At 32.0% G+C, this 144,179-nt stretch overlaps 10 protein-coding genes and 2 long non-coding RNA genes across 25 annotated transcripts; 4 read left to right on the top strand and 8 right to left on the bottom strand.

Annotated features, from left to right (window-relative positions):
* The first annotated feature begins 13,145 nt into the window (after positions 1–13,145).
* Positions 13,146–19,716, top strand: LOC129288864 (inactive protein kinase SELMODRAFT_444075-like). Of its 3 annotated transcripts, none has more exons than XM_054925666.1 (10): positions 13,146–13,250; positions 14,455–15,326; positions 15,477–15,631; positions 15,718–15,812; positions 15,996–17,023; positions 17,413–17,573; positions 17,846–17,922; positions 18,007–18,154; positions 18,460–18,609; positions 19,206–19,716. In XM_054925666.1, exons 2-10 carry the CDS (start codon positions 15,146–15,148, stop codon positions 19,422–19,424), a joined length of 2,214 nt encoding a protein of 737 aa, XP_054781641.1. In that variant the 5' UTR covers positions 13,146–13,250; positions 14,455–15,145; the 3' UTR covers positions 19,425–19,716. The 3 variants fall into 3 exon arrangements, with proteins under 3 accessions (XP_054781641.1, XP_054781642.1, XP_054781640.1); XM_054925665.1 differs by lacking the exon at positions 13,146–13,250 and adding an exon at positions 13,307–13,528; XM_054925667.1 differs by lacking the exons at positions 13,146–13,250; positions 18,460–18,609; positions 19,206–19,716 and adding exons at positions 13,292–13,528; positions 18,257–18,449 and having other exon boundaries at positions 18,007–18,207.
* A 4,974-nt stretch (positions 19,717–24,690) lies between these two features.
* Positions 24,691–28,851, bottom strand: LOC129287749 (uncharacterized). 2 transcript variants are annotated; one of them, XR_008587797.1, is made up of 4 exons: positions 28,633–28,851; positions 27,881–28,072; positions 25,073–25,394; positions 24,691–24,916 (listed from the first exon to the last, which is right to left on the bottom strand). It is a non-coding gene; the product is annotated as an uncharacterized LOC129287749 (long non-coding RNA). The 2 variants fall into 2 exon arrangements; XR_008587796.1 differs by lacking the exon at positions 27,881–28,072.
* Positions 25,261–29,343, top strand: LOC129287748 (phospholipase D alpha 4). Its single transcript, XM_054923975.1, has 4 exons — positions 25,261–25,411; positions 25,807–26,367; positions 26,950–28,144; positions 28,737–29,343. The coding sequence occupies exons 1-4, from the start codon at positions 25,325–25,327 to the stop codon at positions 29,174–29,176; spliced, it is 2,283 nt and encodes a 760-aa protein (XP_054779950.1). The 5' UTR covers positions 25,261–25,324; the 3' UTR covers positions 29,177–29,343.
* Positions 29,344–34,931: 5,588 nt separating this feature from the next.
* Positions 34,932–37,360, bottom strand: LOC129288560 (60S ribosomal protein L6, mitochondrial). Of its 2 annotated transcripts, none has more exons than XM_054925192.1 (2): positions 37,055–37,360; positions 34,932–35,551 (listed from the first exon to the last, which is right to left on the bottom strand). In XM_054925192.1, exon 2 carries the CDS (start codon positions 35,527–35,529, stop codon positions 35,221–35,223), a length of 309 nt encoding a protein of 102 aa, XP_054781167.1. In that variant the 5' UTR covers positions 35,530–35,551; positions 37,055–37,360; the 3' UTR covers positions 34,932–35,220. The 2 variants fall into 2 exon arrangements, with proteins under 2 accessions (XP_054781167.1, XP_054781166.1); XM_054925191.1 differs by having other exon boundaries at positions 34,932–35,557; positions 37,055–37,359.
* Positions 37,361–45,252: 7,892 nt separating this feature from the next.
* Positions 45,253–52,646, bottom strand: LOC129288440 (protein FLX-like 3). 2 transcript variants are annotated; one of them, XR_008588005.1, is made up of 6 exons: positions 52,457–52,646; positions 51,588–52,139; positions 51,338–51,483; positions 50,935–51,008; positions 50,620–50,851; positions 45,253–46,540 (listed from the first exon to the last, which is right to left on the bottom strand). XR_008588005.1 is itself a non-coding variant. In XM_054925006.1 (5 exons), exons 2-5 carry the CDS (start codon positions 52,127–52,129, stop codon positions 50,768–50,770), a joined length of 846 nt encoding a protein of 281 aa, XP_054780981.1. In that variant the 5' UTR covers positions 52,130–52,139; positions 52,457–52,646; the 3' UTR covers positions 50,493–50,767. The 2 variants fall into 2 exon arrangements, 1 of the variants encoding a protein (XP_054780981.1); XM_054925006.1 differs by lacking the exon at positions 45,253–46,540 and having other exon boundaries at positions 50,493–50,851.
* Positions 52,647–55,501: 2,855 nt separating this feature from the next.
* Positions 55,502–61,387, bottom strand: LOC129287880 (3-epi-6-deoxocathasterone 23-monooxygenase CYP90D1-like). Of its 2 annotated transcripts, none has more exons than XM_054924147.1 (8): positions 61,158–61,387; positions 60,037–60,349; positions 58,770–58,919; positions 58,425–58,670; positions 57,951–58,040; positions 57,689–57,874; positions 57,469–57,590; positions 55,502–55,855 (listed from the first exon to the last, which is right to left on the bottom strand). In XM_054924147.1, the coding sequence occupies exons 1-8, from the start codon at positions 61,379–61,381 to the stop codon at positions 55,765–55,767; spliced, it is 1,422 nt and encodes a 473-aa protein (XP_054780122.1). In that variant the 5' UTR covers positions 61,382–61,387; the 3' UTR covers positions 55,502–55,764. The 2 variants fall into 2 exon arrangements, with proteins under 2 accessions (XP_054780122.1, XP_054780121.1); XM_054924146.1 differs by having other exon boundaries at positions 60,025–60,349.
* A 4,765-nt stretch (positions 61,388–66,152) lies between these two features.
* Positions 66,153–68,572, bottom strand: LOC129287508 (uncharacterized). 3 transcript variants are annotated; one of them, XR_008587722.1, is made up of 3 exons: positions 68,445–68,572; positions 67,094–68,259; positions 66,153–66,577 (listed from the first exon to the last, which is right to left on the bottom strand). It is a non-coding gene; the product is annotated as an uncharacterized LOC129287508 (long non-coding RNA). The 3 variants fall into 3 exon arrangements; XR_008587723.1 differs by having other exon boundaries at positions 68,359–68,507; XR_008587724.1 differs by having other exon boundaries at positions 67,094–67,329; positions 67,775–68,502.
* Positions 68,573–93,934: 25,362 nt separating this feature from the next.
* LOC129288120 (beta-galactosidase 1-like) lies at positions 93,935–100,833 on the top strand. Its single transcript, XM_054924505.1, has 19 exons — positions 93,935–94,372; positions 94,504–94,599; positions 94,711–94,823; positions 94,929–94,995; positions 95,097–95,189; positions 95,351–95,494; positions 95,641–95,729; positions 95,852–95,957; positions 96,053–96,140; positions 96,744–96,862; positions 96,953–97,117; positions 97,420–97,598; positions 97,797–97,906; positions 98,268–98,377; positions 98,524–98,634; positions 98,718–98,828; positions 98,992–99,197; positions 99,410–99,746; positions 100,191–100,833. Exons 1-19 carry the CDS (start codon positions 94,187–94,189, stop codon positions 100,299–100,301), a joined length of 2,541 nt encoding a protein of 846 aa, XP_054780480.1. The 5' UTR covers positions 93,935–94,186; the 3' UTR covers positions 100,302–100,833.
* Positions 100,834–103,044: 2,211 nt separating this feature from the next.
* LOC129288121 (uncharacterized) lies at positions 103,045–106,461 on the top strand. 2 transcript variants are annotated; one of them, XM_054924506.1, is made up of 6 exons: positions 103,045–103,823; positions 105,084–105,136; positions 105,518–105,605; positions 105,698–105,796; positions 105,958–106,116; positions 106,212–106,461. In XM_054924506.1, exons 1-6 carry the CDS (start codon positions 103,185–103,187, stop codon positions 106,230–106,232), a joined length of 1,059 nt encoding a protein of 352 aa, XP_054780481.1. In that variant the 5' UTR covers positions 103,045–103,184; the 3' UTR covers positions 106,233–106,461. The 2 variants fall into 2 exon arrangements, with proteins under 2 accessions (XP_054780481.1, XP_054780482.1); XM_054924507.1 differs by having other exon boundaries at positions 103,050–103,823; positions 105,958–106,082.
* A 1,698-nt stretch (positions 106,462–108,159) lies between these two features.
* On the bottom strand, positions 108,160–112,155 carry LOC129287403 (transmembrane 9 superfamily member 7-like). Its single transcript, XM_054923547.1, has 7 exons — positions 111,949–112,155; positions 111,063–111,227; positions 110,830–110,939; positions 110,533–110,641; positions 110,341–110,453; positions 109,744–109,894; positions 108,160–109,650 (listed from the first exon to the last, which is right to left on the bottom strand). Exons 1-7 carry the CDS (start codon positions 112,057–112,059, stop codon positions 108,493–108,495), a joined length of 1,917 nt encoding a protein of 638 aa, XP_054779522.1. The 5' UTR covers positions 112,060–112,155; the 3' UTR covers positions 108,160–108,492.
* A 1,314-nt stretch (positions 112,156–113,469) lies between these two features.
* Positions 113,470–120,512, bottom strand: LOC129288425 (uncharacterized). Of its 5 annotated transcripts, none has more exons than XM_054924986.1 (10): positions 120,246–120,512; positions 116,146–117,130; positions 115,370–115,454; positions 115,151–115,246; positions 114,852–115,004; positions 114,645–114,752; positions 114,413–114,532; positions 114,038–114,163; positions 113,859–113,942; positions 113,470–113,760 (listed from the first exon to the last, which is right to left on the bottom strand). In XM_054924986.1, exons 2-10 carry the CDS (start codon positions 117,108–117,110, stop codon positions 113,635–113,637), a joined length of 1,863 nt encoding a protein of 620 aa, XP_054780961.1. In that variant the 5' UTR covers positions 117,111–117,130; positions 120,246–120,512; the 3' UTR covers positions 113,470–113,634. The 5 variants fall into 5 exon arrangements, 4 of the variants coding, with proteins under 4 accessions (XP_054780961.1, XP_054780963.1, XP_054780960.1 ...); XM_054924988.1 differs by having other exon boundaries at positions 120,187–120,512; XM_054924985.1 differs by having other exon boundaries at positions 120,122–120,512.
* A 4,201-nt stretch (positions 120,513–124,713) lies between these two features.
* On the bottom strand, positions 124,714–132,767 carry LOC129287490 (WD-40 repeat-containing protein MSI4-like). Its single transcript, XM_054923676.1, has 15 exons — positions 132,422–132,767; positions 131,664–131,727; positions 131,186–131,272; positions 130,928–130,990; positions 130,330–130,395; positions 130,092–130,166; positions 129,784–129,859; positions 128,663–128,861; positions 128,207–128,288; positions 127,577–127,650; positions 126,696–126,810; positions 126,458–126,532; positions 126,254–126,339; positions 125,561–125,660; positions 124,714–125,373 (listed from the first exon to the last, which is right to left on the bottom strand). The coding sequence occupies exons 1-15, from the start codon at positions 132,550–132,552 to the stop codon at positions 125,275–125,277; spliced, it is 1,392 nt and encodes a 463-aa protein (XP_054779651.1). The 5' UTR covers positions 132,553–132,767; the 3' UTR covers positions 124,714–125,274.
* Positions 132,768–144,179: the final 11,412 nt, after the last annotated feature.

The raw sequence follows: 144,179 nt of genomic DNA on the forward strand, positions 1-144,179 counted from the left end.
GGGGGGGGGTGTACGGGAGGTGGTCATTTGTGTGTTTGTTTTGGTAGCTGTAAGATTGTATGTTGCTGTCTTCCCAGACAACTTGAGGCCCAGCTCCGTTTAATGTGCTTCCTGTGTATCTATATTTCATATGCTATATCCAGTGTACATGTCCTTCATTTTTACTCTCTCCAATTTCAAAATATATAATAAAATTAATTATTAACAAACTGTATAATCCATAAACATATCTCAGTGTATACTTACTGTTAAAAACAATAAACATGATGTCTTTTACTTGATAGTTGATGAAGTTTTGCTATTCTCTGTATCACCATGTGCATTGAGCAAGACAACCTTGTTGGTATTGATGTGATTGTTTCCTTTTGGAGTATCGATGCATCTATTTATTATGTTCTTAAAAAAATTTTAATAAAAACTCCTTCACCACATTTATTTAAATTAGAAGTTCTTGATTTTTGAAATTACATTACAATTTAAAGATATTGATTTGATATTTAATTTTTTAAAAAAAATGACAAAATTCCATCTCATTGTTATTTTAAGTATTTAAATCATCTTATAACACAACTTGTAGACTCTTATGTCATATATTATTCATTTACTTATAGATTATTATTCATTGCCTTATTTTATTCGTTCATTACCAGATTTTTATTTGATTTCATTTCAAGAAAATGAACAAGTGAAGTAGAAAAATTAGCAACATTCAATAAGTAAATGAATAAGTGAAATAGAGCAGTTTTAATATTAATTTAAGCAATTTTGTCATTTTTTAAAAAAATATAATATCAAATCAGTACTCATGGATTGCAATAAAATTAAAAAAATTTAGAGGCTTTGAATTTAAATAAATGTGGTTAATGAATCTTTGTTGAAATTCGAATATGTATAATATAAAGTTTATATAAAATTATATTATTTACGAGCCTTGAATAGCATGATTTATTTATTTTTGTACAAACCATGCAAGCTACTGTTTAGTTAATTTAATTTTTTATTTAGTGAAAAATGGGATACTCAGATTTGGATTTGATCGCCCCCATGTATCGACCTGCACTGGACTTGAAATTTTCCAAATGAAGATATCTTTTTTGTTTAATAGGAAAAATGAAGATATCTTTAAGTAGCATTTATCGCTTTTTTTCACTTTTTTTTTCTTTGAGATTATATAGATATGTTCAACTTGGTGTTTCAGTTAAAATCTATCAGTAATTTTTTTTTATTTCCAACATTTAAACTCTGTGTATGTCAGAAAGATTTTGTATTTTCTGGCAAAAGAAAGGAACAAAGAAAGAAAGATAGAAAGATTTGTATTTATTTGAATTCTGAATCCACCTAAGCATGTCGTTCCATTGCGTGTTATTTTTAATAAATTAATAATGATCACATGCAGACATGCTGTATTATAATTTTAAAAGTTACGAGAGCAAAATAATTCAACGTAGATTAGGGTATATGAATCACAGCAAAACAGTGTTGGAAGGTGCATATGTACTTTTGGGTATGAATCTCGTAATTAAATAATTAATTTATGAAACTGAGGAAATTTGTCTGTTTTTGATGATTATGAGAGTGCTTGTGTTTTTTTAATCAATTCCACAACAAACAAGAAGACACTTTGGAATCAAGTTTTCTTTAATTTCAAACTCTAGCTTAGTTAGAGGGTAATCAATCAATCGATTAATTAATTAAGCTAAGGGGAAACTATTAACTAGACATTATTTATATTTAGGTTTGTGTTATAATAATATGAAGTGGGGTGCTCAAGTTAGATTGGACACTGCACCAAGAAAAGAATTAGATCAGCCTCATTCGAATTTTTTAAATTTTCTCGCGTTGGGATTGAAATAATAAATGCCATGGACGACAATGCATGCTATTTCATCTGTCATGTATGTTGGTAATATTAAATTACACAAATAAATAAGAGTGTTTATAAGTTTGATTTGGTTTTAACAAAAAATTAAATCGAATCAAATCAATTAGTTTACTAAAATTTGAGACCTATTCAATTTTTTTTTTAATTGATTTAGTTTGATTTTTGAGCTGTTTGATTTAAATTTGGATTAAGTTTGAATTTTTTTAATGAGATAATCTTCATAATTACCAATATATATTCATGTTTATTGATAATTTTTAACTATTAATTATTTGCAAAGAAAAATCTCTTGAGCATAAAAAAATTTTTTTAACTATTAAAAATTAATGTATCATCTTTAAAACACTTGATTATAAAATTTAAAAATTAGTTTAAATAGTTATAAATAACATTTAGCTAATTGTAACTTATTTTTATTAATGATTTACAAATAACTAAACTTAAAAAAAAGGAAAAAAAAACTTTGACAAATTTATAAAAATATATATAATAAATATATTAAGACTTGGTTCAGTTTGATTAAAGTTTTCAGAAGCAAAAACCTAAACCAAATCAAACCAATCAATTTTCTCAAAATAAAAATTAAGCCAAACATTATTTATAATTGATTTTGATTAGATCATGTCGGCTTAGTTTGATTTGATTTGGTGTGATTTTAAATACCTTTACATATAAACAAGAGAAAATCACATTCAAGAATTTGAAAAAGAAGTTATTTGCAAACAATAATCAACAACAAGTCTCATTTAGGGGGAAAAAACAAGTACATGTTTTTATTTAATAACAATTCATTATGTATTGATCTTTATTCACAAATAGTTTTCTTCACATGTCCTTAGATATGATTCTCCTGTAAATAGTACTGATTAACCTTATCATTAGAGAAGAGGGAGGGGAAAAACCAAAAAGTTAAACAAGAAAAGCTTGTAAGCCTTGGCTGGTTTGTGTCACTGACTATAACGTAGTAAATTTGTGTCTTTTTCATGCCTTCTCTCGATATTTCTCTTCGTACGAAATGTTAATTCTATCCACTTAGTTACCCTTCCAATCCTAACTATAGGGTCAAGTTTTAAAGTCATATCATAGTCCTCGATTAAAATACAAGGTAAAAAGGTGGTAGTTAATTTTTTTTTTAATATTGTCTTTCTATGATTGCATGGAGTTGTAATTGCTAAAGAATTTACTGTAGCTATTATTAGTTTTAGTGGAAGACAAAAAAATTTTTGTGAGTTTAAATATATGAAGTTTTATTCTTTAAGAACCGTAGAAAAGGTTAACTTTGAAGTATAATTAGAACCACATGGAGTATTCGTTTAGTTTAAAATTGTAAGACTGCTAATTGTGGCATTTTAGCAAATACTCCCTATACCTTGTGTTTTTAAATATAAGCAAAGTTTAACTAGTTGGTTATTAATCATAATAATTATGTTTAAAATAGATAAGTTTGGACTAAAATATTTTTGTGTAATTAGTGTTTACTTTTAATTTCTTTAATTTAATGATATTATCCATTTATGAGGACATTTTAGAAAAGATACAATAAACATTTCTTGAAATTGGTAACTTTGCTTATTAAAAACAATGAAGCGGGTGATAATTTCTCTTTTAAGGAAAAAACAAGGAATGAGTATATTATTCATTTAACAACTATCATGAATAAGTACATTGTGATTTTTTTAAAACATTTAAGTGATGATAATAACTATATTGTCATTAAATCAAATAGGTAATCAAATAAATATATAAGATTGAATATGAAGAGATGTATAATTAAAAGAGAATATGGAGATAATCCAAATTCAGAATAATGTGCATATTCCAGCCAGTGTAAATGCACAGGCAAAGATGGATAGGTATTTGAACATTTGTTGATCAATTTGATAATCTTTAAATTTTTCTAAATAATATGTTGTCATTAACTCATCATGTGATTCAACAGTTAAGTAACAATGAACGTTAATGAATTTATCAAATTTTATTTTCTACAAAAAATTTCCTTGTCATGTGTTAAACGATTAAAATGATTTTCATTTTCAGGCAAAAAAGGGAGTCATCCATATTAAGATGATTAAGAATAAGAGCAAATTTACATCAATCTTTTTTTAAAAAATGTAAAATTATATGATTCATAAATCATAAATAATACGATATAATGTAAACTCGATGTATATTTAAAGGCAAGGTTTGGAAGTGACGACGACTGAAAAAGCTACTAATTAATATTAAGAAAGATACATAAAACTGAGGGCTACGTGGATGACAAAAGGCTCAGGCATTAAGAAGTGCATGAACTGTTGCTTGAGGAACAAACAATGTTTGAGAATCAAATATAGAATAACAATCCAACACGAATTTCCCAGCAAAGTCCCACTATTATATTATATTATATAATATTATATATAATAGCGTGTTTTTGTTAATTAAAGGGTAAGGTGTTGGAACTAGAAAACAAAGGAAGCAAGCAAGATTAATGAAGGGAGGATAACAAAGCATAGCATTTTGTCGTAAAGCAGACTCCAATCACCGATCCCACGCATGCAGCTACAGGATCAGAAAACAATACAGATACAGGCGAGACGTTATTAATTTATTAGTATTAATTAAATTAAGACCAAGACTTTGTAATGAGCCGGAATATCTTGTCTGACTTGCCTATTCTCGATTATCTCGTTCCTTCTTAACTCTGTCCGCTTCCGCTATTTCCTTTTCTTTTTCCCCAATTAAAACTTCTTCTATTTTAGTTGCAAAATAAAGTTAACTAACTTCACCATATTTAACGAATAGCAGTTAATATATTTTAACTTGCGAAGAAATGGATGGCTTTTTAATTTTATTATTTATTGAAATTAATGATCACAATGAAGTGTTATTCATGAATTAAAAGCATGCTAACAAATATGTTGTAATTAAGAATGGGCAAGATTACAAATAAAAAAAATAACCTACTACTCTCTTTGATTCTATTTATAAGTTACTTTTGATATTTTCACTGAAATTAAAAAAGATCTTAAACATCCTTAACTTTGTTTAAAAATTCAGTAAGTTTTTTTATTTTACGCATATTAAATATGCCTACTTTAAAGTAAAATATTCTAACATTTAATAAACTTCCTTACATTTCATGGGGCAAAACAGTAAAGATAAATATAATAATTATTAAGTGTTTTTAAATTTGAATGAAAATAAATATTCTCTCTCTACCCTATAAATATGAGAAAAGTACTCCCTTTTTTTATATGTAGGACCAAAAAAACTGTATCACATAGTTTAAAAAAATTAATTAATTATAATAATTATATCTATAAATAAAAAAATAAGTTTGAGAAAAGTGCTCCCTTTTTAAATTGAATGAAAATAAACATTCTCTCTCTACCCTATAAATATGAGAAAAGTACTTCCTTTTTTTTCTATATGTAGGATAAAAAAAAATATATCACACAATTTAAGAAAATTAATTAATTATAATAATTGTATTTATAAATAAAAAATTGAACTACAATACCCTTTATTAATTGTGTTAATTAAGCCTTCAATAATTATTTTTTATGACTATGAATGATAAAATTATAAAAAATAATTTAAAAAGTTTATAAAAAATGTCTATTAAAAAATATGATTTTACATATATAAAAAATAAATTAAAATAATAATTTTTTCTATAAATAAAAATGAAGGGAGTATATCTTTAGCATTTGCTTCTACAAACCACAATATAAAACTTTTTATATAGAAGTCTAGTTTGGTCTAAAATATAGGTTATAGGGTTGGCAGCATATATATATGTATATGTATATATGACACCCTCAATTTATGTATTCCGTTCAAGCAACGGCAGTATGTGAATATATTAGTTAAGGGTTATATTTATTTTACTTAAGAGTAAGACTAGTGAGATATGAAAAATTCTAAAAAAATCAATATTTTAATCAACTTTTTAAAAATATAAATTAATTAATAATGAATAATCTAAATTGAGAAATTTTGCATGGAGCTGCCGGTAGCATGAACATGTCCCATATTGAGTTAAGGGACTTTAATGAAGCACACACTAATCCAAATCGAATCGAGTTGGGATTCTTTTGAGCCTACTGTCGAAATTATTATATTCTTAAAACTTAAATTTTGAGACTTCTTATCATGATGGTAAAATTTCCCTTACCATGGGATGGTGCCTTCATCTTGTATTATTTTCATTTTAAACTATAACACACTTTAAGAAAAAATTGATATGTTAAAATATAATATATTTTAATCAAAATATAATTTTATTAGTTTAGCCCAAGATTCTAGGAGGAGGCTAACCTGCGTATACGCCAATAGTCTCATTAACAGAAATATTAATAATATTTTTAATAGTATTTTATAAATAAAAAATTAAATAGAAGATAGTTTTAAAAATTTATATTTTTTATTTAAAAAATAAAATTATAAAATATATTTAATAAATATATATAATTTTATTTAAAAATATTTTATAATTTAAAAAAGACGGGCATTTAAGCTTGGATAGAGTTTTGAAATTTCACTCATTTGAAAAAAATTCAATCCAACTGAGGATATAGAGGGGCAAAAATGGGGGAATGAAAGAAAGACAACGGACAGGATCCGGGATACGTGGCGCCAAAATCGAGGACGACAAGACGACGTCGTAGAGGACCGATCCTTAATCTTTAATATCCAACAGTTGCCGCCTCGGTTCTCGCTGCGAAAACGTTCCCAACGCCCGATGTCTGGCTACCCCCGACGTGCAACGCCGCCTCAGCCTGGCCCACCTTCCCTCTCGCTTCATCTCACTTCCTACAAAAAATTGCTGCCACTGTCATTTCTTATATTAAAAAATAATATATCAACTTTTGCATGACCTGTACTATCGCATCAATGACCCGAAATTAATGTCAATATATCAAAACATAGGGTATACCAATATATATAACTGAAATTTAAATATTGGGTTATTACATGGAAGAATAGTCGTTGAATGTGACATAATTTTAATTAAGACCTAAAAACTTTTGAAATTTTACTATAGGCTCGGGAATTGAAATGAGATAAATTTTTTTGATTAGATGACCAAAATGTTTGTCAATTATAATTAGCATTAACAAAATAACAAATTGAGTTATAATTTTTATAAATAATATTATTAAAATAATAAGTTAAGTTATAATTTTTATAAATAATATTTTTAGAATAACAAATTAAATTATAGGTTTTATAAATAACTTTACTAGAATAAACATAATTTCTTATCATTCTCATAATATTAATTGTAAAGAGGTTAATAAGTATCTTAGATTTTAAATTATATTGTGCGACTAATATTATGGACCATGAACTCTTAAAATGTATAAAAATTCTATTTAATTTTTAAATTTCAAGTGCTTATAACCTAGTAGTTAAGTCGAAAAGAAGACTATTATTTTTATAGTTGTAAGGCCCAATAACATGTTGACATGACACTCATCTAACCCCTTAAAAATAAGGGCTGTTTTCTCTAACCTAACAATGAGATTTTAAAAGCTTGAAATTTAAAAGTTGAGAGAAATTTTTGTGTATTTTAAAAGTTTAATCTAAAATACTATTAGATTAATAATTTAAGGTCTAGAATGATTATTAACCCTTGTAAAAACTTGTAACTTAACTTGTTATTCTAGTAATGTTTTATGTAAAAATCATGATTTGATTTGTTATTATAGCAAGATTATTTATAAAAATTGTAACTTTATTTATATTTTACTAATGTCACTTATAAAAATCATAATTTGATTTTTTATTTTAGTTATATTAGCCTGTTATCCTAACGATAATAGTTTAGTCAATTTTCTAGCCTTGCAGTAAAATTTCAAAAGATTTTGAGCCTGAATTAAATTTTTCCAATTACATTGTGATGGACTAGCTATTTGCTCCAAGCCTGATTCGGTTGGTATCTCATATGACAAATGGAACGAGAGAGGCAAAAGTTGTTAATTTAGTTTTGAAGTTTGAAAATAAAAACAAGAAGGACAAAAGAGGGAAGAAGATGAAGTGGGCCCTGCAATGGGGATTGATTGGGTTGCCGAGGAACGCGAGGGTGGGAGGCATGACAAAAGGTTACAAACTTCGAAAACAAAAAATAATGATAACCTGCAGCAAATCAAAGGATGCCTTGCGTTACATTACATTTTCAACATTATTTTTGGCTTTATTTGCCTTTTTTTTTTTTTTTCTTTTACATCGTCGCCCAACAAGAAGCCAAGAACCTTAACCTTTTGCCTGTGCATCTCCCGCCCTTCATCCTTCCTTTCAAATTCCTGGATCACCGCTCACCATATCCTTTCCGCATCGATTTTGTTTCTCCTGTCTTATCCTCTTTATCCCAACTTACAATAAAATTTGACTAATTTAAAATTTAAAATTAAAAGATAAAATATCTAACAATTTTTTTTTTCAAAAATATCAAATATTATTAAGTAAATAAAAGTACAGAAGTATTCATGAACTAATTTTAAGTAATGTCACAATCATTATCATATTAAATTTGACTTACGTTAATTAACATTGACTATTAAAAAAAAAAGCAAATTTGATGTGCAAAAATACCTAAAAAAAATTTCTCCAAAAGCTTCTCAAATTTTCAAGTCAACAATAATATATAAATACTTATTAATTTTATAAAATAAGCTGCATTTTCAAATGTGTGAAGTTCTACTCTTAGAACTTCACAATCAATGTCAAATTATTTTAATAAATAGAGAAAAATTAAAGTTGATAATTTGAATTAAATTAGATTGGCTAACTTGAATAAACTTCAAAAATCTTAAGGCTAGACTTGAAAGTTTAAAAAAAAAATTCTTTACTTCAAGTTTATTTGCAAATAAGCCCAAAACTGAATATACAAATTGAAATTAACTAAATAATAATAATAATATTTAATAATTCGAGTATTTATGTCAAATAAACCAAAAGGTATGAGGTGCTAGGGTCCGGTTTGACAGTATTATCTCTTTTATAAAAGTTAATTAATAGGTATTTATGTATTATTGTTGATTCAATAATACCAAAAGCTCTTGAAAAAGGTTTATGGGTATTTTTAAATCCTTGTGTTTGCTTACATTTTTTATCAATCAATATTAATAGACATTAGTCAAATTTAACAAAATGAAAATTGTTGCACTTATTGAAACAAGTTCATGGGTACTGGAGCACCTTTGTACACTTAATAATGCTCAACACTTACAGAGAAAAAACAATTAAATATTTTTATCCTTTAATTTTAAAATTTGTATTGAAGTTGAATTATAACTCTTATGAGGTTAATAGTTTGTGTGACTTGATAAATAAAACAATTGGGGCAAAAGATATTGTAAAAATATATCATACCAATCTTTTGTTATTCATATCCATTCCTGATTTTTGGGCCGTTGGATATACCATGGCTATTGATTCCTGCTTGCTTGATCGATTGCTCGCAGTAACAATAACGACTTTTATTATTTCAATGGCATTTCTACATATTCTATTGTTGTAAACAAAGTGTAGTGGCTCTATTGCATTGCTTGAGAGTGCTGTTCTCTCTTTTGTGTTCCTTTGTTGCTAACGTCAGTAGATGTCACTTGAAGCATCAGGCTTATATTTTTGGTTAAATAAAATGATTTAATAATTAAAGTTAACGATGAGGGTAAAATTAATTTGTTTTTAAACATTTAGGAGGAAATCAATTGATTAGATATCGAGAGACACCAAATATCACTCAACCAATACTTTGCTAGCAAAAGTAATTTCTAACGTGCTTATGCTAAGTGGATACAACATAGACGTGTATGGCCAAATAAAATGACTTATCAAGCAGCAAAGAGAAAATTATTCCATTTCTAAATGTTTCAAGAAGGGAAATGAACAAAAATTGAATTTAGAATATTAAATGTCTCTCGACTAATACTTTAAGAGTAAAGGTGATCTTTAATCCTATTATTAATTATTAATTACTATTTGTTAAGTAAAAAATGCTCATTCAGTCTTTATATATAAGATGTTTTCAATCAAATATTATATGTCAATAAAAATTTATTATTTAATCAAAAACATATAAAATTACAACAATTTTTTTATTCTATCCTCAATAATGTCATGATTAATATTATGATGATGAATAATAAAGCACATAATTAATATTCCATCCCTTCATAATTGTATGATTGCTAAGCAACATCATCACATCCTTTACATTTAAAGATAGATATGGAGAGAGTAAGTAATTTTGATATTTTTAGAGCCATTTAATCTAGTTACTTTTAAAGCCCTATGAAATGACCGAAGCCATGAAATCTTGGCGAAGTCACATGCAGTTGATGGGAGGAAATGCACCTGTCCCTTAGGAAAAAAATAACATGTATAGGGATATATGTTTATATATTTTGCGGTTTGCACACTTTTTTTTTTTTTAACTCTACATCCTTTTATTTTAATATTTTAAAATTTAAACCTATTTTAATTTTACCTTTTAGCCTAGATCCAAAATTTATTTATTTTTTTAACTCAAAGCCCATTAAATATTGGCCAATAATTCACCATACCTAAATACATATATTATTTATTAACTATTTTCAAAATATAAAAAAAACTTAATTTGACTAGATCAAATATGCATCATCCTCATCCCAATAGCTTGTTGCTCAACAATTTCACAACATGACATCACGTAGAGAAAATTTATAAGATACTTATTTTGGACCACAATGTATAATATCTTTTAGAAATTTTATTTAGTTTAAAATATGGGGTATTGACTATTGAGTAGCTTTTATAATTATTTTTTTTAACTATACTCTATTTCATTTATTACTTTTAAAAAAATGATGTGTTGAAATTTTAATTATTATTATTAAAATATTTATATGAGATATTTAATAAGGGTAAACTTAAAAAGATATAATTGTTTTAAGAAATTAAGGTTTCAACTAATATTTTTATAGAATCATAAATTAATTATTAATACCTTATATTTTAGTCATGAGGAAGTATGCAATTGTTAATTAATTTTTTTGTTTTTAATTATTAATATTTAAATGAATTTGTCCCCCTTAGTCAGAATCTTAAGTCGGCCGGTGCATGGAATATATCTAAAGTGTGTGTGTGTGTTGACATACCACCGCTTTCAAGTTTCAAAATCTTTTATATATCATTTGTATTAATTTCATTTAATAGACAATAACGATCAGCATCATTAAGTACAGTAAAGTTTAAGCTCCCACTGCTCCTCGTTGAGTCGTTGGGATGTTGCATTTAATTGAGAGCCCAAAGAGTCAACACTTTTTTTCCCCAACATAGAGTTCAAACACTTAATACACACGTACTAATAACACACATATTTAATAGTAATGTTTAGTATACAAATCCTTGCAAATAATATTTGAGAAAACTGAAATAAGAAAATGTATAAAGATAAATTAAATCTAAATTATAAAATTAATTTATTATTTTTTAATATTAACTTTAAAAATGTTTACAGATGAGGTGTTCATATTGGCCAATGATTTCCCAGGAGTCTCTTAATTGTTAGAAAAAAAAAAAGAAAATTAAGTAGATTAAAAAAAAACAAAATAGAGTTTTCATTTAGTACAATACGCTAATTGCATGTTTGTCTCTTGGGTAAAAAAGAAAATTGCATGTTCCTCTTGGTATGATTTTTTTCAGGTAAAAACTAGACGCCAGTCTCCACAAGTCAAACGTTGTGAGTATAACTTTTAATTTTATAAACTAAATTATTTACTTTTTTCGTAAATGAGATTGGCCTTTTTTCATATTTTAATCATTTTATTTTTATATTTACTTTTTTAATTCATTTTATTCTTATCTTTTATAACAATTAAATGACTCCAAATTCTTGTAGGATAAATTAATTTCTTATCAAATTAACCATCATATCTATTATAAAAAAATGATAAACATAATCATCTGGTCTTATTTATAGGGCAGGGATATAAGAAAAAAATTTAATCTTATTTATAGGTAATTATTAGTTTTTAATGCTCTTTTTTACATTTTTATTCTTGTTAAATGCTTTGAATAAAAATATCAATAATGAGATTTAAGAATATTTATTATGAGTAAATGTAAAAATTTATTAAAATTTAAAACAAAGTTAATGAGATTTTTTTTAATTTTGATAAAATATGTTAAAAGTGACTTATAAATAAAATTAAAAAATTTCAAACTATATTAACTCGTAAACAAGCAAATACTCCATTACTATTTATGAGGTAGAGAATAAGTTTTTATCACCAAGTTTTCTCATTGATTTCATTAAATATTAGTTAAAGAAAATATTGTTAATTTTTTTAGAATTGATTAATTTTAAGATTTTTTTTTGAATATTTTGAAATAGGTTAAAAGCAATGTTTTGAAACTTAACTGAATGTCGGATCAAAAAATATAATAGATTGTAATTTTCATGATTTAGTTAATTAGATTAGTAATCAAATCGATGACATAAAAATTAAATAAAAAATATTTATATATATAAATATATAAATAAAATATTAATTTAATAAAAATTCATAATATATCAACTATCAAGTAACACCATCATTGTATAATATATTTTAGTTGTCAAAAGCTATGTCGCTAGAACCAAAGGTAAACGATGGAAGAGAGATTAAAAATTAAACTTAATCCATAAAGGAGAAATTAAAGATTATAGAAGGAAAGATAAAAGAGAACTAAACATTAAGGCCTCGTTTGGTATGATGGAAGAGTTTTTGATGGAATTGGAATCGGAATTGGAATCAGAATAGAATTGAGTTATAAATGTATGTTTGGTACGAAGATGAAATCTGAATATAATATTAATAAATATATATATTTAAAATAAATAAAGACCAAAATGCCCTTATAAAAAAAATAAAAAACTCAACCATCATGATGGAGTGTGTATGTGGGGCACTTATGACAATTCCATGGAATTGTGGCAATTCCATCATGATGAAGATGGAATTGAATTCTAGGTATTTTGGTTGAATTGAAATTCATAAGGAATTAGATTCATGCATACCAAACAAGTGAAAACATGATTCCAATTCCAATTCCATTTTTCTTGGATCCAATTCTAATGCACCAAACATGACCTAAAAAAAAGAGCTATGAATTTGAAAAATTGAACAAAAAATTTCTTTTTTTTTTCCTTTTTAAACCTTTGGATCCGGTTGATTCGCTATAACCTGCTTCGATTTTCGGATTAAATCCAATTATCTTAAAACAGCTTGGTTTTCAACCTGATTCAAATGTTTAAGTGATCCAAATGATTGAACCAGATCATCTTATTGAGCAGTCGACGATTGGAATCACAAATATGGTTCGGGTTTTAAAACACCGGCTAAAAGTTAACTTATGGGTGAGACCACCAGGCGATCCGGATTTTCATTTTTAATTTTAGCTGTATTTATTTTTCAGCCTTCAGTTCAATCCAAACAAACAGTATTGAGATCCCATGCATTGAATGCTTCACCAGATACGAGGGTCATTTCCAGAAATTAAACTGCAAGAACAGGGCGCCTCATCTGCCCGACCACGCGACGCCGATTTACGCCATTCCTAATCTCTCTTCCTGCAACAAGAAAAAGAAACTGAATTCACTTTGAGCCCTGAGCCCTTGTCATTTCTCTGCAATATGTATGTAATGTTTGCGTTTCACCTTCCATTACCTTGTCCAGTAAAACACGATTTGCGTTTTCTCCTCATATGTCAATCTTTCGTTCTTCTGATTTTGTCGCTCTCTTTCTCTTTCTCCTTTTCTTCTCCTCTTACGCTTTGCTCTTTTCTTTCCGGGCTTCTTTCCGAAAAATAGAATTTTATTTTGTACTTGCTCTTTTCATCTCTACCCACTTTCTTGTTTCTTCGAGGGTGGGCTCGTTGTTGTTAAATCGCCCATTTTTGTTTCGTTTTTGTGGTCCTTCTTCTGATTTGCTTCAACCGCATTTGATTTTTATCCCATTCTGTGCTGTGAAGTACGGCGAAGTAAGCAGAAAAGTATTTCTCAGCTTTAGTTTCTGCGAGTTTTTTTGAACCTTAAGAACCGGGACGCACTGTTATCTATTTCCTTTGTGAAACTCGTTGATGGAGCTTGTTGGGTCTTCGTTTCCATGCGAATTCAATCAACTTTGGTCTAATTACTGATAGCTTTCATTAATTTTTGCTTGTCCATTTTTTTTTTTTGGGGAGGGAGTTATTTATTTTTCTTCGCTGGAAAATTTGAGATGATGCCGATAATGTTAATAAAAGAGTGCGTGATATTATTCTGTTTCGTGGCCGTTAGTATGCCTAAGTAGAATTAATAGGCAGTGAAGAAAAATAAATGTTTTGGCTCTTATTTCTTGCGTCCCCATTCTACTCTTCTGTTTTTGTTATTTAGTCGCCAATGATGCATTTGATCTTCTGAAGCAACAAAATGGTCGTTGAAAAGTGATTCATATTTTTAATTTTTTTATGACACATTTTTATGTTTTGCTTCTATTTGTTTCTTCACACGCCCCATTCTGCATTCTTTTTTCTTTTTCCGGTTCATTTTCTTTAATCCAAGTTGAATCTGGACTGTGCAGGGGTAAAACTTGAAAGATAACTTTCGTTTCCCTGGGGAGCTAAACAAAACGGCCTCTACCTTCAGCCTTACTGGCGTTGATTTGACGTTCTCTGTGGAAGATGAAGACGTGATACAATTTCTGCTATGGAATCTTTGGCAACTAGTGTTGTTATCGATAGTGGAGCCAACTAGATGGATCAAAAGCACAGCCATTTCTCCTTTTGAAGTTGTTTCTTTCCAATATTTTGACTTGCTGATTTGAAGGCACAATCGCATTCTAGTGTCCTAGACTGGAAGGTCTCCCGTGGCTCATATGTCTTTTACAACTCATGCTAAACAGTGTTTGAATCTTCTGAAGCTGAAGAAAGCCTTGAAATTCAACAAATTTGTGGTCTATTAGCTGGGAACTGCAACTTCTTGCTTTCTGAGCCAAAGGGCATCTGATTATTCACGGATTTGCTACTATTCTTGGGATCGTACTACAGAAGCACTCGCATTCGTGACAGAAAAAGATAGATTCTGAGAAAGTTGGAAGTGGGTTTGAGTGCGATTCTAAAGGTTTCTTCTTATTGGCACGATGGTGATAAATGTATTAGTGGCAGATATTGAAGGTGTTGTTTGAGAATATAAGAACGTATGCTTTCATGTTTATTCATAGTTGAACTCTTAGAAGAAGACGTTTCGCTTACTTTTGGGGATTATTGGTGCTCATGAATCGAGAACAGAAGCGAGGGAAGCAAGAAAAAGGTTCCGATGGTTCTGAGAAGGTCATTGTTGCCGTGAAGGCATCGAAGGAAATCCCTAGGACTGCTCTTGTCTGGTCTCTAACTCATGTTGTTCAACCTGGGGATTGCATTACTTTGTTAGTGGTTGTGCCTCCCCAAAGCTCAGGTAATTTACCTTCCTCTTCCATTTAATTTATTTTGGAGGCAAGTTTGATTCCTCTGTTACATAAGATTTGCCTCTGAAATTTATTGATGTTGTTGATGTCGTCCTATGCTTTCCATACGTGCAAATAACATTTATCCTGTGAATACACAGGTAGAAGATTATGGGTGTTTCCAAGATTTGCTGGTGACTGTGCCAGCGGTAGCAAGAAGTCTCCTTCAGGAACAACTTCAGAGCAGAAGTGTGATATCACTGATTCTTGTTCCCAGATGATCCTCAGGCTTCACGACGTTTATGATCCAAATAAGGTTAGTAATGGCTTTGATATGTTAAAGCCTCGTGCATAATGAATGTCGGTGGTGGCTTACCCTTGTCATACAAATTTTTTCAACAGATAAATGTCAAGATCAAAATTGTATCTGGATCTCCTTGTGGAGCAGTGGCTACAGAGGCCAAGAAAGTCCTGGCCAATTGGGTTGTCTTAGACAAGTAATGGTCTTTTCCCCCTCTCCATATATATATTTTTTAATGGATGTTTTCTGTTCAGAAAGGCATGCCATTGTGACTACAAAACATAATCATGTGTTGATTCCATCTTTCCAGTTTACTGTTGTTGATACGAGATTCTTATTACGTTTGTTGATGGCTTTTTGCTTGCTGCTTACTTTGCAGGGATCTCAAACATGAGGAAAAACGCTGCATGGAAGAATTGCAATGCAACATTGTAGCTATGAAGCGATCTCAACCAAAAGTTCTCCGCTTGAATTTGGTTGGATCACAAAAGAAGGATCTTGAAGAAGCCAGTCCATTACCTTCTGAGAAAGAAATGCCTGGGAAACAAGCCAAACAGAAGAACGAATCTTTAAATTCCATAAAAGCACCTGTTGTCACTCCAACTAGCAGCCCAGAGCAAGAGACACCATTTACTGCAACTGAAGCTGGTACCTCATCAGTTTCGAGCTCAGATCCTGGAACCTCACCATTTTTTGTCTCAGAGATCAATGGTGAATTAAAGAAAGAGGAGACAATTAAGGAAAATGAAGAACTTGATGATAGTATTTCAGACACAGACAGTGAAAATATGTCCACATCCTCAGCAAGCTTGAGATTCCGGCCATGGATCTCAGAAATGCTTCTACATAGATCATCTCAATGCAAAGAAGACAGATCTGAGGGATCTCATGATAAGCCTCAAACATCTACAACCAGAGCCTTGCTTGAAAAGCTCTCTAGGCTTGAGAGAGATTCTGGATTTGAAATTTCAACCTATAGGAGTGACTTGGATTTCAGTGGAAATGTAAGAGATGCTATAGCATTATCTAGAAATGCCCCTCCTGGTCCACCTCCATTATGTTCAATATGTCAACACAAAGCACCGGTTTTTGGAAAACCTCCAAGGTGGTTTAGCTATGCTGAGTTGGAGCTTGCTACTGGAGGATTTTCGCAAGCCAACTTCTTGGCAGAAGGAGGATTTGGATCTGTTCACAGAGGGGTTCTATCAGATGGGCAAGTCATTGCTGTCAAGCAACATAAATTAGCTAGTTCACAGGGTGATCATGAATTTTGTTCAGAGGTAGAAGTCCTAAGCTGTGCCCAGCATCGAAATGTTGTTATGCTGATTGGGTTTTGTATAGAGGATAAGAGAAGGCTACTGGTTTATGAATATATATGCAATGGATCACTGGATTCTCATTTATATGGTAATTTCTTGTCCTATACCACACGCAGTCAGGGAAAGATACATGTTTTTAATGGCTTGAGCTTGTTTAAGTCATTGAGCATGTAGTATAAGTGTAGTCCATGAGTTAGTGAGTTTTTTTATATTTATTATGATTAATAATTTAAGATCTCGTAATTAACTAACTACCAATTGGGAAACGAATTTAGATAAGCCAAATTTATACTGAGATAGTACTGAATCATTATACTTAGACAATGCAGCATGATCTTTTTTATTCTTAATTACTGCAGTCATGCAGAAACTTAAACAGTGTGATCTTCTATGATAAATGCCATGCTAATTTATTATGCATGAATGTGACCATTTCTTATCCTTTGATAGTTGATCTAGTACCTTGAAATTTTTCAGGGAGACAACGGGGTACATTAGAGTGGTCTGCAAGGCAAAAGATTGCTGTTGGAGCTGCTCGAGGGCTGCGATATCTTCATGAAGAATGCAGAGTGGGTTGCATTATCCACAGGGACATGCGCCCAAACAATATTCTCATCACCCATGATTTTGAACCATTGGTATTGATCCTTTTTCTCCTTTGTATAATAATGCAGCCCATAACTGGAAATAAAAGTCTCCACTACTGCGTAATTTATTTTCATGGCCTGCCAATTTTTTATTTAGTCTAGATTATCTTACATTTTAAGAATTTTCTATAGAATAAGATGTCTTGGATTATCAGAGGATCCCACAGATTGTATACCATAAAACATAAGCCGTGTTCCGAGGTGCATCAAATTATGTCTCACTTCTAACAGTATTGTGTTTTTTGTTTTTTAATTTTTCCAAGGTTGGTGATTTTGGACTGGCAAGGTGGCAGCCTGATGGAGACACTGAGGTGGAAACTAGAGTCATTGGAACGTTTGGGTATGTGTTGTAAGCTTGTAATACTCTTTAATTATTTTCAATTCAACCATGGACTCGAAACCAATCCGTGCGGCTGCTACATAGGTATTTGGCTCCAGAATATGCTCAGAGTGGCCAAATCACTGAAAAGGCTGATGTTTATTCCTTCGGAGTGGTATTAGTGGAGCTCGTTACTGGGAGAAAAGCTGTGGATCTCAATCGACCTAAAGGGCAGCAATGTCTTACTGAATGGGTAAGCTAGAGGATAACACTGTTTAACTTGTTATTATAATTTAGTTAGATTCGGTCTACAAAGAAAGAGTAGATTTAACGAATTATAAAGGCGTGTAGCCAGGTCTTGCACATGTCTGACATTCTTTTTTGTGTTTTTATTACTTTTTTGGTGGTCTATTAATTTTATATATACTGGGTATTCCGTAGAATCTCTCACTGTTTGGAATATTGTCACTGAGAAACATGACACCGATTGACAAGGAAAGATAAGTTTCTTTTGTTGTTTTTGTCTTGAGTAATTGTGAGCATTTGGATATTAAACAGGCGCGACCACTGTTAGAGGAATATGCTATTGAGGAACTGATTGATCCGAGGCTAGGAAATTGCTTTTCGGAAAATGAGGTCTACTGCATGCTGCATGCTGCCTCATTATGCATACGGCGAGACCCTCATTCCAGACCTCGCATGTCACAGGTAAAGAAAAACTTTTAACATATCTTTGTAGAAATAGGAAGCGGATGTAGGTTAATTAATCAAAACAATTTCCATGATTCCCTGAACTTAATCACTGTATAATCTCATATTCTCTTACTTTGTCTTCTTAATCTGTGTCTCTCCATATTTTCGAGAGAAGATTTAGATGAGGTTCATTTAGTTGCCAATAACCTTCATGTTATTTATGGCTTTAAATGATTCCTCCGGGTCATAATTCTGTTGGAAACTCTCACGGGAACGCCTAAAAACTGCATTCAATTTTTCTCCTTTCCACGATTGGTCACCTGCACGTACCATTTTTTTTCCCCCTCTTTAACCCCTCTATGTGCCAAATTCACATGGATAGAGATTGACAGTTATGGAGACCTCTGGTGGCTACATTTAAAAGTTGACATGACTAGAAATTCAGTTGTTACACCTCTGAATGAGCATATATAAGAAATATGTGGCATCATTGCAAACATATGCTGACAAGTTCATATATTAATCTCCATCCCTTTCATTTCACTTCAAATTAGGACCTCTGGTTTGCTCTGCTAACTTCTTTTGCATGTCTATGTGTCCTTGTGTTAAAGGTTCTCCGAATGCTTGAGGGCGACATGGTCATGGAAACAAATTGCCTAACAACCACTGGTTATGATGCCGGGAACCGGAGTGGTCGGATCTGGGCAGAGCAGCAGATGCAGCATCATTACAGTGGTCCCCTGCTGGATGAGCCACTGGAATCTTCATTCAGTGGAAAACTCTCTCTGGGGAAGTACAGGTCAGCCTACTGGGAAAGGGACAAAGCCTAGGTGAACTTCCATGCGAAGATGATGATATATGTAGTGTAAAGCACAGGTTAACATTGAAAAACTGCATGATCACATGCTAGAAGCCTGAAATATATTTCTTGCTTCTATGATTTTGGTGGTTTTTGTCTTCCATTTCTCTGCCATGCCATCGTCTATTTTTGCATCTGTGTATAAAGAGGGGAAGGGAAAGTAGGTTAGGAGATATAACAGATGCTTTTGAAATTCTTTATGGGAGAAATTGGCTGATGGTCTTTGTTTAAATGGCTTGCTCAATCCATGGTGGTTCGATGCTTTTAGTGTGCTTTTGCTTTTTTAATGGAATCTCATTTTTTAATAAAGTAATTATTTACTTTTAAATTTATTTTATTTTTAAATATTTATTTTTATGAAATACTTTATAATAAATATAAAATTATTTATTAATAAAGATATTTTTTCAAAAAAATAATGGTTATGTTTTAAAAAATTAAAAATGTTTTATGTTTTTAAAAATTTAATTTCTTAAAAATGTTTAATATTTAAATGGAGGGAGTGTCTCACGAGGCATGGATGACATAGTTAAATGCTTCTGTGATGCATTTATTAAGCTATTTATTTTGAAGCAAAATCTTTGTGAGAATCCAAAACACGCAGGTTGAGATAGTGATGGAGGCTGTAAGCATTAATTGTGATTTTGGGGGGAAGGAGAAATGTCAGAAATTTTGAAATTTGAAAGATGAAAGACAGATAAAATCTTAGTTGGCTGATGATGACAAGAAGCCTGAGAAGTTCAGAATTAATTACTCCCTCATTTATTAATAGAAAATGTCAAACGTCGTTTCTTAGCATGTTTTGGCCATTTTTTTTTTTTTTTTGACAAGGCAAAATCCTATTCTTCGCTTTATCCCCAAAAACCTTACTCCTTTTCACCCTTGTCTCTATGTCGCAGAATTTTGATTACAGCCTACTGCAGGTTTTTGCATGGCACGGAATTTTATAAATCAACGTTATTTATAATTGATATTCCATCAGTACTGTATATTAGTTACTTTTTAGTAGCATAATTTAATTTTTTTATAAATTATTAATTGATAAAATTATTTTATTTTAAACTAAAATTCTTAAATTACTTTTAAAAAATAAAGGAGAGAAAAATAAAAAAATATTATATTTTTTGTTTATTTTTTTGCTTTTTATTTAAGATTATATTTAGAATTTCACTTATTTTATTTCTCATATTTTGATTGTGTTAGTATTAATATTGATAAAATTGATAGAAATGACCTATAAATAAGATTGGGGAGAGTAATTGATAAATAGTTAATTATTTCTCATATCTCAATTTTTATTCCTTCTCTTTAATATTATAAAGCATTTTTGGTTGAATTGTATTTTCAATTAGTTAATTATTTTTAAATTTGTATTTGTTGACTCTTTTCATGTTTATTTATATTTAATAGGGTTTCTCAATTAAATATTTTTTTTGTTTATGCCCTTAATTAACTGCATTTTTTGGAAGAAATCTTATTAATTACACATTAAAAGATTTAAAATATTTTATATTTTATTTCAAATTATAAGACATTTGGTGGAAATTTAGCGTCTCAAAATATAAAAATATTTTAATAAAAATAAAATTTTATTAATGATATTTTTTAATATTATCTTTTTCATTGTATTTCATCTTTAATCTTTTTATAAATGTGATTGTCTTTGAAATTGGGGTAGCATTTGTTAACCTCCTATCTCTTTAAAAATATTTTATATTTTTAAATGAAAGAGTATGTTATTATTCCTCAGTTTCAAGATACTTAAAATATATGTTTTTAAGGTTTTTGCGCATCTAATTAGAAATCTAATTAATACATGAAATAAATTATTTCTAAAGTATGATAAATTATATTTGAAATTTTTGGAATGAATAAAGGTACTTCTTCCGTTCAAAAATACAAAGTATTTTTTAAAGGGTTGAATGTTAAAAAATATAAAAAATATTTAGTCTTTTGAGGTGTAATCATTGTCTTTTTCTCTCCAAAAGTGTCCCTATAGATAATGACTTTATATTTATTGTAGGGTATTTAATAAAAATAAATATAAAAATATATGATTAGTTTGAAAGTATGTAATTACTTTATTGGAGTGAAATTCTATTAAAAATGTCTTATATTTTTGAATAAAGGGAGTATAGTATAAAAAATGTTAATAAAAACTGTTTTGAATTTCTAAAAATATATTCCCTCAGTTCAAAAATATAAAGCATTTTTTGAGGAGTTAAATGAAAAAATGTAAGGTATTTTTAATTTTTTGAGGTATAATCATTGCCTTTTTTTTTCAAAAGTGCATCTATTGATAATGATTTTATTTTATTGTAGAGTGTTTAACAGAGATAAATATGAAAAGATAGGATTAATTTGAAAGTGAGAAATTACTTTATTGGAGGGTGAGGTTTGATTAAAAATGCTTTATATTTTTTAACGGAGGGAGTATATAATAAAATAATTTTTTCTAAAAATATATATTAATAAATACTGTTTTGAGACAATCCTACTTCTTCATCTTTCCCTTGAAAACTTGTCTAATTTTGACCCCTCTATTTTGCAAAAATAAGTTGGTGGCATTTTCCCTTTGTTTTCAAAATTTAAAAACACAACATTTCGGTTCTCCTACCTTACATGAACAATATACTTTTAGTATATATTGATGATTATTTATTTACTTTTAGTATATACTTCCCATTATCTCTAAAATCAATTACTTAGAAAAGAAAATTTAGTACCTATACGCGCGCGCGCGCGCGCCAAACTATCATTATATAATTTCTTTACCCAACTTATAATTCACTCAAATCTTTATTTGAAAGTTTCAATTTGTATATTATTGTTGAATGATTCCATATGCTATCTAACAATGCCCTTAAAAAAGTGCACGTGTCAGGGAAAACAAGTTTATGTTAAACAAAAAAATAAAATATGTTTATCTTGCGAACTTTAACTTAAAGGTGAATGCACATCTCTATTGTTTAAATCCAATTTGAATGGTTTGTATTTTATTATTTTTAATTAAAAGTAAGCATTCTTATCTTAAGCGAGGAAAGATGGACTAACATTTTCAAGTGCAACGATTTGCACAGTGACTTAAATGTTTTCAATGTTAAAAGGCATTTAAATTTAAATAAATTAATAATGAGACACAGTTACATTACATAACAGCATCACCTGATTTTATTAAATTAATAAAAAATAAAAAGATATAAACTTTTTAAATCTCATTTAGATTGTTCAAATGAGATGTGAACCAATTCCAGGTCCATTATAATGAGGAAAACAAAGCTAGAATAGAACAAATAAAGACATTAACTTGAGTGTTAATTGTGTCATCAACTTAAATTTTTCATTCTTACTCGTTTCACCACCCTCCCAATTCATGATCGTTAATTAATTGTTTGATCACTTAAAGTGTGTTTGGATTTTGGCAAAAATTGATTAACAAAACATGATGATGTTTGGATAATAATTTCTAAAATTAATTTTAAAAATAGAAATATTTTGATAATTTTTTAGAATTAATTATAAAGGTAGGAAGAAATGAAAATGCTCAAATACTGAGAATTGATTCTCAAATAAAGAAAAAAATAGCTTATACCAAACAAAGTTTCAGAAGACAAATAGAGCTTGAAAAAATTAAGGTGTTTGTATAGGATTTTTCAAAATCACGATTTTAAATTTTAAAATTGATTCTAAATGTGTATCCACACAAATCCTTAAACAATCTACAAAATAGTTTGATACCTTTCTCGGGTTTTTCCAATTGACTTCTCTTTGTAAGTCTATCTACTTAATGACACACACACATATATATATATGTATATGTATGTATGTATGTATGTATGTATGTATGTATGTATTCTTCATATTCTAGATTTAGAAGTTTAGATTGCCAAGACAAGGCCAAACTCCACAAGGCACGCATTTAAATTAAAAAAACTAAAAATAAAGAGGGAAAAAAAAAAGAAACATGAAGAAATCTTAACCCTTACAAAATCTAGGGTTTGATGGTATTTTCTTATACGTTCACCAGAATTTGTTTATTATTAATAAATGACACTGCATGAGAGAGGAAAATAAGGAGTATCAATTAAGAGCTATCAATTAGCCTCGAGTTTGTCGGGTCAGTCCTTTTAAATTTAAAAATATCTAAAACTTAATCATTACTTTAGGATATAAAATGATAATTTAGGTTAAAAATAATTGGTCCTTTTAAGTTGGAAAATAAAAGGGCCAACCTTTTTAAGTTATTTTATATATTTTTTAAATTTTATTCTTAAAAAAATTAAACACTACATACAATCATACACTAAAAGAAATCCCTATCCTCATTTAGTCATTCTCATTCCTTCTCCCTCATCCAACAATCGACCAACTAACCAAGCACACAATTGGCCACCTTCCTTTCCTCCATCCCTCATCCATCAATAGTTGATGATGCTAGTAAAATCTAATTGTTATCGAAGTTGATTTTATAATAATTTCTCTGTCTCAAATTATAAGACACTTTTAGATAAAATCTTATATATCAATAAACTTCATTAAATATACTTAACAACCTTATCTTTCTAAAACAAAAATATAAACTTTCAAAAATACCCATAATTTAATATATTAAAAATAAAAAAGACTGAAATTAATTACAGAGAGAGGAAGGGTAAAATTAAAATTGACACATTTAATGAAACCTTAATCTATTTAAAGTACCTTATAATTTGGAACGGAGGTAATATTATTTTTTATTAGAATTAAATTTGTTATTGTGTGGATTGACTTAAGTTTATTTTTTTAAACTTAATATTATGTGTAATAATTATTTTAAAATTTTATATATTTTTTAAATTTTTAAATTGAAAAATGAAAAAAAATAAATAAAAGATGTAGCCATCAGGGCCGACCTTTCAACCTTGAGAGCTAATCAAGCTTAAAAGTACTAACCCGTGCTCTAATGAATCTCATGCTTGAATTTCATATGACCATTTTTTGCAAGTTGACCTTCGAAGAAACTTCAGCTCCTTATAGCAAAGTCAAAATTCATCTCTCTTTCAAATATTTCCGTTTACCCAAAAGAGAAGGCACTCAAGCTTTCACCGAAGGAAAAACAAAAACAATGTGTAATAAAAGTGATAACCAACTTCATATTTTAGAAATTCACTTCTTTGAGTTATAATCTGATCATAAGATTATTATTACATAAATACTCAAAATATAAAAATTTTTGAACTAAAATGAAATGAAGGTATAAAAATTGAAGCTACTTATTTCGCCTCATCTATAACTGAAATTTAAATTTCTTCAGTCCGAAATTCATAGAAATAATTTTTTTTTACACATGTGAAAGTGCATTTACTATTGTTTTACATAGGTAGATGACATTATACAAGGATTTGGGTCCCCATAAAAGTTTGGAGTAACAACTTATCTCCCCATTACTGCCGTGTGAATGTTTCTCCAATAAACTTGGTCTCCCTGCAGAACAATAAAATCAGCAATTTCTTTGTTGACAAAAAGATGTAAATGGAAGAGAAATCACATGACCGGGAGTTATAGTTTAATCTTATAGAGAAAGTAAAATTGTGATCGGTGTTTAAGTAACTTGAAGCAAAATATTGGGATGGGACATACTTGAAGATTGGCTGTGCCAACAAGTCTGGAAGCCAGAACGTCCACAAGATTTTCCAAACTGCTCAATGTTCCATTGCATCCCAAGATTCCCTTTGCTTCTGCAACACCAAGCTTACCTACCTTTATATATGACCTTCGTTGCATAACCAGTAATGATAGCTTTCACTTCCTCTCGGTCAAAACAAAATTGACAGCTCTATCTCCCTCTTTCTCTCTCTGAATTTCACCCTGGTGCATTTTTGAGGCAAGGCAATGGAGACAAAACTTGAGCTCCTCCATGGAACAATTGAAGCCACCATCTTCAATGCTACTCCTTATGCACCTGCATTTCCCTTCAATGTAAGCTCCAGATAATAATACTATTAAGGAAACATGTACTATCGTTCTTTTATGTCCTTTGCAGACACCTATTCAACTGATAATTGATAAAACTTTCCTCAATTATCACCTTCCAAGATTTTATTCTGTCACATACCATACTAACTCTCATTCATCCGGAAGCATCAAATGATAGAATTTGATGAAACATCTCTGTAACGAGGTAATGGGCTAAAAGGTTTAGATCTTGAAGATTGATAATTGAGGAACATGCTTTCCTATTTTCAGAGTAATTAAAGTTCAATGAGGCTAGTTATGTATTTTTCCACTTATCATTAAATTATTGCATTGGCTATGCCTTGAAATTCATGCAGTGTTTTTCTGCAAACTCTTACAAATTTTTGTCATCTCATCAGTGTATCCATGCAAATGGGAAGCCTGCATATGTGACCATCAAGTTAGGCCACAAGAAGGTAGCAAAGACAAGTCAAGAGCGAGATCGTGTGTGGAATCAAACCTTTCAGATCCCATGTGCTCACCCAGCAGATTCAATTATCACCCTCACATTGAAAACATCATGCTCCATATTGGGGAGATTCCATATTAAGGCTCAGCAGTTACTCAAGGAAGAAAGTTTAATCAATGGTTTCTTCCCTCTCCTTATGGAAAATGGAAAACGAAACCTTCAACTCAAGTTAAGGTTTCTATTGTGGTTCAAACCAGCAGGGATTGAACCAAGTTGGGAAAAGCTACTAAGGGATGGGGAATTTCATGGCTTAAGGGATGCCTCGTTTCCACAAAGGTCCAATTGTCAGGTCAAGCTTTATCATGATGCTCACCATTCTTTCACTTTTCAACCTCCTTTTGATCACTGTGGAGCTCCAAGAAGGCTATGGGAGGATGTGTATAAAGCCATTGAGGGTGCAAAGTACTTAGTTTACATTGCAGGGTGGTCCTTCAATCCTAAGATGGTTCTGGTAAACATTACCTTCAGAATTTCCTTTTTATGGTTAAGTTTTTTTTTTTCTTTCCTATTAGTCTTCATGACTTCACTCAAAATTTTAATTTGGTCTATACAGTTTAAAAATGTACAATTGGATTCCTATCATTCTAATTTATTATTTCTGGAGTCCATTAAAGTGTTGTTAAATTTTACTAATGCGACCACCCATATGTTGTCTTAATTCTCTAAACAGACTTGATCTAAGTTAAGAAGAGGAGTAAGATAGATAGTGACATGAACTCTGCTAACAAGCATGACATGTGATGCCATCTATGTCAGTGTCTCAACTGAGATAATATAAATTATGTATGATCTGAGATCGAGATTGCTAAGGGTCGTCCACAGAATTTAACCAAATGAAGGTTGAATGGCAAGGATTAAATTTTAAATTTTTTTTTTTTGGGGCATAAAGTAAAGTAAAGTTTCAGGAACCAAATTACAAACTTTTTAATTACAAAGACAAATTAAAATTCACGCAGAATAATAATCAATCGAGTAATTTGACCCTTTGTTCATTCTCTATGTAATTTTAGAAGTTTATATGCTTTTTGAGCAGGTTAGAGATCCTGAAACGGAAATCCCATATGCAAGAGGAGTAAAGCTTGGTGAGCTGTTAAAAAGGAAGGCAGAGGAAGGAGTGGCAGTGAGGGTGATGCTTTGGGATGATGAAACATCTTTGTCATTTATTAAGAACAAAGGCATGATGAATACCCATGACGAGGATGCTTTTGCATACTTCAAACATACAAGAGTTATATGCAGAAAGTGTCCCAGATTACACCATAAGTTCCCGACACTGTTTTCTCACCATCAGAAGACTATAACCGTTGATGTCAAAGCACCGAAGTCTGTGAATGATAGAGAAATTATGAGCTTTGTTGGTGGGTTGGATTTGTGTGATGGCAGGTATGACACAGAGCAGCACTCATTGTTTCAAACCCTAAATAGTGAATCCCATCGCTATGATTTCTATCAGACAAATATTGCAGGAGCTAGCCTTAATAAAGGAGGGCCAAGAGAGCCTTGGCATGATGCTCATGCTTGTGTTATAGGTGGTGCTGCTTGGGACGTGTTAACAAATTTCGAGCAAAGATGGAGAAAGCAGTGTAATCCTTCCCTTTTAGTCCCTGCAAGTGCCTTAGCAAATCTCATGCCCCAAAATTGTTCAAGCATTCCTATTGAGAGGAATTGGAAAGTTCAAGTATATAGATCAATTGACCATATCTCTGCTTACCAATTGTTTAGAAAGTTTACTGTAGAAAGGAGCATCCATGATGCTTATGTTGAAGCAATCAGGCGTGCTGATAGGTTTATATACATTGAAAACCAGTATTTCACTGGGGGATGCGATTTGTGGGACAATAACAAGAATAGTGGATGCAGAAATATTATTCCCATTGAGATAGCACTCAAGGTGGCAAGTAAGATTAAAGCGAAGAAGAGATTTGCAGTGTATGTAGTGATTCCAATGTGGCCAGAAGGATTACCTGAAAGTGAAACAGTTCAGGACATCCTGCATTGGACCAGAGAAACAGTAGCAATGATGTATAGGTTGATTGGAGAAGCAATACAAGAGAGTGGGGAAGCAGGGCACCCAAGAGACTACTTGAATTTCTTTTGCCTAGCAAATAGGGAACAGAAAGGGGAAGGGGAGTACCTGCCGCCACATTCTCCTCACCCTGAAACACAATATTGGAATGCCCAAAAAAGTAGAAGGTTCATGGTGTATGTCCACTCCAAGCTCATGATAGGTATGAATGTCTGATAACCTAATATTTAAATCACCAACTTCTTTTCATTCCGCAAATTCTTTCTTTCACATAGATTTGAAGAAAACGACCGTTTTCACTGAATAAATCCGACTTTAGATATTGACTAAAAGACTAATGGGATAAAGTTGAACAAAATAGGTTTTCTTTGAAACTCCTTTTGTAGATGAACAATGAAGACTTTAAACGAGTTATTATCACTGAAAGGAACAATGCTACTTGATACAACAAGACATAGGCAATGCAGGCTTCAGGGTGACATGGAATCCAATCAATGGAGGATTAAACACTAATCAAAACTTCATCTTGCCTTTGAACGAGCTTGAGAAAAATATTCATCAGAAGGCTCAGAGCCAAACCAAACACGCGCTTTTCTTGAATTAATCCTAAAACTTGCATATCTAACAAAAATGACAAGTTCAAAACAGCTAACCAATTAGATGCTAAATATTTGTTCTTGTCAGGATTACCTGAAATTTGTGATTGACTGAAGTTCATTTACTACACAAGAACCCATTTCAAAGGTTCAGAAAAAGTAATAAGATCTTATCACTTTCTTGACCATTATTTGCAGTGGACGACCTGTACTTGTTGATAGGGTCGGCTAACGTGAACCAGAGATCCATGGATGGGCAAAGAGACACTGAGATAGCCATAGGTTGCTACCAATGGCAAGATGCGGATTCCAGCAACCAAGTGATCAATCGCGGCGAGATTCACGCATACAGGATGTCACTGTGGTATGAGCACAGTAGGTGCGCAGAGGAATGGTTGATGGAGCCAGAGAGATTGGAATGCGTAAGGAAAATGCGATCGATAGGAGATCGAATGTGGGAAATCTACAGTGGCGAAGAAATTGTGGACATGGAAGGCGTTCATCTGGTGAGTTACCCTTTGAAGGTAACGCAGGAAGGTTTGGTGGATGTGAGTGGGAGCGGGTCCCGCTTTCCCGATACAGAGTGTCCAGTGAAGGGGAAGAGATCAAAGGTGTTGCCTCCTATTTTCACTACTTAAAGCCATATAACAGAAAGAAGGTTCCAGCTTGGGATGTCTCTACTGATTGTTGTGTTAAAAGTATCATGATTCAAAAATTTATATGTTTACTTTAGGGTCACACATTATATCATCTATTTTTTTTTAGCCAGAAATTTAATTTAATCTATTTAAAGATTGTAAAGCAACTCTCAAGATATATTCTTATTAAAAAAAGAGTTAAGATATAATTTTGTCTTTAAATTATTCATATAGGAGCAATGTTGCTCCTAAACTCATTGCTCTCATCGTTTGAATGTCCATTAACTATATTAGTGGACTCATTTTTTATAGATTAAAGCGCAATTTTGCCTCTAAATTTTTAAACCTTCTTTATAACCTCATTATACCTTCGGCATAAAATTATGGGCTATTACACAATGGGTACATTCATGTGATGAAATTTTTCTAGCCTTACATGCATGAAAAGTTACCCAATCAAGGTTAATTGACTCACTTATGATTTATGGTTTTTTTTTAAATTTCACACTATGGGGTATTATTGTCTTAAACTAATTTCTTCGTCAAACAAGTAGACATTATATTAGGTTCAAGTCCCTTAATAAATCATGGAACAGTTTCTTGTCGAATAAGTGAGACGATGTGAATATAATTAAGGCAAGCCATTGAACTCTGAATGGTAGTCATACCACATGGGTTTAAATTTTCTATTCCTATTCCTATGCAAACTCCCATCTCACATGATAATGCTATGTACAAATGCACAAATCATAATATGCATATAAATTATCATAATTTCCATGCAATTCTCACATCAACATTAGGTACTCACTTATCATCATTTTTATCATGTCACAATTTTCTCCATATAAATAACAACTTACAGATATTTCCCATTATTTTGCATATCACATAATGCCACTTTAAACACTCCACTGCATATGTTCACACACATGTACAACTTTTTAATATACCACAAATCATGCTCAACTTATAAATTTTTAAATATGTCATGCCATACTTGCAAAAACCTATATCACATATCTAGAGAGTAATTTATGAAATAATGTTAACACTACTAATTAACACACAAATGTATAAGTAAGTTTTCTTCGATTATTTCAAAACTTTGAGAGGTCAACAGTTTAACCCACAATAAAAGTACTTCAAAAGGTATACCAAAGCTTGAATGGTATACAAGATAATTAATCTATAATTAATCATGTTAATATTATCATAAATGCTTTTCCAACTTTCATTAATCAACACTTTAATTACCTAAAATTTTAATCTATTGCATTTAAACAAAACCATTAGGTTTATTAAACTTCATTAGTTCAATTTAGTTTTCATTAACTTAAATAATTACTATTACAACACCTCACAATTCAAAATCACATTTTGGAGGTTCATGGTTCGTCCAAAATAGATGATCTAAGCTTACAACTTTGTAGAAACTTTTAAATTATGTGCTGAATATTTAAACAACTCTTATTAGTCTCATTTAGACGAATGTATTCGGGCTCATAGCCTTATGTCCGAAATCCTCATCTTTCAATCTTAAATCTTACTTTCAAAATGTGTAGAGAAAAGCAAAAGAGATAAGAAAGGCATATTTAGGTGAAATAAAACTCCAATCACCTTTAAAATATTCAAAAGTTGATGCTCTAATAAAGAAAATACTTTCTTTGTTGCCCCCCTCTGTTTCTAGTGTGTCTCCATTTTGAACATTTTTTGCATTTTTCAAAAAACTAATTCTAAAAAGTATGTTGCAAAGTAAATACATTATGTTGCAGTGTAATGCATAATAAGTTTAATTTTAATTTTCTTTTTACAATTTGAATTCAGGTAACTCAATTTATGTTTAAAGTCAATCTAAAAATTAAAGTCAAATTCAATAGCTCCGTTGACTATCTCAATAGAGGGGGCAATGACGAATCCATATTTATGTGATGTGATAGTTAGAAGTAATTTATAAATCCTAACCCTTGCCTCTCCATTATAGTCAATCTCCTCGCAAGGCTGAAGATCATTAGTCAGTCTCCGATATCAGAACACGACTGGTTCCACAAAGCTTGTCTTCTTGTGGTTCTCAACAAAAGGTGTCAATCTCACACATGTTAGTCATCCCTCCTTGTACTAAGCATCGTTTGATGCTGCTGAAATCGACCCTCGTAAATGATTCAGGGTTTTCACCGAGATGTTCACTGTCAAGTTGTAAGAGAGGTTACTGAATGTTCACTATTAAGTTCTGATAATTGGCTCACGAAATTCATGATCACATGCTTGCCCATCCTAGTAGTAATGGCCATGTCACCATCTGGATTCATCTTTGGTACTTAGCATGCTGATGAGCATCTGCACACTGTTTCATGATTTTAAAAAAATCTAGGCTATCTGAATTTAATATGAACTGTTTAAATTTAAAGCTTTTAACTCATATTTAGTAAAATAAAAATTTATAAAAAAATTTTGGTAGAAAAAAAGTTTATGATAGTTGGACTCAGATATGACTTTAAGTTTAAAAAAATGCTTATAAGGATACTTATAGATTGTCTCTTGTGGGTTAAGGATCAATTGGATCAACTTTAGCAAGCTAAAATTTTTTAATAAATCTTTTCATCATCAATTTAGATTGTACATAATTAACTTGGATAGTCTAATTTAATATTAAAAATTTATATAATTAACCTTATAAACTTAATGTGTTTGTTTCCAATTAAATCAAGAAATGTTAATTTTTTATAAATTATTTATTAAATAATAAATTATTGTTATTAATTTAATTAATATATTAATTTTTATTATCATAATTTGATTAAATATAAGTATATAAAATATATAAGGTTAAGTACATAAATCTTACACTAAAATTTTTTATAAATTGACCACCCGGATTTACTTTAGATAATTCATAGTTAAAATTTTTAATTTGTAATTTTATTAAAAATATTTTTCAAAAAGTACCCACTAGAAAATTATCTTTTTTTAATATTGTATTTATCAAAATAAACATTTATAAAAATTAATATCAAACATATCCGTTCAAGGCTTTTTAGATAGTTAATATATAAAATTATAAAAAATTTAATATTAAATTAAAAGATCTAGATTAAATATATGTTGATACGATGAATACATTTATTATAAAATTTTATTTTAATAAATATAAAGTAAAAAAAAAAATAAAAAAATTTGCAGTCTAATTTTTTTGGGAGAATTTCATTTAAGGATCTAGGTGGCAACATATTTTCTGGTGGGTTCCAAAAAATTTCAAAACCTCACTTTAGTCCTTAAGGACTAAATTGAAAATAAGTTGAATGTAAAAAAGATCAAAATACCTTCAATTCAAATATTAAAAAAACAACCACTAGTTACCGTTATTGGAGCTTTGATCGTCGGTTGGACCACCGTTAGCGATGGTTGGAGAATTATAGAGAATTAATTTCTCCAAAGGTGACCAAAGTGGGTGTAGAACTTAAGATCTCTTGATTTACTAAAAAGTTTTAGAACACAAGCCACTTAACTCATTCAATCATATAATGCTCAAAATTATATATATAATAAACCTTATTTTCAAATCACTTGATTATTACATTACTTGTTAATTGTGTAACTTTACTTATTAATACCTTAACAAAACTTGTTAATTACTTAACTTTCGTTGTCAACCCCACAACTCCTGCAATAGAGTTAAATTACTTGTTAATTATATAACTATACTTGTTTATATCTTAATAGAACTTGTCAATTACTTAACTCTCCTTGTTAAGTCTGTGACTCTCACAATAGAACTACATTACTTGTTAATCGCGTAACTGTTGTTGTTAATACCTTAATAAGAGTTGTTTATTACTTGAATTTACTTGTCAAATCCATGACTCTTTAAACTGAACTGCATTACTTGTTAATTATGTAACTTTACTTGTTAATTAGGCAACAATATTTGTTTATTACGCAACTTGACTTGTTAATTATGCAACTTTACTTGTTAATTTCATAACTCTCTCAAAATTATTTGTATAATAAATCTTATTTTCAAACCTCTTGAGTATTATGACAAGAAGTATACTTGTTAAAAGCCTAATATAGCTTGTCATTTTTTAAATTTTATTGTTAATATTATATTTGTTTTTAGGGTACTGCTCTCTCTCTCTCTCTCTCTCTCTATATATATATATATATATATATGCTTATATAATTGCATATCTAGTTTGACGAATACTGATAAGGGAGACTTGACTTTCATCGCTTTTGTTATTTGACAAACTCAATTTTTTATATAAATTATATATTCAGTTAACAAGTGACAATAGATAATTAATATATATTGTTGATGAATTAACAAATAAAGTTATGCAATTAACAAATAATTTAGTTACTTTTTCAAAACAATAGTTAAACAAGTCTTGTTGTGGTATTAACAAATGAAGCTATGCAATTAATAAGTATTGTTGCATAATTAATAAGCAAAGTTACATGATTAATAAGTAATGCAGTTTAGTTGAAAGAGTTATGGATTTGACAAATAAAGTCAAGTAATTAATAAGTTCTGTTAAGGTATTAACAATTACAGTTACGTGATCAACAAGTAATATAGCTATGTTGTATGAGTCTTGAACTTAACAAGGAGAATTAAATAATTGACAAGTCCTGTAAAGGTATTAACAAGTATAGTTACGCTATTAACAAATAATTTAGTTCTATTGCAAGAGTCTAGGGTTAACAAGGAAAGTTAAATAACTAACATGTAAAGTTATACGATGAACAAGTAATTTAGTTTTATTGTAGAAGTCAGAGGGTTAATAAAAAAAAGTTAAGTAATTAATAAGTCCTGTTAAGGTATTAATAAGTAATGTAATAATCAAGTGGTTTGAAAGTAAGATTTATTATATATATATATATATATATAAAATTTTATGAATTATATAATTGAATGGGTTGAGTGGTTTGGTGGTTCAAAATTTTTTTGGTAAACTAAGGAGTCTTGAATTCTACACCCACTTTGACCATCTTTAAAAAAATTAATTCTTCATAATTTTTTAACCACCACCGATAGTGGTCTAACTGGTGGCCTGAGCTTCGACGATGGAGGTCCAATCACTGGCGGAGGTCCAGCTAGTGAGGCTCCAATCACCGGCAGTGGTGCTCTGGCAATGATGGCTGGTGGTTTCTTTTTTTTAATATTTAAATTGAGAGTATTTTAATCTTTTCTACATTTAATTTATTTTCAATTTAATCCTTAAGAACTAAATTGAAATTTTAAAATTTTTTCACACTCACTAAAAGATATGTTACTACCCAAGTCCTTAAATAAAATTCTTCCTTTTTTTTTTCCTTGTAAATCATAAATGGTGTAGCACTGAAGACGAACCCATCAGAATTTCACTTCTTTTTTTATAAGAACAAGAACGAACACACTCTCCGTGCCCCACTGCCGCAGACACTTGTATGTGTATAATATACACATGCGTTATTCACCAAAACAAATTAAAAAAGGATACTTTTATGAGTAAACTCAGTTATACTTACTGAGTAGGAGTAAGGGGAAACAAATTACACTTATAATATACACAGGTGTTAGCCTATCCTTCGAAAAAATGTTGGAGACTTCCCTGTGGGGAAAAAAAAATTCTGTCTTGATTGATAGAATTAAAAGTTTTATCTGAATGTTATATTTTATTTGGAAAACTTGATAACAAAAAATTAAACAACTAAGCCTAAATCCTTGAAATAAACCACTGATCAATCATCAAAGTGCACCTAGTAGCAGTAGTTAAGCACAAAAACAGGGCTTCTCCCTGAAAAATGACATGTCATTGATCAAAGCCCAACAATATAGAGAGAAATGGAAGTTATTAGTTTAAATAAAATCTCTAGACAATCTTTACCCAAGAAAAAAAAAATCTCTAGACAATGATCAATGCCTCTTGAAACATGGCAAAACCAGAGTAGTTCTCAATTCCAAATCAAGCTAAGCTAGTTTTCCTAAGTCGCAGGAGCCGGTTTTTGCAGGCTGAGCCATAGTGCATCAAAGCCAGTATTGCCTTGAAACACATAAGCAATCATTTAGACTTCTTTCCCTGCTTCTTCTTGATAACTTCATCAATGTACAATATACCTTTGCCTTTGTAGACTTCAGGTGGCTTACAGCTACGCACAGTAGCAGCAAACTGGTGCACCCTTTGCTTGTCTATTCCAGTGCAGCAAACCACATTGTTTTTGAAACAGAAAACTCGAACTGCAGGCGGTACCGTCAACTCAACCTCGTGACTGTATCCCAATTTGAGATACAAGAGACGCCCTTGAGATTCGGCTCTGGCTTTGTATCCAACACCCACAATCTTGAGAAAACGGAAAAACTTGGCTTCCATTTAACTCTCACAAATTTATCACCTACAACTATCCACATAACAAAGAATTATACAATGTCAAGAGTAAACAGTGTAAATCAAAGACAAACAAAAAAGGAGCTGCTAGTCATTTCATATTTCATGCCCAAAAATCATTTTCATCTGAGTACAACTCAAAGATAAAAGTTAACCAATTACATTGATCTCCCTCTTCCCTATGCATTAGAGGAACTTTGTGCGTGCAATCCCTCTAGTTTCAAATTATACAATGACCTCGTTCAAGGGTTGTGCATTCTATGCCTACGCCACAAATGATAGGATTGTCTATTGGTGAAATTACAATTATAAGACTGATCTTAGTATAATTTGAAACTAAAAGGTGCTTGGAGGATGACTAAAAGTATTAGAGAGGTCAGATTACATTGATGCAGAAATTTGTTGATACTAAAATGGCACTTGGCATCATCATTCAATCTTAGTCCTTGTCAAACAAGATCAAGAAGTGACATCCCAAAACAAATCAAAAGTAAATACTTTCATTCTGACTTCTTAAGACAGAAGTTGAGGGTGAATGAGAACCAAACAAATTAAAGGGAGCTAGTTTAAGAAAACAGTAAAATTATTTGTCATTTTTCAAATTTAAAAATATAAAATTACCATCCAGCAGCATTTAAATGCAGCATAAGCATCCCTACTTATAAGTAAATAATTAAAAAACTGATCAAGAGCTAATAAGATGGCCAAACAACTTTTCTCAATTAAATACAGCTTGACTAACAATAACATCCTCAACATGACAATTACAGGTTTGTAAAATAACAAAGTCTCAACAGCTGCTTGATCTATTTCTAAGGTTCATCAGTCGGTGAGTATATTTCAGTATGTGCTACTTGGAAGAACAACACTCAATTTAGATCAAAGCAACAGCTCTGAAGCACAATCAAGTTACGAGTAGACAATTACACAATGGGACCCAAAATTCAACATCAGCATAGTCGGACGTGTACTGTACACACTGAAATCTAGGAAATATGCATAGTTCATATAATACCCTGTTAATTTTTGTTCCAGATACTTTCACACAACTCGAGCCAAGTCATTTACAAGATCATACATCACAAATCAATGTTTTAAAACCTGGACTGGACAGTGAACCGAAAATATCAGCGGGCCAAGGGTCTCATGATTCAACCTGGACCAGTAACCAACCAATTAAATAAAAAATATACATACATACATACATATATATATCAGATGATGACATTTTCTACACCTAAACAAGTAAATTAATAAATCAAAAGTAGACAGAGAATATAGCCTTCCTATTTTGTGATGTCAATACAGAATTACAGAGCAGAGTACCAGACTGTCGTGTGCATCAGGATTCAGGGATAATCACTTGAAAATAATAAAACCCCTATTTGCAAAAACAACTCTTAACAATAAAAAACAAGTTCATCCATTCAGCAATACTTCGTTCCATGCCATTCAAAACGATTAGGTTAAATTGGGCAGTAAGACAAATGAGGGACAAAGAAAATCTCACCGGAACTAAGGGAGAGCAATCGACGAAGAAGATGAAGAATGAAGAAGAAGGCCGAGCTCGATGCCGTCTGACCGTTCCGACAGCCGCACGCCTGCGCGATCGTCAACCGAGAACGCCTGAACGTGAAGACTGAACCGAAATGAAGAAAGTGAAGTGAATACGGAGAATGAAGAAGCGTCTTATAGCTGCCCGGGTGAGGGTGAACGCCTGAACGGTGAAGACTGAACCGAGAAGGCGAGAACGCGTGCCGGCGTGCGAGACACAGAGAGAAGTGAGAAGAGAAGACAGGGTGTGAGTGACTGGAAGAGCGTTCCCTTGGCTCAAAAAAGAAAAAAAAGAATAGAAGAGTTTTTTTTTTTAAAAAAATATAATAAAATTTCTTTAAAATATATAAATAATAATTTAATTCTCAAAATATCACAATTTTTTAAAATTTTTAAAAACTTTTTTATCATTAATAAATTTATATAAATTATTAAATTATTCTTGTTAAAAATAAATGATTCATAATTTTTTTTTTATATTCACAACTTTCATTCTTATATTTGTAACAATGTAATAACAAATAAGGAATTTAATATGTGAAGTTATGATTTATTGTTATTTTGTTACGAATTTAAGAAAAAAGTTACGTATATAAGAAGAAAAATTGTAAATCATTTATTTTCAATAAATATAATTTAGTAATTTATATAAATTCATTAATGGTGGAAAAGTTTCTAGAAACTTCAAGGAAATTATGACATTTTGAGAAATGAGATTATCATTTATATATTTTAAAAAAAATTATTGTCATTTTTCCTTTTTTTATTTTTAAAATGCCAATTTTATCCCTTAATTTTTTTTTGCCCATTTTTGTCCAGCTTTTGACACCAAAAAAAAAAAAACCACCCATTCTGAGTCTTTAAAAATTGTCCAATTTGACCCAAGCCAACTACTAATGCACGTTAAATGGTTGAACTAGACAGTGGGCTGACAATCTAACTGTCCGAATCTTAAAACCTTGTCAAAATGCCTTGAAAATTTTCAAAAATTGATAATAATATATAAAGATTAATAATCAAAATGTCAATACACAACAAACCCAACATTGCAAAAGAAGAATAATAGCCAATTGCACACCATCCAAGCAAAAACTAGTTAAAAAAAAACTCAATTGGTAAATATTTCCAAATTCAAAAGAGGCAATAATCAACAGTTAGATAACTTAATCCAAAGCCAATTAGAAATGAAAAATTTGAAATAAAGCAAGAACAGTCACCTAGGGAAGAGATTGGGAGTACAAAAGGTCATAGGGATCAAACCTTTTTCACTGCTTGCTTAAGAACAACGACGCAAGGCTAACAAGGTGGATGGCATCCAATAGAGTGGAATGCTTGTTCGTCGCCAAAGAGAATTGGATCCACCACCACCACCACCACTCTATTATTGTTATTGCTACCACAACTACTCTATTATTGTCATTGCCGCCACCGCCACCGCTGCTATGACATTTAGTAACACATTAAAATTCAATTGTCATGATTTGATTGACTATGAATATATTAAGTATATAAAGTTAAGTACATTAATCTTACTCAAAAAACACCTTGAAATATATAAATGACAAATAAGTATAGTAAAATATGATAATTATTATGCAGTCTCAAAGAACTTGTCTAGGATTTTATTTTTTCCTTTAACATGTTTGCCTTCAATTTAAAATTTGCAAAAAGACATTTGTCATTTGCTATTCATTAATAATCTCAACTTCAAATAAAATAGTCACTTCTCAATCATGACTAGTGATTGATTTTTTAAAAGTTTTACTTGATTAATGAATAAAAATGGAAGGAAGGAACTTGTCACTTTTAATTTTTTTTTTTGGTCAATAACTCAAATGAAGTAGTCATTTATGTTTTTTAGTTAGATTTTATTATTTTTTGCGTGAAAGAACTTGTCAATTGTTATTTATCTGAAGTTACATCTTTAAACAAAGTAGTTGTTTGTTAATAGTAAGTTGTCACTAATTTTAGTACATGAACTTTAGAACTTAATTGATAAAAAAAAAATTCAAAAAGGCACTTGTCACTTACTATTCAGTTGTAGTCAATTCTCAAACAAACTACTCATTCTCCAATTGTATGTAGTAACCGATTTTTAGTAGTTGCACTTGATTGATAAAAAAGTTACAAAAGTAAATTTGTCATTTCCTATTCCATTGGAATCAATAACTCAAATAAAGTAGTCTTTTTTTTTGCATATTTTTTAATCATTATTTTTCATTCTAAATTTTAAATTGAGACAAATATCTCATTTCAAAAAAAAATCAAAACATCAAATTAATCCATATGGACTACACTACAATTATCACATTTCATAATACTTATTTATCATTTGTGTATTTTAGGAGTTTTTTTTTATCATTTTCCCTTTTATCAATTATTCTCCCTTTAAAATTCTTTCATATCGAATAAGATTTTTATGAGGATTTTTTAAACTTTTGAATTTATCAAATATATTTTCAATTTTTTTATTTTTAATTCTAATTCATTTTCTGATTTTCTCAATAATTGAAAAAAAGCTTAACCTTTTACTATGTCAAATTCGATGAGAAAAGTGAAGTTGATTTTAAAAAAATAAAGCAGCTAAAAATATATTATAACACATAATCTTATATTAAAAGCAAATACATATATCTTGCCACCTGAAAACTAAAAGAAGTATACTTAAATATTTAAAATAAGCTACATGAAAACAAAATTAGAAGAGAGAAATTACATTGGATTATAGTAAGTTGACAGTTAACAAGTTGGTTTTCTATGGTTCAAGATGTTATCATAATATTTCATTACTCTAATTTCATAGAAGCCAATAAACCACCATATCTAATTTGCATGCCCACCAATACCTTGTTTGGGTTCAAATTTATAGTTGACATTTAAAATTCTATAATGTGAAAACAACACCTTATATAAGAGAGCATATTGGAAAATTATTTGATATGATAACAAGAGTCATTTTAAATTGCCATGCCTTGTGCCTTCAAGTCTAACTTTTGGAATATGGTTTAAATTACATCAATATTAAAAGTTTCAAATTATTTGATGGTCTGACTTCAAAATTGTTGCTTGTCTTGAAGCAAATGGGAAGGTTATATCCTTCTTGTATGAGCAGCATTGGATGTGTTGCTAGAAATTGTAAAATAGCTGTCAATCTTCAATCGCCTGTTTTAATTTTATGCTACGGGCCAGTATCTCAATCAATTTGTGTTAAATATTATGGTTTTTCAAGGTTATATATTTATACTACTTGAGTGATTGGAGTTCAAGATACGGGTCATGAGCCCATATACTAACAAAGAGTTGAGCCACTGGGCATAGGCAACAAGGCAAGTAAGAGTGTAAATGTATAAGATCCTGAACATACTTGTTATAAGGAGGGCTGTGTTGATAAATTGTATTGATAATGCATGTGAAGGGAGACATTTTAATCCTAAAAAAGTTTCTTTTAGTTACAAATAGGAAGCACAAGCAAATTATTAAGAGAAGTTACCCTTTGCCATTTTGCACTACAAATGAGTTAGACTTTATTCCAAGAGATGCATATGCTCTTGTTGCTACAAGATAGATTTCAAATTCGTCTTCAAACCAACATCATTTCCTCAACAACATAGCAATGAAGAAAATTATACAGAGTAGCACAATCATAACATAGCAAGGAAGCAATCATATGAGTAGTAGATGCAACAACAATGAATTTTCTTTAATGTTGCTTATGTATAAAAGGAAATAAAAGTGACATGAGAAAAAGAATTTAATGTGCTTTGAAAATTGAAAGGATAAAGGTTTTGAGTGTCTTCAACTTCTCACCATAGGCAATCCAACCAGTCATGCTCAAATCTAAAGGAGATTAGTTTAAATGATGAACTCTGAGAATGAAGTGGGAGCTTTTTCAAATTCAACAACCTCTCACGCTAATCCTCTTCAATCAAGGGAATTGTAATGGAATTCATGCGATACTCTCAATTGTTTTAGTAATACCAATTTGACCATGTTGATGGGAACTATATAATAACTTCAAATACTCTAAGCTTACGTAGCTCCCAATTACTAAAAGTAGATTGTATGAAAGCATATTAAAAGATACATCAAATGACAAGTCTAGTAATTCAATTGAATTTGGGAGCTTAAATACCTCATATTTGACAAATTGAATGCCTTTTAATGATGAAATATGATAGGTTCAGATATTCCAAGCTTGCGTAGCTTACAATTGCTAAAAGTATATTTTGTAATTTGTTAGAGTTGGTATTAGAGTGGTATCAAAGAAGAAAATTATATGGAGGCCTAATATTGAAACCTATTACCAGCCACAAATACAAATAGGATTGTTCGAATTGTGGTATCAAAATAGTATCAAAAATAAATATAAATAGTGTCACAAGTGGAGTATAAATTGTGGTTGAGATTTAAAAATTTCATTATTTATATTAAAAATATAATTTTTTTAAATATTACAAGTGGTCTTCATAATTTATAATTATTTAACAATTGATTTGTCGTGTTTTTTGATTTTTATTTTTAAATTTAATTGCATTTTTTTTTTAAATTTATATATGTTTGGATTCCTTATAAATTTAACATAATATAATTTAATAAATATCAACACAAGATATAAAATTTTTATCAATTGTTTTAGTGGAACCAATCAAACAATAGTGAGTCTAGCAACAAAACTTTTCATCTCCCATCACTAACAACACCAAAATCATCATGGAACTTCCAAAAGAAATTCACACTTTGATAACTCAAATATTCAAGGTATGAAGCATACTTTAGGCAATCCAAATCAACTATTTTCCACCCACGTATGGTGAGTTTATGAAGGGGAATTAGATAATATTTCCTGAGAAATTGAGATGTTCAAAATATTATCGACTTTCAGAACCCTCCCATGTTGCGTCTTCCAAAGATATATCTATGAACTCAAAATGGTCTATTTGCAGCATAAAGGAGTCCATTGTCTGGTATGAGATTGTATGAGAAGCATGACAACTTAATAGATAACTCACACATCTCTACAATTTATTGGACGTCCTTATCTTTTGAAAAGAAGTTTCCTCATGGATATAAAGCTTTATATCTTGAATGTGTTGCAGGTTTTTGGGCTCATCTAATAGCACATTTTCTTCACATAGATTGTTACAACTATACAACATGGGAGATGATAAATTGCATACAATTCTAGAAAATTTTGGGTGACAGATCTCATTTGGCAACAAGTGCTTTTTTCATATTCCTTAACCCATTTGGCAGTTGTACATGGGAATTATATAATAGGTTAAGACATTTCAAGTTTATGTAGCTCCCAATTGCTAAAAGTACTCCCTCCGTCCCAAATTATAAGATATTTTTAGATAAAATTTCATAAACCAATAATCCTTATTAAATATACTTAACAATTTTATTTTTTTCAAAAAAAGAATGTAAGCTTTCAAAAATACCTTTGATTTAATAACCTTAAATCCACATCAAATTAGTATTAAATAGAGAGAGAAAGGGTAATATTAGAATTAGTATATTTAATAAAATTTTAATTTTCTCAAAGTGTCTTATATTTTGAGACAGCAAATCTCCCTCAAAAGTGTCTTATAATTTGAGACGGAGGGAGTAAATTGCAATTTATCAAAAGTAGTATAAAAAATGGAAACCATATGGAAAGCACAAATATTTATTTTTATTAAACTTCATATGCTATTTGTATTTGTTTCTCATGCCACACTGATACTATAAATCAAACAATTTTATTTGTATTTCTGACTCATAATACACTTTAATATTGGGCCTTTGGCGTAAAGGAAGGAAACCTAGATCTAATACTAAATCTCTAATTACATTCATGAGCTCATTTAAGAGATTTAAATATTGAAATCGCAAACTATTTCATATGTATTGACTTTCCATCTCAATATTATACAAGTGAGGCTGCTTGTAGTAACTCCATTTCGTGATAGGAGTCGTGTGTTTGTCCTCGCTATCAACATGGCCAAATCCTAGATTGACTTACGAATATTATTTTAGATCCATAGTTGGGTTAAGTATCTAACTTTCAATAGTTCTGTGCTTTCTCATAAATACTTATTTCCTTAATATTTTGTATCTTCAATGGAACTATTTTTGCCCTTCAAATTCTTCTTAATTGACTTTGCTTTTGCTAAGTGTATCATCAGCTTCAACATAGACATGACAATTACAATTGAAGAAGGACACATCAATGAGATTGAACTCACAACACAAAATTCAATCAAATTGATAGATGTGATGCAATCAATTATTCAAAATCATTAAGATTTTATTCCTATAAATATGAATGAAATTATTTGACTAATCCTATGTAATAATGATTGGGCTTGGCCTTGGATTTTGAACAATTGAATTTGACATCTGAGCTCCCTAAACAAAAATGGTTTTTGATCAGACAATGTCAACTTGTAAAATTAGTTTTTTTTGTTCTTCTGAGGTTACTAGTGAAGTTAATTACAAAAAAAAAATTGGCCAAAAAAGTTATTTACAAAATATAGAAAAATAACTTTCTCACTCATCGTCATTATTCATATCTATTTTTTCATACAGTAATATTGATACTGCAATGCAATACTATTGAGAACTTAATATAGTAATAAATCATTATTATAAATTAATAATATTTTCATAATCAATAATATTTAGATATTAGGTTGTAAAATATATATTTTAAATTTTAGTATGCACCTAAAATGTAAAGTTAATAATACTTATTTTATTTTTTGACCAGCTAATAGTATATTTTTTAAACAAATGGAACACTAGCAATTAAATACCGAGCCCCCGGGCACCCAAGTAATCCCCAGCACTATTATCAAAACTGGACCAAACCGCTGGTCCAATCAGAAACCGGCTAAGTGTCCGGTATAAAGAAAAAAAAAACCGAAGAATATAAGAACAAGCGACAAACCGCTTGAGCCGGTGCTGAAATAAGAACCAGCGATTTGAACGGTTCTGTTGGTTTGTTTAAAAAAAAAAAAAGAACAAAAAAGATGAGGGAAAAGAGGGAAAAATTAAGATGAGAGGAAGAGGCAAAGGCAGCGAGAGATATCTGCAATGAAACAATCAGCATAGACAAATGCCAAAAAGACAAGCGAAGAGGAAAAAGAATAACGATTCTAGCAGATACATGGGTTAAAAGGAGAGAATAAGCCACAAGCCTTCATATGTGCAACTGGAAAGAGAGTGAGAGGAGGCGGAATCTTGAGAGGCTATGACGGCCAAAAAATACAGGGAGAATGGATTAGGGTTTTCAAACTTTCAACCTAATCCTTTGACCATATAACGAAGATTGAGGAGACTTGGGAGGGAGACTTTTTGTTTAGAGGCGCAGAACACGCGAAGATGGAGAAGAGCCTAATAAATAATCTAATAGGTGCTATCATTTCAATTTCGAAATTCCGAATGCATCTAAAGTTAATAACTCAACAAAATATGAACATAATTAATGAAAGGTGAATTAGTGCGTGCGGATAATGGGGAGAAATTTTTGGTGGGGTAATATTGTATTTAATCATTTCAATTGAAAAGATTAAATAAATCTTAAATTTCAGGTGGAAAATAAATCTTAAATTAATATAAATGACTTGAAATAAAAAAAATATTATGAAAAAAATCATTTCAGTTGTAAAAACTTTAACAATACTTATAGTCATCGGCATTTTTTCATTTTGTATATGATATTTTAAAGATATATTAATTAAAAAATTGTAATTTAACAATCAATCCAATCACAGTTTAACCACAGTTCGATTATTAATCCTTAAACCGTGAATTAATAGCTTAACCAGTTTACTAACTGGTCTGATTTTCATAACAATGATCCCCACTCCTCATGCAAGAGATTGAGCTGGAAGAAGATATCTCCACAAATTTATTAAAAAAAAAAACAAACTTTAATTTATTCCACAGGAAAATCTGCACTTTTATTTGAGTTCTTTTTATAGCAAACTCGGTCTGAGATGAAAAAGAGTTCCTTTTCGCCTGATTTTCACATCCTACAGCAGTATAACTTGATAATTATGTGATACATGAAACTGCAAAAAAATATATATATATATATATACAGCAACTAGCAAGTACAATATTAAATTTAAACACAATTAATCTAAAAGCAGCAGATACACAGATCAATGCAAAAATAATTCGTTTTGCTTGTCATGCTTTTATTTCTATACTAGTTCCACGGCAGGCACGGAAAAATGAAAAGGTAATGGAAAGGCGCAAACCGCAATTCCATTTTCGAGTAAACCAGCTCCAAATCTGAGTAATTCATACTTCCACTATCAACCTTCCAATTTACATTTTGATTGATTCCACTTCCACAAGGGCACATTCCCAATATGGTCCGGTATTAAAGAACTCAGACTTCTTGAAACTCGAGCACTTCATATCATATTATTCACAGTGTCATTGGACAGTGGAATATCGAAGTTCCTGTTCTATCCTAAATTCTAATTTTAACATAAAATTGGCCACGGGCATGAAAGTTCAGAATACAAGATATAGGGTTTCTATATCCAGGTCTTCCATTGAACTGGGGTTTCTATAATTACCTCAAAAACAAATAATTGACTGTATTTAACAACAATAAAGTAATGCCAGTCCCCCATAACTTCATGTCAATAACTCTAAATGTATCAACACTCAACAGGAGGATATTTTTTATGCTTCAGTTTTGGAGGCAAACTATTTCCTCGTGAAATTGACAAATTGGTCTTCAACCCTCCATTTGGAATATAAAGAAAACGGGGAGAGAAAAGTAAAAGACAAAGTTTTTTTAGTTTCGCCCCTCTTTAGGGAAAATTAGGAGCAAAAAGGTGGGAGATTATTTTTTTTATCTCTAGTCTTCTCCCCTAATTTTTTTATCCTTCGGATTTTCTTCTCATTCCAAACGAAGTGTAAAAGACATACTTTACCTCAATCTGACCACCCATAGATTAAACATCTAATTTCAATCTTTTAAGCAACATTTTGTTGTTAATCATATTCTCGCATTAAGCCCGTTAACAGAAGCATAAACGGAAACGGGTAACATGCCTAAAGGGAAGCAACTGATCCAACTGCACTAAACAAGTCGCAATAGACACTAAACTATTCGAAGTAGATACAATATCATACTGTTTATGTGCTCTATTGTGACATGTTGGCGCAACTTCCCGACATTTTATGGCCGCATTAACTGTGCGTTGAGCCATGTATGTTAAGCTACGTCACCTGTTTCTGTTCAAGGGCTTATCGCATGAATCAATATTAAAGTATTCTTTGGAATACTAAAATATAATTCATGCTTCATCCTGCATCGATGACTAAAGGGTTCAGCCTGGAGTAGGCTTCTCCCTGAAACAATCAAAGCCAATTGAAACCCCATAGAAGGTTTGTTCAAACCATCCAGTCGTGGACAGGTTCACCAGTCTCCCATCTGCATCCATAATAAACTTAACATCAGATTAAAATAAATAGCAAGTGGCTTAAATATACAGACAAAATTCTGAGAAAAGATTCATAATAGCTAACAAGTAATGTAAGCTCAAGAGAAAGAGCATAATTCACTTTGTTATATAACATAATAACAGCAGGATCTAAAATACAAAATGAACCAATACACCGGGGCCAGTTAAATGATGTGAAATTGCCTTGTGTTATAATGATCAGAAGTTGAGCACTATACAAGCAAACTACAAGAAAACTCCTATTTTCTTTGATACCATGTAATCTTAGGCAGTGAGGCGAAGTCCATAATCAGTTTCATCAATATCTTCAGCAATTTCCAAATCCCTAGCTTTCATCACATACATTACTGAGTATCCCAGTAACTTCTGGAGATTCAAATGTGGTTAATCTCCTCAGGACTTGATAAAGAGATACATCCATATTTTCTGGTCTAGGTGGGAACCAGATTAAGGTCATCATCAATAACATTAACCTTTGCTTTTACCAGGGAAACTGACTGTTGATGTCAATACTCAAAACCCTTTAAAAGAAAAGTTCTTCCTAAGAAACAAGCCTTATCACCACTAAGTAAAGTCAGCCACCTGAATCATACGATAATAATATCATTCATGAAGAGATCATATTTAATAACTTCCTTAAGTGTTCTTTTTGGTCTCATTTTACATCTCTTCATAGGGCTAAAAACTATCTATTCAACTTTCCTCATTGGTACCTCAAATGGCTTTCTTTGCACATATCCAAACCACCTAAATCATTCTATGTTCAAGTCAGCAAAATTAATAAGAGTGCATTTTGACCAATAGCATTTCCTGTCCTAGGTTCATGTCCTTTATCGAAGTCTAAATGCTGCCAAATGCAAATCTGAGAAAAATAGTAACAACCAGCGTGGACTTTACAGGAAACAAAAGTTCAGTCCTTTACTCTAGAAGAATAATAAAAGAAAGCACATTGTTTCAGGCTTTAGCTACCAATGCTCCAAGGAAACTAGGAGGTCACAATCCAGAAACAACAAACCATGTTAAATGATTTCATAGTTCACCATGGACTGTCACCTACACAAACTATGATCCAGACCTCTTGCTAACATCAGAAAGCTAATTTCTACTGGCCTATAAGAACAACTTGTGAGGAAGATTTATCATCCTACATCTTTTCAGCTAGCTCCAAGTGAGCAATAAAGCCATAATACCATAGGACCTCTTTCACACTCTCCACAGCCATTGATACCATCCAATTACTTCTCTGGCTTTCCATTCAAAAACAGGATATGCGATTGAGGAGGGGAACAATAGCATAATGCAAACAGGAGGACCATTATGTGGACTAACAGAGCTCTCCACTAATACCATATAATCCAAAATTTGTCTTCTCCACTTCTGGAAGGAGAATCAGTAAAAATACCAAAGATTAAGTTCAACATCTTATTTCAGAAAGCAGCTTGTCTAAAAACCCCAGAAAACTGGGGAGGTAGAACCAATGGAAAATTGACTAACAACCCAATTAGATCTCATGTCATTCTTGCTAGTGAAGTAGCTAGGCTACTATCCCTACAATCTTCTTCCCAATATCATAAACAGTAAGGCAATCTCATGGCAAGAAATGAAGGGGCAAAAAGTCACTGCTTTGTATCACATAATTTAAACAATGAAATAAAATATAATACTGATCCAGTTAAACTAGGATTTAAAGTTCCTTACATTTCTTCTAGACTAAATTTTTGGGCTATAGGACATACTTGAAACAAATGCCAAGGTGATAGATTGCTATAACCCAATTTAAATGAGCAACAATTAAATTTTAAATGCAGCGTGCTGAGCCTTAAATGATAATATTCAGCTATGGTCACGCAAAGCACAGCTCCATATTTCTTACATCATTCAGACCAATAAAGAGAAGCAGAATACTTGCCTATGAGCTTCAGATAGCAGCAAGCCTTCAGATAATTCCGCAATCCTTTCTTCTGATATTTCATGACAATACAAGCACCATAGGGGAAACTTGCATATTATAGAGCATCTTGACAACTGAGATTTCGAAGATGTTGATATGATTTTACAATGATATATGAGATGCAACACCACTAATAGTTGTTTCCCTCCAAGATCAAAATGGGCATCAAATTGATAACATGCCCCTCAATTCCGTATGTCTACCGTCAACAACATCCCATCCTACCTCCACTGTCAGATCAAACAATGTAGTCCACTTGGAACAAACAGTTTGGAGTAAGACAACTTGCAGAATCTCTAAAACTATCATCTCAGCAGTTAAAACATACCAGCTTCAATAAATTAGCTCACCAAGCAAAAGTCTGATCTCAATATGCCATTTAACAATTTGCAACAGCTAAGATCTAAGTAAATAACCAGTTTTCAAATGTGAACCAAACAATGGCCCATAATACTTCGATATCTGTAACAGCTCCATTCAAGTGCATCATACTTCTGGCAACCCTCCAACAATAAATCAACATAACAGGCTACCAGAAACACTCAAAAGTAACTGAAAGACTCAAGGCCAGCTGGGCATTGTTTCAAAGCAATACAGATAAACACCACTTCAAGAAAAAGGGCATGTACTTAAATTACCCTCTTTTCATACCAGCAAAAGACAGCAGTTACAAGCACTACAAGCGACTTAGCACATGATGGACCTGGTACATCTATTGGCCAAGTCTACTCAAGGAGGAGGCCCAACAATAGCATTGATAGGAAATGGGGCCAAAAGTATACTAGGAAGAAGTTACTAAAGGCGCAGCAATTAATGCTGGCTACTCAGCTGGTAATGCTGAGTTGGTAGCTGACAAGGCTGCTAGGATGGCAGGGCCTAGTAAGGTGTTTTCTAGAGCTGTGTGTAGCAGGAGGCAACAAAGGAAGCGATTATTTTGGTCATGGAGAGAACCATACGTCTCAAAAGTTAGGAGATTCCTAGCTTATGCGATTTATTTTACTTCTCTGATCTCTCTCTGACTTTCGAGAGCCAGGTTAGCGTTAGATATGTGTAATTTTGTCACTATTTTCTCTTATTACCCATTCAGGAGAGCTGTGACACAATCTATTATTCAGATAAAATAAAGACAGCTTCCAGATCTCATCAGCAAATAACATAGGGAGCAAAAGATGCCTATAAATTTCAACCAAAACACTTCCAGGATCACAATCACACGAACATCTGCCCCAGGAGAAGAATCCAAGAAAGTCCCAGAAATGATAACTCCTCATCAGGAAGCCAGCACCTTTATCTCTGAGAAAAGGACATCTCATTTGCACAGCCAGGAAATTTTTGGTAATAAAAGTGATTTACAAATCAATAATCCCATTTCTCAATAACTTGTAGGAAGGTTGCCTCCCTTCTTAGTTGCATGATTACGCTGACTATTGCCAAATGAAAGCTTCGCGCCACCACCAACAACATTCACATGTTTGGTTAATCTCGTTTTGGAATAGTTACATGCATATGTATGTAACTATCAAATCTAACCTAAAGGAAAATACACTCTGCTTCCTGGCAAAACACGATGCTTACATTACTAAGTCAGCAAGCATACATAAACTTAAATGAATCATCCAAAGACTTCTGGATAGTGATAACTTCTTTCCACGCAGCAAAGGCTAGACTATAGTCAGCATCACTCGTTCATAATCCTTAACATGGAATGTATTAAACAGCATAACTCATTAAAATGCATGGCTAGGTTTTTCAAGCAGGAACTTTGATGTCAAGGACACAAACTACATAGCCTTATAAAGTTTGAGAACAAGATACTTGTAGTACAATAAACTTCAGCCCACATGATTCGGCACATGGGAGTTAAAAAACCTCAACAAGGCCTTCCAGTTTCCACTTCAACCAACAGAAAAGATGACTTTACAGAGAAGAAAGACTTGAATTCATAATCAGACAAAAACAAATTATAAGAATAGTAAGAAGAAGGATAACTATCAATTGATGAAACATAGTCAGATTTGCATCATAGTATTAAACTAAGAAGTATTGCAGCAACAGAGCGCCTACGATAAAAGTAAAGCAACACTAAGAATCTAGAACCTTATATATGTCGTTCAGGACTAACAATTAATCCAGATAATTGACCATTGATGCTGCAAGCAGACAAAAAGCAACTTCAAGTATCATCTCAGAATCAGAAATTCCCGTTAACAAAGGAAGTGCCTTTATTCATTCCAACAGCAATTACTCAACGGCGAGATGTGTGAGGCTTCTCACGTCCTCCCCCTGAATTAGGGATTCGTCCATACAGAGGATTTTTCTCAATACCACCCTACACAGCAGCACATGAAATGTAAATGAAACCCAGGAAATTTGAGGAGAAAATCTAAATTTCAATCGAAGGGCAGAACATACCCTATGAGCACCATATCCGTCTCCATATGGAACCGGTAAATCCAAGCCACCATATTTTGTGCCATAAGACCCACCTTGATAAATGATGAAGCAAGACAAGAAAAAGCCCATGATGTACGATAGAGCAATGATAGGCAGTTACACTAGAAGTCTCATCTGATAAAAATTATTTTAATATTCAGCATGTTATTCAAGGTTTCGATCTTGCTGGATATATGCCTCCTTTCATGTCTTCAAATTGAATGAGTTAACAATATTCAGCACATTTTGTTAAGTCCAAATTTCAACTTAACAATATTCTGATAACCAGTTTTGCTAAAAAGTTAACCAACTAGAGAGACATATCTCACATGGACTATCAAAGTTCTGCAGACGATGAACATTAACAATAAACATATCATACCTGCATTCCAGTGTCTACCCTCAGCAACAGTAAGCTCAGCCCGTAATTTCTCCACATCCCGGGACATGGAAACCATATTTTTCTCCATTGCTTGTCTCTGTTCCATCAACTCCGTGTTTGCTTTCTTTTCATAGTCAACCATGGCTCTAGGAAATTTGAAAAAAAAAAGAGATCATTTTAAAGCAGTTTTGCAAAACTGGAAATTGCAAAAAACTAAAACCAAAACTCCCTTAGCAATTAGACCACGTACCTAGTACGCATAAGCTCTTGGTGCAGGCCTTCAATCTCTGCCCTCAGTATAGGAATTTGTTGATTATCAGCTTGAAACCTTGCAAGATCTTGGGTGATTGTCTGAACTTTCCCTGAAAGCTCTTGTTTAAGATTATTAAGTTTCTGAGCTTCAGCACGTAATTGTGCAGTCTCCTTCTTCAAGGGCTCAGTTGCACGAAGCTCAGATTCCAACTCCAGTCCCTTCTCAATAAACTCCCTCGAACGCAGCTCTTGTTCTGAACGAAGGTCAACAATGGCAAGATTCATCCGATGAAGCTCCTCCTTTGCAGCTGCAAGATCCCGCTGCAATGCCATTCGATCTTCAACCAGCCTCCGATTATCAGCTATCAACCTCTGGATTTCTGCGTGCTGCATTTCAAGTTCTTCTTCCAGAATAGCTGGATGAGGATGCAAACGCGGGCGCTGCATCGGAGGCTCACGAAGAAAAGGGCCTTCAGGCAAAAAGCCCCGCCGGTCACGGACAGCGTCTCTTTCTCTCTGACCACGGCTACGTTTAGCCATTTTAAGTTACCTAAAAACACAAGCACAAATACACGATCATATTGAATAACTGACAACCAAACGCTAAAATCATCGCCCAGAATGGTAAAAGAATGAAACAATACATAAGTTTGCAGCAGTGCATAACCTCACTCATTAAGGACAAGACTAAGAAACGAATACACAAAGGGAAATTAAAATTAAAATTAAAAATGGAAATAAAACAGAAAACCAGCTCACAAAGACATAAAAAAGGCTTCAAAAATCGCATAACAACCAAAGGACGAAGCAGAATAGCACGTTTTCATCGGTTGAAAAGATAAAAGAAAACGAAGAAGAATAATGAACCTTCTGATTCGGCTTTTTTTCTTTTTTGGAGAACGGAGACTCCAGCAGAAGACGAGGACCTGAGGGTTGTCGCGGAGGAAAAGCGGAGTATTGCAAGGAAACCAAATTTGCAGAAAGGAGGATCAACGAAATCAAACGCGGTGCAGCCAGCCCTCTAGGAGACTGCCATCTTCCCTCACCTTGGAATCTGTCTTGGATATGCGGCGTAGGTTTTACGATGTCGTTTTATGAGGTTGGAGTACTTGGTTTTTGGTGACGAATTCTGCAGAAAAAAAAAAAAAACCTAAAGAGGGGCAATTTAAAATGTTGGCTTATTATAATAATATTAAAATGTATTTTAAATTAATCTCTCAACTATTATTTAAAACTATTTGGTATTCTAAATTTTTATGTCCCATAAGTTTAAATGTTAAGAAAAAATACATCATAAATAAGTTTATTATTAAATGCTCCTTAGAGTTGAAGGATAAAAAAATCATTTAATAATAAAATTTTTACATTTATAGGATTTTTTTAGGCCATATAGGATATTTAAGCAATTAAATATTGAATTTCGGGTATGATTTATAGCTACATATTTGAACTTATTTGGATTAGTCTGAATTGAGCTCCACCAACTAAAATTAGCCCCTTTAATACATACATATGATAAAGACATGTTTATATAAACTAAAGAGAGATTAAGTAGTTTAGATTTTAACAAGACCTGTAGATGGTTGGTTAAAAAAAAAAACATAGCAAATCAATTAAGAGTATCAAACCATAATACAAAAATCTTAAATTGAACTCCAACTAATATAAATTGAACTAAGAACTCAATATTGGTAAAACTTTCTTAACGAGTATATAATATAGTTACATGTCCTGATTTGAACACATATCACCGGTTAACTTAGCATATACCGAGAAAAATTAGTTTTTAACCAAGGGCAAAAAAGTTCAAACTTTAATCAAAGCAATTTATGGGTTACAATAATGAAATAGATTAACAATCGATGTATACTGCAAAGATGATGCTCGAGCCCATGAATTTGGGATTGCCGGAAAGCAATCACTTCACCAATCTTTTGGGTGTGTCATAGCCAACATTGCCAAATCCAATGAAGCACTTCTAATTTGGGCCTAAAGAGTGTCATGAAGCACTTGAAATACAAACTCCTTGTAAAGCAGTCCAAATTTGACAGGTGAACGTTTTTTCTTGATAAAAAAAAAACGAGACAGCTTTATTAATCATCAAAAACATATTACATGCTTACTAGTAGCATCCAAAATATTAAAACTATATCAACAGCCCAGTCCAAAAATCAATCATTTGAGTAAAAGTGATATTATATATGCATTTGATGCCTACTCTTTATATATATGATTTGCTTCTCCCTTAACAGCCTTGCCTTCCTCTTTCGTCCCTTTTATCATCACTAGGGTGATCGGGCAGTGATTTTGTAGTTTCTGGGGCCTTAGGAAGAGGAAGATTGGCCTCAATTTCTTCAGTAGTTGCTTTGTTGTGAGAGGATCAATTACTATGATAAAAGCTGACTTTCTTTGTTTCGACCTCTTGCACTTACATGGATATTCTTATATTAAGTTCTCCAAAAGGCATGCAGCTAAATTGAGCCCCCCAGGCCCAGCACCTAGATGGGTTAAACTCATTATTGATGATTTTGTTAATATCAACGATGCCTCCGCCTATGGATGTATCATCAAGGATGAGAGAGGTAATTAGATTAAGAGATTTTTTAAATATTTTAGCTATTACCTTAGCACAATAGCTAAGTTTATAGGAATTTTGGAATGTCTTAATTTTTATTATAACTCTAGACTCTTTAAAGTTAATGTCTACTCTAATTCAATGAAAGTTTCATCACTTATCAAGTATAACTACTTTAAAAGACTCTCACTTTTTGAAAATTATCAGAAAAATCAGAGATCTTATCATCAAGGATTAATTGATTACTTTTGACCATGTTTGTAGTAAAAGCTGACAAATGTGTAGACCTACATTGCCATGAGATAACTTCGACATCAAGATTCTTGATCCCTGCCTTACTATAAAAATCTTATTGGCTTAGACATGACCTAATATTTGTCTCTTTTGCATGGTTGTGCCAAGGCCTTGTACTAAAAAAAAAAAAAATTATAATAAAACCAGAAAGGAAAAAAACCCTATCAGCACAACCTAAACCAAGAATATAACCAACAAAGCAATGGAAGACAAGCTATATCAACCCGCTGGACCTGATGCAAACTGTCTATGATATTCCTAATCCTTCACAATATTTAAACAAAATATTCTTATCAGATGGCTCTTTAGACACATTCCTTTTAAGGCATTTTCATACTGCACTAAATGACACAATCATTATATTTAGAAAACTATTTAGGGAGAGAAGAAATAATTCCCCCCATGTAAAAGTTAATCTCATTCTTTTGTATCACTCTAAAATCCTGTTTTGCTATTAGAAAAAAATAGAATGAATTGAAAAAATGAGGGTAAAAATAAGATAATTAAAAGGGATAGGCTGACATATTAATAAAGGAGAAAAGTAATTTAGTTAATGAGGTTATAAATTATGATCCATGATATTTTGGAGTATATGATGATTCCCACAATTGAAGTAAATATTAATAAGTTTTATCATACTCACTATGAGGGAAAGAATGATTTAATTCTTGTTTTGATTTTTTTTCAATCTATTTCACTCTACTCATTTTTAGTAACTAAACAGGACCTACGTCTCACGCAAATTTCACAAGTTAAAACTTGAAGAATTCAATGGCACAGTCATTGAGTCATGCTGTTTTGAAATCATGAACAATATAGGAGTATCTTATTCCATTGGGTTAAGCGATATTTGAAGAACAACATATCTCTCTCACTGTTCGCTAAGTTCTATCTTCTTAAAATTTGAATAAAACTAATCAACATTCAATATAATATATATATATATATATATATATAAATAACAAGCCATTATTGGCATTGTTCACACCCACTTAACTCACCTTTCTTCCAAAGAAAGAAACAGAGAGAGTCAAAACAAAGGGTGAAAAGTAAGAATAAAACTTTCTATTCAACCAGAAGATTTTTAATGCTCCCCCTTACAATCAAACTTTTTACTTCCTTTCTGCATAAAGAAGAATTGGGGAAAAGTAAAGGCCTAGAGGAATCTAAGTAATTTGTCCTTCAAAGAAAGATGATGAGGCTTTTTATTGTCTGCATCTGCAAAACAGTCAAATACAATGCACACGTGTGTTTTCATTAGCCAAACTCTTCTTGACCCCTACCTTTCTCTTTTCTTCTTCTCAGCTCAAGACCCAAATTTCTTAACCCAGATTGGCATTCCCCTTTTCAATCTTACTGTGGGGAAGTTCACAATTGCGTCTTCTTCTGCTGACCATCTACAGCATGCATTTGAAACAGTAAACAGTAAATTCTGAGATATCTGGTAATGATAGAATGGCATAGATTAGCAGATTTTTTTTTTCTCTTTCCTTTTTTTTTAAGCCCCTTAAATGTTTAGGACAAACTAACCGAGCAAAGATTTGATTCAGTCTTCACAAAGTGTCATAAGGAAGAACACAAAGATCATCAGAAATATGGAGATAGGATTGGATATTACGAAGGCCAAGCCAGCCCGTAGGACCTAGCTGTTCTTGCTCAATTAGCAAGGACAAGTGTTCATAGAAGCCCATGTGTAAAAATTCAAATCATACAAATAATGAAATAATATGTAGGAGGATTATGATATATGACTCATTTCTGTCAATTCAAATCAATCATGAACAGAAAAGAATAGTAATCTTACTTTAAAAGTGGAATTGATATATGTACATGTCTATCAATAACTAATATCACTATAAAACATAAAATGCATATTACCCTGTAATTATTCCAGCTCATATCTCAAATTGCAGACATCATTACCTGGTTAATTTAAATTTATCTATCTATCTATCTATCTATATAAAGTCTGCCTAAAAAATTGAAATTGTTATTTGGAGATGATTACTTTTGAGTCATTCTCATCATTAACAAGAAGACAAACACTTGAAAGGGCCCAAGACCAGCAAGCAATTCTGTTGCTTTTTTAGCGAAACTTGATAAGAACTCCATTTATTTGCACATTATACGCCAAGGAGATTAGAATTAGGTTATCTTTCTAGTGGAGTGTGAGAAGCTTTATAGCCCCATAAATTTCACTATTCTACAACATAATTCCATCTTTGCCCCTTTGCAAGAAAAAGACATTTTATCCATGACCCACAGGACAAACTAAGACGCGCGCGCCCGCACGTGTAGAGAGAGAGGGGGAGGGAGGGAGGGAGAGGAATCTCTTCCCTTCTTAATCTTGAGAGGGAACCGTGAAAATGAAATTCAAAAAAACCTTTCTAAACGCCACTGGGTTCCCAGAATGACAGGAAAAGGTTTCTCTTCTTCTGTGAATTAAGCATTTAATAATGACTCACTTTTGACTTACTGGAGTTAAGTATGTAATCATAAAATATTAGAGTTAAGGACAAAATACCTCTTTAATAAAAATATGACATGCCCATATTTTTTATGATATAGAAATATAATTTAGCTACTTCAAAGAACACTATCCCACCGTATGTGTAATACATTAAAAACTTTGATTGCAAACATATGCCAATTTTTTCTTTAAAAATAAACCAAATCAATCCCGAATAAACATGTAATCATGTCCATCACTGTTTTTGTATGACCTGCTATGACATACGTGTTGTTCATCATAGGTTTGAATAGTGGCAGACCCTGCCCCTCACTTTAGGAAAAATTATAAATTTGGTATATCGGCTTTAATATTTTACATGTGTACCCTTAAAATTTTAAACTAGTTAGCCTTACGTTTTAATATTTTGCATCCTTGCTCTTAAATTTTAAGATTTTGCACCCTCTCATTTAGGGGCTAGGGGTCTTGGCTTCATCACTGGGTTTGATCAATGAACTTTATTTGACTAGATTTATCTTTGAGCTTCTGGAGAATCTTTACCTGAATTGAGTAACAAAGTGGTGGAGAAAGATGGAAGCTTCCAGCCTGGACAAGTCAAGACCAGGACAAAGCCTTAATCCCCCACCAAATGGAGTGAAACTGCAACTGGTCATGTCCTTGTTCTGTTATTAAATCTCAAACTTCAATCACTTCAAGCTACAACAAAAACAAACATAAAAAAAGAAGCCAAATGAATGAAGAGAACAGGATCTTCTCATACTTGCCACCTCCATGGATTAAACTGGTAAGGATGATCATAGTTACTGTCATCTAGATGAACCGATCTAAAATACGCAATAACACACCATCCTTTTGGTATTAAAACCCCTTTTATTTCAACATCTTTCATGGCTTTTCGAAATACACCAGTTATAATGTTTCCCATCCTCAAAGTTTCTGTAATAACCTGAAAAAATTGAACACAAAAATTAGTTCAGAAAGTGTGAGGCTTCCTCATTTTGCCTTAAATTATAAGTCCTTACTGTTTGAGTAAATGGTAATGACATGTAATCACTCCAGCTTAAAGGCTCTCCATGCTGTTCTTTGAGCCTCTTAAGTTTCACATTTTCCTCCTGAGGTTCATCAAAAATTAAGTATAACTAAATCACGATATTATTTTCATGACTTTCTTAAAGCCACGTATGGTCTGTGATGGAGCATATGATAACAAGTGATATGCCAACACAAACAATTCATAAGCATCAACAAATGGGAAGAGAGAATCCACACGAGATTGCAAGGCAAATTTATGTGAATTTTATATGAATCTTGGTTTGTGCAATCTCATAAGCTAGATTTGAGAACGTAATTATCCAAAGAGTTCTTATCAACCATCTCTAATGTACCTGCATAATATTTCATCATTTGTATAGCATATGTATCCTTTATAGGCTAAATCTACTCAAGTTTTCAAACCTGAGAAAATGACATAATGTTCAAGATATAACATTAAATACCGTTAGTTGTTGCAGAGCAAGAGGACATTCTGATAAGTACTTTATAGATAGAGCTATAAGAACAGGCACAGAGTCTTCTCCGGGAATCATCATATCAATTACATTATCTGCTATCAATTTATCTGTGAAATGCCCGCTTGCATCATTCAGCAGCACATCCACTACGTCTTTTGGAACCTTAGAGAGGCCACTATCTGTCTTTGCTTGGATAATTTTCTGCACTAATTTGATCATTTTCTTTTTGGCCTGATGAAACCAAAGTCAAAGTAGCTACTAGTTATACAGGCTTTTGAATTTTGATTAAGATAAAACAAAGAAATCATTTTTTTTTTTTACTTGACTTGCCTGTAAAGAATGATAAAGCTTAGTTCCTGGTACGTTTATGGGTAGACATATGAATCCAGAGGTGAATTCTTGAAAATGTTTCCTTAGAAGCTCCATTTCATCACCTGGATCTAAACTAATCAATGCCTTGACTAGTAATTGAAAGGCAATCTGCAAATAAAAAAGAAGAGTAAATCTCATAATTGTGATTCTCATTCTCAGGTCAATATAATTTATGGAAAATGATTATGAACCCCATTAGGATAACTTTCTCTTTTTTCCATGTTGAAGCTATGTGATCTTGGAACTTAGGTACGAGTCAGAGACAACTCAAACTTTAATGATTACTTTAAGAACAATAAAAAACATAAAGATTTAGTCAGAGATAGCGAGAGGATTATTTCATCATACAGCTTCAGAAAAAATTATTGTGCACGTTCAACAAAAAGTAGAAAGCCATAACAAATTAATTAGTATAGATATATTACAGTATAGCATGGGTGTATATATTGTGTTTACCATGTATCTATAGACTGTACTAATTAACAAATTCATGACAATTAATCATTAAAAAACAATGATACCACGGTAGAATTAAATTTTGTTTTTTTTTAAACTAATATTTGAGATTGGTAAGTGAATGATGTGGCATCTTCTCAAAAATGTCTCCTTTAATTTAGTCACATTGCAATGAAACAAGTTTTTGACATGCTTAAATGTTTTTATAATTGGCTATATAAACTGAATTTATCTAAGAATTCAAGATTGTATAAAAAGACTTAGATGTAGAACAAAATATCAGCCAAAAAATTTATTGTTTAATATTTCATGTGAGACTAACATGTCATTACATGGTAACAAGTCTTACAATCAAACAGATTCTATATATATCATGTTTATGTCTTTCCTAAACTCAAATTTACATCCTCCTTTTAATGATAATCACATTCTCATTCAAAGCAGACTAAGTTTTGGTGATGAGCACTAAATTTGAACCATCCAGATTAAAAATGAATGCTGGATAGTCCATATTTAATAAAATTTTATTTTCATATTTTTAATGATCTAAAATTTTGATGGATACAAATCTCAAATGAAGACAATTTTTTAACAGTCATTCTATAAAAAAAATGATTTTTTCATTTAAAAATTATCAATTAAAAATTTTAAAACTAAACTGTTAAAATTAGGTTTGGATGATTCATATCTCATTCCAGCGATAAGCATCCAAGCTAACACTTTTTGTTAGAGAGAGAGAGAGAGAGAGAGAGCTAACACTTTTGGTTACATCTTGTATGAATACTGGGCGATCCTCGGTCCAATTTGCCATAGATTGTTGGACATAGTTCTGCATTTCTTTGGTAATCTGAGACTTAAGCTGCTGAGACTTGAAGAAACCTCCAACAAGGCCGTGAATTCTCCTGTGAAGGCTTCCATTGATTGACAGAATCGAAAACTCTCCCATCAGCTCAGAGACTGACTTTGGATAAGAGGGAACAAAAACTGTTGCATCACTTTGCAGTACAAACTTATTTACTTCTGCATCCGTCGAAAATATTGTTGGACTCCCAAATATGTGTGACTTAAACACCTTCCCATACCTTCAACAACCCAAAGAAAAAGCCTGTTTTAGATTCATCTCTTTCTGCTGCAGAACCTCATAAAGATCATAATAATAAACTTTGAAGCCACTTTTTATAATATGACTACAGTCATCATCTTTGCATATGATTTGAAATAAAGAATCACAGATGGCTGTCATCAGCAGTTTGGCCTCCTTATATTTTTTTTTTCTTTTAAACAAAGTCAACTTTGTGGCTTTAATATAGGAAACTCTGATATTGGATTCAACATAGATATGATCATAATGAAGTTTGAAGCCAAACTTGTAATCATCTTTCAGAAATCCCAGTTGGCTATCCCTTGAAAAAACGTGTTTTAGATTCATCTCTTTCTGCAAAACCTTACGAACATAATAATAAACTTTGAAGCCACTTCTTATATGACCAAGCCATCATCTGTGCATTTGATTTGAAATAAAGAATTCTAACAACACATCAGATGGCTATCCTCAGCTCTTTGGCTTCTTTTTATTTTTCCCCTTTAAAAAAGTCAACTCTTTGGCTTTAATATATAAGAAACTGTGATACTGGATTCGACATAGATATGATCATAATGAAGTTTGAAGCCAACTCTGATACTGGATTCAACTCTTTGGCTGTCCCTTCTTATCTGCCCCTAACACGAGAAGCATGAATATGAGATAGTTCATTTTATAGCATGACTCATGTGGGCATGACGTCAAGCAGATAACATACTAAGTGAAGTTCACATATAGACATAAGCCATGAATCAAAATATATATAGATGATCATCATATATGGTGTTTGCGGATACAAATGGGCTTACATGACGCGTCGCTTGTCCATGAAGGCGTCGGGGCCAACAGTGCAAGCAGAGGAAACATAATCGGCGGTTTCGCCGATGAAAGGCCATCCCAGAGAGCCTAAGGGAAGCTGATGATTTCTGGCGTGCCTTTTGAGTCTGAACCTATTCTGGCAGAAGATGAGGACCACCGTGGACAAGACCAGAATTAAGGCTGTCACAAACACAACCCAAACGTTGTCCATCATGGATGATGTTGTATTGGCTAGCTCTCTGCCTCTATAAATACCACTTGCATGCTTGGCATAAATAAATAATTATATGTCGGAAATATGAAAAGACATAATAAAGTCTCAAGAATCCATTTGAAGATTTTGAAGATCTTGAAATTTAATTTTACATATTTTGTTTTAGTTATTATAACATTGCACTTGCTATTATTCTTGTGAGATTGTTGTTACTTTTTTTTAGGATTTTACCTATTATTGTTGTCATTAAATGTAATTTTAAAATTTTTTTAAAGTGAGTTAAAACATAAAAACATTGTCTTAATTCATTTTCTTCATAGATTTCATGATGAATTGAATTAGATTGACCTTACTGGCCAAAAACAAAACAAAACAAAACAAAGAAAGAAAGAATAAGATTGACCTTTCTCTCTCTTTTCCTTTTCTCCTTCTCCATGTTCATCACTTGACATCGGAACATGGTTCCCACTTCATTCTTTCATAGTCAAACTCATCTGAATCATCATATCTCTCCTAAGCAAAGATGAACAAACTTGGAGAGTAAATTTTAACTTACGACTCGTTAAATTACTTAGTACGGCATCTTGATCCTAAAATTAAATTAGTGAAATTTTTGGATATAGAGGTATTTTATTTTGTGTTCCTTTCTACATCTTTCTTTCTATAATTTCTTTTTTCTATTATTTTTGTTTCTATATTTTTCTTGATTTCGTTCACTTTTTTGTTTAATTTAAAAAATAAAGTGGATGAAAAATAAAAAGAAAGAAAAGAAAAGGACTAGAAAAAGAGAGTGAAAAATACTTTCCTAAAATGAGTTTTATTTTCATATTTTTAAAATTTCTTAAAATTTATATTAATTATTATCTATTTTAATTTGTTGCTTCACTAAGCATATTCTTATCTTTCATAATCCCAACACACATCCACCTCACACATTTCAACCTATACTTGTGTCAAAATTTAACCTAAATTAGTTAAAGTTTGTATCAAATTTTCTAAGAGATTTATAGGTTTTTGGAGGTTATTGTAAATATTTCACTCATATTATTACTTATTTAGCAAGTGTAATTTCTGAGGAGTTTCTTAGTTTCCAAAAGGTTAAACTTATTAAATAGAGTTTTCACATTTTATATAAAGATTGGGAAAATGTAAAAACTTTTTATTCAATACAATATTAAAACCACTGTAAACCATGTACAGTAACACCCGTGAATTTTGCATGACCATTTGAGACATACTCAATAAACAAGATGCATTTGACCAAAAATTTACTATCCTAAAAACCACCATGACCCACAATAATGAAAACCCCTAGACAACTATGAGAATCTTGAAAGAGCAAACAAAGTATGTGAACCAACTAACGTAAGATTGATGAATTTTCTTTCCATGATTTCTTTTTTTGACCACCATGCATAACGGAAACACAAAAGATAAATTTTGAATTTCCACCCTTCTGATCAGTTCCTCTTTTCTCTCTAAACATTCTCTTTCTCTCTCCTCCTTTTCTCCTTCCTCCATTGTGCATCGATATATATATAATATATATACCCGTGATGATCAGCATATGGGGTTCACAATGCAGCTTTAATTGTGAAAGAATGATTGTGCATATGTGTTTAGGGACGCGCGCGCTCGGGAAGGGGGGGGGGGAGAGAGAAGAGAGAGCCGACGGAGAATATTTATAGTACGCTTTCAGAAAAGCATACCGAACTTATAAGTAATATATATATATATATATATATATATGCTGCATATTATTGTCTTCAGTATTCTTTTACCTCTCACGCCAGAGGTGCTTTATACTCACACGCACACAACGCAGCACGGGTGAATAAAATTCTGAATGATTTGAGAGTGTTGGCGTCAGCCTAATTAATATATAAAACTAAAATGCAGGTCATTGCTACGTTTTGTAAAGAGTTTATGGTGAAGTACATTGTTCCTAACTCATAAATAATATATAGCAATTTCTCATGGCTTATGATGAAAGATGATATGACGCACCAACAACAAGAACTTAGTTCAACATATAAGGATATTGTATTAGTTTTATCAAAGATCTCAAGTTTGAATCTAATGATGAAGTAATATTTGGTGATAGAACTTTCACCTTTGACCTAACTCAATCCAAATTAGTTGGAATGGTTGACTTTCAAACACCAAATCATTTACTAGAAAAAAAATGATATGGAAGAAGGAAAGATTTTCATATTGTTTGATAATAAAACACTATAAAACCCACATCTAGTATTTAGTCCTGTTTTGAATATAATTATCTTTAATAAAAAATATCATTAATGATAAAAAATTTTATGAAAGTGTGGAGAGAAAAGCGATCTCAAGGGTATATATGAGGACATGATTGGAAGTGGAAGTTGGGGGGCCTCGTGCCTTCATGTGAGATTCCAGAACTCCATCAATATATATACGCACACGATAATCATCATCATTATCATCGTAATCTCTTAAAATCATGTGGCAATCCAATTGCATTTCTCATTTTTTATCTTCAACGATCTTTTCTCATAAATGCGAGCGGGAGAGGTCGCATGACTTAATTTAGTTAGATTTTTAGTAAAACTGCTCTTTCATCATATACAAGTGAATTCGATGGTTAGCATGAATGGTATTAATTTAGTTAATTTGAGTTTATTTTTTATATAATACTCCTCAGGTCCGCAATATCGATCTATAATTTATATTAGTTGAATTAAATATTTAGTTATATATACGTATGACGTTTCTTATCATGATCCTGTAGCGTTGACGTGGGAGCCGTGTGGAGCTCGACTTCACACTTGACTTGTTGTTCATAGCGCCTTAGAGACTCATCTAAGCTGTGACTATAAGCTCTTGGTGATCTTGGATATCTAGTTTTCAAGCGTGTAGATCTCTAACTCTATTGGAGCTCCAATCATTGGCCACACGAGTACATGGATCCATGTATGGATCTTTGACTCTATTGGTGTCCAGGTGACAAGCCCACCATCTGAGCTATAAGACTCAACAAAACCTTCAGTGTATCAAATTCATGGCGACGTCATTGCTTACATGCACGAGTCCGTGCCATTCTTTATTTGTGGTTTCTTTCTTGAAGGCACGCATGCCAAACAATTGACCCTAGTCTATGTGATATACCCGACTTGTCAATTAAACGATAAGTCTCACGTCGTTTGCCTTCATTTTGCAGGATGCTTGGAGAGAATTTAGAATTGATTTGGTGTTGAGTTTATAGGTATAGTTCTGTTTAGGCACTATTACATGGTTCTACTTGCTTCTTATATCCCCATGTTCTTACAACTTTATTTTGAGGGCTACTTATTGTAATTTCTTCCAAAACTCCCTCCACTTTTTTTTTTTGGGCACATGAAGGAGGCCTCACTCCCTCCACTGTCCTTGTCCCACAACACAAGTATTAGGTAGGTAATGAAGTAGATAGCACAAATAATAGCAATTTGGACCCCTTAAACATTATTTCAGGGTTAAAAATTTGGAGGTGTGTATAAAAAATATTATTTAAGAAAGAACAACACCTTAAATAATGATTAGGTTTTTAGGAGGATTAGTTTTATGAATGTTGGTTGTGGGGATACCTTAACCAACCAAAAAAGTATTAGGTGGGTAGAGTTTGTTGTCATGGGACTCTCAAGTTTTTAGAAGCATCTTGGTCTTTATTTTTGACTTGGGCAAAAATGAAATACGATGCAAACAATATCATTTAGGAACCTACTTGGTTGTTTCTCAAAAGTTTATTTGACCTGCATTTAGAATGTTCTGTTGCTAAATCCAATAAATGATTGTTTCTTGCAAATGGACTTTTAAAAAGCGGACACTGAAAACCAAATATACACCAAGTATCATTGGTTCATTATCTTAGGCGAAAATGAATTTTGATGCGAACAATATCATTTAAGTATCATCGGTTCATTATCTTGATAACTAATACCGTTATATAAATAATTAAATATTCTACCTATCTTTATCTTAGATGGTATTAATTATTATTAAATCACAAATAAACAAATATTACATGACAAATTATTGACAATTATATACTCCCTCCAATTTCATATATAAGGCATATTTAAGAAGAAATTGATGGACTTTTTTAAAATCACTTTGCATAAAATAGTGGATTATTAATTACTTTATTTTAATTATACAATTTTCACAATTTTTATGAGTAGAGTAAAAGGTTACAGATGGGATAAAAAATTATTTTAAATATATTTAATAAGAATACACTCAAAATTTTCTTTTAAAAAACCAATATTAATAACATAATTACATTTTGTTAATTCCAGAAAAATAGTTGGAGATAGATGTGAAAGTGACTTGTATAAGTATGTTCCTTAATCCTTACATCCCGTGAAAAGCATGTGTGATCACCGTTCTTTGCCCTCCTACGTATTGTGGCATGACAAAGATATTGACAAAACCAAAATCAACAAAGGAAACAATTATTTGACCAAAAATATATTTAAATTCTCTAAAGTCCATGTATATGAATTTATATGAAGTTTTCCTCTTTTAATTTTTCACTTAGTTTATTATTTTTTATAAAATATAAAACCTCATTTCTCTATTTTAAAAAGACAAATGTCATATAATTCAAGGATTCTCAATTTCAAAGGATTCAAATTCATAAAAATAACCTTAACTAAAAATATTGCAAATGACAATAATCCTTTGTCAGATCCACATAAGCATATTATGAAAACTTCGTCAAAATGGAGCTAATAGACCTCAGAAAGGGAGATAGTGAAAAATCAATTTTAGCACACATGAATGTAATGGCTATTCTTTTTGGAATAGATCTTGCACCTGAAAGATTTAACGACAACCTTGTCTTCATCAAGTGTTGGCATGAACTACTAGGTATAAACTATAAACAAAAGCTTGATGCTACATAAATAAATGGCCTCTACACGCTTTACGGACATTTGATTTTGAAAGAAGCAAATTTGAACCCAAAAGGAAAAATTGTGCAACTAAAATTGGGGAAAAACTGAATTCCTATCACTGCTTTTACAAGTCAACATAGTCCGTAAGACAGGTGTCAATAGTAATATCAAGCCACGTGTTTGTTGGGGTTTTCTCCGTTAGTCTCTCAACTCGCTTTCCGTATTCATCAATCAGCTCATGTACGACCGCTACCATAACCCCTTCCGCGGTCTCGGAAGCCTCCGTAGCCTGATAAATAGATAGAGTAAAAATATTCATCAACCAAGGTACAGTTTGAAAGCCAAGCATTTGATTGATGTATGATTTTTGGATAATGTGTCATGTGAACACATGTTTTGAATCTGGATGTTGTATAACAACAAAGGGATAGTGCTCATTCACATTTCCAACTCCGGTAGTTCCGTGCAAGCCTTACAATTATCCACAACTCAGGATAGCTTCTCTGGAGGGTTAGCAGAGGATAAGATAAAATATTATTTTTGTTTAATGGACGGGACCAAGAATAGGCAACTGATCCCTTTGAATAATTATTAAAGATTCTGACATTGCCTGTAGTTTTACATGGAAGTTTAATCGTACAAGTTACTTCCAGTGATCAGGGGAGTTAATATGTTTGTCCAACCGTTGAATCAGCGTGATGTGATGTTAATAATAATAAACCGCTTATCCATAATGTTTGGTAGAAAATAAATATAACCACGTGCTACAAACTAAGTTATCCAAAATCCAGCCAAGTCAACTAACCTGAAGGTGGAGGAGGTGCACCACGTTCCATTGCTGGCCAATTCAGAACTCACTTTCTGTCCAGCTTCCTCAAGTATGGCTATAAGTTCCTCGGCAAATCTGGCATTAGCAGCTGTGAAGAATGTGTGTGCAGTTCCTTTTGCACCAGCCCTGCCAGTTCAACCAATGCGATGAACATAGTCTTCCAGGGATTCTGGGAAGTCATAGTTTTATTACATACTTCACGTCCTTCACATCTGCAGCATCCCAGACCACGGAAAGGATCAGGATACACAGCCACTGTGCAAAGAGTTTTTCTAAGACAACCACAGACTGATTTTGTTTTCTATGGGTGCAAGGTCAGATTGATAGGCACATAGGACAAAATTCAATGATTTGAACCATAAAAGTTGAAGCCATATGTCAAAGAGAGTTGGATTTTGCCACTGAAACAACAAAGTTATGAATGACTCTAAAATGAAATGAGATGGATGGTTGGTCACCCGTGGCAGAATGCAATTCCCTTTTGAGAAGGCAGTTAAATCAAGCAGAAGATTTATCGATCACAAAAAGTTGTATAGATGAGACAGCAAGCCAACAGCATATATAAGGAAATATACCACACCAAGCTAACGCTAGACTATTTGTTGTAGACACTAAATAAATTACAGGCATAGGAAAGAGGAAGTTTATGATCATGACCTGACAAGTTACAGTTAAAATGGTTGGCAATAGTATTTCAACACAAAATTTAGTAATTATGGATGGCCCGAAATGGAAGGACAAGAGGATGATGAAACAGAAACAGAATTAGTACTTAATGTACATATATATGTGCGCGCGAACGCCAACAGTTGCGTATTCAATGTCAATACTTTCCCTTCAGAAAAGCACTGACTAGCTTTACAACTAGAGCCAAAAAGTAAATTCATTAAATATTTGATTAAGCAGTCTGCAAACCTAGACCACGAGCTGCAACATATATTGCAGTCATGATAGGACTCTTTCCAGATCTAAACTCTGAGAACACCCAATCCCTTTCTGCTTGACTTTTGTCTCCGTGAATTGAAAGTGAAGGCCAACCATCCATACGGAGTTGCCTTGTTATCTGATCACCTCATTTCTTGGCATCCATGAAGATCATTATTCTGCCGCCATCCATTATGTCCTCCGGCAACTTCACCAACCTGCAAAATTGGAAGTTATTGTTGACACCATTAGCAGGTCATATATGACAATGAGGGTTTAAAGATGAGGGGGATACAAATAGATTGAAAACGTCTCACTTATCATATTTCTGTTTTTCAGGAACAATGTCAACATATTGTCAGATTGCATGGATAGCTTTTAAATCCAGAGAACAAATAATTACCTGGACAATAATGCAGAAAACGTTAATTCAATCAGTAAAATATCAACAAGGTATTTGCAAAAATTCCTGTTTTCCTCATAAGGATATAGATTTAAAACAGGCCTGTTTCAACCTACAGTGCAATGAAATTAAAAGAGATGACAACACATCCAAACACGACAATATCTTACTTTATATGGATTGTAAAGGAACTGGCTTGCCAAGTGTTCTACCTCCTTAGGCCAGGTGGCACTCCAGTACAAAGTTTGACGGTATGGACAAATCTGTGTAGAGTAAAATTCTAACATTAACCAGATACTTGAGTACAGACAGGTTCTAAGCTGGAGCTTCAGCAGTCTGACTTAGGACAATTAAGAAAATTAACATGAACTCTTATGATGAGCACATCTAAATCCTATGTTTCTTCTCTTCCTGGGAGGAGCTGTGTAGGCAGGGTGATGTCAAGTGATTGATTCCGAATTGAACATTTGTCTGAAAGCCCGACTAGTGGATATCACATTACTATACATAATTAGCTATGCAGTAGCAAACTATTAAAGTCATGAACCATAGATGATCAAACACTATAAACCACAGAAACACCGACACACACACACACACATATTAATTTTAATAAAATTAAAAAGCTCATATAGTTATTTTGACGGCATTATTTTTTAGATTTATTTCACAATGATTACTAATTTAAATATGTACAAGTAAAGGTGCTCATACTTGTCTTGCCCTTATCAAATTGGAACAAGTATGTCCTATCCCAAAATGGAAGAGACAAGACAAAAATATACTCATGACAAGATATGGGATTATTATTGAGACGTCTCGTCCCATCCCAAATATATTATTATATTTTTTTCTTTTTATTAATATTTAATATTTTATTTATTCAATTAGAGTCAACATATTTATTTTTCGTTTATTTTTTTTTTTACATAACCATATAGACTCACTTAAATCATGTAACTCAATGATGCTGTTATTATTATAGTATTTATAGCCTGAAAGTCATTTATAGTTATTGTAAACTTGACTTTAAATTATTGTTGTGATTATGTTCATTTACTTTAAGTTGTAGCTACTGTAACTTAATGAATTTATATAGTTCTTATGATGTTTTAATTTTCAACTTATCAAATTATATAATTTAATAAATATTATTACACAAATCTCTCTTCTATGTTTTGTTTCTTTTATTAAGACATTCCATTCTCAATTTTAAACAAGACGGAACACAACAAAAAATCAATTTCATTCATTTTTCAAGACGAGACATGAAATAGAAGTATCTAAATCCCGTCCTATCTTGTAAACACCTCTATATGTAAGTGACATGTCATGGTCCTAATGAGTTCTTATAACTTGCCTACATTTTTTTTCCAAAAAAAAAAAAAGTTACATGTCATTTGTCTGTATTTTGAGGAACCTAATGTAATACTTTTTTAAAAAATAATAATGAATAGTGAATAAATAAGTTCCATTAAATCATGAAAGAGTACTACGTTATTTAAAAAAACTATATGATTTAAGTACATGGGTCTTTGTGAAATAATTTTTCTTTGTCTTTTTTTTTTAACTTGCGCTAAACTTTTCTCATATTTATTTTAGCATGGGCATTAAGTATGATTGTGTCAGCCCAAGTTATTTGGGCTATCATTTCTGGTTCAAACCCAGATTCCAAATCTCATGTCTCCATTGAAACATGATCCTGAAATGGGCCATTGCATGTGATTTGTTCATATTGTTTGGGCCTAATGTGATTTCTTTATGTACTACAATATTTCCCTTTTCAAAATTTACATTGGACTGTACAATGCTCTGAAGAATATAACATATTTATGAATTATACATAATATGAACAATTATAAATTAGAAATGTAAATATATAAATACAAATACACCAATATTAAATTTTAAAAAAAGGCAGTGTTGGCCAAACCCAAAACAAAACAAAACAAAAAAAATCGAGACTTGCTTCTTCAAACGGCTTCCAATGATTACTAACAATACCTATATTGTCAATAAGAGCGACGATCACGTTGAAATAATTTTAATTTTCAATGTATGAACCAAATGTATTTGACGTAAAGCTGCTGAATGCATGGCTTAGACAATTGTATTGTATTATATATACATATATATGTATATTCATATATGCTATAAATTTTAATAAATACACCATATTCTCTGCTATAACATGTAATAAGTTTATTTATTTTTTGGGTGTTCTAACGAGTTTATATTTTTAAAGATTGACTTAGACATGTTTGTAGGGTGCCTAATAATAATAATAATAATAATAACAAACTATCAAATATGTTAATTCTGGTAGAAAAGAATGTGACAATTTAAATAAAATATCTTGAGTTTAAGTTCATTTGGATGTAGAACACGTTTTTAGAAAAACTACTCTCAATTGAATCCAACCAAAATAATGAATGTTAACTCTGAAAAGGTGAGTGTAGGGAATGAGTGACTGATGAGGGATAAGGCAATAAGAGAGTGAGTCAAAAGGATAACCTAGAAGCTATCTTCAACTCAAACTTACATATACATACACACACTTATTACTATTCATTTGGATGAGCTTCTTGGATATGCCTTCAATTAATGACCTTCCTCAATATGTGGCATTCCCATCCCCTTAATTATTCACAAATTAAATATGCTCCCCATCTTTCCCTTTCTCATTGCCTTGCCTTAAACACAACCACACATGTCCTTTGTATTGCACCAAGTTTGAACTATATTTCTCATAGTTTATGAAAAGGAAAATGAAAATTAATTAAGGACCGGGGAAAATAAGTAATCACGAGATTAAGGATCACAAAACTCTTAAATTAAATTTAAGGACCATTTTAATTTCACAACTTTGTATTTTTCTTTTGTGAAAGGTGCGGTTTATTATAGCTTTTTTATCATATATTGATTTATGTCAATCAATTCAATGACTCGCTTGGATGTTTTTTTTTTTTTCTTTATGTGATTGATTTTTCGGCTTGCCTTATACTGAATTGAGAGATAAATTAATGGAAATGCATGTAAACCTAATCAATGTAAGTCATACATTGAAACTATGAATGGCTTATCTCTAACATGTTACGAGAAAGGATAGAGTAAGAGAGACAATATAAAACGCGAGTATAGAGAGTGAAGAGTTGAAAGCAAAAGCATTGTCTTTTTGTGATAGAAAACAGTGATAGGAGAAGAGACCTGTTCTTCACAAATTGGATGACACCTCATCCTCCAATTTAATGAATTGCCAAGTTTAAAGAAAGCCGTGAGAGAATCGAAATGGCTCTCAAATTGTGTACTTGTTTTGAATTCCTCAACAATATATCATATCATTTGGATGCTTTACTTGTTTTAATATTGGGCCTACCTTACCTTGTGCTCTTTTTTGATTTCAAATAAGGCCTAAGTTGTTCAATTGGTTTACATGGTGTGAATTTCATTAATGTTGTTTTTATTGTTCTATGTCTTAAAAACAAAAAATATATTAAGATCATAAAATAAAATAAATTTGAAGATTGTTTTTTAATAAAAGAATCAATTATATTAAAAAGGGTAAAAAGCTTTTTTTTTTTGTTCTATTTGTAACTTCTCTTTAGCTAAATTACCTTTAAGAAATATTTTCTTTTTCTTTTTTTGCTGATGGCAAGCCTAGCGTCCTTTTCCTCATTTAGAAGAGATCTTGGGTTCAAGCCTGTCTTTGTTTTGTTTTTTCGTTTTTTTGTTTTTACCAAGAGGGATTAGGTTAGCAATAAATTTTTTCCCCCAAAAAAATTGCCTTCTTATTCTTAAAAAATGGGAAAGACAGTGTGTAATTGGTTATGAGGTCCAAGAAAATAGCCCATATTCCTATACTCTTTTTGGACATAATTAATATCTATCTTCTCTCCGCAATATATATTCCCTTCGGTTTAAATTATTTGCAAATATCATTAAATATTACAAGTAAGAAAGGTATTCCCTGGAACTTGTTTCTCTTCTATTAGCATTTGATATTTTTGAAATCAGGGATTGAGGAATCTCATCATCCACCAAGACTTTATTAGATATTTTAGGCACCTTCACTTTCAAAACAACATGAGCAGTGATATACAATTATACACGTTAGAAGCAAGATGGTGTAAAACACAATTAAATGGTGAAAATATTATCGTTTTCTTAAATCAAGTTAAAAGATCAATTTAATTGAACCTTTGTGGATGACAAATGAGCAAGGATATGTAACATATATACATATAATGTAGTATAATTTAAATAAATTTTATTAAAATGTTGAAAATAGCTAGATACATTTACTGGGAAGGGACCTGCAACCTGACCTGTTTAAATTTTAATATGGTATGTCTAATAAGGTGGTGATTCTTAAACATCAAATTAATTTGTCCCAAATATGACTTGATCTAACCTATTTTCACAACTCGTGGTCATGGAAGTGGTTCAAAGTTGTTGGGCAAAGGCCAGGAGAAGAACAAATGGGAGACAACAACAACAGAAAAACATAAAGAACATGGGGAAGGGGACAACGTAAGCATAAAGTGGCAAAGAACAAGTGTGATATGTGAATGTGTTGATTCCTGTGGAAGCAACTTGTTCATCAAAGCCTTGTGGGAGAGGCAAATGAAATGGTTAGTTATTTGACGTTTTAGGTTGAAGCCCATGGTTGTTCCACCAAATGCCTGCCTACTTTGCTTCTGTCGCCTTCTTTCTCTTCTCTAACGCAACACAGCATCACTTTTTTACAACATTCTAGACATGAAAGTCAACATAGGAATTTTTTTTTTCCTCATATTTTTTACTTATAAAAGTTCATGTAACTTAGGATAAGTTAAGTTCCATAACCTTAATTAGAAAACATATAGAAGGAGTTATATATTTGTTCATGGACAAAATACTAACGTTGTGAACTGCGGGATCAATCCTAGTATTAGCTACACAAATCTTGGTTGGCTGCAGGTATTTTTCTCTTGTATGAATTGTTTATTAGATTAGATTTGATCTTTTTTTAAATTTGTTTATTCCAGACGTGTAAAATGCATAATAAAATATGATTTTAATTTCGGATTTAGAAAATAATGATTTAAATTTAAAAATAACAAATTAGAATCAGGCATGGTCAAAATGATATTTTTTATAAAAAAAGAAATTAGATAAAAGTTTGGAAGAAATAAATCATTTTAATAAAATTATGGGGATTTGAATATTCATCCACATATAAATTATGCTACATAGTTCACTTATGATCTCCTAAAGAGATGTTACCAAATAACAGAATTCAAGGATTAAAAAAAGAAGAAGAAGAAGAGAAGAAGTTAGGTCTTATTCATCATATTATTGTTGAGCTAACACGCCTTCCGTTCCACAATGATAAATGAATTAGGTTTAGTACAATTAAGAATGATAAAGGTGAACATGATGAAAAGAACAAGATAACCTTTCATATCAAGCACGGGCCAGACACAGGTAGATATCCTAGTCACTTGCGATATAATAATGATCAATATGATAAGAGGAGATGAAAAATGAAAACCTTGCAAAAATATATATTAATGTAAAATAAAAATATTTGAGTTGTAAATTTTTAAAATTTCAACACTAAACATTTAAAGTTTCATTTGTAAAAAGTCATTAATTAATATTTTTTAAAAATCTTTATTTATCATTCTCTTTATGATCAATACAATTACGGCATATGAAATTTGACTAATAAAATAATGACTTAATTAGGTGGGATGAACTTAATTCTTGATCTTAAATAAGGTTAAGAGTTCAAATCTTGCATGTGGATGAAAAAAAAGTAAAAAGGAGATTGGAAGAGCTATTTTTTAATTAATTAAACTTGATAATGTTTGAATTTAACATAATATATAAAAAATTGACAAAAAAAAAGTGATTATAATTGCCGTAACTGCCATTTTTAACAGTGATTGATGCAGATGCGAAACTGTTTGAAAAATGAAAACTAATTAGAAAAGCAAGTGGGTGATTGGTTGGGATATCACATTATGTGACATTGACCCCATTTGAAGCGTATTATTACAACTCGTCAATGATTGGCGTTCTTATATCTAAAACAAGTACAAATAATCTACCTCTATTAATTAGTTAAATCATTGCCTTAAACTATAAACCCTCACTTAAGTTTTAACCTAAACTGGTCTTCCTATCGATCTTAAAGTTGGCAAAGATATCCTAGAATTTTGCTATTTCTTTTGATTTAACCTCTGCAATTATTTTGTCATTTTCTATCATTTTTGGGTCATGTTATTTTTTTTTATCTTTTTATTATTTTTTAATTTTTTATCAACTAATAGTCAAAGTTAACTTTTATTAATAAAATAAGTTAAATTGTATCATTTTTAAAAATTGAAGTAATAATTTATATAATACATATAATCAGTATTTATAATGTCACTAGACTTAAAATTTAAAAAATAATTTATTCATTTATAAAAAAATTATCCTTTTTTAAATAATAGTTACCTGAATTAGATAATGAGTGGTATGGCTTAAGTCATGGTTAAGAGTTTAAACATTCTTAATGCAAAAAAAAAAAAAAGAAGGCAAAAATCAAATTAAAAAAAATCTAATCTATAAATAAATAATTTAAACATTACAATATTCTGGTCAACAATCAATAAATTAAAGATGAAGGATAGCATTTTGGTTTTGGACACGTGAAGGGTGATGAGCCACTCAAAAAGTAAAGAAACTTATCTCACAACCAATCTGCAACTAATGAAAGAAGGGAAGCGATAATTATTGCCTTAGCAGTGAACTTTAATCAAAGCCCCGCAATTATATACCCCCTCTATCCTACTTATAAAACATATCTTAAAAATAATTTTTAATCTAAAACATAATATATTTAATAATTAATTATTTTTTTTAATTTTATCTTTTTAATTAGCATAAAGATATTTAATATAACTGTATTATTATTTAAAGTTAAGAATAAAAATAAAAGTATCTTTTATTTTTTTATGATATAAAATTTTTTTATAATGTATAAAATAATTAAAAGTATTTTATAATAAAAATTGGAGGAGTGTATGTTCGGAATTTTAAAACAAATTAAAGTTCACTCCTCCCTCACTTGTCTCGACATATACTCGTGACTTGATTTAACATCTCTTATGACGAAAGCTTAAAGTGCTAAGATTGATACACATCCCAATTCAATTTTAGTCATTTTTTGGTAACTTTATTTTCAAATACGTCATATATAGTGAAGAGACATTAATAATTGAGATGATGATGATGGACAATGACACTAGTTTTCACTGGTGCCACGTATGATTGTGACTGGGGTCTCAGCTTCAAATCATTCTTAGCCACAAATTTGCGTGGCAAACCAATCTTACACGCACACGAGGCAGCCAATTTTCACACATCTTCCATTACCAAAGTGTTTTCAAATACTTAAAATTAATCATAAAATCAGACCGTGAAAGCTAGCAGAACTGGAACTAGTGACCTTGTGCTCCACTGACAACAAGCACCTCTCAAGTACAAGATGGTGAGCCAGGGTCATGTTTGGTTATTTGAATCTCAGGTCATAAAATGATAATTATATCTCTATTCCTATTTCATGGTTACTTTTAAGAGACATGGAGTGATTTTTTTTTTTAAGAATGAGTATTTCCATATTTTGAAAAGTGGGTATGCTGTAAAAAAATGAAAGAAATCATCCCACCCACATTAAATCTAATATATTTTTACCAAAATCTTCCCATGAACTTTTCATATCCACATCTATTTCCCTTAATTATTTTTTTCATTTTTGCCGTGTATTTATTCGTTCACAGTCACTTCACCGAACTCACAAAGAACAAGGTACCGCTATATGTGTATGGTTTTTATATTTCTTACCTTGTCTCTTATAAAGCAAAAACTTAAATTTAAAACAATTTAAGTTTTTTTGAAGAAATGCTAGTATATGTGTGTCTTAGTATATTACACACACACACATATAACTTGTATGAAAAACTTTTGGAAGACAAAAAAAATGATTGTTGTTACCAATGATTAAAAGCCTAAACCAAATGATCGAATCGGTCTGACCGTCGATCAATCTGAATTTCAGCTTGATCAACATGTAAAAATCATCTTTTAGGTTGGGCTATTTGGACTGACAATCAGACCAAGAATAAGGATCAAGTCGTAAATCAAATCAATTTTTAAAAATCAGATTGTTTAAAAAATTATTTTTTATCAATTTTTTAAGAAAATAACCAATTTTTTTAATCATTTGATGTTATATTATATCATGTGGCTTGTTAAGTCATAATAAACTTAAAATATTTGATTTTATTTGTAAGTTAAGTGATAATTTTATATTTATGTCTTATATTTATATTATTATATACATATATAATATTTTTAATTTAATTATTATGTCATGAATTTGACTATTAGTCTAACATGATTAAACCATGTGAACTGTAAACCGTTGACTTTTTCATTTCAATATCCGATCTTGTTCTAAAAATGTTGGTTGTTACCTTAATAAGGGTATTATGATTTTTATATATTAATTTATATTTAAACAAATAATATCAATAAACTCCAATCACAAATACTTAAATATTCTACTAAACAAATGCATAGAAGTAGTCTATGAGTTTCGAGTTTAATTTAGTTGCAAATACATCACTTTGTTTTTTGATAAAAGTAGCCTTTATCCAAACATGGTTTTCGTAATTTTCAAAGCGAAACCAAATATATAGTTATTTATCTTGATTCAACTTTTATCATATCACGTTATTATTTTGCATCAGGTGAAATAAATTAAGATAAAAAGTAAAACAACTTAAACAAGTCATACTATTTATGAATTATTGGCGTAGCGATTCATTTCTTAAATTCTGGATAATGAACGAAACTTAATGTATGCTTTATATCTCGTCTCAATTATAAGCAAAAATTGTCTAATTTAAAATAGACTTTGTTATCTCTATTTAAAATTAAAAGAGAGTAATAGTTGAAATTGTTGCTGTAAATTACCATCATTTCAAGTATAATTAAAAAGAATAAATTTCTTAAAAATTGGGAAACAAATTTTTTCTTATAATTAGAGATAGGATGGAATATATATATGTATACAGAGCTTGTATTCTAGTGAATGAGTTGACAATACAACAATTATGAAATGAAAACACAGGGATGGGATACGTTGGATTAGATTGGGCATGGCACCACAAAGAGCATTTGTGGCTCCTAGGGACTATACCAATGGATTATGTCTGAGTTGGATCATGGCCCCACCTAATCATGCTGATGTGTCCATGGGTCATTCTTATCTTTATAATTTTTCCACTTCTCTTGCTGACGTGTCTCGGCCTTTTCCTCTCTTTCTCCTCAAAAAGTGCAACAGAAGCTCTCTCACCTTATCCTCTTTCTCTGCTGCTTATTCACTCTCAAATAAATCCACATGTTCTTTTTGTTTTCCTCAATGACACTATCATCATCCATTCAACAATTTTTTTAAAAAAAAATTGTTTAGGACTGAGATGTTACCTATGAGTACGTGTACAGAGAAATCAATGCTTATATCGAATACATTGCTAACTTTGTTCATAACAATTGATGCGGAAGTCTATAATTTTTTTTAAATTATATTATATTGTAAAGGTTAAAGGATAAGCAAGTCCACTCACTAAGTCATTATTGTCTAATGTTGGGTTTCTTCCAGAAAATTTGAAAAGGATGGAGCATAAACCACTAGGATTTGGTGCAATCTTTAATTAAAAAAAAGCACCCAAAAAAAAAGAGGGTGAGGGGGAATTAGTTAAATTGAATTAAATAGAAAAATAAAAGGAAAAATCGTAGGGGCCAATTCATAGTGTCCAGCCATGAAGAACATTGGGCTGTGGGCCTAGGGCCCATTGGGGGGACCATATCTGTTTAGCCTCCATATATTCCCTTTGCTAGGTATTATACATGTTGTATTTTAATATATGGCGAAAATAAGCCAAAAATAATAATAAAAGAAAGGTTACAGTTGATCATTTAAATTTTAAAATATTTATATAGATTTTTACAGTCTTAAATTATCATTTTTCTCTGCATTTTTTTTTGGTCATGGATTCTTTGAGGATAGCTCCGCAATTTGAATATTCATTACAAATATATTTGATATATGATATTTTAATATAATTTCTCCAAAAAAATATTTATTTTATGAATAAAGGAGCAATACAAAAGAAGGATATATTCCAGTGGAGATAAAGGACATAATAAAGGGTCCGGTAAATGATTCCTTTGCTTCTTTCTTCTTGTTGATCTTTCCTTTTGTTGTTTTCTTCGCATTTTTTTTTTATATTTCTTTATCTAAAGACCAGAGAACATTATTCCACAGTGTATTTTACATCTTTGTCAAGGTCAAGTGAAGTTTCTTTATAATAATTTATCATTAATTTTTTTAAAAAAATTATCCATACATGATCCCACAACTCTATGAGAAACTCACTCTCAAACTCTCCGAAACATTTATGTCATTCTCTCTTAAAATCTTACAAAAAGTTATTGATACAAAATATTCAATGAGGACCAAAAATTTACCAACAAATTATAATTTAAGAAGGTTATGTGATCTGGGAAACACCTTACAAATCCAAGAGATCTGCCCCAAGATTCGTTGCCTTTAATTTTCATTTTCAAACATGACAATTCTAATTCTGATTCTCTTCAATCATTTTTTTTCCCTTAAATTTATTATTGCATTCTTGCAATTTGGCGTTTTCCTTTCTGTCCATGTATTACTTTCCTGGTTTCATACTGTCGCTTTTCACCTTGAAGCTTCAGAATAGTTACAACTTACAACTTCAGCTTTTTTCAAACTTATAATAACAACAACAACAACAACAGTATAAATAAACAAAAAAATTGTACTGTCTATCTACTTTTTCTTACAATAAAATGTTTGACTTATAAAACATCACATGTAGTGATGCCAGCGAAAAAAAAATGCCATGTACTTAATCTTTCAAGAGTCAAACTTTTTTCCCTGAATAATGGTGACACCGCGAATCTCAAAAGAAGATTATAATATTAAATCAAGATTTAAAAAAAAAATAGTGATGAAATATAAGAAAATAGGTACTGAATGTTGGAATTTAAGTTGTGATGAAATCCTGACTTAATATTAATTTTTTTATCATGATATATTTGATACTTGTACTGTATTTTCACTATTTAAAAATGTAAATAGAATAATAAGAGAAGTAATAATTAAGGGGGAGGTTGTGTAGGTGATAGTTGATGGCATTGATGGTTGCGAAGCAAAGAAGAAAGGTGTCTGAAGTCTGAACTTGTAATGTGGTCAACATAGTTGTAATGTTTGGTCATCAAAAGCCCTTGCTAGTGGCCCCACCAATTCAATCCTTAACTGGCTCCCAGCTAATCCCCAACTTTATTTATTGTCATATTCAAAGTAGAAGATTACACGCGCCGGCTTGAGCTTCTCATCATGTCTTCTTTTAACGCCTCTTATGATATCTTACCTTTTTAATTTTGTTTTTTTATTGTTAAATTTGATATAAAATAAAGGATATTTTAATATTTTACAACTTTTAAATGATGTAATTTTTGTATTCTTTTTCAATATTTTTTAAAGAAAATATCATAAGATCGTGTAATTTTGATATTGTTTCCTTTGAAAATCATCACAAAAAAAAAAAAAACCATAGCGTATGGTTATTTATTGTAGAATATCATAATGCCTGTCATTTTATCTATTCCCTCCTATCTAAAATGTAAACAATTTTTAATAATAGTTTTTTAAATTAGAAAGACAAACACTAATAGTATGAGATTACAAGTAAAGTTAAACCCGCAATCTCCCACTTATAAGAAACTTGCTTCCTTATAATTAAGCTATAAAGCCAATTACTTTTGACCAATAATCTATATACTAATAAAATCTTTATTCTTATGAAGATGTATTTTGTTTTCCTTTTTATCTTTAGCTTTAATTTATTATGAGCAAGATAGTCATAAATTTACAGTAAATACGACAATTCAGGTTAATAAAATACAGTGGGTAAAAAAAATTATATAAGTATTAAGTTGCTTATATGAACTGAACAGAGTAATGTTAACTGAAAAAATGACTTATATTTTACCTTGAGTAAAAAGCTAATAATTGGAAGAAGAAAAAAGAAAAAGGAATTTGGACTTGTTTAGTAACCTGTTTTGAAAATAATTTTTAAAAAAATTAATTCTTTAATCTTTCAATTTTTAATTCACTTGTAACTCAGTCTCTCAATTATGACTCGCTGCAACTCAGTTTCTCAACTTTTGATTTATCTATAACTCGATCCTTATTGTTTAATTTTTTTTAAAAAAATTTTATCAAATAAGAGGGATAAAAAAATGCTCATATATTATTTTAAAATATCTTTTTCTTATTCATTAATGTGAGATATAAGCTAACATGAAAAAAATTAACAAAAATTAAAGGACTAATTTATAAGTGATTCAAAAGTTGAGGGATTAAGTCATAGGTGAGTTATGATTGAAGGACTGAGTCACAGCGAGTCATAGTTGAGGGACTGAGTTACAAGTGACTTAAAAGTTAGAGGATAAAAAAATTAATTTTTTTATAATTTTTTGTTGTTTAAAATAAGAGAATAAGAAAATTTGTTTGATAACATATTTTAAAAAGTATTTTAGAGAATAAAAAATAAGATATTATTTTGGAGAATAGAAAAATAAAAATAACTTTTAGGTGTTCTAGAATTATTATTCTAAAAAATAAAGGAGAATGAAAAAAATACTCATTATTATTATTTTTTATTCTCAAAATATATTTTATAAAATATTAATTTTTAAAATAATAAAATAAAAATAATTTCAAAAAATCGTTTAGAAAGGTGAAGTTTTACGGAGGAGATTAGTGAAACCCATTGAAAGCTCCAAGCCCCGCCACCTACACATTTCTTCTCGGCAATTTTTAAATTAAAGTGTGATGTGATGCCCGTATAGATCATTTTTAGATTATCTAGGTGATAAAAGTGCTTTGAACGTGGACAATGACTTTTAATTTTTTTTCCAAATCATGTTGATATGCTAAAACAACTGAGAAAATCTCATACCTTTCACCTTAGCGTGGAAAAAGACTTACATTGTTTTATGATTTGTGAATATAATTTATGAGTTGTTGCATGTTTTATATTTTATACATTTATTTAATATGATAAAAATATAAAAATAAAAACCCTAATTTCCCATCAGATTTGAGAGAGGTTGATCGATGAAGAAAGGTTGGTTATGATCTGAAGCTTCGAAATCAAAGCCTAAAACAAGGTTTAGGACCACATCAAAATAGATGCAACAACCCAAAAAAAACAAAAGAAAATAAATAAGAAGATTATTAGTGGGTGACAGAACACATCTTATTCATATTGCACCATTGACTTTTCATTCGCTTGCAAGGTCCCATTCCCACACAGGAAAAATCTCAGAGACATGTTTAAATTTTTTATTAAAAATTACAGTTAAAATTATTAGTAAATGCCAAATCATTACACGTTTTACACTTATTTTTTAACACTTATTTATACTCCATATGTTTACTATGAAGCGATGTTTTATTTTTATTATTTATGAATTAAAGTATCACCTTCAATGCAATAGTTAAGACTAATTTTACTTGAGAGATGAAAGATAAAGAGTAGACTTATCCTAATTAAATTTATATTTGGAAATTTAATTCTCAAGTCTTAACCAATTAAATTTTTTTAAAAAAATATTAAGGGGCAACCGGTTAAAATAGTCCATGAAGTTGAATCAACTTATTTTAAAATCTCAAATTTAAGTTTTGATATATAGAGTTGCATTAAATAAATATCAAAAGCAACCTCAAGGTATTTGTGATGTTGTCATTGATAATAACGATCTCATATAGTGAGAGTTTAAATTAATTTAGGCGAGAGATGGTAATACTCTTAAGGTTTTCAAAATATCAAGTTATGGAATGAAAAAACTTAAAAAAAAAAAAAAAACGGTATATCATTTATGAATGCAACTTATTTCTCAGGACTTGCCTGCATTGATTATTTTAAAATATAAATCTAATAAATAAGTAAGAAAATAGATGATTATATATATATATATATATATATAAATCAACGACACTTTCATTTCGTGTGGGTTTGAGATACAATTGACGCACAAGTTTCCCACTTGCAACACAGCAATTGATAATTGCCTGTCTCACCAACAAAGGCTAGGGTCATGCATGTCCCATTCAAAAGATGCTCATTACACTAAAATCTCAATTCGCAATAAAAATTAACCTTATAAGGCAATAAAGATTAAAAAAAACTTTCAAAGGAAAAAAATGAATGTACACAAATTATCTCTTGAATTTAATACTGAAAATAAAATTTTCGAAAAAAGAGGATCCTTTAATCTCTAACATCCCATGATTATAATTAAAGAATTGAAAAGATAAAAAAAGAAAGCCCTAAAACCTGTGAAAGGAATAAATGGTGGCAATTAATTAAGCCAAAATTTCACCTAACAAATTAGGCGATTTAATAATAGAGTCTGCATTTGAAACTTGAAATTCCCGACTAGTGAGGGAAGCATCATTTTCATCTTTAGTTTATCTAATAATAATAATAATCAGGAACATCATCAACACTTCTCTCTCTTTCGTCGCCATCCAAGCAACAAAAAGTAAAGTTCTTCTACCATAATTATTTTTTTGGTAATAATTCTTCTAGCATAAATTAATCCATGCATGCACCGTCTTCTAATATATAAATTAAAACTTAACTGCTGTTTTTTTTAAAATAAACGCAAGAAGTTATTAGAGTTTTCTTTAAAAGGGAGAAGTTTATTCACTCTATATATTTTTTAAATGTAATTATCTAATAGTTCGTTTTAAATATTACTAGGTCAGACGGAGAATAATTAATTTTTCCTATTCATAAAATTGAAGCTCTTAACCTTATTTAAAAAAATCGAGTCCCATCAATTGATGTTTTTCAGACATTTAAAATTAAAAATGTACTCCCTTTATTCAAAATATAAAATATGTATAATTAAATTTTAACCCTTAATAAAGCAGTTACCTACTTTCAAACTAACCTTCTCTTTTATATTTACCTCTATTAAATATCTTATAATAAATATAAAGCTATTCATCAATAAAGATATTTCTAAAAAAAGGCAATGATTACATCTTAAAAGATTAAAAATACTTTATACTTTTAAATATCCAACTCCTCAAAAAATGCTTTACATTTTTAAACAAAGGAGGTATGTAATATTTTTAAGAAATATTAATGATAATTCTAAGATCTCAAAAATATTAGGAAGAATGACAAAGTTTGGAATTTAAATATTGTATGTGTAATTAAAACTTTTAAATTTTAAAATTGATTTTTCAAAAAAAATATTGAGATCTGACTGTTATTAATTTCCTTTTTTGAGACTTAACTCTCATTTTTTCAAAATATTATGCAGGCACTTTAATTTGTAGTTTAAAAGGTAGATGTGATGATTTTGTTAGGAAATATTAATATTAATGATAATTATAGTATCCCAAAAGTAATTTTTAAAACTCTTAAAAATGTTAGGGAGAATTACTTCAAGGTTTTACTTAGGATAGTTAATTACTTCCAAGTCCATTAATAATTGAGCTTAGGAATAGTCATTATCCTAAGTTTAATTGTCAATAAATGTGAGAGTAATTAATTAATTTAAGTGAGACTTGTGTGTAACTCTGAAAATGTTACTTCACCTGAATTTTTAAATTAAATCTTTATTTTTTATTTCTTTTTTTATCCATACCAATATCAGCAACAAATAATGCATAATATATTAATTGTACAGCATGGTACCAGATTTCACTTAGTAAAATAATTAAATGTACAACATAGTACCATTAGCCTAGGTATGTGATATGTCCTACATGGCATACAATACAATTCTTAAAAACGACTATTTAAAAAAGGGCATGCTCCATGGTAGTGTTCAATATATAAGTCAACTAGCAGCATGATGTGCTAATTTAATTGTAAAAAAAACTAAAAAAAATATTACAACAAATTTTAACATCCTCAGCTATAACAAGACTTGTCCATTAAAGAAAAATTCCAAAACTATCTTACTCAAATTATGATCCAATCTTATTTTAAATTTATTTCATGACAGTAGTCATAATGGTTTGCCATGAAAGAAGTTGCCACACTTTACAAAAATCCAAATTCTACGAAACTCACTCACTAATGTCATATTTTATTACCACATCTGTTGTGCCATTACACATATCAGAGTTGGTCTTGGTCATATGCATTCTATGAAGGTTGAATGTTTTTTTTTTTTGTAATTTTGTGGATATATTAATTAATTGCTAATCTAAAAATTAGCCAACAAAAATTGATTTAGTTATTAAGAATTCGGTTGATATCATATCAAAAAAGATGGACTCAAATCCCATGATCATGATGTGAAAATTTTATTAGTAAGTAATTTATATATATTCCTGTAAGTATATTTTTTGAGACATTAGGCATGCTTTGATCTTGGTAAATCTCTAAATATTAATTCACCCAATTTTTCACTTATAAAAAGAATTATCGTTAACATTGATGTAAGCACAATTCCTCTGTCCCAACCAATGATAATTGGGTCGAATGTATGAAAAAAGAACTCAATGTCTCCGGCAGTTCAAACCTTCCAAATGGGGGAAAAAATGTTGGGAGACATATACTCTTGACTTAGCTTAATAATACTTGAATTTAGTTAATGTATACTAATATAATGGGTGTTAGAGATAAATACATAAAAAGAAAACCCATGAAGCATGCTTGGAACACACAACACATTTTTAATGGAGGATTAAATTAAGCGTACGGACGTCTTTTCCAATCAACGACTAATAAAGAGTCCATAATTGGGAGGATTTTTCCTTATTCAATATAATATCTTGTAATTTATATTAGATATTAGATATAAGCTAAGATAAATGATGAACTCGTGTGGGCACGCAATTGATCAAACGCGTACACCCAACAGCAACACGCGTTCAAATATTGATGATGTTTCCCACGCTAATTGTTTCCATTAATTTTGTAGAATCAAAACGTTTTGATTTATTGTAAAATAAATAATATTAATAAGGTTCTTAATTCCTTCAAGGGAAAGCAAATCTTATCCACCTTCACTTTTTGGGCATTATTTGAATCTTTTGGGTTTCTCCAACACCAAACATTCTCACTGCGATTCTGATGAGGTCCCATGTACGTTCACAACATATATAAATCCATTCTTTTTAATATTAATAGAGCATAATATATTAAACATAATTAATCTCTTACTTTTTTGTGTGCATGGAATTGTCTCTCAAATTATCGAATTATTTGTACAAAGTGGCATATGAAGGAGATTTATTATCAAGTATTTTTAATAACAAGATAGTAATTTACGCATGGCATAAAGTGCCATGAAGCTAATTAAGTTATAAGATAAGTTTAAGTTTAGTAATTTTTTTCCTCAATTTTTTTAAATTCTAAATTTGAGAGAATGAGGTGCACTAATTTACGATTGATGCTAGAGTTGGGTACACAGTATTTAATGCCAGTTAATTAAATTAAATTAAATTAAAACATATAGCTCAAATCTTGTGACTAAAAATTATTCCATCCATTTAAAAATATAAAATATTTTTAATTGAATCTCACTCTCCAATAAAGTAGTTATCTACTTTCGAACTAACCTTATCTTTTTATATTTATTTTTATTAAACACCCTACAATAAATGTAAAGTAAATTCATTCAATAGAGGCGCTTTTAAAAAAAATGCAATGATTACATCAGACTAAAAATGTCTTATATTTTAAACAGAGAGAGTATATCAAAAGACTAACTATTCATGTAGATATTTAATGCTTACGTTTTGATTAGTTAATAATATAGAATACCAAATTAAAATAATTATACCCTTAATGTTAGTTGGATATGAAAGAAGGTGGTCTTGGTTGAGTTTATAATGTGGGCAAATTTTGGTAAGGTTTAGAGAGGGGTTGGTGTTGGCAATGATGGAAATGTTAGTGGAAGAAGAGTATGGATGCAGATGCAGTCCATTAAGCATGCATTTTAGATTTTATTTAGTCTTTTTTAAATTTAATTAATTAAATGAATATGGAAGGTACACCAGAAAAAAAGGAGAAAAATAATAATCAAGTAATATTGCTTCTTGCTTATACAAAAAAAAGTACACTTTTTAAATCTTGTTTCTTTCATTCACTTTCTCCTTCCGCCAAGTAATCCATCAAATCCCTTTTCTATTTCTCTAACTCTGTACGCCAGACGTCTCTTCTTCCTCTCATCACTCACCTCTCAAGCCCGCCGTTAGGCGGCTTGTAGGAAAAGGATATGGAAACAGGAAAAGTAATTTTAGGTTTAAAATTATATGTTTTATCCTGATTTTATTTTACTCCTTTTTGTCCCGAATCTTAAGGTTTTTTTTTTTACAAAATTACACATGCCAAATAAAGTTCATTAAATTCAGTTTTCAATCTTAATTTTTTTTATAAATTTTTAAAAATATCTTTTATTAGTAAAAGAGTGAGTTCAAGAAAGAAATTTATTTAAGAAGTGAAATGAAGGGTAATATTGAAATAATTATCATTTAATTTAATTTTTAAAATAATAATTATTGGGATCGTTTGAGACTAACAGAAAAATACATTGTAAAGTTAATAGATAGAACTAAAATTTTATATAAAACGAGAGGACTAATATATACTTTTACCAATCCTAATCATGTGAAAGTTTGATTGGTATCCTTCATACTTAACCATAAATGAAAGGGCATGGTAATAAGTTTCCATGTGCTTCAACACCAATAGGTGAGTGAAATTAATAATGGTTGGTTACACAAATATAAAAAACGTTTAGTTTCTCCATTTTAATGTCAAGGGTATTTTTGTCATTTTATTATATCTCAAATTTTCATCGTATTTATTTATCTTTCCAGGCCCACAATTGGCAAGTTATTCTTGTTTCCTTGTAAATTAAAATAGTCAATTTTTTGGAGGTATAATGATTTCAAATTTGTATTTCTCAAATCTTATGCCTTCTCTTTATATTATTTTAATATAACAAAATGCTAAATTACTTCAAAAAACTTCAACAAATGCTCATATTTTTTTATTTTAAAGACAAAACTAAAATTAAAAAAATGGTAATATAATTGCATAAGATTGAGCATTTTTTAAATTTATGGCCCCTTTTAAACAAATTAAACATTAAAATAATAATAATGTCAGACTAAGTATCACTTCAATCAACTCCAGTCAATAATTTCAGATGGGAAATTTCAGCAAACGCATGAAGAATATCATATAGAGTATTTCCATTTAACTAAAATTCAAGAATATTGTTTGTACAGTCAAAGAATGACCTACTTACTAATTTAAACAATCAAAATCCATTTAATCTAGATTCAAATAAACATTTTATATTGTTTATATATAAGTTTTTAAAAAATATAACTTTTTTAATTTTGTGCCTTGGCTTATTGTACGTGGAAGAGAAAGTGAAGAGAAGCAAAATCACGAACCTGCAACGCAATGGACAAATGGAATAGTAACACAAAACAAAACTAGGAAGAGGAAGACAGGTTGCTCCTAAAACCGTTTAGTATTCAATTTTCCAATTCCTGCCCAAATATATAAAACGATTTTTTTTATAACCATTTAATAAATAGTGTTATATATTGTTATTTTGGTAGTAGTGAAATCATTGTTTACCAAACAAAATTCTTTCCATCCTACTCTATTTATCATTATTTTTTTTTCATTTTCATGGACTTCAATTTTTTGTACCAAATAGAGCCTCAACTATACATCCCTATTGTGAAGCTCTCAACTATTCGTTTTGTTTTAATTTAGTCTTTGTTGGTTTGATCGTCCAGTAGAAATTTGACATTAGATTTTAAATAGAAGGTGAATAACTTTCTAATAATCTATTTGGTAGAATAAAAATGGTACAGGAACGAAAATGTGTAAGAGGATAGAAACACAAAAAAAAAAAAAAATCCCCCCAACATAAAAAATATATATTTAATTTTTACTACTGTGAGTGCATAAAAAATAAAGGAAAATTTGGGCGGATCATTTATTTTCACTCTCCTATTTTTTATATATATATATATATATATATTTATGCCCCTCTCCAATGTCTATTTCTTTGATGGAAAGGCATGGTCTATTCCAAACAAAATATGGTAAAGGATTTTCTTCAATTAATTGTATCTTGAATGAGATACCAAAAATAAGGCATAAATTAAAACCAGAGAGTTAAATTTCAGGAGGATAAGATCACAATGACAAAATAATCTTAAGAACTTAAAAAAAAAAAAAACTTTAAGGGAAAAGTAATGCTAGCCAGGGCTTTGCATTTATAAGTGAAGAGTATTATGAATGAAAAAGAGTAGTTGTGGAAACAAGTGGCTCCTTCCAAATCACACATCAATTGCACAGTTATGAATGTCTAACTTGGCTCTGTCATCTGTATCCCTTTCATTATCATTATCAAGACAGTTACAGCTGTATGTTTGCGTTCAACTGTACAATAAGAACACATCAAAGTTAAAGCTCGACAAATCTTTCATAAAAAAAAAAAAAGTGATCTAATGCATGTGATGGGAAATTAACGAAATCACAGGTTATAGTTGCGCACGCGATTATTGAGTCCAATTAGGTATTCTGCCTCTCCATACCTTCTCATGATTATGTGACTTTTGGTGGGGAAGTACACAATAAATTAGTGTTAGAAAAGAGACCTAGCCTTTTTAGTAATACTTATTGTGCACGCTCAACCACTGGTTATAGGCACCGTTTGGTAAATCAATTTTTCATATTCTAAAAGTATTTTTTACCTTTTAAAATGTGAAAAATTATTTGAGATAATATTTTAAGATGTTATTTGATCATACTATCTTAAGTTTAATTTCTTATTTTTTTATGTAAAAATAATTAATTCATTAAAAATATAATTATTATTTAAATAATAATAATTAGATATCAAGTTTTTAACATTATAAATTTAATAATTAATTATGTTAATTTTTAGAATTAATGTATAATAAAAATAAATTTTTATTAAATTTTTTATAAATAAAAATTAAAAAAGTATAAAGAATTAGAGATCAAGTTTTTAGCATTGTAGATCAAATTTTATGTTATTTAAAATTTTTATCACAATTTTTAAATATTTCAAATATATTATATTTATATAATAAAAATTATAAATTATCATAAATTAATGTCCTTTTAAGTAATTATATATTCAAAAGCATATTTTATTATTATAATTTAAAAATTTTTAGTTTACCAAATTAACTTTTAAAAAAATATATTTAAATATAAATTTCATTATAACTATTGACTTTTACAAAATGAACTTTCAATAAATGAATTTTTGACAAATTAAAAATTAAACATACATTTAATAAAGTTAATAATAATGGCTAACACTTCAACCACTAATTAGATTCAATAGATTACTTGTCTAGCCCATTAAACACGTGATCACATGATATAATTGGACTTTGATGTTTTAAGGACTCCCATTATAATCAACCTGTGTTAACAAATTAATAAAATAATTAATATGAACTTCCATGTTATATTTTGGGCAGAGTAAACTTGGTTAGAAGGGATTTATTTTTCATTCTCTATCTTTTGAGGGGGAAAAACAATTATTTTCGAAGTAAATTGAAAAACACCAATCCTATTGTCTTGAAGTCGATCATAAATATATATAATCCATTTAGCCTCAATTCCCAGCCAAATGATGGTCAAAAAAGAAAATCCCGACACACACACACACCCACAACCCCCTATTCTCATTGCTCATTAGCCACATCTCATTATATTCTATTTATATCAAAAGTTGACCAAAGCATGTCTCATGTCTGTGTTGTATGAATCTATAACCAGAAGTGTGGGATATTAAGTTAGTTCTTTTAATTATATTTATAAACTATACATTATTTGATAAATATGATGTACACACACACACATAAAATCATGGAGCTAGTTTAAATGATACATATATAACTTGAGTTGAAAAAAGGACTCTGATTAAAAACTGAGAACTCGAGAGCACTTTGGATTATTAAAAAGAAGAAAGCATTAGCGTGAACATCGTTTTTCACGCGCTAAGGTTGCACGTGAATTTAACCTTGCAATCTACATTCGCGTTTCGTACCAATGATATTAGTTTTTTTTTTTTTTTTCTTCAGCCGTGAACTAATAGTATGTACCGATAATAATTTATTCAGTGAAAGGTACTCTATATATTTGGCTGATAATTCACGTGATGGACTTGAAAAGTTGAATCGTATTCCCCAGACGACTCGACACCCGAAAACATGACAGTGTTGATCAATTTATTGTAATTAACATTAACAAACATTAATAAATAAATCTAGAAAAAACACAATTATAAGTTCTTATAATTTTATTATATTTTGTTATTAATTTTTGTGCTTTTATTTTATTACTTCAAGTTCCTATGGCTTTTTTCTTGTATAATGTTAGTCCCATTATTTTTAAATATGATTAGAGAGATAATAATGTATCTCTAACAGTGTTAAGTGAGACTAACATCATTTTACTGTAAGTTAAATAAAAATTAGTTTTTATTTTGTTGGTTTATACAGATTTGGAACACGTCTACTTGCCTATGCTTAAGTTTCATTTACCATAATAAGGTGCTCTGTTTTATTTTTTTTCCTAATTTTAAAAGCATAGATTATTATTATGTTTGTTAATGTTAATTTTTGAGTTTATTTTATCTTCGTATAGTTCTTCAATTTTTTCAATTAATGTTTGTTGCTATATATTTTATGATTTTCTTTTCTTTTTTTGTTTTAACATTTAATTTAAGCATAAATTGGCTCATTGTCCAAAAAAAATCTTGTGCTTAGAAAACATAAACCAAATTTTTAAAAATTTGAGAGTAAGACTAGTTTAAATTGATATACAAGGAATTTATTATTGTTATATTATGTGTTTATCATTAGAAATTTATAAATAGTTTATCATTGATATACAATGATATATCATTGACAAGTATAATAAATCAACTATAATGTAAGATATAATAAATGTTGGACTGTTTACTTAGTTTAATCTAATAATAGGGGCTATATCTGTAAAAGCTTTATAATTTAATACCATCAGCCATGCATAATGTAAATCTTTTTAGTGTTAAGATAGTCTCAAGGGATCTGTTTGATATGCAAATCCCAATTTAGAGGGATTGAGATTGGGATTAAAATTTGAATTATATTGGTAGTGGTATTGGGAGTAAGAATCAAACTTTAAAATCATGTTTAGTGTGAAGTAATATTTGTAAGAAATACTTGCTGTTATTTTATTTTACAATTAAATATAAATTATGAAAAAGTTTATAATGCCTCTTAAAATTTTTTAAAAAAAAACTTGTAACCCTAAACTCATATGATCACTCTCCTTCTTCTTAAAGAGCCACATGACAGCAAGGGGTCTACCGCTTCTCCTCCTTGTCTTCTTCCTCTTCCCTTTTCTTCTAGATGTTCACTCTTCTCTATTATTTTTTCATAATTCTAGAAGCAATTAAAGAATGAGGCCACCATAAAGGATTGAATTGTGAAAGGAGTATGATACTGAAAAAAATAAGGACATAGACAGCAGTGAGGATGCCAGAGGTGGTGATGGGTTCAGGCAGTTGTAGCTCGGGTTCATGTCGAGGAGGAGAGGCTTGGGTTATCAATCATTCTCCTCATTCTCTCATCTTCAATCTCCTCCTCCCCCCTTCAGATTTGGCAGCGGCATTGATGAATGAGAGGATGACATCTGCATCAGCATCGCTTGGTTTGAAAGAAGGGTAAAAGGTGAAAGGGGTTGATTGAGTGAGGGTTAAGGAGACAGACAGTGGAGAGAGGGAGAGTCAATTTGGTCTAAAAACAATGAAACATAGAATTAATTTTTCAATATTAAAAGGATGGTGATATTGGATATTCTTATCTAAATAGAATTGAGATTAAATTTTTATTTTCTCATACTAAACATGAGAAGGTGAGATTATTCAATTTCAATTATAATCCCATGCTCCCATTTTTTTTTTCTATCGAACATGGCCAAGCAGTTCACGTGACTTTGTAAGTGGGGGAAGCGAGTAAATGTTACTCGCGGTATTCGCGCGCGAGGATGCAATTTAATTGGGGTGAACATTAAGCTCAGGGCAGCTGAAGTAGGTACCGACCGTATTGGGATTGGGTGGAGAATCTTTCTGTCGTTTTGTTCTTTGGTGAAAATCTGACTGTCGTTTTAAATGAGAACGAGCAAAAGAAGGAAGAGAGAGATACCTCGCAATTTTACTATATTAACGAAACATACAACTATCATCTTATTTTTGTTAGAAAATATTAATAGCATCACCAATGGCATTCTAAAAATTAGAGGACTAGAAAATCGCATAAAAAGGGCGTTTAACGTTCTTAAATAATACTCTAAAAATAAAATTGGAAGAGTAAAAAATTCATTTGATGCTTCCTAACAGATTATAAGTAGATATGAAAATACGACAAATACTTGATACATTAAATGCACCATATCATTTATAATTTGTTCAATTAAATGCTTAAAGTAATTTAAATAAGATCTTGTACGATATCTTTTGATTAATTTTATTTTTAGAATAAAATGTACATTTAATTTCTTGCATTTTATCTCTACTATAATTAATATTAAAATTAATTTATATTTATTATTATTTAAATGTCATTTTTTATTGAACAGATGATGTGGTATACCTGGTCAATCTAAGTATTTTTCATAAAAATACTAGAGAGTGTATTTAATTGATATAAAATTACAACTCATAATTATAATAAAATTTAAAAAATACATATTTTAAAGAATAAAATTTTTGAAATAATAATAAAAATTTAAAGCCAACGGTGCAGAACTATTAAAGCTTTTAATTAATGATATAAAATTTATAACTGAAATTATTTGCAATATATATATTTTTAATTTTTATTCAATTATTCTTTTTAATGTAAAAAAGTATAAATTTTCTTACATGAATATAAAATTTTAAAAATTAACTACAAAATTCATGACTTATAAACATATTAAATTATAATTTGTTCCAAATTTTCCTAAACACTCACACATTAATATATTAATTTAAAATTAAAATTATTTATTATTTGAATAAAAATATATCAATATTTAACATAAAAGTATATTTTGGCCAAGAAAATAAAAAGTATATGGACTTAGTTTTAAACCAAACAAATTAATACTGGTAAATATAATTTTTTTTTAAAAAAAAGAAATTCATTGGCTGGCGTTCCGCGTCAGTTGAAGTAAAGGGCAAGGAATGGGTCCCACTTTCTTTCCGAACCCTTCAACAGCGTCTTCACCCGGCGGTGTTTAAAAGCAGCTGCAAAGCACCTCCGTTTTAGCCAAACCAAAATTCATCTCTTTTCGAACTTTGTCCAAATTAAAACACTCTCCCTCTCTCTGAACACCACTTTCGTATTTTCTCTCTTCACTTTCCTTCTTCAGCTTTCTTCTCTTCAATCGCCATTTCACACAAGGAAAAGAAGTGTGAAGAAAAGAAGGAAAAGGCCATCCAACAAGCATATAATAAAAAAAAAACCAGTGCTTTACCAAGCTGAGGCAGAACAACATTACTTTTTTTTCTAGTCATTATTGTTCATGGTACTCATGGGCTTCTTCAAGCTCATTATAATGTGGAATGTGCTGATGATTCTTGTTCTAGCAAGTTCACTTATTGGTTCTGCTAGAGCCTCTGTATCTTATGATCGGAAAGCCATCACTATCAATGGCCAAAGAAGGATTCTCCTCTCTGGTTCCATTCATTACCCTAGAAGTACACCTGAGGTATTTCACTATCACTCTGAAATGTGCTTTGTCAATCTCTCTACTTCTTCGTCATTTCAAGCTTGTCCGTAGTTTCCCTCTGTTTTTATCAAATGGTTACCTAAAGTTTCTATCTTTTTCTCTGGTTTCAGATGTGGCCAGATCTTATTCAGAAGGCTAAGGAAGGTGGTTTGGATGTTATCCAGACTTACGTTTTCTGGAATGGTCATGAACCTTCACCTGGCAAAGTAATCAATCATCGAAACTACTTTTGCTTTCAGTGTTTAACAGTGCATTTTTATGTGGGCATAGTAATTATCACAACCAATTTGTTTACTTCTTTTCCTTCTTTATTTTAGTATTACTTTGAAGGTAACTATGATCTGGTGAAGTTCATAAAGTTGGTGAAGCAGGCAGGCCTTTATGTTCATCTGAGGATTGGCCCTTATGTCTGTGCTGAGTGGAATTTTGGGTAATGGATGGGAAACTTTGGTTTACTTTTTTGACAGATAAAGAAAAAATGTTTTCATGTCTGAACTAAAAATGTCTAAACCGAATAGACTTGATCTCTTTGTAGCGGTTTTCCTGTTTGGCTGAAGTACATTCCAGGCATCAACTTCAGAACAGACAATGGGCCTTTCAAGGTGAGACAACGCTCATCCCTATACTTTAAGAATCGCTGAAAAAAAATCTTCTACTTGGCTATTTTATTTATTTATTTATTTTTTGTATTGCCATGATGAAGTTCCAAATGCAAAAATTCACAAGCAAGATCGTCAATATGATGAAAGCAGAAAGGTTATTTGAGTCGCAGGGCGGTCCGATAATTCTTTCCCAGGTAGACAAAACATTCACTTTACCTTTTGCTTAACCTAATCACTTGTTTTAGAATATCTAGTCGACCAGATGTTTTTCTTAAAATTGTTATTGTTCTTCCTTGAGAGGAAAGGAGAAAGTGCCCCCTGAAAGTTGTATTTTAAAACAATCTTTGGTGTACAGATTGAAAATGAATATGGACCCATGGAGTATGAAATTGGTGCTCCTGGTAAAACCTATACCCAATGGGCAGCTCATATGGCTGTAGGACTTGGCACAGGGGTTCCATGGGTCATGTGCAAGCAAGATGATGCTCCTGATCCTATTGTAAGTGCAGCTCAGCTGTTTTCGTCATCATCATCATCATCATCTAAGTTGTGTTGTTTATCGTTGAGCTTCATGCTAGAAAGTTGAAACTATAACTCTTATGTTTTTACGTTTTAAGCTTCTGATTTCACTGTAACTTTTGACAGATTAACACTTGCAACGGCTTCTATTGTGATTATTTCTCTCCAAATAAGGCCTATAAACCAAAGATGTGGACAGAAGCTTGGACTGGCTGGTATAATAAATTTGTTGCTTGATTTGGCTCCTTATTATTTTCTTCTTGTTTTACTGAGAACGTGAGACATAAAGGCCAGAGAAGCAATCTAATTGTTCACTTCCTGCATGTTATGCATGCAGGTATACTGAGTTTGGAGGTCCAGTTCCTCACCGACCGGCTGAAGACTTGGCATTCTCAGTTGCAAGGTTTATACAGAAAGGAGGATCATTTGTTAACTATTACATGGTATATTTGTTATCCATGAACTCAATAATCAATAGATTTTTTTTTTTAATTTTTTTTAAACTACTGAACTAAATCTCTCTGTTTTTTCATTCCAGTACCATGGAGGAACAAATTTTGGTCGAACTGCTGGTGGTCCATTCATTGCTACAAGCTATGATTATGATGCACCTATCGATGAATATGGTATAGACGGAGGATTTCAAGTCCTGATCCTATATTTGAGCCATAACCACTGATGTGTTTTATTTTTAGAGCTTTCAATTCAGTCGTGACAAGAAATAGAGATTAATTCTGTAACATGGTTGGTAGAACTGTCCAAGGCATCCTGCAGTAAAATGTTACCCACTATTATAACCAACATAAACCGAAAATTGGAACTTGTTTTTATTCAGCTTTTATTTTTTATTTTTTTTTGGTGACCCTTGGGAATAAATAATGTGGTCTGTAATTCCACTTTAGTATGTCATGCTCCAAAATGCCATCTTTAATGATTTGTGGGAGCAGAACCCATCCGTTGATTTGTGACCGTGAAAATATAATATTGATGGCTTCCATCAGCCACTATTTGGGTTTGTCTATTTGTGTAACATGCAAAATGAATATAGTTGACCATTCTACTTGTGGAATATCCCACATGTCTAGTTGACTCCATTCCTTTTCAGTGGTCTACTTAGTCTCTTCCATGCATATACACCCAAGGAAAAGTAAAGTCATTAAGATGTATACCTTGCTTATTTTTCTTTTTTTGCATAAAATTTTGAGTAACATCATCTCTTTTCCATGCAGGACTGGTTAGACAGCCAAAGTGGGGCCATTTGAAGGATTTACACAGTGCAATAAAACTCTGTGAACCTGCTTTAGTATCTGCAGATCCTACTGTATCACGGCTTGGAAGCTATCAAGAGGTATAATAATTTAATTTAGTATTTTCAAAATTACACATCTTAAAAAAAGATGCTTCATAACTAATAAATTTCTTTTAACTATTTTTCCAGGCTCATGTCTTCAAATCAAAGTCAGGAGCTTGTGCTGCATTCCTTGCAAATTATAACCCAAGATCTTTTGCAACTGTGTCATTCGGACATATGCATTACAATTTACCTCCATGGTCTATAAGCATTCTTCCTGATTGCAAGAACACTGCTTATAACACTGCAAGGGTGAGAAAACAAATTAAATGGCTTTTTATTTCATATGATTAGATAGGTCAATTATAACAGAGATATTAATCACAGAAAAGCTAGGCTAGCTGACCAAGTATAAATTTTTAGTGCACTGAAAGTAATTTTCAGTTGATAGTTCTTGGTTGCTATGTGCAGCTTTTTATTAGATTTATATTTATAAATAAAATCTTTTATTTGGTTAAATTTTATCTACAATGAAATGAAGGATGGGGTATTCTTTTCCAAGAACTCTAGGGATGTCACTTTCAGCAAATGAAATATAAAGTATCTCTGATCAGGTTGGGTCTCAGAGTGCACTGATGAAAATGACTCGTGTTCCTATGCATGGCGGACTTTCTTGGCAAGCGTTCAATGAAGAAACAGCCTCTACTGATGATAGCACCTTCACAACATCTGGCTTGCTGGAGCAGATAAATACAACAAGAGATGCATCTGATTACCTATGGTACTCCACAGAGTAAGTAACTGATAACTCTACAACTAGCTTTCTCCATTTATTTTCCTTACAATCTTTGTCTAGAATACTTAATTGACAACAAGCCTTATTTTTCATTTCCTGTTCAGCTTTCAGTCCATATAGCTGACCTCACTTAGTGGGATAAGGCTTGTTGTTGTTGTTCAGCTTTCAGTACTTATTTGTTCCTTTTCTTTTCAGTGTTGTGATTAATTCCAATGAAGGTTTTTTGAGAAATGGAAAGGATCCTGTTCTTAAAGCCTTGTCCGCTGGACATGCTTTGCATGCTTTTGTCAATGGTCAGCTGGCAGGTGAGCATCATAATTTTTATCTACAAGCTAACAACACTTGTCCATTTTTTGTGAACAATATCAAGGATTTAAAAATTATTCCAATATGTACTTTTCTCGGTAAGATCCAAGTTTTTTTTTTTTTTTTTGTGCGACTAAAAGCACTTGATGTATGCTTTTGGGTAATTCATAGAATTAGAACTTGCATAGCATTGATTGTTCAGTATGTTATCAAGTTAAATATTTTTTACAAGCTTGATGAAAAGCCCTTGATTTAGCTGTTCTTCCCTACCTTGCTTTTAGCAACTTCTCTGCCACACTTTTTTATATTCTGAGCTTATAATTGTTTTGTTGACCATATTAAACTTATTCTTATGGTCAGGAACGGCATACGGAAGTTTAGAATTCCCAAAGCTCACGTTTAGTCAGAGCGTGAAACTAAGAGCTGGTGTTAACAAAATCTCCCTTCTAAGTGTTGCAGTTGGACTGCCGGTCTCTCTCTCTCTCTCTCTCTATATATATATATATATATATATAATATACCATGCATTGAAGAATATATGGCCACACTACTTTGATTTTCCAGTAATATAGCTGGGTTGTGAACTCGACTAAATGAGATTTTTATTGGCATACAGAATGTTGGTCCTCATTTTGAAAGATGGAATGCTGGTGTTCTTGGCCCAATTTCGTTAGACGGTCTCAATGAGGGGAAAAGGGACTTATCATGGCAGAAATGGTCTTACAAGGTTCTTTTAGAGATGTTTGTATGCTCTCTGTCTCTTGTTGCTGGATTTTTCTTAAGATTCATTGGAGGTTTTGCTTCTTTCAGATTGGTCTTAAAGGTGAAGACTTGAGTCTTCATTCTCTCAGTGGAAGTTCCTCAATTGAGTGGACTCAGGGATATTGGGTTTCAAGAAGACAGCCATTAACTTGGTACAAAGTGAGGATCACAAAGACTCAAGCTTTGGTTTTGCTTAAAAAACTTGATTTTATTAACCTGTTCTTAACTTCGTGGCATTCGCTCTTTAATTACTATCACTAGTAACCATTAATAGTACTAATAGTTAATGATATAACTTCATGTCCTTTTAATATCATTACAGACAACTTTTGATGCCCCACGTGGAGTTGCACCATTGGCTTTAGACATGGGCAGCATGGGCAAAGGTCAAGTTTGGATAAATGGACAGAGCCTCGGTCGCTACTGGCCTGCTTATAAAGCCTCTGGAACTTGTGGTGACTGTGATTATGCTGGAACTTATGATGAGAAGAAATGCAGAAGCAACTGTGGCGAGGCTTCTCAAAGATGGTGAGAAACAAACTTTCACTGAAGTTAAACTTATTGTGTCGGTTCTTAAGGTTCAAAAGTTTGTACCTTAGTCCCTACAGTTTCAAAAATCTCTTAATCTCAGCCATGAGTAAAACTTCGGAGAAACTTAAAGGCAGAATGAATAAATTACAGAAAAAGGAAATGCTCATGAGGAACTGTCAGCAAACTTAACTAATGAGTAATGATTTCAGGTATCATGTTCCTCAATCATGGCTGAAGCCAACTGGAAACTTACTAGTTGTGTTTGAAGAGATGGGTGGAGACCCCAATGGGATCTTTTTGGTTAGAAGGGATATAGATAGAGCATGTGCTGATATTTATGAGTGGCAGCCAAATCTCATAAGCTATCAGATGCAAGCTTCTGGTAAATCTAGCAGACCAATGAGACCAAAAGCTCATTTGTCGTGTGGCCCTGGCCAGAAAATCTCTTCCATCAAATTTGCTAGCTTTGGTACTCCTATGGGCTCCTGTGGAAACTTCCACGAAGGAAGCTGCCATGCGCACAAGTCATACGATGCCTTTCAAAAGGTATTAATTCTTCTTCGCCCTGTCTTTTAGTGTCTTTTTGGCCATGGTTTCAATTTCTACTTAAATTTCTTTTCATGTAAGAATCAGTTTTTCAACAAGTAATTTACAAAGAAATTTTTGGTGCTTAACCGTATCATCCGATAAGTACTTTTATAACTGCTATCAGTCCGCGGCCAGTCTTTCAAGAAAACACTTTTTATTGTCAAATCTTGTTTTGAAGCTCCCATTTCCTGCGTCTGTCAGAGCAAACAAATAGAAACAATAGATTCTGCTATCAGTTTCTTGTCTTAGCCAAACTTGCGAAGACCACAAAGAGAGCATATTGGCAAAATCTATGATTCTAAAGGCCATGTGATCCTTTTAGCTCGCTGTCCCTCTAAGCCTTTTTTTTTCCTTTAAATTCCTACTTGTTTCACTATTCATCATTGAGTTTGCTGTTTGCAGAAGTGTGTTGGCCAGAACTCATGCAAAGTAACTGTGTCGCCTGAAAATTTTGGAGGAGATCCATGTCCAAATGTCATGAAGAAACTCTCAGTGGAGGCCATTTGCACCTGATGATGCTGATTATTCCCAGAAAAACAAAAAAGGGAATGAAGATTCTAGATTGATCATTACTATTATTTTTTTGAGAATTCACGGATCTTTTGGGGATAAACTAAGCCTACTACCACACTACAAGACGATCCACAAGCATTGATTAACTTAGCTTTACCAAGGTGAAGTTGCAGAAGAAACACAACACACCTTAGTTGAAAAGCCTCTAGGGAGATTGCTGATAAGATGATTGTGGATTTGTGTAAATAAAGTATTAATATTCTATTCTCTGCCTACTTCAAAAGGCTAAGAAGTGAAGTGAAGAATCTGTTGCTGGTAGATGCACATTGAGACGATAGTAATTGAGTCCATGTGTAAATGTTTTCCATTCTTTGTTTCGGTGTTGAAGTGAAGCCTCTTGCTTCCTGTAATCTTTTTAATTCCCTTTTGTAATTTTCTGAAAGCAATCTAGTTGCTTCTTCTTTCTTGTATGAAACTTCCCAAGGTAAAAAGATAAGGTACTTCATCTTGATGTGGTTGTTGAATTGAATTATTACTTTTTGTTAATTGACACACCACTTTTATAAAGAAGAATCCATGAAGTAATTAATACTTCAAAATAAAATTAATATAAAAAAGCCATGACAATGGCGTGTATGTTTATAATGATGAGCAAAAAAGAGCACTCGAAACTCTTCTTGCTTAATTGCAATCAGCTTCAACTCCCAATTCATCAGCCACAAGTTGGCGAGAAAACGAGTTTCAAGACTCATCCAAGTTTCTTTTCATCTGTTTAAGGTCTTTTCTTTGGTGTATCAATTCTTTTTTGTGCACAACATGTTCTATCCAGTAGCATTCGCAAGCCTCAAATTTGACACTATCATCCTGCACATTAATCATTTGCTCCATAAATTCCAACATCATCTTTTCAAATTGTTCAGGAGGATTTCTTCTACTTTATATTTAGTCTCTTTCTTTGATTATGTTGTAATGTTTTAGCCTTTCTTTTACCGTACTTTTATTAACTTTTGTTTTAATGTAAAAAGAAAGCAATCTAAAGTGAACTCTTGACTTGAGAATTGGGCAACCTGCTATATCAGTGATATCAAGGTCAATGAGAAGTGTATACAAATTTTGCGCGTGCATATATGCATACATAATGATTAATGAATCAGCAGAGATATTAATTTAAGAATAGGTGTTAGGTTGAAGGTCAACTGAGGCTAAGGAAATGATATCACTATCAGCTATTTGCCTGCTAATCAGGATATAGTACTGAACTACTGATTTTACTTAATAACAAAATTAATGATTCAGAGACGTCAATGCTATGATATTGTGATTTTCTAGTGTGAATGGAACACTCTCATACACAAGTAGTTTGGGTCCTTTTCTGCCTCAACCATTGTTTTCTTGTTCCATCAGTAGATGCTAGATATGGGAATCCACACAACCTAGATTTCATGTATAATATTTTTAATGATTTTAATTTTTAAATTTAAAAGAAAGATACAAAGTTAAAAAAAAATTCTACTTATAATTTATTTAAATAAAAATTTCAATACATACATAATTTAGTCCCAACCAAATTGGATTTAAAAATCTCAATTTTTTACTACATTATTCTATTACTTGTAATCTAATGTAAATTTGTTGCACATTAAATCAAGACATTGAAAATCGAACTGTCATCAAATCAATTGAGATATTAATTTAAAAGTTAATGATCTGTCTTAGATTATGAACAAAGTATTTTAGATTGACCATGAATAAACTAATTTATTGAATTTATTAAAATATTAGTTTAATAATTTACCGATTCAACCAGGCAGATTTGGGATTGAATACATACAAATAACCATGAATAAATACAATCCATTTTACATTTGGACAAATTCATGAACTCACATTTTATATCTCATTTCGAGAATGATTTTCATTGATCCATTAATTGAATGAAAAATAATTATCATGTCGGTTAAAAAGTTTCAAGATCACATTCGCATAATTTGAGACTAGCTCAAGGTGATTTTTGACTTAGTCTAACATATCAAATAAATTAACACAGAAGATTACAAATTATTTGACTTTTATTTATCAAAATTAATTTTACATAATTCTATGTATATAACCAGTATGATAATTATTTTAAATTTAATAAGAAAAAAAAGATATCATTTTGCAATGAAATGTTAGAAAATAGAATATATTCAATCATATTATTTTTTGACCTGGAATTCAATCATATTATTCATTCTCATTTTAGGAGAAAGAAAGCTATGTCCCAAAAATTATTTGATGATATTGACAATTACAAACTCTAAGAGTATACAAGACATTTAAGTTTTAGATGTGGTTTTTGATTTGCAACGAACATTTTTATTTATAACTATTTATAAATTTTTTAGAAAATCTTGTTGGAAGCTAATTTTGATTGGATCATGGCTTCACACAAAACTGTGATTCTCCATTCTCATGTGTGCTCACCATTAAAAAAACAAAACAAGTACAGGTTCACATGAAAGTACAGCCAAATGTAATCCAAAGAAGATGGTGAAACATCCTCCATTCAACTCAACTGTTCAATTCATTTTTTTCTTTTTCTTTTTAGCTGAATTCACTCTTCAAATCTGCAAGATATTTTTTTTTTTCCAGAAAAATGATTGATTTCTGTTAAACAATAAAAAACCATATTAAAAAAAAGTTGCCGTTCCTAATCTCAGAGATGTGGCAAATGGCCCACCGTCACCACTTTAACCCCGAACCGTAGGAAACAGATCAAAATTGAACCTTGAAAGCGGCTAAACTCGCTGCAGAATTTTCCATTACTTTGCTTTCACAATTCTACTTTCCTTGTTCCCTCCCTCTCAATGACACGCTTCTTCTTCTTCTTCTCCGTCTTCCATGGCCGCTTCTTCACCTTCCTCACATATCTTCCCTTTCTTTCATTCTAAACCGTCAATCATTCCTCCGTGTCATCATCCCCAAATGCACGATTCCTCTTTCTGTTTTGTCCTCCTCATCTTCTCCGCTTCCCTTCTCTCTTTCATCTTCGCTGCTTTCTCTGTTTATAAGAAGCTGTTGAGAACGGAACCAAAGGGGACGGCCCAGAATTCGGATACGAACTGCGAGCCGGCGTCGAGTGGGAAGCATTCTGCGTTGGAGGCTGTGGACAGAGTTCGGCAACCCGACGAAATCAACCCGACCCATTCGCTCTTACTCGAGGTCTTGCCCTCCGATTCTACGAAATGGACCAGTGTGCTCGACGATAAAGGTTACGATGACCCGAATCGAGACTTAACGGATGAGAGCCAAACCGGGAAGAAGAAGAAGAGGAAGGCGAAGAAGAAGAAAGTGAATTCAATGGCTGAAGATGGAGGCGATGGGTTGCGAGCGAATTCGGGTTCGGATTCCGGGGTTCGGTCGGAATCCGTTTGCCTGTACCCGTTCACCTCTTCTAGTAGCCCTATGCAGAGGAAGATCAAACAACAGTATGATGAGCTTGTCAAATGCCACGAGTCCAAGAAATTGACATTACCTCAGGTTATACCCAGTTCGAGTCACTGTAGTATTGTTCATCGTACTTTATTATATATATATATTCAAAGCTGTTGTTTTTGAATTAAGAATAAATATCTTATCATATCTAGAAATCCGTTTCTCATTTTGGAAGGAGTTAGTTTGTTGTTAGATGAAATTATGCAGCTCAGAAACCTTGTGATAATGTTTTTACAACTTTTTGTTTGTATATCTGCAATGCGAAGATGAATTGCCTTGTAGGTTTTACTATTATCTGAAGTGAATCACAAGATATTTTTTATTTTGGTGGTCCAACTGTTATTTTGCAATTGGACTAATTCCAAAAGTGAAGCAATTCAATGACAATTGTCCTAAAATCAACTTGGCTTATTTGGTTAGGTCAATTGGGCAACATTTTTTTGGCTTCTATAATATAGGATTATGAACTTCGTATTGGGTGATGTGGGTGGGGTGACCTATCACCTGTTTGAAATTTTGCAGAAGTAGTTTGGGAATTTGGATGAGTAGGTTTAGGGAGTACATGGTCATGATTTTCGGAGGTATGCTATTAATACGATGCAAATATGCATAGAAATAAAATGTAAATTGATCAATATTTGGTAACATTACCTAACTCTATATTATAGGGAGTATTGTCAATTCATCAAATGCCACATAGATTGGCAGACAGGGCTGTTCTGCTATAAATATACTCTTGTATGTAAGATTATGCAAGGAAAACAAGATATTTTGCATGTTTTGAGAAATCCAGAAAAACAAACTAGGCTATGACCTGTTTTAGGATATGGAACAGCCATCCTACTTCCAAAAAATTAATGGCACCAAGTATTCTTTGTCACCAATTGCGTCCTTCCCAAAATCTAGCCTCCAAACATTATTGAGATGATAAGTATAGCCAGAGTGGCAGAACGTGCCATGTGTTCGAGGCACGTCAGAAGTTTCTGTATTGCTTTGAAATGAATCAGGATCATTTCCTAAGTTAACTTTGGTACATTGTTAATTAATGGGGTAATTGAGGGCTCAAGATTCATTTTCAAGTCTTTCAAATGAAAATGCCAAGATCTATCAAAATATGAACTGTTATCTGGTCAGACATTCATCGGTTCTAGCAAATTCAGCAGTTAAGCATGTTGTCTTTAGAAGATGAAAGATTTTCCTCTTCATGTTACATGCTATTTTCCAAGTATAGATTATTTCATAATGCGATGCTGGGATCAGTTTTATCACCTTATGAGTTAAATAACCTGCTCGTTTGTGATGCAGGTGGTACAGTTTGCTAATAGTTTGGTTGATGCTAGGAATGAGCTACAGCACAAGTACGTCTACTTATTCTAAAAATGCTACTTTGATAGAATTTGTGTATTTCCTTTGTACTTGAAAAATAATTCAAGATATTATCATAGCGTCCTTCCTAGGTGGCACATTTGCAACCATAGGGAAGTCAGTAATCTGATTGTGATTATACATGTATTCCAATCTTTATGATAGGTTAAATTTTAGTATAATTGACTTTCTGGTGTTTGTGACTTTCTCTTATCATTTGAAGCATCTGACTTGTATTGTATGGCATCATGTTCTTTCACGTCCACAATTCAAATTTAAGCTCTTAGTTTATGAGTGACTTCCAATTCTTGTCAAATTAGAAATATTTTAATTTCCCCTGTTATTCTGATTACTTTTTTATCTTGCCATGTTAGAGCTGATACAATCCAACGCAAGTTTGTTATCACGAAGGCGCTATTATTTAAGGCAGACAGGTCTTCTTTTGACCGCCTTCGTCAACAGGTTTGTTAGTTTGCAAGATATCCCAAAAGAAAAAGTTTACATCTCAAGCATGCAGTCACTTCCATCGAGTAACCATGTTTCTAATATTTCAGATATACAAGCTGGAACTAGAACAAAAGCGATTAGAGGAGGATGCTTTTGTTTACAACTGGCTTCAAGAACAGCTTAAACTCTCGCCAGCTTACAAGAAGGTATAGCCCTGTAGTCTCCTACTTTTCTATTCATCTGTTGTGGCTTATTAGACCCCCGCCCCTCTTTTTTAAAGGAGATGGGAAAAAAAAATCCTCTCTGAAAATGTTCTTTTAAACATTGCTGCAAACAATGCTGATTGTGCAATCCTCTGCCCTTACAGATGCTTGAAGTTGGAGCTTGCATGGAGAAGGCAAAATCCTGTGAGCTTGAGGAGAACGAAGACAATGAGTTTTCTGACATTTCGTTTGAAGAATTATTAGCACAAGAAAAAAAGGATTCATTTTGGTCAGTTGCATTTCCTATTTCGATATTTTCCAAGGTCGACTTTTATACTTTGGAACGTTTGTGTCTCCGTTCTATTTCTATCCTTAATGGTAGTTGCTAACTATCATTACTCTTTCTATACTTGTGCAGGCAAAAAGCTGCAAAATCTAGGCAGTGCTCAAGCTAATGAGTGACGAGTGTTTTGCTGGCTAACTGTAACTGTTGTTAGTTTAACATGTAGATCTTAAATCCCACGTCTGTAATCTTGTACCGTCCATCACAGAAGTGTTCATTTTGGTTCTTTTCTGTGGAATAGATGAAACAAAATCTTTGAACTTCCGTTTGGCACGTAGACTATATAATGGAATGAAATGAAATAGAAAAATTTAGTGGATGAAAATTATCTCTCGTCTCAAAAGTAATAAAAGAAGAAATCTTGAAAATATGTAGCAGCAGCAAAACTTTTGAAGCTTCAGGTGCAATCCAGGGGGAAAAAAGGGTGGGGGAATTGCCTTTAGCAAGAGGCTGTTCCGACGTCCTGTCCCTAAACAGTCGTAACGTCCACTGCTCAGAGTTGTTAAATCTTGGTAGAGCTTCTTCAGTACATAACGCGCGCGTGCTGTGCGTGTTTGTGGGAGCATAATTCTTTTAATAATCTGAGTTTTTTCAATTGCTGATGACTAGTATGGTTGGAAATAAGCTAGGCTTTTATTAAGATCTTTAGCATCGTTTATTTTAGACTTAGCCACTTTATTTATTAACTAGGTTTAGGTTTTTGATTGAGCTTATTTGATAAAATAGATGAGGTCGTTTTATTTACACACACATATGTCGCATTAGTTTCATCATTTAATTTTTAATCAGTATGTTATTTATTTTTAGTTATGTTTTTAATCAAATTAAACTTATATATTAATTTTAATATTGTTACTTTGTTGTTATATTGTGTTATGGTTGGTAAGTTTTTTTAATTATTATACATTAGATCAAGTTATATAAACATTAATAATCTTAGAGCATATTTAATATATTTAAAACTAAATAAAATTAATTATTTGGTCATTGTAGTTTTAATTTAGTTGCAACTTAATTTCTCAATTTTGACTTGTTATAATTTAATACTTAAAATTTTGACTCGATTATAAATTAATTCCTAAACTTTGTCTATTATAATTTAGTTTTTGAAGTTTTAATATCTTAAATATTGATCCTTATATTTTAAAAAATAATTATAAAGATTAAAAATATTTTCAAGTAGACTTTTAAATAGGCTTTCGAGTTATGACAGACTTTAAGTAAATTTAGTTGAGCCGTAAAAAAAATCTTATACAAGCTTCAAATTATGTTCAAGTCTCCGACCTACCATACAGACTAAACTTATTTAATCAAAGTGTAACTTGACATAGCCTATTTTCAACCTAACTCATAAGTATTTTTCTATTGAAAAAATGGTTGGGTATTAAATATACATACCTCCACTCATAAATATTAAATATAAGCACCTCTCAAACAAAATTTAAACTTTGGTTTCACATTATGAGGAGGTAGCTCTTTCTACTGCCTAAACCCCCTGGCAATCGAGCTATTTCTTTAAGTGGTTGGTTTTGTGTTATGTGACGAATCATTACTCCCAAAAGATGTACTCCTCCAATGTTTAATACAAGACTTTTTTTTTGGTTCACTCCAAAAACAAAGACATTTTTTTTAAAAAAAGTTTATTTAGCCTTTAATACAAGATATCTCAAATTTTAGCCAAATACTATTTATTATTTTTTTAAAAAATGGCCACATCTAACTAATTTTTTCGGATGCCATAAATGACTTATAGATTCACAAGTAAAAATTAGGGAAAATTGCTACAACGTTTTTCCTTGAAACTGAAATTATACTGGAAGACCAAAAGACCAGGATACAAGCAAACAAATTTTAATTCTTTGAAAATGTTATAATAATGATTAACGCAATCAATACTCTTAACTAATTCTAATGACTTTTTTCAATTTATACGATTCAATTAAAAATATCGAATTGAGATTGGAGAGGGCACTTTCTATAGATGAATGGCATCTTGGCATGACAAGACAGGTCAAAACAAGCATTTAGCAGTGACATGGAACCAAAGATCATGTATACTTTTCCTCTCATTTTGCATTTTTTCGCAGAGTCAGGTAAACATAAAACGCATGGATACTGTCATTACATTGTTACAGACATATAAAAGATATGCAGACATCTCAATACTTCAGAATGGTACAAAGATATGTGAAATGTGTAACAAATTAGCAGAGTGCAGATTCTTCAACCCTAACTGTCCAACATCACCAAAAAGGGGTTCTCAAGAGAGGGCAAGAAAATCTGTTCCCAGTCCTCACTCATAGAGCTTCTCAGATTTTCATTTTCATCTTGCGGTTGTCCACTATTTGCATCTAAATCAGTCAATCTTCACTGATGAGTAGATCTTGCGAACAAACCAGAAACACGCATAGAAGCCAATAGTCCCCGTCAAGACAAAGAAGGCATATGAAACAATTATCATATACCCAAAGTAAAGGATGCCTGAGACCAGCTTGGTAATCTCCAGTTTGGTAAAGAAGTAAAAACTGGAGTAGAGGAAAAGGTAGAGAGCAGAGGACCCAGAAGTGAGGTAAGATCTCCACCACCAATTGTAGTCTTCACTGCACAGTTGGAAGTAGCAGAGCACGATGGTAATCTCAGCACAAGTGAGCAGCAGGATAACAAACACTATGAAAAGGAAGCCAAAAATGTAATAGAACTGGTTCAACCATATTGATGTCAGAATGAAGAAAAGCTCAATAAACACAGCACCAAATGGTAGAATTCCTCCAATAAGAATAGAGAAGGCGGGTTTCATATACCATGCCAGCTCAGGTACTTGCCTAGGAATTTTATTGGTCTTCACGGGGTCTTCAAGAGCTGGTTTTTTAAAACCCAAGTAACTACCCACAAAGACCAAGGGCACTGATATTCCAAACCATAAGCAGACAAGAGCAAACATTGTTCCAAAAGGCACGGCTCCAGAGGATTGCTCTCCCCAAATTAAAGCATTCAGCACGAAGAAGACTGCAAAAAGAATGCCTGGAAACATGAATGCAGTTTTTAAGGTATTCCGCTTCCACTCTGTGCCCTTGAACATTTTGTACAAACGTGCTGAGGAGTAGCCAGCAAACAAACCCATAAAAACCCACAATAGAACCATGGCAGTCATGAGACCCCCTCGGTTAGAAGGAGACAAGAATCCTAGCAATGCAAATATCATAGTCACAAGTGTCATTCCGAATATCTGAACACCAGTGCCAACATAAACACAGAGCAAATTTGAATTGACTGGTGGCCTGAACACATCTCCATGGAGAAGTTTCCATCCTGTTTCTTCCTGGGCCTCATCTTGGGTATCTAGCTGGTTATAATTGGCAATATCTCGGTAAAGTGTCCTCATCATGATCATTGCCACCATTCCAGAAAGGAAAAGAACAATCATCAGAGAGTTAATGATGGAGAACCAGTGGATCTGATCATCATTCATTAGAAGGTATGTGTCCCATCGTGATGCCCATTTGATTTCACTTTCCTAACAAAAATGCCAACAAACATTGCTTACAATATCAGATCAAAGACTGAGGTCGAAGAGGATAAGAGTGACCAAGAACTTGATCAATGATACCTTGAAGGAAACATCATATGTAAATACAATTTCCTTGTTGGCATCAACTTCTTGTGGAACAGTGCTGCCTTGCATCAAATTCTTGGTGTCTTTATTGCATGTAGCAACCTGTGGATTCTTCTCATCCCACTCCTTGTATTCATGATTAATGCTGATTACAATTAAAGGGCTCGTATGAGGAAGAGAGAAAACATGTCTAGTAATTATTTGACATTCATCAAGGCAGCAGCCAAAGACAACATCAATTTAAGGAAGATCTAACTGGACCTAAGGAAACATGCTTGAGAGCACTGTTAACAAGAACACAATGCATAAAATTATGACACTCAACAGTAATGAGGATGGGAGTATGCAAAAAGCCCATTTTTAAGATGTCTATGACAATATCTTATCTTTACACAAAATCAGCATCTCTTGGAAAGTAAGATTATTAGACTTATGCCATTTAATTGTGCTTTCTCTGAAACAACTTTCATACTCATAAAATGAGGGTGAGATGCTTCAACAATCTTTATCATTATAATTATAAACAATAGTTCAACCATTTTATGCCAGGACAATGAATACAAAACTACCCTAGAGGGTAAAGAACAGCACCTGTTAGGTGTAACCTCAAACCCAACAATACGAGCAGAATCACTGTCTTGATCCTTGTGGTACATGACTCTGAAACTCAAGTGGTTATTGATGAAATATTTCTCCTCCTTGCTCTGTTGTAAAATTAACTCCGTAAGATTTTTAATTAAAGTACGAGATATTTGTATAACATGAATTCATTACACGTCATACCCCTTGATAGTTTCCTTTGAACCCTACACGAAAACCATGTTCATATGTTGTCGATTGACTTCCATCCCTCCTTTGTCTACGAACAGCAACGGGAAGATTATCCAAAATCCTGCATGTCCCTTTAAAGTGGATCAACCAAACCATGAAAATAGACAGCACAGTCCACATTGCCTCATAAAGTAACTTTGCATCATCCAGGGACTAAACAGCAGGAACATGTAGACAACCATGCAATTGGCAAGGATAATTCAAATAAAAAGAAAGAAAAAGAAGAGCTTCCATTCATTCACCACTTACATGTGTACACGATATTCATCATCAATTTTTTCTTTAAAATTTTTTGCAGATTCAGCATCCAACTTTACACGACATGCTACAGTACAAGACTGCTCCTTTCTCATTTCAAACTGGGGAAAAAAAGAATTCATACTTCAGTTTTACATCACCAAAGAAGAAGCAATAGTAACTAAAACTCAAGGCGTCATTGTCCCTGTAAAATTTTAAAAGGACTAGGTAATATAGATGCCCACCGTATATATTGAATTCTCAATTCGATCACCTCGAAGAACTTCACCCAAATTTTCTGCACTGTTTAAAATCTTGCGGGGTTTACAATACTTTAAGTAGTAGTAGTCATATGGAAGCTGAGTTTTTGTAGATGATAATTTGTTCACTTTGACTGACAAGGTTTCACCCTGGTCCGATCGTGCAAACAAAAAATTAGTATTCTCTAGTAGATAAAGTATAACTACAAATCAAATGAAAAAAAAATCGAAATAAATTGTTCAATATTTGCAAATGACAAATTTTTTTTCTTTAAGAACAAGGCACAATTAAACGGACAGCTGAAGCCATACTAAATGCTATTCAGGTCACAACCCCATAACAATCTGCCCATTGAACTAAACTCCAGTGTTCTGTTTCAAATGCATCAAATTAAAAAATAAGCCGGCGGCAGCATTTGTAACAAATGACATAGAACCACAAAAGGTAAACCCATGCTGAAAAAGTTAACCAGATTTCAAACCTGAGGAAAGATGTCACGCAATTCCACTTTTCTTAGCATTTTCACAAACAGATTCTAGAACAATATCCTACGGGAAAAAACTCCGTTTTCTTTTCTTTCAAATCACATCAGAACAACCAAATCATCCCCGATAACCATGAATTCGAGAAACCCAAGAATGGTAGTACAAACGGAGAATACAAAACGAAAGAAATTCACTTCCCCCATTTCACAATGAGAATGATAACCGCCAGGAGCACGTCTTAGATCAGACCTAAAACCCTAGATCCAACCATTTGAAGACGGTTTACAAATAACCCACAAGTAAAAAGACTACAACTTGGACGAAGAAACAGAAAGTGAAGCATGAATCAAGAGGTGGAAGAGAGAAAGAGAGGATTAGAGCATACACTTTGGAAATCGCGAGGAGCGACGCCGGGAAGGTAGAAGGAGTGGACGGAGGAGATGAGAAGGAGAGCTAGGAAGACGGAGGTGCTCGTGCGGACGGAGATCGCAGCCATGATCTTCCGAGTTGTAGGGTGAATGGATAAACGAGACAGTCAGTCACGAAGCTTAAAGAAGGAGCAAGTCATGTGTTGCTTATAAAACACGAACACTAAAATTACAAAAGTTTTATCAAGTTCACGCCCCAAAGAATATATATATATATATATATATATATAATAAATCACAAAAAGTTATTTTGGAAATTATATGACATAATTATACATTTTGCGTCGCAGAGTTTCACTAATATTATCTATAATTATTTATTTGATATTCTAATGTGTTCATCTCTATTAATTTCATTTTATGTTTTTCTCTCATTTTTTATGCATATGTAATTTTTACATATCAATTTTAATTTCAATTTTATCTGTATATGATTTTTTTATGTTGTTAAAAAGTAGAATACATTTAAATGTTCATTTGTTCAAATTTAAATTTGTAACACCAACCAATTAATTAGAAAACATGCTATTGATTTTGAAAAAAAAAAAATCATTAGGAAAAAATAAGGGCTTAACTCTTCTTTTGTTTTAAAAAAAAGTTTAAACACATGAAAATACTAATGATGTTACACTGTTACAGTGTAAAACCTTACTAGCAGACTACAAAACAACTGCATCAAGTATTAACCTCGAAAATTATTGGAATTTTTTTTCATTTACTTTTTAATTTTATTATTATTTTTTGTGTGAATTTTGGTATCCCAAATCTTTAACCCAAACTAATCTGGTTGGTAATTGAGGACACCTCTTTGCAAAACATACTTTGTACCAAGAATTTAATCACTGCTGATTTTTTTTTTTTTTCCATTGATTTAGATGCTGCGTTATACTTGATCATGGGGACAAGTTCTTAATTTTCCTTGTCAAATTTGGGTATACATAGGTTCTCAGCATTAGGTGCAAGCCCATTAGGGCAGATTAGGACCATGTATGCTTGCATAATAAATTAACAAAATGGCATAATGAACTGCATTTTTCCAACCAATAACATCCGCTTCTTCTTCACGACCTTTTCCCCCAAAAAAGGGCTTTTAAACCAAGATTCAGAATTACCAAATGAGAGTTACAGTTTCACTGGAGAATATAAGCCAGACGACGACTGCGTATTGAACGTTAAAGTCCACATTTACAGAGTCTTACTCTTTCTTACTTGTAAATGGGAACTCGTGTGTTCTGTAATTCATATTTAATTTCAGATGAACATTTAAGAAATAATAACGTAACACTAACGAGCATTTGCATCAATTAAGAGTAGGACTTGTGTCGCACTGCTAACAGCTTATAAACCATACGTTCTCTATAAACCTCAGTTACCAATTCCTTTCAGATCAAGCTTGCCCGACACTATCGATTTCTATCTCGCACTAAAACATTGAGAGAGAGAGAGAGAGAGAGAGAGAGAGAGAGAGGAGAGAGAGAGACTTTTACAATAATTTAAATAAACAAACCAGATAGCCTCCAGGTCACAGCCCCAATTTGCCCATAAGTGGGGGACGGACGGGGGACAAATATGAGTAGAGGAACAAATACAGAAACATTCATGACCGATGAACATTATTCCAAACAAAATCCAAACCCGCATCATCATTTGAGGAGAGTTTTCACTATTGATTTAACATTGAGTTTCTTGAGGTCGGTGTAGGACTGTCCGCAGCCAACAAACATCACGGGAGCTCCTGATATGTAAACCATTGAAAGTGCAGCTCCCACCTGCCAAATGGATCCAAATAACATTCACCATCATCATCAACATCAATATACCCGGAAAAACCCTTCATTCATCCGCTTGCAGTTTCAAGAGTCAATACCTTGTCATCAATGGTGTCAAACTTAGTGAGCAAAATCCCATCAATTAATCTGGGATTAGCGGCTGTTGAGAGGTCAGCTAATTTCTGCAGCAAAATAGCTCCGGTTCCATGACTTTAATATAGGAAAAACAAGCACAATGGGAATGAAGTTGGACAACATGAAAGTACATAGACTTAACCTGATTGAACTTTGAAAGCTGATCAACTGCGTCATTTCCAACCAAAGCTTCTCCAACAAATAAGACCAAGTCTGGATTGTTCAAGTATATAAGCTTTGACAATGCTCTCATCAGTGGTTCGTTATCCTGAAAACCAATAATGACATAGCAGCTTTATGATAAAACATATTCCAAATGGAAAGCCAGAGTGGTTCAAAGGTCAAACAATCCCATCCATAAATGATCCTCCACATTGCAGGAATTAATATAACTGAAGTAGATAAATTGAGTCTTGAGACCATGCAAAATGGTAACAAGTCAATTTGCATTTGTACACATATAACTTAATATGCAATAATGCAATATAATTCATGGAGCTCAACTAGAACAGTGTACCTGCATACGACCAGCAGTATCAACAAGAACCACATCTGAGCCATTGCAAGAAGCTTCCTGAATCGCTTCTTTAGCCACAATGGCAGGATCTTTCTCATAGCCCTTCTCAAATATAGGGATCTAAAAAGTGGAAACAATCAGGGTAAGCTTTCTGTAACTTCTTGTGACATGGTCTATTAATACATGTGCAGCAGAATTCTACTAATCTTTAAGGAGTTTAATCAATATAAACCTGAAGTCTACGTGCATGAGTCCGCAGCTGCTCAACAGCACCAGATCGAAATGTGTCACAAGCAGCCATCACAACACTAATGTTATGCTGCAGAAGCCAGTAAGCAACCTGCACAACGATACAGAAAATAGACCATTTCAATCTAGTCAGAAAGCATATCCCACATAAGAAAAATAAGAAAGAAATAAAAACACATCAAGTCTTCACCTTGGCTAGATTAGTGGATTTTCCTACTCCATTAACACCAACAAATACAACAACATATGGTTTCCTTTGCTCCTTGGCAGCATGCACATCCCTTAGTATGTCAATAGAGCGCTTAGGAGTCAAAATTCGAACAAGTGCTTCTTCCATTGCAGCCTACATTGAATTTTTAGAAATATGCTATCAGTATGCTGGCCTAAGGAAAAACAAGAAAAACAACAAAAAGGCATACACAAATAAAAGGAGGCCTTTAGTGCAGATAGAAACAAAAAACAAAAAAAAAAAAAAAGACTGAAACAAACATGCACTGTTGAAGATATCCTTGTAAAGGAAGCTAGCTTTTTGCCTTCAAGACTTGCTGCCACTGATTCACATAGTTTCTCAGCTATCTCCTCAGCCTACGAGGGCATATCCACATATTGCAAGCAATATTAGCTGAGTGGCAAAATTCAAAGGACTGGATAAATAACAAGTTATGTAAACAAGAAAAAGAATTAAAATTGATTAATATGAACACATACCACATTCTTGGTCATGAGCCTATCCTTCAGAGCTTTCAAAGCTGGTTCCAGGTCTGACTTCTCCAAGTTAGCCTTTCCTGCAATACTGAGCACAAGAATGTGCATGAATAGTAATATTAAAACAGAAGTATAGAAAAATATAAAATCAAATAGAAAAATTTATAAACTGATCTATGTGCATAGTTATTTGCATATAAACCACCAGGAAATTTTCATCTGAATAAATTGGCCCCTTGATTATTAAAAAAAAATTAGATTATAGGCCCATGTTTTGCGTGAAATTTGAGACGAGCTGCATTGTTTATGACTTATGAATATTGTAACTCACTGCAGAATTTATATTATAAATAGATAGATATAGATGATACACAAATAATCATGCTAGTATGAGCAATTTCAAGTCTGAGGATAATTATCACTCCAACTCATCTCTCATTTCTTTCTCATCTCTGCTCCAACTAAACCCATTTTGTAAGTTTCATGTGAAATCTACAAACATCTAATAACATTACAATTTGTACAAGCATAACAAAATACCAATATTTCAATTTTAGTGATTTGAAGCATAAGAACATCAATTCCACACTATAAATATTAATATAAAATATAAAAATCACTAACAATGCAATTCATTCCTTAAATCCTATGCAATACATGAGGGCCACCTAGTTTATGACAAATTTGATGATATGGGAGTAATGCAATATAAATTAAACATCAAGGGCATTCAAACAACTTGACAGAAATCTAATAACCCAAAAGGCCAGCAATTTTACCTCTGGGACATGGATGAAAACCAACCCTTCTTTTTAGCATCAGGTTTGCTGTTCATCTCCACGTCACCATCTTCTTCCTCACTTTCACTACTAAGAATCTCTTCTTTGTCCATCATACTTTCACCTTGATCAGCAGCCACAACATCTATGTTACTTTCCCCATTCTCACCCACGTGATCAGTGAAGTCCAGTTTTGTTTCAGGAGGTGATTCGTCCCACACTCTATTTTTCTTCGTCATTTTTTTCTTTGGCTCTACCTTTGAGGCTTTGGTAACAGTATCTGTCTTCTTTCCTCCTTTCACCCTAAGCTTCTGAAGCCTATTTACATCAAAAGCTCCCAGATTAGAGCATGCATTCTCCTTACCGTTAGTACTGCTATCCAAGTTAGATTCTTTACTAGCAACAATATGGTCATTGGAGTTCTCATTCTCCATCTTATGGCCTTTGTTATTATCACCATCTCCATTATCACTTTTCAAAGCACCTTCACTCTTTTTGTTATTTCCTCCTTCAGGCCCATTCTTCCGTCCCAGACCTTGCTTCTTGCTGTTAAGTAAAGCCCTGCCAATGTGATTTGATTTCTTCAAATCCTCAGCCCGAGCCTCAGCTTCCATTTTTAACTGTCTGAAAGTTTCATCAAAATCATGATACACTGTCCTTTTTGAATCATAAATCCCTGAAAACCCATGCTTCACCATAGCTAGAAGATCTTCCACGTACAACAGATGAAGGATCCTTTGATAAACAGCCACAAACACAAGCCCAAGCTCATTATGGAAGGTCCATTTGAGGGTATAAGCTACACCTGGAGCATCATAATTATATGATGCAGCACCAGATCGTTCCTCCAAAAGACAAGATCGGATCAAGGTATCAATTGGTGATCCTTTAAGAGCATTCCCAAGCTCTTTATAAGTCCAGAGGATCAATCCTCCTCTTGTAAATATGAGTAACTGCTCTAACATCTTCAATTACCTTCAAATACCTTGAAAAAAATTCCAGAAATTCACACATTACAAAACCCTAGAAACTACAAAAACCGTAACATGAATTTCATTCAAACAAAACAAGAATACTCAAACAAAAATCAACATTTTAAAACTCAGCCCCCCACCCAAAAAATCCCGCACTAATTCTTTGATCTGGCCAAATCACAAGACAGAATTAGATTCAATCACAAAACAACAAGAAGCCTTATCCCACTAGATAGAGTCAACTACATAAATTACATGATGCCATTGTGTTCTATCAAAGAATTAGGAAGGGATTCAATCACAGAAAAGTAACACACACACATATTGCAAGGATGGGTTGGTTAGGAAGGGAAATAAAATAGAAGAATTTGATTTTGAGACGCATTGTTTTGTACAGATAACAAGGAAGATGCAAACAACAACAACAACAACAACAAGCCTTTATCCCACTAGGTGGGGTCGGCTACATGGATTGCAAGACGCCATTGTGCTCTATCATTTATTAAGCTTTTAGAAATATTATTAATTAAGAGATCACGTTCAACAACTTCCAAGAGTGTTCTCTTAGGCCTTCCTCTACCTCTCTTAATCGGACTCAAAGTTATATGTTCCACTCTTCTCACTGGTGCCTCCCTTGGTCTTCTTTGTACATGCCCAAACCATCTCAACCGATTTTCTACCATTTTTTCCTCAATAGGTGCCACCCTCACTTTTTCACGTATGTTCTCATTTCGAATTTTATCTTTACGTGTATGTCCGCACATCCATCGTAACATTCTCATCTCTGCTACTCCAACTTTATGCTCTTGCTGTCCCGTTAGAGCCCAGCATTCACTACTATATAACATTGCCGGTCTGATAGCAGTACGATAAAACTTTCCTTTAAGTTTATTAGGCACCTTACGGTCACAAATAACTCCTTTAGCTTTTCTCCAATTAAACCACCCAGCTTGAATTCTATGTGAAATATCTCCACTGATTTCGCCATCATTTTGGATAATGGCTCCCAAATATCTAAACTTTTCCACTTGAGGTATAATTTGATCTCCCAATTTCACTTCCAAATTATTTTCGAATAGTCCTTTATCAAATTTACAATATAAATATTCCGTCTTACTTCTACTCAGACGAAAACCTTTCGACTCCAATGTCCTCTCCATAACTCAAGTTTGCAATTAACCTCTTCTCTTGTCTCTGCTATAAGAACTATATCATCCGCGAAGAGCATACATTTCGGGATTTCCTCTTGAATATGTTCCGTCAAAACATTTAAAATCAAGTTGAACAAATAAGGACTCAGAGATGATCCCTGATGTAGCCCAATCTTTATAGGAAAATCCTTTGTTTGACCACTAGACGTTCTTATACTAGTTTTTACCCCCTCATACATATCTTGTATGGCTTTAATATAAGCAATCCGTACTCCCTTTTTTTTCCAACGCTTTCCAAAGCACTTCTCTTGGTATACGGTCATAAGCTTTTTCCAAATCAATAAAAACCATGTGTAGATCTTTATTTTTACAACGATACTTTTCCATTAATCCCCTTAGTAGATAAATCGCCTCTGTAGTTGATCTACCTGGCATAAAACCAAATTGATTCTCAGAAATACTTGTCTCCAATCTCAACCTGTGCTCAATTACTTTCTCCCACAATTTCATTGTGTGGCTCATGAGTTTAATCCCTCTATAGTTAGTACAATTCTGAATATCTCCTTTATTTTTATAAATAGGAATTAATGTACTTCTCCTCCACTCATCAGGCATTTTCTTGGACCGTAAAATCACATTAAATAACTTAGTTAACCATCTCACCCCTTCTTCACCTAAACATTTCCACGCTTCGATAGATATACAATCAGGTCCGTTAGCTCTACCATTTGCCATTTTCTTAAGAGCTTCCTTTACCTCCTTATCACGTATTTTTCGATAGAATGACAAATTTTGTTCTCCTTCACCAGTTACTAAATCCTCCAAGTTACTAGATGAATCCTCTCCATCATTGAAAAGTTTAGAAAAATAAGTCTCCCATCTATTTTTAATTACATAACAAGGAAGATGCAAATAATCAAAAAGGAAAGGTGCCCACTATTTCTTGGAGCCAAAAAGAAACACCAGAAGGAAAATAAAATGGAAATATAAAATCTAATTGCCCGAAACAAAAGACTCCTTGAAGGAATTAGAATGGAATGAGAATGAGAATAGGAAAAGTAATGGAAATGAATTTCAAAAGCACACTTGGTATGCAAGAAAAAATAAAGACTATGATAGACCCCTAAACAAAAAAAAAAGTTAAGTAATTGTTAAAAATCTAAATCTCTCCCCCCCCTCTCTCTCGTACATCCTCCTCCTTCTTCAACCTCCATGAACACCACCCATGTCCACTTCAACTGCTGCTGCCACTGTAACCTCCAGCTATCTCTCCCCCTCCCTCCCTCCCTCCCTCCCTCTCTTGCTTCTTCTTATCCCTTCTTCCTTCGTCCGATCCAACTATCGACTTGTACCAAAACTAATAGGTAACCAACTTTCGTGATACAAATTTAAATTTATATAAAGCAAAATGAGATAACAATACCATTTTCGGCATTCAATTCTATCAAAAGCCCAACAATTCTAGCATACCAAAGCTGGATTATACTCAAATTATCTTGACTACAATTCGGTAGCTCGCCAATTTCTATACATATATACAGCAATGGAACTTAATAGGGCCTAACCAAATTGGATAATGTCAATTTCAAACAGATAATAATCCACATAATCATAAAACATGATAAAAGCCCTAAATCGATCAAATGTATAAAACAAACCCTTGCTATGCATCAAATCATATTCATAATAAAACATCATATGGCTATATTCACAATAAAACAGAAAACTCAATAATCAAAGGACTGAAACAAAAAGATCAGAGAATACAAGAAAAATATGAAGTCCAGGTCTCATGAGTTATGAAATAACAGGAAACAGAGTCAGGGTTTTTTCATCGTCAATTTCACACACATTCTGTCGCTTAGCACACCAAACTAGACAGATATGCCGTCCAGGTAGTTCTCGATGAAGATTACGGATGGATTAATGGGCTTGACTACAGATTAGTGGGCTAGACTAAAGTTCAGTTGATAACCACGCCGGAGTTCGAGAAACGCTCGTCCTCAGTCACGCCGTCGCAAAAACAGAATAAGATTCAATCACCAAAAAAGTAGGAGGACAGATCGGTAAAGAAATGAAAGGAAAGAGACAATTTTGATGTCGAGATGGGTTGCTTGATACAGAGTAAGGAAGATCAATTGAGGCACCTGCGTTTGTTGGAGTTAAGACAGAGACAAAGAAAACGGAAAAATAAAATCCAACTGAGGAAGAAGAAAATATCAAATATTAAGGGAATGGTGTCTTTGGGAGTTCGCGCCGTTTGTCATAAACGCAAATCGCCAATGGTGAATGCTGGCTGAGCTGAATATCACTCCCTTGAATTTAAAATAAGATTATGCATCTCTATATCAATAAAATTAAATAATAATTTATAAATTTATTTTTTTAATTATCTTCCCACTTTAAAGAATAATGTTGAAAAAATATTATTAATTAGATTTTATTCTGATCAAATTATATTATATTTTGGAATAATAAAATTTCACTAATGTTATTTTATAATATGGAATTCCGCCTATGTTTATAGCCGGTCCCAAGTCTGGGTAAAGGAGGAGGGTTGTGTTAGGCCATCAACAGCCAATGTAAAATTTTGTTGAATCTATCATGAACATGGACAATAGACGTTATAATGTTAATGCTAGGGCGTGCCCGTAAGTAACGCGCTGCATGGCTTGAATATAGTGATAAGTGAGCTAAAGCCGTTGCATCAGCGCCCCGATGTAGTGTTAAATGAGCAAGGGCTACCGCATCATTCTGGACGCACGCGGCTAAAGAAGTTAGTTTATGAGAGCAAAATTAGATTTGGCACTTGAAATGTTAAGACATTAAATTATAAATCTATAGAGGTTGTAAGGGTTATGATTCAAAAGAAAATCAATATCCTTTGCCTACAAGAAACAAAATGGCGTGGAGAAGAAGCTAAGGATATTCAAAGTTTCAAACTTTGGTATACAAGAAAAGTAAGTGCACACAATGGAGTAGGCATCATTATAGATAAGGAGTGGAAGAAGAATATTGTAGAAGTTAGCAGAATTGGAGACAGGATTATTTCCTTAAAAATGATAATTGGATGTGAGACTGTTAATATTGTTAGCGCTTATGCGCCACAAGTCGAGACAGAAGTCAGTCTTAAGGAATTATTTTGGGAGGATCTGGAGGGGTTGATTCGACACATACCACAGAGTGAAAAGATTTTTATTAGAGGAGACTTTAATGGGCATGTCGGGAGGGAAGCTGGTCAGTATGCGAGGGTGTATGGTGGTTTTGGTTTTGGAAAGCTAAACAATGAAGGATAAACTCTTCTTGATTTCTCATTGACATATGATTTTAAGATTGCCAACACTTGTTTCAAGAAGAGAGATGAGCATCTCATCACTTGCAAAAGTGGAGCCTCAAGGTTACAGATTGATTTTCTTTTGGTTAGGAACACAGATAGAAGACTTTGTAAAAATTGCAAGGTGATTCCCGGAGATGCTGTAACGACACAACATAGGGTCCTAGTCCTTGATGTGTGTATTATGAGTAAAATCTAAAAACGTCGACAAGTAGTAGCACCAAGGATTAGGTGGTAGCAATTAAAAGGTGAGAAACAAGATATTTTCAAGCGAAATCTTTTGGATAAAGGAATTTGGGAATCTCAGGGAAGTGCTAACATCATATGGGAGGATATGGCTAAAAAGATAGGGAGGTTGCAAAAGTAGTTTTGGGAGAATCAAAAGGTTCTGGTCGGAGAGATAAGGAGTCTTGGTGGTGGAATAATAGTGTACAGGACAAAATCAAGTATAAGAAGAACTGTTTTAAAGCCATACATTTGTGTAACAATGAGGAAAATTGGGAGAGATACCGTATGGCTAAGAAGGAAACTAAGAGAGCTGTGGGTGAAGCTTGTTCTAAAGCTTTTGAAGAATTTTATAAGAGCCTTGAGACGAAGGAAGGAGAGCGAAATATTTATAAGATTGTCAAGAGTAGGGAAAGAAAATCAAGAGATCTAAAATAGGTAAGATGTATTAAAGATGAAGAGGAAAGAATTTTAGTTACAGATGATAAAATTAAAAATAGATGGGAGACTTACTTTTCTAAACTTTTCAATGATGGAGAGGGTTCATCTAGTAATTTGGAGAATTTAGTAACTGGTGAAGGAGAACAAAATTTGTCATTCTATCGAATAATACGTGATAAGAAGGTAAAGGAAGCTCTGAAGAAAATGGCAAATGGTAGAGCCAACGGACCTAATTGTATATCTATCGAAGCGTGGAAATGTTTAGGTGAAGAAGGGGTGAGATGGTTAACTAAGTTATTTAATATGATTTTAAGGTCTAAGAAAATGCTTGATGAGTGGAGGAGAAGTACATTAATTCCTATTTATAAAAATAAAGGAGATATTCAGAATTGTACTAACTATAGAGGGATTAAACTCATGAGCCACACAATGAAATTGTGGGAGAAAGTAATTGAGTACAGGTTGATATTGGAGACAAGTATTTCTGAGAATCAGTTTGGTTTTATGCCAGGTAGATCAACTATAGAGGCGATTTATCTACTAAGGGGATTAATGGAAAAGTATCGTTGTAAAGATAAAGATCTACACATGATTTTTATTGATTTGAAAAAGCTTATGACCGTATACCAAGAGAAGTGCTTTGGAAAGCATTGGAAAAAAGAGAGAGTACGGATTGCTTATATTAAAGCCATACAAGATATGTATGAGGGGATAAAAACTAGTATAAGAACGCCTAATGGTCAAACAAAGGATTTTCCTATAAAGATTGGACTACATCAGGGATCATCTTTAAGTCCTTATTTGTTCAACTTGATCTTAAATATTTTGACGGAACATATTTAAGGGGAAATTCCGAAATGTATACTCTTCGCGGATGATATAGTTCTTATAGCAGAGACAAGAGAAGAGGTTAATTGTAAACTTGAGTTATGAAGGAGAACATTAGAGTCGAAAGATTTTTGTCTGAGTAGAAGTAAGACGAAATATTTATATTGTAAATTTGGTAAAGGACTATTCGACAATAATTTGGAAGTGAAATTGAGAGATCAAATTATACCTCAAGTGGAAAAGTTTAGATATTTGGAAGCCATTATTCAAAATGATGGCGAAATCAGTGGAGATATTTCACATAGAATTCAAGTTGGGTGGTTTAATTGGAGAAAAGCTAAAAGAGTTATTTGTGACCGTAAAGTGCATAATAAACTTAAAGGAAAGTTTTATCGCACTGCTATCAGACCAGCAATATTATATAGTAGTGAATGCTTGGCTCTAATGAGACAGCAAGAGCATAAAGTTGGAGTAGCAGAGATGAGAATGTTACGATGGATGTGCGGACATACACGTAAAGATAAAATTCGAAATGAGCACGTACGCAAAAAAGTGAGGGGGCACCTATTGAGGAAAAAATGGTAGAAAATCGGTTGAGATGGTTTGGGCATGTACAAAGAAGACCAAAGGAGGTACCAGTGAGAAGAGTGGAACATATAACTTTGAGTCCGATTAAGAGAGGTAGAGGAAGACCTAAGAGAACACTATTGAAAGTTGTTGAACGCGATCTTTTAATTAATAATATTCTTAAAAGCTTGATAAATGATAGAGCACAATGGCGTCTTCTAATCCATGTAGCCGACCCCACCTAGTGGGATAAAGGCTTGTTGTTGTTGTTTTATAATATGGAATAAAGGAAGTATAAAATATTTTTAACCCAATAACAAATTAATTAATTATTTTTAAAATTACTAACTCTTTGCATGTTTATCTTTATTTAATTAATAGGATGTCTCAATTAAAAAATCTCATTAATTACCTCCCTCCCTTAACTAAGGGTATTTTTTTGGAAAATTCTCATTAACTATATTTTAAAAATTTCAAAATGCCTCATTTTTTTAATATTTTACCTTAAAAAAGATGTTTTATATTTTTTAATGGGAAGAGAGAAAATATACAATAGCTAGCTTGAGAAGTTATATATATTTTTTATTATCCTGAGAAGTTAAATTGAGTAGCTTTTGAAATAATCATACCATAGATAGAAAAGAACATCATAAAATTACAGATATACATAAAAATATTATAAAATTTTTAAATGCTAAATAATAAATTATTTTTTATAAATAAGGATCAATGAAAACATCAAAAAATTTAGAAGTTACTAAATAATCATCATTTTTATTATTATATTTATAACCAAATATAAAATAATTTTAAGTTTTTATAACATATCTAGAAAATAAATAGTTTTTTTATAAAATATATAAACTATGTAAAATTTGTTCAAATTTTTTTTATCTTAAATAAACAAATGATGCATAAAGAGGGGAAGAAAAGCAGAAATGAAAGTCTGCTTGAAAAAAAGAGGGGTTATTTTTGAGTGTAAGTCTCCGTAAAAAAATTAAATATAAAAAAAATCATAAGAATATAAAATCCAAATACCTCGAGCCCGTTAAAATCTAATAGCTAACATCCTTGAAGCACAGTTGAAAGAGTTCAATTGAAGGCATATAAATCCATCACAACACATATTGGTAGTTGATGCATCAGTGAACTATCATATCTACCCATTGGCGCAGAGAGAGATGTGGGTGCTCGTGCAATATTTGATACGGCCAGTGGAGCACTTGATTAGAGGATACCCTTCCCTTGCATGGTTGGCCAAAAAAATATCGCCTCGCACAGGGCAGATTTATATCATAATACATCAGCTTTGTGATGATTAACAAGACAGCAGAATAAACTGCATTATTCCAGCGAATAACAACCGCTTTTCTTCACAAATAAGGGGCAAAAGGGGAAAAAAGATTTAGACAAAGATTCAATACTATTACCGAATGAGATGTTCACAAATCATAATTTGCTAAGAGTACGGAAGCCAGAAACAATTTGAGGAATTAACGAGGGTCCCCCCCCCCCTCCAAAAAAAAAAACCAATTCTTTGCAAAACAAACATGGTGTGACAGCCTCCAGTGAATTTTCCTAAAACTGCATTAGAGAATTTCCAGACATGTCACGGGTTGTTACATCCCATAATATGGGATCTGTACTTATCCAGCTCAGCCAACACCTCCTCTTCCGGTCTATAAATCAGATCAATCATCCTCCATATCTGCATCACAATATCAACTGCATTAAAATATTTCAAAATATATTGTCCATTTTTAACGAAAATAAAAATAGGAAGCAAAAAATTCAGCAATTCATATTGAGTTAGCATAAGAGTATAATAAATTCGACTAATTCAAGCTGACTTATAATGCAATCAATCACCACCCGGGGGAAAAAAAATGGCCTACCTGAAGGGTACCACCACCACCAGTACTTCCACAATCATCAGAGACACTAACAATTGTCCATGGGTCAGAAGCATTCCAGTTGAAGTCCACAACCTTGTCCCTGAACGAATAAGTAAATATTAACTGAGTGCGCATTTGATTTATTAGCCAGCGAAAGAATATTATAAAAGCCGAAGATACCATTGCTGGAAGCCTGCAATACTAGTCGCATATCAAAATATTACTAGTGGCTCAACAATTCAACATGTACAAACAAGCATGTCAAATCATTTTTTCATTTATTTGATAATTCAGTTTTATATGTATGTGCATGCACATGTATATGTGCGCGTTAATTTTTCTTGCCTATCAAGATTGAAACCAAAGTAGATTTTTGCTGCAATGTTATCTCTCTGTCATTTATTTGGCCACACCTTAAGATATCACTATTCAATTATGCCAAAGTGGAAGTTAGCTAGGTGGGACTGAAAATATCGTATATTGTTATGACTTTTATCTCTTTCACAGACGCACATGTGAAATCTCTTCCGATCATTGGTAAACTAAAATGTCAAACTCAAACCTGTTACAACAAAGGAGTTCCAACCCAACTGGAATACTGGATAAGGAATAAAGAGAAAATTTGCAATTATATAGTCTTCTTAAATTACCCAAATAACATTTAGAATATACCAACGCATATATATTTCATACCTGTGTCCAGCATGTCGAAAGAATAAACCAGGAGGGGAGTTGGGTACTTTTGGACCACCAGCAGAATCTGGCTTTTTTTTACCAACCTAGGCAAAAAAAGATCAGTGCTACATCAGAAAAAGAAGACTAAAAACATGATGGACAGCAACGCAGTGAAGGACAAAATGAAGCAACCCTATGAGTTCAAATTTGAAACATTCAGACCTTCTCATGATCCCATATGTTTACAATGCCATCTTCAGCAGCACTTCCAAATACAGACGACTTGTCAGGACACCACTGAAACAGATGAATAATTGTAGAGTAACAATTACAACCAAAATTCCCAAAACTGAAATGCATTTGAATAGACCAGGAAAAAAGGGGAAAAAAATAAAAAAAATCAACATGCATTTGAAAGCAGCAAGTTAATTGAAATCAATAAGGCAATGTCAATAGTCACCTGCACACACAGGACAGCTGCATCATGACCCTCAAATTTATAAACTAGAGACCCATCTCCACCACCGTTGCTAAATTTCCGACGATCAAACATATGAACTGTATTATCAGCCGAACTGAAGCCAAAGAACCAAAAATTAGACAGAGAATCCAATAGTCCTATGAAGTGCTTTGGCATTTGAACAGGATAAGCAGTCTAACTACAAATTAAATCCATGAAGAACTAAGAGAGAATATAACTTTTAGTCCCTATACTTTTTAGTGTTTTTTGATATCAGTCCCTTTACTTTTATTTCATTGTTTCGAGTCCCTTAAGTTTCATCCCTCTGTAATATTAGTTCCTATATTTTTAAATATAACCATAAGGACTAAACGGTGGGTAACTTGTGCATGAACTCTGTTATGTCTTATACTAATGACTTGTTAAAATTATGATGCGTTATATAAAATGAGTAGAAGATGGGGAAAAAAGCGGGATATTAAATCAGAATCTTTAAGCATGCAATGAATGAAGTTTCAAAAGGAAGAAAACACACAGCTAGGGTAACAGACAGAAAGATTAATAGTCACTTTACTTACACAATATCGAACTCATCACAATTTTACCAAAGTCACCAACAAAATTAAACAAAGTCATGTACATATCAATAAATTTAACTATATCAGTGATGATAAGGACTAAAATTATAGACATATGAAACTTAACAGATTTGGAACAACAAAATAAAAGTATCAGGACTAATACCAAAATATGCTAAAGTATAGAGACCAATTGTTGCATTTTCCCAAGAATTAAAAAAGACAGCCCAAAAATAACATATAGGATCATAATTTTGAGTATGGAACTGTAAGATAAAACTATTCAATGGGAGGCAGGAATACCCAGTCAGAATAAAATTAATATCATGAGGATTCCAGTCAACACAATGAAGATCTGCATTGTGTGCCTTCTCTACCTGCTCAAAAGATAACCAAAAATAGGAAAAAAGACGTGATAAAAAATGAAGTATATTCAGATTTCAATTATTATTTTTCTTCAAGAGTTGAAAGGACAAATTACCCAATAATCAAGACAACAAAACTTGAGTTGATTGTGAATTTAAAACAACAAAAACTACAAACAGCAACATGGCAAGTAAGGCATCTAATGACATCATGCTCTTTTTCTTACAAGGAATATTAAGACCGATAAGTTTCTTGCATCCGCACCACAAAGGAAGATATATTAAAAAAATCAGAAAGAAAAACTAAAGTATCAGTAAATATGAAGACAAAACTTCAATTTCAATTGAACCAGTAATTACCACAAAAATTTCTAAAGCCACCAAGTTCTAGACGCAGCCCACAAAAAATGAACAAATTAAATACAGTAAAACAGCTATATGATATAAAGATTAGATTTAAATTAGTACTTTCCACACCACCTTGACTTTTATTAGCTTGTGAGCATGTTGTGCTTCTAAACCTCTACTCATTAATAAAAAGATAATACTTAGAATAGGTGAAATATACTTTGAATGCTGGAGTAGATCCCAATCGTGCATCCCAGAGTATGAGGCAAGAATCATCACCAACACTACAGAACTCGTGCACACTTCAATTCATACAGAAAATTGTGGAACAAATCAGAAAACAGCAAAATGGAAACATGATGATTAATCAACAACCACAAAAAAAAAATGACAATGAACTCAGCAAGGCTGATTCCTTAAAATCTGAATGACAACTGAATGGGAATTTAAAATTTTGAAATTAATTCTGATCTATTTGGAATTAAATTACTATTTTAAATCAATGGGGATTTTGAATAACATAATATCTAATATCACAAGTCAGCCATATTAAAACTCCATTGAGTAACCAAAATTACTAGCAGAAAGTGAGATGAAGTGCAAATGATTACTGTGAATAACAATTTTTAGCTACACATAGTTGACACATACAACTGAATAACGCAGGAGGAATTACCTTGATGGGCAAAACTGTACGTCTTCTACAGTGTCCTTGTGTCCCTTGTATATGCCCCGTGGTCCAATAGAAGGGCCATCTGTAGTTTTCTCACCATTCCCTCCAGCCTTAGTGCTCTGTTTAGCATTGGATGCTCCTTCAGCTGCTAAACTTGCAACATGATCATGAATACTCCATAAGATCACACACTTGTCCTTGCCTGTCACGCAAAGTTCTCACAAAGTAAACAAAATGCAACGTACAGTATACAAGATAGATTGTCCAGGAAGAGAAGAAAGTTATATTCATCAGCTATATAGAGATAATATTTTGTCTCAAAAGGGGCTTTATAAGGCCTTTAACGCCTTTTTCTTTTTGTAAGAAAACCTCTGACCCTCATTTCAACTATTACTAGCAATGCATGCCAGTATATCACTAGATAAGTTAGAGTTGAAGATCTTTTCATAGGGAAAATGTGGCGCCTAGTTTTATTGCAAAGCCCCAAGGGGTTGGTTTACAAGGGTGCCTCAAAATTTCAAAAGATCAGATTCACAAGGGTGACTCAATAGGAATTCAACCACACAGAATGTGCATTAAGGGAAATAAAAGCTGGGCGCACTAGGGTGCACCACCATTGGCTAATTGTCTCTCTTCTAATCCTTGATATAGGAAACCAATGCTGCATAAATACATGAACTATGGTCGCAAGGCCAATGCCAATGGCACTGAAGGGTACTATGATAATCTGCAACCTTTAAGCTCATTTTCTACCACAGACCCCAAAAAGATAATATCTTTATAAGATATTCCCTCCAACAATATAAGTTGCTTTCTAGAAGCACCCCTTGGTTCAAAATATAATAGATTTGGATAAATTTTGTTTTCCCCCCTTTATACCCTTACGCTTTTTTATTCCTTATCTTTAAATGTATTTAAAAAATATGCACGTGTTACTAGGAAAACCCAATGGCATAAATGAAAAGATGTAGACATTTTTAAGAAAATAAGGTTTCAATAAATGTTTTTCATAAACCATGAATTAGTTAACAATGACAAATATTGTGGTCTAGAGGGAGAATTCATATAAAGATGAAGTTTAAAAATAGATTCTAAATATCATAAGCAATTAAAAAGGCTCCTACCTCCAGAAAGAACAAAGGGTTCAGTTGGGCACATTGCCAGAGCAAATTCAGCATTATCTTTATGCCCAGTCAATGTCTACAAAAAGGTGCAGCCAGGATTTCAACTTCCCAACATGAATTGAAATATACAAAAATCAACTTGATGAATTAAACATTCAATGTATTTGATAAATTGCAATATATACCATTCAGGAAACAAGAACCATTTTTTACTTCCAAACATTTTACAGTTTTGTAGCAATGAAAGCAATTAAATTAATTTACTTGTTTCTTGCCATTAAATTTTTACATTTCAAACAGAAACTAACCATATCTGGCTGGGAAGCAGCAACTCCCAGGACGGCATGGCGATTAGGTTGAGTTTCAACATTCCATATCAGTACCTGTTTTGCAAATGGAAGAGCTTAATTCCTCCATCAAATTTATACTAGCCCACTTGCAACAAAATAAAGGATAAGCTGCTAGATTTAAAAAAAGATAGATATACCCAATTCTTGATTATACTAATTTGAAAGGGAAAATGGAAGCTCATAAGTATATGCTTACCTCAGGACTATCTGTGTGGGTGGCCACTATCTTACTGTCTTGAGGGAGTTCCCTAATTCTGTTCACCTAAAAGAATATAATTGGCAAAAGGCAGTACAGGTTTAAGTAGTTACTCCTCACTACAGCCAAGAAAAAAAGGAAAGAAAGAACCAAGCCTTTATCATGCCCTTTGCAGTAAAATTTCTCTCTTCCCTGAACTCAATAAGTACGTATAACTTTCTCAGATTTAAATTTCTTATAATCAGGTCATTTGAAAGTTAATTATACTTATCAGATTATCAGAAACTTCATGATACATGGGATTTAGGAATATTAGGGGAATTAGGGATATAGGGGTAGTTCGGGTATTTAGTATATTCTACAACCTAGAGACCTATTTATATAGAATATACTAAATACCCGAACTACCCCTATATCCCTAGTTCCCCAAATATTCCAAAATCTCATGTATCACTTCAAGTATTTATGAAAGCACAAAAAGGCATCAATAAAATTTTGCTCATAAAACCAGTGATGATCCACGTGACATTGAAATAGTGATGAAGAATAAGAAGCAGTCTAATATTGAATACGAAGGGCTTCTACAAGTAATGCATACCTCGCCTGGGTGTATAATAGTTTTGTACTTTTTCACAAATGGAGAACGTGATTCTTCATTAAACTGAAAGATCAGGAAAACACAAAGTAACCTGCAACAGCTTGGATGCTAACTTCATCACGCTAATAACACATTTCCAGGCCCCACAAAAGAGCCTAAGCTTTTAGCAATAGAATGGTCCCAGACAATCACAAAATTAAATAGTAAAGTAAATGCATGGAGAGGGAGAAATTTAAGGAAAAAATGAATTGATATTACCTCCGATATATGCTCAGCTGCTGCAACCCTAGGTTTTACAACCTCACAATTTGCTATCACAAGAGTATTTGGTACACTTCCATCAGTCTGAAAGTAAGAGAAATTGTAAGGGAAACCAAATTGGACAGATAAACATAAGATTTTATGAGAACAAAGGCGATCATGCAAAGGAACAAAAAATAACATACAAATATGAGAAATTGCCTGGTTTGGACAATAGGCAGCTTAAAACCATACTTTGAAATACACTATGCCAGATTTATAGGATAGTAAGTTTTAAATCTTAGCAGAGAACTGTTGTAGACAAACAACACAAACAGGGATGATGGTCAATGAACTTTTACACCAAACTTTCAAAAATAAGAGATGGTTTACAAAACAAGTAGATGGAAGCGTCTCACAACATTTTAAATGAAACTGTTGCCTTTTCCATCCAGGCTAAAACTCAGATAAATTGCTGCAAGAGAATATTATTCACCTGTTCAGAAAGATAGAGACGTTGACGGTTCTTGTATGTAGCCTGCTCTAGCTGTGGACCCCATCTGCCATAAGAATGTCATAGGGAATCACAACATGAAAAAGAGGATCATCTCTCAGGCAGAGTGGAATTAAAACTACGAGAATATCCCGGCATTTTTTAAGCCAGCACTTCAATCTATTATTATAAAGTAATGTTAAAAACTCAATAGTTCACAATCATGTTCTCCCACACAGATTATATGGACATCACAAATAAATTTTCATTCAATATCTAATCAGAGTACTATTTCCCACTGGCAATCATAACAGTTTTTGATGTGATATCACTTCATAAAAAAACAAATGTCAAACTAAGAATTGTCTAAGGGTCAACAAAAACTAAACAAAGAAAAAGCTTTGACATTAAGCTTACCTTAATACCTTTTTTCAGGGTAAAGCCTGAATAATTAAAAAAACGAACTAATATAAAACTAGACACGTTATATAAAAACCGTAATTAACACCTCTGATTTTCCTTAACCCATTATCCACAGCACTCAACCACTACAAAAGATGGCAAAATAAAGCATTAAAGTTACATGTTACATTTCCTAAACCGGCGAATCATTCTAAAAACAGGTTGACCAGCCCAAAATCGTGTTTCATTTATCTCCCAAGTCATTATTTCCCAGCATACAATAAAACCGACATTATTAAAAAAATAAAATAAATGACGGTGGATGAGAAGAAGAAGAAGTTTGAAAAGAGGATAAGCACCGGCAGGAAAGTGACGGCCAGACGAGGTTGTGGTTGGCGAGCCAGTCGTACAGGACAGGGACCAGAGACTTCCATTGAGTGTATCTTTCATCCACCGACGGAGGCGCAGAGCCCTTGCCGGATTCCTTCATTTCCCGCCGGGACTTGCTAGTGACGAGTGAGTGTGCCGACCGGATTATTTAAAAAGTTCAGACTTGAGAGAACTTTTTTTTTTTTTCCCGTTTCTGTTTCCCGCCTGCTGGAAGTACGGGTTGGGAACTGCGAAGGTGGGCTTGTCCCTATCGCCTGGCCTCTTGATGTGCCATTTTTGTGACATTTTCTCCTGCCAGTGCCATTTTGGTACCCCAAAATGTGTTATGTTTTGGTACGCAGAGAAATCCCCTTTTTAAATTATGACAAAGGGAGGGAGAAAGGTTAATTTGTACATTTGGTACCTAAAAAATGGGTAATATACTTCGTAATAAAAAAAACATAGAGAAAACAAAGAAAGGAGAATAATATATATATATATATATATATATATAATGTAAAACAAGGGGGGCCACGGTTTAGGATTATTAGATGGGTGTGTATATGCTCTCTTCATTCGAAAACGTCAAGTACTATTTCTAAGAGGTTTGATATTTAGAAATATAAAATATTTTTAATATTTTAAAATATAATTATTATATTTTTTAAAGTGCCTCAAATGCATAAATTATCTTATATTTATTTTAAAGTAAAACAATAAGATTAAATATAAAAGGTTTGTGTTAATTTAAAAATAATTAATTATTTTATTAAAAGTGAAATTTGATTAAAAATCATTTGTATTTTTTAAGGAACAAAGTGTATGATAAAAGGAAAAAATATGAATGGAAAAATTGTGAGACCCACACCCAGTTATTTAAAATCCGTGAGAAGGCCATTCCTTTTTGCTATTCCTTTCATCCTCTCCAGCTAGCGTTGTCCAGACCGTGTGCAATTGAGAGAGGCGCGTCCGGACAAGATAAATTTTCTAAATAATTTTCTATTTTCTAAGCATTTTTTCTGAATTTTTTGACAGTGGGAGAATTTGGAGTTTTCTACGAGTTTGAATTTGGAACAATTCTAACTTAATTTGAGTTTAAATATGTTTCTGAAGTTAGATTAAGTGTTTAATTAGTTTAGATTTGTCCAAATGCTTGATTTAGAAATTGTTAGGTTAGGGTTTGTAATAAAGCATGCATTTTGACGTGGTTAATGACATTCTGACTATTTAAACCTTAATTTAATGATTGGAAAATGTTTATATAAGTTGGAACTAAGGTTTAACCAATTTAAAATTTTTAGTTTGAATTTAATAATAATTTTGAGCAAATTAGAGGGACCTAAAATTGAGAAAATTGAGGATTAAATAAGTTGATAATGGGTTTGGTTAGCCCCATTAGAATATAGATGAGTCACTTGAGCTGGTGGGTATCTAATTTATGAAGTAATATTAGTTTTGGAATTTTTGAGTGGAATGGATAATTAGGAAAATTATGTTTATAGTAGAGAATTGATAATTTTGAGTTGTTTAAATTTTAGACTAGCTCCCTTGAATTCTTGAAGCAAGTAGGAGCATTGAATTGCCAAGTGTCCACGGATGCCTCTTTTAATTGACTCAATGGGTAGAGGTAATTAAAAATTTAAATTTCTTTACATGCATATTTTAAGTATTTTTTTTATTAGGGAATTGTGAAATGTATATTTATATATAAAAATGCTCTTTGATGTTTTAGAAAATATGTAAAGTGAGCATGAATTAATAGTTGAGACCTGTAAATAATTTGAACTGTAACATCCTGATTTTTATATAATAAAGAAATTGTAGAATTTAGGTTTTAAAAAAAATGATAATAATAGGAATTTATATTATTTGAGGTTATTTAGAAATAATATTATGATTAGGTATTTAATTATAAATTTAAAAATTTAAAATTTAAAATCACATAAGCAATATTTAGTTAAGATATAATACATAAATAATTTTTTTTATGTGTGTGTTAAAAAAAAGAGAAGGTAGAAGGAAAAAAAAAGGGAGTGAAAGGTTGTTGTTTCTAAATCCCACATTAGTTAGATGAGGGAAGAGAAGAGGTGCTTTCATCTATAAAAAGGAGGGGGTGTGTGCATTAGGAAGCATGATAGGCTAAAATACAATTTAGAGAAAATTGTAACTTATGGTTCAAAGGTTTGAATAATTAAATTCAGACCTATAGTTTTTTTTAATATAATTTTGGAACTCACAATCCCATTTTTATATTATTTTTCTCTCTTCCTCTCACATTGCTCGGCGTTTTCTCGCAAGGGGGGATTATTTTCTTTTTCTTCAAGTATGTTCTAACTTTCCTGTTTAGATTAGCATTTAAAAATTTATTTAATTACAAAATTAATTTTGTAGTTATTTTCTAAATAATATTAGCTTTCTAGTGATATGATTATTTTGTAAGATAGAGTAAATATTTTGATTAGAATTTTTCTATAGGAAGTTAATCTGATGGTATGATGGATTAAAATATAGGTTAAAACTCTTAGGGATATAATAAATATTATAGAATATTTTCTTGAGGTTAAAACTCATGTTTAAGAATTTTTGAGTTAAAATCTAGATCTATATGGTTGAATTTATGTGAAATCTGAGATGTCTGAATGAACCTCTGATTATTAAATATTTATTTAAGTATAAATAGGTATTTTTAAGGTTATAGAAAGGTGATTTGAGGCTTCAGGATAATTCTAAAATTTTTAATTTATTTTTGGACGAATTTTTAGAATATAGAAGGATGAAATTGTGATACTAAAAGTGATTTGAGGATAAAAAAATAGTTTATTAGGGTACGAGAATTTTAGAAAATAATCTGGAAAGTTAAATGAGGCATAAATCTAAAATTAGTGTTAATATGAATTATAAATCTAAGACTTTCTAACTTTTTAAATTAGAGTTATTTATTTTAATGTAAAATTAATATATAGTATTGTGAAATAATTATGTAGATTATATTGACAAAGATAGTGGTGAAAGAGGAGTTGTGACGAGAAAACTTGTTATTCAAGACACAAGGTAACCATTATTAATGTGTTGTGATGGGTGTGTTTGTGAATGGTTATGTGTTGTTTTGTTGTTTGGAGAAATTATGAATTATTAAAAATAAATACTGTATATACTTGTTTGAAATTATTGCCAAGTGGGTTAAAAATTTATTTTTGTTTATCATGATGAGATATTATTGTTCGGATATATTCCTGTTTGGATATTTAAATGATGCATGACTTGTCAAGGTATTTAATGTATGGTGTTAATGAGAATTTCTGTTCGGTTAATTATTACCACGTGGTAAGCCCTCATTGGACCCAATGAGTGGCGTGTCGCTTGGTCCAACTCACCTTTGACTGGGTGATTTGGCGTTCGAGCATGGCGAAAGGAGGATATAAGGTGCAGTCATGCAAATTAAATACTTGTTCGGTTTGTTTGAAAGTATTGTTCGGTTAAAATGTTTTGTGTGCTCACTTAGCAATCGCATGATTAGTTACATCCGCATGCATCATTACATATTAATTTTTGGTTACTGGGACTTTTAAGTCTCATTTCCCATGGTTAATATTTTTACAGGAGCGAGTCCGGCCGAGAAAGCACCAGAGATGTAACTATGGTGTATGAGAGACCATCTTTTACGTTACCTCTTATTTTAGATTATACAATATATCTTGTGCCAACTTAGGACATATCTTCTTTGTGAAGCATGTAAACTCTAATCCTTTTTATTAAAAGTATTTATATGACCAAGAGGATTATGTCTATCCCTCTTGATTTATGATCTGATTTGAATATCATGACATGAGGATTATGTCTGTCCCTCATAGTTCTAATTGCCTTTTTGGATATTTTAAGACTTGTGTTATGTCTTGGATGTATCATGGTAAGAAAATTTTCTACCATGATAATGGTTTTAATAATTTATGAAAAATCTGTTTGTAAATTTGAGGGTGTTACAATATTGGTATCAGAGCATCATGTTTCGAGCCTCTATTTTAGTAATACTTATTTAAACTTTTGTTTGAAACTATCACTTGTGTGAATTTAACATGTATTTATTATATGTGGTGCATTGCATATAGTCGGTTGGCAATATACATTGTTATGGTGCTTTTCATTGTATGGCCATTATATAGCTAGGTTAATTTTATTTATATCTTGTATCCTTTAGGAGGGGAGAGAAAATGCCTGTTACTTGTAATAATTTAGGATCCCAACATGAGCACCCACCACCTCCACCGCCAAATGAGGAGCCTGATTTAGCGGAATTAAGAGTGCTTGTAAAGACGTTAACAGACAAGGTTCAAAAATATAAACGAGAGTTGACGGAGTTAAAAAGATAAAGTTCGCTGAGAATGGAGATAGGGCTCATGTTGAGAGTCATATAGGGGAAGGCAGTTCCTCACATCCTACCATTCCAAGAGATTATGAGCTTAGAAGGGAGGAGATTAGGTAAGAGGAACAGAGTGCCCCACCGACCATTATTGATGTGTGGAAAACTGTTAGGAAGTTTAACCCTCTCACGTTTGATGGTAACCTTAAACCATCGGTGGTAAAGGAATAGGTGAAGAGACTCGAGTCCATCTTTCGAGTAGTCACATGCACTAGTAATTAGAAGGTGCAAGTAGCATTAGTGCTCCTAGTGAAGGGAGCAAGAGATTGGTGGGAGACAGTGGGACTCAAGGATGATTCGACACTCACATGAGAGGAGTTTAAAGAAAAAAAAATTGTTCAGGCATTACTTTCCATCAAGGTTAAGGTCTGAGAAGGAAGTTGAGTTCCATGCTTAAGCAAGGAAACCTATATGAGGACACATTCATTGTTAAGTTTCAGGAGTTATCTAGATACTCCACATACTTGTAGTATAGGGATGATTCTAAATGGAAGGCCAAGCGCTTATTGGAGAAGGCTAGACCAGAATTGAGGGAGCAATTGGCTCATCTAGATATTCGAGATTATGACGAAATATGCATAAAACTACAAGTAATAGCTCGCAGTAAGAAGGAGGTCAAGAGAGAGAAGAGGGGTTATTCATATAGTAGACCCCCAACCTACCCCTGACCCATCGGAGGCATTTTGAAGAAAAACCACCAGGGTTCGAGTAGCTCATGGAACCAAGGAAGGCAGAAGGGTCCATTTCAAAGGGGCCAAGGACAAAGGAGCTATCATAGTAGTTATCACGGGTCACAGAAGAGCCCAACAGTATTTACCCCTGCCCCAAGTACAGTGAGCTCTCAGCAGTGCACTAAATGCGGGTGTCGTCACTTCGGACAGTGCTGGGTCTGTTACATTTATGGCAAACCCGGTCACATTGCAAAGTTTTGTGGGGACAACCAGAGCTCAAACATGAAGAACCCTTCCCAGCATCTTACTGTTTCTGACCATGTGTTTGCCCTTACTCAAGACACAATGAACTCTCCAGATGCCATTAGAGGTAACATCAAAATCCTTCATCATGATATTATTGCACTATTTAATTCAGGTGCTACACACTCTTTTATTTCTGAAACTTGTGTAAAGAATCTTGATTTGTCTGTGTGTATTTTACCTTTTGAAATGAATGTGTCTACTCCTGTGGGAGAATCTGTGAGGACCGCTAAGGCATGCCTTAACCTAGTGGTCGAGTTTAAAAATAGGAAAACAACTATGGACTTAATTATCCTACCACTGAGAGGTATGGATGTAATTGTGGGAATGAATTGGATGGCTGCAAATGGTGCTATCCTAGATTGTAGAGAGAGGAGTGTGTCTTTATCTTCTTTGTCGGTGACTCCAGTCGAGACTCAAGAACATGTTTTCTTGTCGTCGGCGCAAGTTGATAGATATATGAAGAAGGGTTGCCAGGCCTACATGGTTTTTTTCTCTATCCAAGCTGAGATTGATGAAGGCGTGAAGAATATCCCAATTGTCAAAGAATTTGCGGATGTATTTCCAGACGAAGTCTCCGGTTTACCCCCAAAGCGCGAGGTAGAGTTCTCAATTGAATTGGGACCCGGTACAAGGCCAATTTCTAAGGCTCCTTATTGGATGTCCCCTTCAGAGTTAGCAGAACTAAAAAAGCAAATTGAAGAGCTACTTGAGAAGGGTTTCATTAGACCGATGTTTCACCTTGGGGATCTCCAGTCCTTTTTGTAAAGAAGAAGGACGGAAGCCTCCGATTGTGCATTGATTATAGACAATTAACAAAGTAACCATCAAGAACAAATATCCACTTCTGAGAATCGATGATTTGCTGGATCAGCTTGTGGGATCCGCAGTTTTCTCAAAGATTGACTTAAGGTCAGGGTACCACCAATTGAGAGTAAGAGTGGGGGATATACCTAAGACAACATTTCAGACGAGATATGGGCATTATGAATTCATGGTGATGCCGTTTGGACTTACGAATGCTCCTGCAGTATTCATGGATTACATGAATAGGATCTTTCGACCCTAATTAGATAAGTTTGTAGTAGTGTTTATTGATGACATTCTTATTTATTCAAAAGATGAGGAGGCCCATGGCGAGCATTTAAGAATCGTCTTACAAGTTTTGAGGGAACATAAGCTTTATGCCAAATTAAGCAAGCGTGAATTTTGGCTCAAAGAAGTAAAGTTTTTGGGCCATGTTGTGTCCAGAGACGGAGTTGAAAGATCCTAGCAAGGTTGATGCTGTGATAAAGTGGGAATAGCCTAAATCTGTGACGGAGATATGAAGTTTTCTAAGTTTAGCAGGTTATTATCGTCGCTTTATTAAGGGATTTTCGCAAATTGCGATGCCCTTAACTAAGCTGACTAAAAAGGATGCCCCATTTATTTGGACTGACAAATGTGAAGCTGCTTTCCAAGAATTGAAAAAGAGGTTAACCACTACTCCAGTGTTGACTATTCCTGACCCTATGGTGCCGTACACTCTGTACACTGATGCTTCTTTAAAGGGTTTAAGATGTGTTTTGATGCAAGATGATCGAGTGGTTGCCTATTCCTCCAGACAGTTGAGGCCACACGAGGGAAATTACCTTACACATGACTTAAAGTTGGCTGCAGTTGTGGTTGCTCTGAAGATATGGAGACACTACTTATATAGATCTAAGTTTCAAATCTTTAGTGACCATAAGAGCCTGAAGTATTTATTTGATCAAAAAGAGCTTAATATGAGACAGCGACGATGGATGGAATTTCTGAAAGATTATGACTTTGAATTACATTACCATCCAGGTAAGGCTAACATGGTAGCTGACGCCTTAAGTAGGAAGACTATTCATGCTGTAAATTTGATGGTTCGTGAATATCATTTGTGAAACAGTTTTTATGATGTTCCAATAGATGTGATTGAACATCAAATGGCCGCACTCCAGGTAGCAAACTTTGAGAGCAAATTCTGGGAAGATCTCAGAGTCTCACAGCAGAGTGATGACTACTTGAGGAATATAAGAAAGGAGATAGTGACAGGTAAGGCCCCAAATTTTACCATCTATGAGGACACAGTGATGAGGTATAAAGGTAGAGTTTGTGTACCTAATGATCCAAGATTGAGGAATATCCTTTTATAAGAAGCTCATAGGAGCAAATATACAATTCATCCCGGTATAATTAAAATGTACCATGATTTGAAGCGAGGTTGGTGGTGGCCAGGAATGAAGAAAGATGTAACTGAATTTATTTCTAGATGTTTAATGTGTCAGAAGATAAAGATAGAACATCAAAAGCCAGCTGGAACACTGCAACCGTTAGATATTCCATAGTGGAAATGGGATGATATTTTCATGGATTTCATCACTGGACTGCCAAGAACACCCTCGAGTAAGGATGCTATCTGGGTGATAGTAGACCGACTCACTAAATCGGCTCACTTTTTGGCGATCAAGTTTACCTCTACATTAGAGAAATTTGCTGAGATATACATTAAGGAGATAGTTAGACTTCATGGTATACCCTCTAGAATTGTGTCAGATCGTGACCCAAGGTTCACTTCAAACTTTTGGGGTGCGCTATAGAAGGCTATAGGTACCAGACTGAGTTTTAGCACCGCATACCACCCCCAAACAGGTAGACAAACAGAAAGGACGATCCAGACTTTGGAGGACATGTTGAGAGCTTGTGCCATTAAACTTCCAGGTAGTTGGGATAATCATTTGCTATTAGCTGAATTTGCTTATAATAACAGCTATCATTCTAGTATTGGGATAGCGCCTTATGAGGCCTTGTATGGAAGGAAGTGTAGATCGCCTTTGTGTTGGACAAAATTAAATGAGAGGAGTATCATTGGTCCAGAAATTGTAGAGCAGACCACCCAGAAGATTGCAATGATTAAGCAAAAATTGCTAGCAGCTCAGAGCCGACAGAAGAGCTATGCCGATAAAAGGAGACGGCCGTTAGAGTTTGAAGTAGGAGATCATGTATTTTTGAAGGTTTCTCCAGTGACAGGCATTGGTAGATCTATTAAGGCAAAAAAAGTTGACACCTAGATTTATGGGCCCGTATGAGATCTTGGAGCGAATTGGATCTACTGCATATAGAGTTACATTGCCTCCACAGATTGCAGGTATCCATAATGTGTTCCACGTATCACAGCTGAAGAAGTACAACCCGGATCTCTCCCATGTTATTGAACCTGAAGAAGTAGAACTAATAATCTAAAAATCAACTTCTAAACTAATTTCTATTATCAAAATTTTCTTTTTATTTCATAAATTCGTACCTAAAATACCCAAAAATTAAAAATTGAGTCTCTAGCTTAGAATCATAATGCTATAGCCATAATAATTCATTTCTCATCCCAAATAATCATCTAAACCTCAATAAATCAACATGTATTTTCAGATTTAGTTTAGAATTTGATCCATAAGCCACAAATTCAAAGATCATCAATAAATTTATACTCTAGAACATTTATTATACTACTGACAACCTCAAAAACCATATTTATTCAACATAAATTCATCCCTCTTCCAGATCTTAAATTTTCTACCACTACAAACTCAGAAACCAAAGAAGAAGGATGACTAAGAAAAATTTTTAGAACACTTACTTAGTCTTAAAAAGCTTAAAATCACACCCTAAATATCCTATTAAAAACTCTTACCTTAAAAATTTAGATATTTCGCATCAGCGACTCGCGTTCTCTCTGCCTCAGCGCGCACGAAGGAATGAATGAAGAAACGAAGGAACAGGTGAGTTTTTATGAAAATTCAGTGGGTCCCATATCTTTTTTTTTATTATTTCTTCTTTTCTCTCTCTCCCTTTATTATTATTATTATTATATACATAATCATTGCATTGCACCGAAAGTTGATCGCATTTTCTTCCTTCTTTCCTTCCTCTTTCTCATACCTTTTCTCTTTCTTTCTTTTTATAATAATAATAATAATTTAATAATATTTTATTTATTTATTAGTTAATTCTTTTAATTAATTTTTTAAAATTTAGAATTATATCATAAATTAGATTTAATAATCATTTTCTACTAATTTGCTTACCTTTAAATATTTTTTAAAATTTCTATTAACTCAAATTAACTATTAAAATTTAAATTGGGATGTTACAGATAAAGAATTCATGAAAGCTGGGTCGGGTAGATTAGGAAGCAGGTCGGATCATGAGCTAATGTTCTAGTACCATAAAGGAAAGGAATGCTTTATTGAATAATACACTTTTACTTGACCCAATGGGTTTAACATCAACACGTTACTAATATAAAAGGGGCACAAGCTATTTATAGCCTATGATATACAATGAATGAGACTAACAACATGATAAACTAACTCACATAAGCCTAATATCACAAAAGTAACATCAATAGATATTATCTTAAAAATGAATTTTTTCTATTTCTCTATAGATTTTTTCTTAAAAAAATAGTGAATCATTTATTAAGTGTTTTCAAAAATGTCCTTCATTAATACTAATTAATTAATATTTCATCCCTGTTAGCTACTATAAGCTATACCTTTTAGAAGGGTTTTTTAGTTATTAATATAGTACTTTCTCTATTTTAAATTACAAGACACTTTTAGATAAAATTTTACATGTCAATAAATGTCATTAATTACACTTAACAATTTTATCTTTTAAAACAAGAATATACACTTTTAAAAATGTCCCTCATTTAATATATTAAAAAAATAGATGAAAATTAATTATAGAGAGAGAAAGGGTAATATTATAATTGAAACAATTAATGAAACCTTAATATATTTAAAGTGTCTTATATTAATAAAGAATATTATAGTTCAATTCATTTATTTTCAAACACAATTAATATAATTAGCTAATTTTTTTAAATTATGTGATATATTTTTTTTCTACATATAGAAACGGAGGGAGTAATTATTTATCTTTAAATTAACTCTATCTTTTCATATTTACTCTTATTTAATAGGATATTTTAGTTTCACGATAAAATAAATATAAAGAGATTTATTCAATAGATTTTTTTAAAAAAGCAATGATTATACTTTTTTAAAAAATTAAAATACCTTATATTTTTAAAAATCTAATTTCTCAAGGAATACCTTATATTTTTTAATCAAGAAAATAGAATCTAATTTAAATAATCAAACCCTTTATGTGAAATGAAATTGTAATTATAATTAATTTTTCTAATTTTTTTAAATAATACTAATCAATTACATATTATGCAAGAATAAATGTAACTTTAATTTTGAAATTATTTTAATTTAAGAATAATACAAATTTTAGTTGCAATTTAAATTTTATTGTTTATTTAAATAATTAATATATTAGCCATCCTGCGCATTGCACGGACCCATGCTACTTGCCTTGTAATTTTTTATATAACAACAAAGAGATTAACAGAATAGTTTAGAGGCAAACGACAGGTTAAGGAAAAATACGCGTACGTTATATTAATTCTGTTACAGTCAAATCATGATCATTTTATGTATTTTAAAATTATAAGAATTAATATTGTGGACAGATCGAACCAAGTGGACTGAAATAATAAAATAAAATTATAAAAAATAAAAAATTAAGAAAAATAATAATAATATTACTCTAAAATATATAAATGACAAATTAATTTTTTAAAATGTCATAATTCTCCTAAAATCTCCAAAAACTTTTATGTCATTAATAAATTTATATAAATTATTAAATTATCTTATTAAAAATAAATAATTCATAATTTTCTTTCTAATATTCACAACTTTTCTTCTTAAATTAACAACAATACAAAAATAAATCACAACTTTTCATATTAAATTTTTTATTTATTATTGTATTGTTGTGAATATTAAAGAGAAAGTTATGAATCATTTATTTTTAACAAAGATAATTTAATAATTTATATAAATTCATTAACAATGAAATTTTTTAAAAAAAATTTAAAAAAATTATAATATTTTGAACAAATAAATTATTATTTATATATTTTAAAAAATTTTATTGTCATTTTTTTAAAAAAAATATCAAGGTATAGGGAATTATTTTATTTTTCAGTAACTAATTACAATATTTTTTTTTTGAAGGAATGTAGGTCGTTGGATTTAAAAAGCACCCGTGGGATCCACGGACGGAAACGGCAACCGAAGCAAGTAAGTGGGGTCCACCGGAAGCAGTGGCAATAAATTAAGTTGCGCAAAGTTCCACGCAACTCTGGAAGCACCCACTCATGCCGCCGTCCACATACTGTTGCTGCCTCATGGGAAAATGAAAAGCTAAAAATAGCGTTGGGCGGCCAATGGGATCCACTGAATTTTTGGGGGGGCCGTGGGGTCCACTGCC

The sequence above is a fragment of the Prosopis cineraria genome, unplaced genomic scaffold (genome assembly GCF_029017545.1).
Source record: "Prosopis cineraria cultivar Desert tree isolate PC_DT_omini unplaced genomic scaffold, ASM2901754v1 PC12, whole genome shotgun sequence".
NCBI classification, from domain to species: Eukaryota; Viridiplantae; Streptophyta; class Magnoliopsida; order Fabales; family Fabaceae; genus Prosopis; species Prosopis cineraria.

Bases quoted from the DNA above. Each gene is read 5' to 3' on its own strand.
- LOC129288121 (XM_054924506.1), top strand. From the start codon at position 103,185: ATGGCCGCTTCTTCACCTTCCTCACATATCTTCCCTTTCTTTCATTCT. The intron at 105,137-105,517 runs GTACGTCTACTT...TTGCCATGTTAG, and splicing joins AGGAATGAGCTACAGCACAA to AGCTGATACAATCCAACGCA. The intron at 105,797-105,957 runs GTATAGCCCTGT...CTGCCCTTACAG, and splicing joins TCTCGCCAGCTTACAAGAAG to ATGCTTGAAGTTGGAGCTTG.
- LOC129288560 (XM_054925192.1), bottom strand. From the start codon at position 35,529: ATGGAAGCCAAGTTTTTCCGTTTTCTCAAGATTGTGGGTGTTGGATAC.
- LOC129288440 (XM_054925006.1), bottom strand. From the start codon at position 52,129: ATGGCTAAACGTAGCCGTGGTCAGAGAGAAAGAGACGCTGTCCGTGAC. The intron at 51,009-51,337 runs GTATGATATGTT...TCATTTATCAAG, and splicing joins GGGTAGACACTGGAATGCAG to GTGGGTCTTATGGCACAAAA. The intron at 50,852-50,934 runs GTATGTTCTGCC...GCTGCTGTGTAG, and splicing joins ACGGATATGGTGCTCATAGG to GGTGGTATTGAGAAAAATCC.
- LOC129288425 (XM_054924986.1), bottom strand. From the start codon at position 117,110: ATGTTAGAGCAGTTACTCATATTTACAAGAGGAGGATTGATCCTCTGG. The intron at 113,943-114,037 runs GTTAAGTCTATG...ATTTTGCTGCAG, and splicing joins AGCTTTCAAAGTTCAATCAG to AAATTAGCTGACCTCTCAAC. The intron at 113,761-113,858 runs GTATTGACTCTT...TCCATTTGGCAG, and splicing joins TTGACACCATTGATGACAAG to GTGGGAGCTGCACTTTCAAT.
- LOC129287748 (XM_054923975.1), top strand. From the start codon at position 25,325: ATGGAGACAAAACTTGAGCTCCTCCATGGAACAATTGAAGCCACCATC. The intron at 25,412-25,806 runs GTAAGCTCCAGA...TCATCTCATCAG, and splicing joins CACCTGCATTTCCCTTCAAT to TGTATCCATGCAAATGGGAA. The intron at 28,145-28,736 runs GTATGAATGTCT...CATTATTTGCAG, and splicing joins CCACTCCAAGCTCATGATAG to TGGACGACCTGTACTTGTTG.
- LOC129287490 (XM_054923676.1), bottom strand. From the start codon at position 132,552: ATGAAGGAATCCGGCAAGGGCTCTGCGCCTCCGTCGGTGGATGAAAGA. The intron at 130,167-130,329 runs GTAAGCATATAC...TTTGCAAAACAG, and splicing joins CCCACACAGATAGTCCTGAG to GTACTGATATGGAATGTTGA. The intron at 126,533-126,695 runs GTGACTATTGAC...CATCTGTTTCAG, and splicing joins CAGCTGTCCTGTGTGTGCAG to TGGTGTCCTGACAAGTCGTC.
- LOC129287880 (XM_054924146.1), bottom strand. From the start codon at position 61,381: ATGATGGACAACGTTTGGGTTGTGTTTGTGACAGCCTTAATTCTGGTC. The intron at 58,920-60,024 runs GTTAGCTCTCTC...TTTTATTTGCAG, and splicing joins TACAAGATGTAACCAAAAGT to ATTGCCTTTCAATTACTAGT. The intron at 58,671-58,769 runs GCAAGTCAAGTA...TGGTTTCATCAG, and splicing joins AGCTTTATCATTCTTTACAG to GCCAAAAAGAAAATGATCAA.
- LOC129288120 (XM_054924505.1), top strand. From the start codon at position 94,187: ATGGTACTCATGGGCTTCTTCAAGCTCATTATAATGTGGAATGTGCTG. The intron at 96,863-96,952 runs GTATAATAATTT...CTATTTTTCCAG, and splicing joins GGCTTGGAAGCTATCAAGAG to GCTCATGTCTTCAAATCAAA. The intron at 99,747-100,190 runs GTATTAATTCTT...TGCTGTTTGCAG, and splicing joins CATACGATGCCTTTCAAAAG to AAGTGTGTTGGCCAGAACTC.
- LOC129287403 (XM_054923547.1), bottom strand. From the start codon at position 112,059: ATGGCTGCGATCTCCGTCCGCACGAGCACCTCCGTCTTCCTAGCTCTC. The intron at 110,454-110,532 runs GTATGACGTGTA...ATTTTACAACAG, and splicing joins TCAAAGGAAACTATCAAGGG to AGCAAGGAGGAGAAATATTT. The intron at 109,651-109,743 runs GTATCATTGATC...CATTTTTGTTAG, and splicing joins CATATGATGTTTCCTTCAAG to GAAAGTGAAATCAAATGGGC.
- LOC129288864 (XM_054925666.1), top strand. From the start codon at position 15,146: ATGAATCGAGAACAGAAGCGAGGGAAGCAAGAAAAAGGTTCCGATGGT. The intron at 15,632-15,717 runs GTTAGTAATGGC...TTTTTTCAACAG, and splicing joins ACGTTTATGATCCAAATAAG to ATAAATGTCAAGATCAAAAT. The intron at 17,923-18,006 runs GTATGTGTTGTA...GCTGCTACATAG, and splicing joins AGAGTCATTGGAACGTTTGG to GTATTTGGCTCCAGAATATG.